Source organism: Lytechinus pictus, chromosome 2 (genome assembly GCF_037042905.1).
Source record: "Lytechinus pictus isolate F3 Inbred chromosome 2, Lp3.0, whole genome shotgun sequence".
Classification (NCBI taxonomy): Eukaryota; Metazoa; Echinodermata; class Echinoidea; order Temnopleuroida; family Toxopneustidae; genus Lytechinus; species Lytechinus pictus.
This window is the reverse complement of record NC_087246.1, coordinates 18570550-18691495: the sequence shown is the minus strand read 5'-3', so window position 1 is coordinate 18691495 and position 120946 is coordinate 18570550. Positions and strand designations below refer to the sequence as shown.

The following is a 120946-nucleotide window of genomic DNA, read 5'->3' as shown; positions in this document are numbered from 1 at the left end:
CAAAGTCAATAGCAAGAACAGGATGTTGTTCTGCGATCTAAGAGACAAAACTTTGGTAGTGATCGAAACTGCTCACGATCTCTTCAAACACGACACCTTACAGTGAGATCTGACCACAAATACTTGGAAGTGATACACCTCAAGAATCTTTGAGCTGGACTGCCAAGGCTGCAGAGAATGCTCTTAACCCTAAAAGGACTGGGGGGATGATGGCCCCCCCCCCTTCTGATCTCGGCTGCTGTTCATGCTGAAATTAGGCACAAACATTCTTTACCACATTATCTATAAGCCAGAAAAAAAAAATCTTAAAATAACTTATTTTTCATTATGAATAAATTTGTGAAAAACATTATTTGCATATATAACACCAATTTTCACTTTATTTTTTTTTTTCCAAATGTCATCTTTGTAATCTAATTTAAAGCTTTTCACAAAGAAAAATTGCAAAAGCCAATTTTTCCCTTATGTATTTCTTTGTTTTTAGAATTTCTTATATATTTCATTGTTTTTCATCTTTTGTTTTTCATTGTTTTTTTTTCAATCGAAATTATTATAGACCATTTAAAAACTAAATTAAACCCTAAATCAATTAAGCAGACAAATAAGAATGAAAAATAATCACCTTTTTATGAATTTCATCTTCCATAGACTTTGTACATAAAGTATAAAAATGAGCCATTTTCATTGACATTGTGTCGTAAAAGTCATGTGGCATTGTGATGCTATACCCGTATGTTGCGAATTTGGTCTCAAAAGTTGCACGAGACTCCAATGAAAAAAAATAATTTTGTGTTTTGAAAAAAATCCTGCGAAGCCTTGGGGGGGGGGGGACATCATGCCCCCCAGTCCTTTTAGGATTAAGGATTCATGAAAATGACCTGATAATCAAGTACAAACCAGGCAAGGATATGCTCCTTTCTGATGTCATGTTGAGACTCAATCCACTCCCTGACAAGAAGCCAGAAGCATAGATCCAGATAAACTTTGTAATGCTCTCAGACACAAAGCTGACAAGAGATTCAACAGGCAACAATAGAGGACCAAGAATTATGAGCTCTTCGTGATACAATTATACAAGGATGGCCTGATGAGAGACAAGCATGAGTCAGACACTTCACAAGTCCTGGCCATTTCAAGATGAGCTCTCGATTGAGGATGGCATACTACTCAAGGGACCGAGACTGATCATCCTAGAGAAGTTGAGAGCAGAACACCTTGTCAACTAAGGGCAAAGACGTGCAGCTTTTGGCATGGAATTAACAAAGATATCAAAGTGCTGGTCAGTGAATGCTCAAGCAGAGACCCTCATGGACCCAAAGGGAGGTCTCCAATACCTCAGGGCAACTCCTATTGGTGCCCATCTACCATTACCTGCCCAAGAAAATATTGCATATAAAAAAAAAAACATGAACACATAGGCCTGAATTAAAAAAGGTGGTTTTGAAAATCAAGAACTTCATGTCATATCTGTAACTACATATTGCATCTATTCCCTCAAAAAAACAGATAACCTTCTTGGTTTGGTGGTAAGAATCTATCCTATGTAACAAATGCTTGACAAATAACTTTCCTGCAATAGTCATGTCATAGCCTTGTTGGTTGGGCTATCTTATGAAGAAAAGGTGACAGGTTTGTATCCCATTATTCCCAGCTCTAAATTCTTTCGGGTATTCATTGTTGTTGATAGTTTGTGGTATTCTTGGAGCAAGAATATTCAGTTACATGTATTTGTAAATGTATATATTTTCCAATGTTCATTTCAGGTATGCCAGACCTTGAGAGACAGAAAAAACAGGCTTCTCTTTAACTGTAACGTCCATGCGCGCCGAGTCGCCGCCGTTGGTGAGTCGCCGATCACCGGTCTCTCACGGCTTCAATTTGTATCTTGCAAAGATATCAGGGCCGCTGTGGCTTTAATATGGTTGCCAAGATCAAGCCGAACCCAGCACGTAAACAAGAGTTACGAGCGATAGAGAGAACGTGTAAAATATGTACCTCGTCGCTGGCAGTATTGGAGCTCAGGCGACAGGTGGAACCTCTCCCCTCTTCACTGGCATGATGTTTGAAATATGCTGATAAATCTTGTAACATTTGTAAAGATGGGGGTATACGATTTAAAAAATTATTAGGGGTTGGCAACTCACTGTAGAACCCAGCTCCCAAAAGTGGTCACTCAATGGCGGACTGGCGCATGTTTGTAGGCGTGAATGCTGGTATGTTTTGGTGAATGGATGCAGTTTTGGAAATTAAATGTTGATTGTTGTGAATAAAATTGCATGATTTGTAAAATTAAAGATAAAAGAAGAATTGAATATATATAATACATTCTAAATTCAAGACGGTCCATTCTTTTTTAAATGATCATGAAGAAATTCCTATCTTCCTCATACTCTTTATATATTGAGTTTTTATGTATGGTTTCATACATAAGTTATAGTTTGGAGGGATTATAAAAATGATCATGCCAGGTCAAAAAGATGTAGCATACCAGGCATGGTCTAAAGAACAGATGGAGGCAGCATAAAACGATGTCACGAAACAACAGCTGCACATTATCACAGGGTGCCTAGGAGATCACTGGGGGACAGGGTACATGGGAAGGTTCCTTTGAATTCCTTTGAAGTGGGGGGCAGAAACAAAGCTTTCAGAAGCTATCGAAAGGGATTTGCTAACTATCATTAGGTACATGGCAGCAAAGGCAGTGCCTTTGACCATCAATCAGGTAATGTCCTATGCTTGGGTTCTGGACAAGAAATGTGGGTTGAACAAGTTTGGTCCCAGCAAACCAAGCTACAACTGGTGGCTAAGGTTTCGCGATGCCTACCCTGACCAAGTGTTGAAGACCAGGCGGGCGGATAAGTTGGACAGGTCAAGAGTAGTTTCATCCACTGCAGACAATATCAGGGAGTATTTCCAGCTCTTGCGAAGTGTGTACAATCGATACGGCCTCCACACAAAGCCCAAGAGAATATTCAATATGGATGAGACCATGATTGATCTGAACAAGTCAACCCAACGTGTTGTGATCCCAAAGAGGCAGAAACACGCTCACACTGTCACAGTGAGTGGCAATCAACACGTTTCTATGCTGTGTACAGTTGCTGCCTCTGGTTCAGTAATGCCACCCTTCATCATCTTCAAGGATGCATTTCCAGGCGGAAACTACACCCAAGGAGGTCCCGATGGCTGCCTGTACGGAAAGTCCGAAAGTGGATTTGTAGATGGCGATTTGATGTTGGGGTGGTTTGAAAAGATGTTCCTCAAGCATTGTCCTCAGAATAGGACAGAGGAAAATCCTGTGCTCCTCTTCTTGGATGGACATGCTTCGCATGAAGATCCAAGATTGCTCTTACGAGCAATTGAGGAGCAATGATCATCTTGGAACTTGTTCCTCACGCCACCCACCAATGCCAGCCTCTAGATGTGGCAGTATACAAGTCGCTTAAGGCTCATATTTGTCTATTCATAAAAAAGGGCTAAGCACTAAGATCATCCCTCTGGAAAGTGAAGAAAGAGATTCCTTGTATCATGAAGATTCCCTTTGGATCTTCAATGAGCATTCATAACATCAAGTCAGGCTTCAGGAAAACGGGAATATTTCCTCTTGATCCGAACGCCATAGATAAGGAGCAGCTTGTGCATTCCAGACTGATCCCCTCTGTCGATATTGACCTCTCCCTCCCTCCACAACATCGCTTTGCCGATGCTGCTGTACAGGCAGATATGGAAGCCCCTGCTGGCAATCAAGATCATGCGGAGACGTAGATGAAGTAGAGGGTCAGCCTTCTGTTTGGTCGTGAAATTCCAGGTTAAACAGCAGGAGCAGAAAGAGGATTTCGGCAAAACCCTCTGGTTCAGTTTGGGGTTGTTTCAGAAGAAGTTGCGGCAGCCTTCTATCCACCTGAAGAATATATCCCACCAGGCAGGAAGATGCCTGTAAGAGGGTGAAGCACTGCCAGAGTTTTGAAGAAGCGAGAGAAGATTATTTAGAGCAAGTTGCCAAGATTGATAATGATATAGTGAAGAAAGAAGACAGCAAGAAGAAACAGGAAAAGCAAAGACAGGAAAAAAAGAGATCAGGAAAACAGAAGAACTACCAGAACACTACCATAAGAACGTTTCAGAACTCCTATCAGAATTTCAAGACATATTCGTCAAGAACAATGTGACCTAGGTATAACTGACTTAGTACAGCACAACATTGATACTGGTGATCAACATCCGATCAGGCAAAGACCTAGAAAACACCCACTAGGACAACATGACGAAATCAAAGAGCAAGTAACTAAGATGTTAAATAAGGGAATCATAGAACCGACAATTAAATGCGACAACAATCAAGGATGCATATCCTTTACCATGTATTGATGAAACTCTAGATGCACTTTCAGGTGCAAAATGGTTTTCTACCTTAGACCTTGCCAGCGGATACTGGCAGGTCGGATTGAACAAAGATGTGAAAGCCAAATCTGCATTTTTGGCTAACGGTGGATTGTACGCATGGAATGTAATGCCATTTGGGCTATGTAATGCCCCTGCCACTCTCAAAAGACTAATGGACAAAGTACTATCAGGTCTCCAATGGGAGATCTTGCTCGTGTATCTAGATGATCTGATTATTTTTGGGAGAAGCATTCCCGAAGAAATCTATAGATTGCGACAAGTATTCAATCGGCTTAGACAAGCAACCTTAAAGTCAAGGCATCGAAATGCCATCTATTCAGAACAAAGGTTTCATATCTCGGACATGACATATCAAACAAAGGTGTATCAACCCAGAGCGACAAAGTAGAGGCTATCAGAACATAGCCTACACCGAAAACTGTGAGTGAAGTAAGAAGTTTCTTGGGACTTGCATCATATTACAGACATTTTGTAGAGGGTTTTGCAAAGGTTGCAAAACCACTTCATCAACTGACAGAGAAGGGTGGTGCCGGGCAGTTCATATGGAGCCCTGTCTGCCAAACAGCATTTGATGAATTGAAACAAAGACTCACAACTTAACCTATCCCAGCATATCTGAACCCGGATGTAGAATTAATTCTCGATACAGATTCGAGTAAAGATGGAATAGGAGTTCTTTCGCAAATCCAAGATAGAAAAGAACGAGTGATAGCATACGGAAGTAAAGTACTGAGTAAGGCAGACGTAATTATTGCGTAACTCGTAGAGAACTACTGGCAGTCGTAACCTATCTCAAACACTTCCGACAGTATCTATATGGTAGGCATGTTAAGATTAGAACAGATCACGGTGCGTTGAGATTGCTTACCGATTTCAAACAGCCAGGAGGACAGCTAGCCCGCTGGCTGGAAGTAATATCAGAATATGACCTAGAAATCGTCCATCATGCGGGACGTGTTCACTCAAACGCAGAGGCATTATCTAGATCGTGTAGACAATGCAGTAATGAAGAAATGGTAGAACAGGCAAAAGAAGTGTCAAAATTTTAAGAACCAATGATAAGTACTGAACAAACAGAACCAAAGCGAGCACTTAATGAAATTAGAAGTGATTACCTAGAAAATGATGGTAGAGCAAATGTCATTCAATTTTTGGATGACTGTTTCATAGACAAATTAAAGGAAAAACAAAGAAATGATCCAAGTCTTAAGGCCATAACAGAATTGTTAGGCACTGGACAAAAACCATCATGCGAAGAAGCTTCGGGATTACCTTACAAAGTCAAAGTATTGCTAGGATATTGGGATCAATTGGTGATATGAGATGGAATTCTCTATCGAAAATGGGAAACTGCTGATGGCAAACGAATAAGTTGGCATATAGTACTTCCAAATGAAATACAGCGGGACATCTCGGCATGAACAAACTCTTGGTAAAGTAAGACTCAGATTCTACTGGGTAGGAATGCGAAGTAATATTAGGTCATTCATAAGAAAATGTCCAACTTGTAGTCAAAACAAACCCGGTGGAAGACATAGGCGTGCTCGGCTTCAACAAAGACAGTGTGGAGGTCCGATGGAAAGAATTGCATTAAACATAATGGGACCACTTCCAACCACTAGCTAGTAGTCGCCGATTATTTCACAAAGTTTGTTGAGGCATACCCCATACCAAACAAGGCAGAGACAGTTAGTCAGAAACTAGTTGATGAATTAATTTGCAGGTACGGTATCCCGGAAGAAATCCATACAGATCAAGGTCAAAACTTTGAATCTATAATATGCCAGAGGCTTTGCCAACTTCTTGGAATTCGAAAGACAAGAACTACAGCATACAACCCCAAACCAGACGGAATGGTAGAAAGGTTCAATCGCACCTTAGGTAGTATCCTCGTTACGAAATTAAAACCAGAAAAGAATCAGAAAGATTAGGACAAGTATCTCCCAATGTGACTTCTGCTTACCGTAGTACAGTTCACGAAACAACAAAAGAAACGCCTAACATGATGATGTTTGAAAGAGAAGAGACTCTTCCAGTAGACAGTATAAAGAACCAACAGAGGAAACAGAGAATGATTACACTGAAGAACTAAGAGAACGATGAGAGAGAACTTACAGAATAGGTCCAAGAACTTACAGAACAAGTCCAAGAACAGGGCAGCATAGAACTAAGGAGACAGAAACGAAACTAGGACAAACGATCACACAGAAAACTTTTAGAACAAGGAAACTTTGTGTGGCTGCGAAACAACAGTAGAAAGAAAGGTCTCAACCCTAAACTGTTCCCCAAATGGACAGGTCCTTTAAAAATCATGAACTGACTCTCCGATGTCACCTACAGAATATAATTCTCCCCTAAGAGTAAACCTAGAATCGTACACTTTGATCGATTAAAACCCTTTGAAGATATTGAACCTGAAATTTGGAATACCTAAAACCACAGTACCGCAGAACCTATAACAATATCATTAACGAATGACAATAACTCTGAGAAACAGAAGATCCCCTGATTGCTTTTACTAGACATGGTATATTTATTTTATTCTTCTTGATCTATTCTTGTTTCTTAGAACCTACAGATAGTAAACAACCATGCCGCACAAATGCAGGTATTGCAGTTATGTTGTGTTGTCGCCGTCTCGATATTGCACTTTTTATTTTCAACCAGACTTAAATGAGACAAGCAATGCAGGACGCACAGTTCATATATGCATTATTAATTAAAGATGATTACTTGATGATAATGACAAATACATGAGTAAGTCTCATGGTGACTATATTCTGAAGATGAAGATAATGTAAATGCTGCAAACTGATGTAGTATACTTTTCTGTAGCTCTAAACTCCAATCTATATTCTGTAAAACAGAGCTATTCTTTATTCTCTAACCAATCTGTAATCTCGATTCTTCTGATTTGGGTTCAGATGTGAACCCCTTTTATATTGGTCTGGTCAATACTCTTTACAACCAAGCAGGTGTTGGTCAACCTTGGACGCTTGACCAAAACAACCTGTACGTAATTGGGGGAGTTGACCTTTTAGTGAGAACATGAATAGTGAATAAGAAACCCATAAAATGTGTGTGCGTCATAAGTTTAGCTGGAAGAATGAGTAATACTTTCCTAAGAAAGTTGGAATTGGTAAACATATAGCTTCCTGTTGTACTTCCTGTAGAAGTATTAAGCATTGATATATTATTGAATATGTGAGATATGTCTTATCATCACATAAGAGTTATTGCAATGCAAGCAAGAAGATCATCTGTATACACAAAGAGAAGAAGCACCGGAAGAGGCGTGATAGGAGTAGGTCACCCCAACCTAGAAATCGTCCTTCAACTTCCGGTACCTCTTGCCCTTCTACTCCCGACTACCTAGTTAGACGACCTACCCGACCTAACCTTCCTTATCACAAGAAGATTCCAAGCTTGTCGCCATCTCGTTCTATTATTTGACCACTGAATTCCTATCAACCAGAACACCCAAATGAACCCCAACCATAACTCCAGTCTCAACCAGTGGAACTCGAGCCACAACCAGTCGAACTCGAGCCACAACCAGTGGAACTCCAGCCACAACCAGTCAAACTCCAGCCACAACCAGTCGAACTCCAGCCTCAACCACTGGAACTCCATCCTCAACCAGTGGAACTCCATCCACAACCAGTCAAACTCCAGCCACAACCAGTTGAACTCCAACCACAACCAGTCGAACTCCAGCCACAACCAGTCGATCTCCAGCCACAACCAGTCGAACTCCAGCCACAACCAGTCAAACTCCAGCCACAACCAGTCAAACTCCAGCCACAACCTATTGAACTCCAGCCACAAGAAGAAATTCATCCAGAACCGGAACCTGAAACTCAACCAGAAAGAGCAGCAGCTCCGGACCTACCACCAACAGAACCAGACTCAGACAAAGAAGACGACACTATAAGTATCCATTGCGAAGGAGTTTGGGAAGAATACCTTGCCAACGCTGAGATGCAGACAGTTAATACTGAGGATCATGTCATTAGGCTATAGCATCGTTGCAGAGTAGCTCTGAGCAACAGCGGGGAAAGTCGTCCAACGGCGAACTCAGAAAAACAGTCCCATTACCAAGTACTATCAAATAAAAAAAAACGGTGACTAGGATCGTGGAGACCCTGCATCTTCCAGGCGTTGGATTTTTATACTCGTTATTCCTATAAAGTATCAAAATTTTGAAATGTTCTCTCTTCTCTCGCTATATTTCTTCTCCAAAACTTCCTCTATCCCCCTCTGTGTGCTCTCTCCTTCTATCCTCTAGTAATGTACAAATGTTTTATCGCTGAAGGTTAGATGATCCTTAGCTATTCTACATGTATGTATCTTCATCCTCATTCTTTCCTATCCTTCTTACTATCCTTGCAAGGGAGAGTAGCAGACCTGGAATCGACATCTGAAGAGGCCGAGCAGTACTCGCGACAAAACTGCCTGGTATTTAGCGGTGTGCCTGAATCCAATGAGAATACAGACGAAAAGATTGTTGAAATATGCAAGCAGAATCTCGGGATAAAGCTTAAATCATCCGACATCAACAGGTCCCATCGCCTGACGAACCATGGTGGGGTGAAGGAATGATCCGACTCCAAGCCTAAGGGAAAGGAGAATCCACGGCCACTGAATATCATCATAAAATTCTCCAACTGCAACGCCTGGGATGCAGTCTACAGGGCAAGAAGCAAGCTAAAGGGCAAAGATACCTTCATCTTCATAAATAAAAATCTGACAAGGAAGCGAGCCCAGTTGTTATGGAAAGTGAAGAAAAGCAACCACAAATATGTTGAAAGAGTTTGGATGCAAGACAGGAAAATCATGGCCAGGAATAAAGCAGGAAAAAAGGTAACAATAATAAGCGAAAAGGACATTGCAGAATTAGACAAACTGAAGGAATAGACTTCTAGAAACTACTGCAAAATAAACTAGGCCAAGAAACTTACCTCAATGTAGATCTATAAATCAACATTGACTTTGCACACGGACTAGTAGAGGAGATGTTAATTGTTTATTCCATAAAGGTCTGTTTAATAAATCTCTTAATTTTCTGTTGATTTGTTGTCTACTTGAAATAGATCTAGATCTAGAGAGTACCAGGTCCAGACCAAGTTTCTACCATTAATGAAATGTATTTGTACAGATCTGCATTTACTAAGTCTAGATCTATAAAATTGTAGGTACTGTGTGAGATCGTTATTTAGATCTAGGTAATTTAGATTTACAGGGGTGCTATACCCTATTATCATTACTGTGATATATTTTAATTGCTCCAACTTTAAATTGTTGGACATCTTGTTGGATGCAACATAGCTTTGCATCCCTCTCCCTATCTCTATTTTTCTTTCTATATTCTAGGCAGTTGTCATCGTACTATTGTCCACCCTCATGTACCGTCCTGTGTTGTGTTGTGTCGTGTTATTGTTTTTTGTCTCTGAATTTCACAATCCTGTATATAAGATTTTTTTTGCCCCTTTCGTTATCTTCATGTATTCCTTTACGTATATTTCAATATATTTTCTATCCTAATTTTTTGAGGGGTTCATATCTTACAAGCTTTGCTTTTCAGTGGACCCCTCCATTCTTCTCATGATATATGATTATATTGATTTAATTAAATTTAATTATATTGATCATATTGATTTATATTTGACATACATGTTAATTTATATTTGAATCACTTATTGAATATGTATATTATTTATTCAATGTTGAATTTTGTTCATGCTTTTATTTGAATTGAATTGATTTATCATGTAATTATTTGTATTATGTTGAAAAATGAAAATAAATTGAATTGAAATTGAATTGAATCATTGCTCAAGGATTACATAGTTATATGTTTCAATTATTACAAATTTGAAATGACATTCATCTATTATGGTGCACTCTCTTGTACATATATTTTCCATTGCACTACATTCAAAGTTATTTGTCATTACATGTATCTACGTAGAGTGACATCAATATTCCATGCAAGTCTTAACATAATATTTAATAATGGTTAAATACCCATGTTCTATTTGCAGTAAGGCGGTAAAAAAGAACCAAAATGCATTATTATATACTGGATGTTCCTAATGGGTGCATATATCTTGTGGACAAGTCCTAATAAAGACTAATGATTCAGATGTACTCTTTGAAAACTGGCTCTGTCCTATGTCCTTGATGCAACAGCTACCCTTTTGGAATAATGTTTTTGAAGTAAAAGGAAATGTTGACACCAAAATGAAAAGCAGTGAGATGTTAGCAAGTACATGTACATGTAGTAAAGATGAGTCGAATATCAATTTCAAATTAAACACAATTGTGCTGAAGTGTGAGGGCATGAGACCTGGGCCCCATTGCATAAAACTTTTGCCATAAAAAACTCTGGCAATTTTTTTGCCAGAGTTTTTCAATGGCATAATTTAGTTTGCCAGAGTTTTTGTTTATTTGCCAGAGTGTTTTTATGGCAAAAGTTTTATGCAAGGGGTCCCTGATGGTTCATGGGTTCTCCTGTTTAAAGAGAAGAAGCAAAATGCTGTAAAGTGAACCAGCCAATCCTAGAGGCTATTGGAGACGAGAATCGTCCTTCCACGTAAATTGCAAAGATGAACCGCCTTGTGAGATACCTTTTAAACTTTGGACAAAGGCCATTGTGCTTCCGATGTCACGAATACTGCGAATACAGAAGTACAATCCGGCAGTCTCAAGAGAAGGAGAATCATCAGCATGACAAGGCTTGCTTTGCGATGCCTATTTCCTCTCGCCCCCCTTCCTCCTTGTCTCTCAGGAAATCTGGCTGCAAGTCCCCATGTGAGGAGAAAGCCCACCCCAAAAAAGTATATTGGAGCAATATTCCTTGAGGCTAAACATGAATGTCTAAGAAACACCACATTTTAGAAGCTAAACTAACAAATCATGAGAAAAGGGGGGACAAGGGTTAAAAAGAGGTGTACAACACACAGAGTAGGGATTAAGAGGGCTGTAAGACAAGCAACTACAGAATGTACAATCTCCAGCCATTGAAGAAAGATGTCATTTGAACTCAACCACATGGAATATCACGCAAGAGAAAATGGAAGTACAAAAGAAGTAGCGTAATGATCATATATCTGTGAAATGATGATCAGTGCACAACGATCGCAAAATTGCAGACATCTGAGAAAGACAAAAGACATGTGTGATACAGATTCTGTCATGTATCCATTAATGCATCTGTGAGCAACTTATTGAAATAGGATCGCTTCCTTTGTGTATCCAGTAAGTACTAGTAGTGGCCAACCCCCCCCCCCCTTAAAAAAAAAAAGAAATAAAAAAAATCAGCAAAGAGTCCAGAGTAAGATCATGGGGGCTTGACTGGTTTCACTCTTCATGAAATGCAAATGGGGCGTTAGTAATACACTGCATTGCCTGCTGCCAACCGATGCCAAAAAGTAAACTAAACAATTGGGTCATTGTTTCTAATGACTCTGTCATCCATAGCTGACACTACCAACACAAAGAAAATTCAAGCGAGCTGAATGCTAAAAGTGCAGGACATAAACAATCACACAGGAAGGTGTATAAAAGTTCATTTCATGTTTAACCTTGGCTTAGCCAAGTTGGCTGGGCCTACCAATTTCAGTTAAATAAATAAAGTCTCAGCCCTAGGTTGACAGTTTACACTTAAATTAACTTTGGCCAATGCAATTCTTAAGGCATTCTTGCATTTGTTAGCAGTAAAACTTAACTGTAAACATAAGTTTAAATCTAAACTGATTTGTTTATCTACTTATCCTATAGATCTAATTTCTAGATGTTTAATAATCATTAATCTGTATAAGTGTATACATTTGACTGTGGCTGACTTGAGTGTGAGTCTTCTAGAGATTTGTTCAGAGTGACAAATTTTGATCATATGAAATTAAAAAACTGTGTATGTAGTTATATGTAAAATAGTCAAATTACATTTGCATCAGGTATGATGAATGCAGCATATCACTAGGAAATTGGGAAACAGAAGAATGAGCATAGTGATTTAGTCTAGGCAACATTGCTTTAAAAAATGACACTCATTAGAAATGATCATACATTATTATCATGATGTACATTACTACAGATAACTGAGATTCCGGAATCAAGTGAATTATTGTTTATACAATGGGACTGAGTAGCTCTCAAACTTGAAGAAAAAAGAGCACTGGAAACTGGTAGACACAAAAAAGCTTGTATTGAAAAGTAGCCCTGGAAATAGAGAAAAGTACTCCCAGAATATCCATTAATGAATCACAAGAATAGCCCCCAAAATATATTTTAAAAAAGATATATGATTATATTTTTATAGTTATAGGGCTCAGCAGTCAATCACAATCAAGATGGGCAAGTCATTATCTGCTCCTTGCCCGAAACTTGCAAAATCCAGCTAAGGAATGTTTTTTATCCAATTTGATGATACAAGATAATCAAATTAATTCTGAATATGTTGGTACTCTATATTCCAGAGGTTTCCATTGCTTTTGATCACAGAGTTGAGTGTCATCAAAATTGTAATTTATTTGATTTGATAGAATAAGACAGACTGACTTTTAAGGAGAAAGTTGATCAGGGGCCCGTTGCAGAAAGAGTTGCAATCAAATGCAACTCTAAAAATCATGCGCAACTTGATTTTCAACCAATCAACAGCGCGCATTTTTGACTTGCGATTGATTTTTTGACTTGCGTTTAAACGCAACTCTTTCTGCAACGGACCCCAGGACATCGATGGTAACTTTGCCATTATGGTAACTACCATGGAACCCTTGACTGTGCTTGGCTGGTGATGAGCCATGTTACCATATGATGGTAGTTACCATAAAAGCAAAGTTACCGTAGTTGTTACTCTTGAAGAACCATGCCCAAGGTCTGTTTAAGATCCGTTAACCAACCCACTGAATTATGTAATTCCTACACTCATTATACAAGAACAACCTGGTTCCAGTCGAAAATGGGTAAACTAACAAACTGACATGTATCTTTATGGGTCTGCAACATGGACGATCTGTTTTCCTACATTACCACCGGACATCATGGAAACAAACGCTGCTCCTGTGTTTTCCAGACCTTCAGTCACAGTCTCTTTTACCTGTCAAACAAAAATAATACGAAGTCCTTGCAATTATCATCAATAGTGACCTGCCAAAATCATGATAGGTACATAGACCTAATTTTCAAGTGTCTCTCCAAGTGTCAGGCTCACAGGCAATTCCATTCAATGCGTCACCCTCTTTGCACTACTCTCTGCTATAAGAGCATCTCCCAGGTAAAAAAACCAGTTGAAACCAGTTGAAATTTTAACTGGTTTCAACTGGAGTCAACTGGTACCAGTTGAAACCAATTGGCACAACTGGTAAACTCCCACCATGCCAGTATATTCCAGTTGAAACCCATTGTCCCAACTGGACATGCTGAAAACATACAAGTTTATTCCAGTTGAAACCAATTAACTATACTGGTATAAATTAGTACACCAGTTAATACCAGTTAAAACCAATAGGCCTTTCTGGTTTATCTACCAATAGATTCCAGTTTAAAACCCATTAGCCAAACTGGACCATTTGATGCCAGTTGGAACCCATAGAAACCCAATGGGTGTATATACCAGTTAATGCCACCTTAAACCCATAAACCATACTGGTATATCATTAAACCAATTGATACCAGTTAGAACCAACATGCATTACTGGTATACCTACCAGTTGATTCCAGTTAAAACCCATAAACCAAACTGGATCAGAGTGTTCCAGTTGGAACCCATAGACCTCCCATAACCCCACTTGAAACCCATTAACCATACTGGAATATCAAACCAATGGATACCAGTTAGAACCAATATATAGGCATTACTGGCATATCTATACCAGCTGATTCCAGTTAAAAGCCATAAACCATACTGGAGCAGATTATACCAGTTGGAACCCATAGGCCTCCCATAACCCACTTGAAACCCATTAACCATACTGGAATTTCAAACCAATTGATACCAGTTAAACCAGCATACATTACTGGTATACTACCAGTTGATTCCAGTTAAAACCCATAAACCAAACTGGAACATATTTTACCAGTTGGAACCCATAGACCTCCCATAACCCACTTGAAACCCATTAACCATACTGGAATATCAAACCAATTGATACCAGTTAAAATCAACATACATTACTGGTATACTATACCAGTTGATTCCAGTTAAAACCCATAAATCAATTAAACTGGGACATATTTTACCAGTTGGAACCCATAGACCTCCCATAACCCACTTGAAACCCATTTACCATACTGGAATATCAAACCAATTGATACCAGTTAGAACCAATAGGCATTACCAGTATATATCTACCAGCTGATTTCAGTTAAAACCCATAAACCAAACTGGAACAGATTATACCAGTTGGAACCCATAGGCCACCCATAACCCACTTGAAACCCATTAACCATACTGGAATATCAAACCAAATGATACCAGTTAGAACCAATAGGACTTACCAGTTGATTCTAGTAAGAACCCTTATATACATATATAACATATACATATATATATATGTATATTAGAGGCATAGTGGTAATGCATTGTACTTATTTCCAACAGAGTTTATATATATATATATATATATATATATATATTATATAAGAACTATGTTTTCATACCTTTGTTGTTTTATTTGTCGCTTCTCTTAAACTGACTTTTGAAATATTTTTGTAATTGTTGATATCTGCAGTAATCATTCAAATTTCTTATCCGACAAGTCACTGGCTCAATATAGCTGTAACCCACTTTACATTAATATTTATATTTTTTTGTACAGATCATATTACTTCAAAGTCCTCTTATCTTTGTTTTTAATTCCTTTTGAGATAATTCTTTATGATTATCATTCATGAATGTGTTTCCTATAACTATTATTATTGTTACCATCAACAAAGCGTTACTTTTCTTAAAAAAAAGCAAGTATTATTTCATACAATCCACTCTTTAATCTACATGTCTTGTTATTCATTCAACATTGGTTAAATATATATTTATGTGAAAATGTTCATTATGTTAAAGGTATATACATTTAGCCTACTCCCAACCTTTGCCCGTTCCTGCTTTTGACATTACTCCCCCCCCCCTCCCTGTATACTTTTCTTTTTGTATCCCCTTTCCAATATTATACATTAGTATACTTTGTTATTTTTTTGTTGCTTATTTGTTTACTGAAATTTTGCTCTGTACAAATTCATGTAATTCAGCCTTTTACCACAATAAATGCCATGCATTTATCCATCCTATACACAGCTCGATTGAGGATAAGAGGAAAAAAATATCTACATAATAACTAACTTAATTATTCTTTATGTTAATTTTAATATTTCCACCTTGAAAAGTTTCATTAAAGTATGTGGTTCGATATTACCATATAACTTAAATCGAAACATGTTATTCTCAGTGAAATTTTCTAGTTTACATTAAAAAAATTGTTATCCTAGATATTTGTTGCGAGAAAAAAATTTCTTCCTATTTAATCCCTTTTTTCTAATTTAAGTTAAAGAGGACTATTTTACACTATTTTTACAAATCACATAAAAATTAATGTATTTTTCTTTTTTTAACTCACTGATATTTAAAAAATATTTTTGAAGGTGAATAGAATAGCTATTTTTTTCTATTTATAACGCGCATATTTATTGCTAGTTTTCAACCTTGCCATGTTAAGCAAGGCTATCTTTATCTTTCAAATAAAAAGAAAATAAATAAAATAGAAATAAAGAACAAATACATTAAGCTAATTCATTCTTAAACTTTCAAAGAAAAAAAAAGCTCCAAAAGCAGAGGCAAAAATCGTGATTTCTTGACTGGTTGCCAACCAAAACCAAACAAGAAGAAATTTGTATGTTAAGAAGTTCGTATTTCTATTTTAAAACTTCTTTCTTGCTTTAGACCCCCCCCCCCCCCCCCCTTCGTTATTCCTGACTCAGCAGATCTTCCTTCAATCACCGGGCGCGGGCGGGCCTGCGCATGCGCACTGAGTGCCACTGATCGCTATCGTCCGTATAATTATGCAAATTAACCAGCGCCGCCAAACGCAAACCGCCAATCTAATAATTTGAATTTGAAAGAGCCATCTTCGCCGCGCCGTTAATTTGCACGTACCGCACTTTTATCGAGTGCTAGTGCGATAAAGAAGGGTAAAGAAGGCCGTTTTAATAATAATTCAACCACTGAAATCACACGGACCAGATTTGGACAATGACTTGAAAGCTAAGACATTCGCAGTAGGCTCTACAGGTAAGTTAACAATTTTCTATGATTTTCTTTTCGTAGTTTGTTAAATGGCGCGGCTCGCAGCTAGCTGCGGGGCTAGCTGTAACGTTAGAGTTCGTCAGGACATCCTGTTACTGCCCCTCAGCGCTGCCTGCCGGCCGCGACTAGCCGGGCGTGGATGTGTGGCTGCCATGCCGGTGCAAGTCTGCGCACATACATCATATTGACCTTACGATTTGTGTTAAGATTTAACATGAATTTCTTTTTATTTCACAAAATCTTTCAGTTGATATTGTTCCATATATTGTTATACTTATAAGTAAATGAGAGAGATATGTGATCGAATGTGAAACTGATTTTCTTGGTCTTGGAAAAAATCTGACTCTGAGACTCGGCCAGTTATGATTTTCAATTTCAGATTTAACATTATGATAGTGGCCAGCGCCTCGTGTCTGCGCACCAATCACTTTACACACGATTTGAGGATTTTGATGAGATTTTGAAATGCCGAAAATCGAAATTCATTATTTTTTCCACCATTTTAAGAGTCTGATTTTTTCATGAATAGCTGTTTATCACTTTTTGACTGTGTATTTCAGGAGAGAGGGAGACCCAAAACCACCTGGAGTCATACTGAGCCTCGAGGAGGAGATGAAGTCAGTGAACATGACCTGGGGTACCGGTAGTTTCCAGAAGAAGGCCCAGCTCAGAACCGCCAGGACTCAGGAGTGGAGATCCGAATACTTCGTTGCTGCCCTCCATATGACATGTATGAGGAGGCTGTAAGTTAGGTAATTCAGATGTCAAGTTTTCTTTTGGGGTCTTTGTGTATCTTCTATTATGAGAATTATGGAAAAGAGATGGTGATTTAATGGTTTTAAAGATGTAAAATATGAAATTCTAGCACTTTTTTTAGGCCTAATATGAGTTCGGACACCCTACTTATAATTTTTTTTGAGGAGCGCGATATTTTTGTACATGACCCAAGCCTAGTTTCACCACAGATTAATTAATAGCTACACAGCTGTTGCATTTACAATTTTAATAACAATCTACAACAATTGAGCATTTTATAAAATTGAGTGTGTGTAGGAAAGTAAATTCGGAGGCATAAGGAGAGCCATTTATTGAGCTCCATGGAGTTATAAACATGAAGGACTGATCTCTGCGACATCGATTTCAGAAGTATTCCCAAGACCAAGTGAACTTACTCATTTTTTTAATAAATATGATGATGTGCTGTTTATCATTATAGTTGAATCATTGATTCACAATCCCATGTATTTTTCTTAATGTGCAAATGGAATTTTACAACACTCTGTAGTAACCCTTGCCCGCCTTAGGTGTAGACATGTATTGCTATTCACTGTAATATAGACGTATTTTTATTCACTGTTCACTGTACTGATTATTTTTCTCTCCATTCTTTTAAAAAAAATTATTCAGATACATCGCATCTACCAGCAAAGAACGTGTGCCAGTACAGGGAAGGAATGTACCTGTCGCACGTGAACTCTTCAGAGGCAGTGAGGACAACAAGATCTGCAAGCAAGTGATCCTTTTTGTAAGAAAATTTCCAATTTGTACATTTCACAATTAATTTTTTTTAAAGCCTTTGTACACATTTAGAGTATCAAGGCTTACAAAATGTAAAAATTAAATGTTTGCCCAAAAATCATTATGGGAAAGGTGGATTTCCGAGGAAAAATCAAATCTATCTTTGTTTACACAGTTGTACGAGCAACCTTATAGGAGGCTTGTCTAGGCTCCGTGATGAAAATACAATGTAAAAATTGATTCACAATCCCATGTATTTTTCTTAAAGTGCAAATGGAATTTTACAACACTCTGTAGTAACCCTTGCCCGCCTTAGGTGTAGACATGTATTGCTATTCACTGTAATATATACGTATTTGTTATTCGCTGTTGTTCACTGTACTGATTATTTTTCTCTCCATTGTTTTTTAAAAAAATTCTTCAGATACATCGCATCTACCAGCAAAGAATGTGTGCCAGTAGAGGAAAGGAATGTACCTGTCGCACGTGAACTCTTCAGAGGCAGTGAGGACAAGATCTGCAAGCAAGTGATCCTTTTTGTAAGAAAATTTCCAATTTGTACATTTTACAATTAATTTTTTTTTAAAGCCTTTGTACACATTTAGAGTATCAAGGCTTACAAAATGTAGAAATTTAATGTTTGCCCAAAAATCATGGGAAAGGTGGATTTCCGAGGGAAATCTATCTTTGTTTACACAGTTGTACGAGCAACCTTATAGGAGGCTTGTCTAGGCTCCGTGATGAAAATACAATGTAAAAATGATAAAATTATCTTCATGGAGTCCTCTAGGCTAGTCAGTGACATGGGCCCATGCCCATCAATTTTAATTCATGCTTTTGCATAACCAAATGGCGTGAATTTGGAACTGGAAGTATAATTTCAGATTGACCTCCGAAATGAAACGTGCACAATTAGTCTGAACTAAAATAACATTTCCTGAATTTTTTCTTAAATCTGGAGGCTGAAGTATTTTTTTATCTTTGAAATTAAATTGGTTCTCGTTGTTTTTTACCTCTGACTTACCAGTATGTGTGGGGGTACCGTAGAAGTAGAATTAAAGGGATGGTCCAGGCTGGAAACATATCTCAATAAATAGAGTAAAATTCACAGAGCAAAATGCTGAAAACTTGATCAAAATTTGATAACTAATTAAGGTTTTGAATTTTAAAGATTTGCATTATTCCGGTGAAATAGTTCTAGGCATGTCTTTATGAATATTCATTAGGTTGGCTGATGATGTCATATCCCAATTGCCCTTTTGTATTTTATTATATGAGATTAGGTTTATTAAGATATTTTTAACCAAGAACTATTGACAATTGGATTGACAACTGATTAGGTGCATTAGTTATTGACGCAACTTATTTCATTACAATGGAGACGCATCATTTACACATGTATGAAAAAATCAAACATTTATGATTTCATCTAGTAACATAAAAAAAAGGAAAGTGGAGATGTGACATCAGCCCACCTAATGAATATTCATGACGAAGTGCATACAACTGTTTTCACAAAATATTGATAAACTTTAAAATTCAATAACTTCTTGTTATCCTATTTTGATGAAATTTTCATCATTTTGCTCTGTGAATTTTACTTAGATGTAAATATTTTCGGCCCGGACCATCCCTTTAATCCTCGGATAAAATTTTGTATTTCATTTTTTTGTTTTGCTTTGTCTTGCGTTTTTAAACATGTTCTGGGAACTGCTTTTTGAAAGTTGTCAGCATTAACAAGTTGTCTTTTTCCGACAGTTACCATAGTAACAGTCAGAGGCCAGTGCTTCTCAGCCAATCAAAAGCAATGATTTCACTGAAATAGTCGGCACTGACAATCATGAAATACCCATCAGATGTTAGCAGATAATGTGCAACATTGACTCCTAGATACATATATGCAAACATACATAGTCTAAGTCTTTATTATTAAAATAAATGTATAGGTATAAGGTCGAGGCAATTTCATCTCTGCGATGTCAATTTCAGAAGTATTCCCAAGACCATGTGAACTTACTATACATGTTGTAATAAAAATGATGATGTGCTGTCTATCATTTATAATTGAATTATTGAAATATGGAACTTAGAGAAGTTTCACTATCCCATGTATTTTCTTTATGTGCAGATATAATTTTACACCACTGAAATTTTGTATTACGGTATTCACTGTACTTATTATTTTTCATTCCATTGTTTTTTTTTTTCTAATCTTCAGATACATCGCATCTACCAGCAAAGATCAAGTGCCACTACAGGAAAGGAAGGTACCTGTTTCACGTTTCCTCTTCAGAGCCAGTGAGGGCCCCAAGATCTCAATAAATAATAATTAAAAAAAGACTCCTTTATCATTCCTTTAAAAATAGTACATATTATTTATTGAAGGTAAATGCTTAGATGCATTATATTCAAATTTTGTCTCCAAGCTAGCATGTAAAAATTGGATTGACTACATATTTACTGTGTAAGTTAATGATCTTTGTTGACACATAATACAAGAATTATACGCAGCATGTTACAGTTTGTAACATAATTTTCTTTCATTAAATTCCTAGTTTAAATACCATATAGATGTTTTTTGTGACTTTTGTCATTCTCTGATGTTTTTTGGTACAGATTTCAAGAGACTGAGGGATTGATTTACCAGAGCAAGTTTACAGTCCAATCCTGTTATATTGTGCATGTGGAAATTAACAAGGTTTCAATACAATGCTACAAATTTACCTTGATTCATTTCATCAGTCCTATGTGCAAGGATAATTATTTCACTTGTCCATGCACATTGTTATAACAGGAGTGGACATTCAATGTAAAGATAATTGAAGATAATTTATAATTGAAATAACCGCCTGAGAGGGGGGGGGGGTGTTGGTACCAATATTCTAATGTGTGTGTGCGCAAGGAAAACGAAGGAGTGATTATATGAGAAGAGTAAAAGATCGGGAATGTACATATCCACATGATTCATTTTTGTTTATGCTATACATTGCAGGGTGTTTCTAACTGGTACCACTTGACAATTTATGGTCCTAACTGGTGCTTCCAACTTGTTCTAACTGGCACCAGTTGACAACTGGTGTTTCCAACTGGTTTTAACTGGCACCAGTTGACAACTCATGTTTCCAACTGGTCCTAACTGGCACCAGTTGACAATTGGTGTTTCCAACTGGTTTTAACTGGCACCAGTTGACACCTCATGTTTCCAACTGGTCCTAACTGGCACCAGTTGACAATTGGTGTTTCCAACTGGTTTTAACTGGCACCAGTTGACACCTCATGTTTCCAACTGGTCCTAACTGGCACCAGTTGACAATTGGTGTTTCCAACTGGTTTTAACTGGCACCAGTTGACAACTCATGTTTCCAACTGGTCCTAACTGGTACCAGTTAGGACCAGTTGTCAACTGGTACCAGTTGCTAACTGGTACCAGTTAGGACCAGTTGCCAACTGGTATTTCCAACTGGTACCAGTTACAATTTGTCAACTGGATTCCAGTTGATTCCAGTATTGGAATCAACTGGAATCCAGTTGATTCCAGTATTCCAATTTCCATATTGAATCCAGTTCGCTAACTGGAATCAACTGGTACCAGTACCAGTTGGATGAACTGGTCCTTAACTGGTTTTTTGACCTGGGCTAGAAAGCATTTCCGATCACTATCCTACACCTTCTTTCCAAGCAAACACCCATATGTGATGGATCTTATTACACATCAGGACAATAATTGAGAGAAAATGAAGTAATTGAAAATTGACATATTTTGAACATTATCCAATTCTTTTCTTTTCCTTGGATGATTTGATAAGAACACAGCCTTCAGCTTGTCATAGTAGCTTTACGTTTGATATTCCATCACTCATATGATAACCTTACAATTTTGCGTCAAAATCACAGTGGGATAAGAGGTGCCAAAAAAATGAGCCAGATTGGGACAATATCATGTCAGAACACTGACGAATATTGCTAAGCTTTTTATAGTAACATATTTAGAATCTGATTTGAAAAAAACAAAAACAAATCAAAGAAAAAGGATGAGAATTTCATCAAAATCAGATGTACAAGAAGAATGAATTATAGAATATTTGATTTTTTTCCTGATTTGACAATAAAGATGCTCTTGATTAAATCACAAAAGGTTAAAAGAATGGCAATTCCACATGTTCAGGGAGAAACCAAACTCGTGTCACATTATGAGGATGAAATTGAAATATTTCTTTCATTTGCATACCAATCAATAGCCTGTTTCATAAAGTCTATGGTAATTTGCCATTATTGTAACTACCAAATGAAACCTTGATTGTCATTGGCTGCTGAGATTAGTCACCATGGTACTTGCCAAATGAAAGTTGCCATTATAGTAACTCTTCGTATATGTGCCCCAGGATGTGCATATAACTGTTTTGTGAAATTAAGAAGTTATAACTTACTTATTTGTTCACAACATGTACATTTATACATAACCACATACCTTTAATTTTCCTTCTTTGACCCATGTTGCTAGTTGAACCAAGGCCTCTGGGAAATCTTGTTCATATGTCAGGACTATGAACCTCTCTCTTTTGATGTTGAAATCTTTGAGTCTCTGTGCTATATCGTCTGCTAACAGAGGCGGATATTCACGATGCAAATTGTTGTACATTGAAATTTGCCCACACAGAATAATATGACTGTCTTTGTTCATCTGCAAAGAATAAATTGAACAACCATTAATATGTATACAAAGTCACATTGATATCTTTATTTTTTCAAAAAATTGTAAAAATTTCTAGTAGTCTTTTAAAATATCACATGAGGGATTTATGATGATATTTTTTGACATTGAAATTTCAATGAATAGACAATATTTGGTCCATAATATGTTTTAAGCAATTGTGGTTGCAATATTTTTCAAACAAAAAATCTGCACTGATCTCCTGACAGCTCAAACAATTGAAGTTGTAAAGTGGATCAGACTACTGTTCTTTGTTGGTTTTGTTAAAAATCATTCTTTGGGCGATTTGGGGATCAATGCGACGGTAGTTATCAGTATCTTTGATTTGTGATATCGCTACATGTAAACAGCACAAGTATCTGGCATCCCACCTCTTGGCGGTGATGTGAATAAACCACCACACTCATAACTTAAAATCTGCCTGGAGAACTGTCTTTCATTTAATTTAACTGAAATGGTGGCAGCAGTGGGATGTAACAGGTCCTTAATTTGGTTTCTGCTTGTTAAATTTATTAGAGTTACTAAGGGTATAGTATTTGTTATATAACGTAGATAATTACTTAGAATAGGAAAGGAAAAAAAAAAATTTTATAAACCAACATTCAGAAACAAAATAGTAGAAGAAAATGCAGAACCGGATAAATCTGTTAAGATTTCTCATCCATCTAGGATTCCTTAGATCATTAAAAAAAAATATTTTAAATTTCCATGCGCTTTTGTCCAGAGTTCACAATGCCTCTTGCAGACAGTAAAGGGTGCCTAAAAGAAGAAGAGCTAAGGGCTTCTGCTTCCAACATGGCTAAGTTTACATGATTTTTCAAGTGCCAAAAATGGGTGATGTTATCAAGCTATGTCCAAGATCAGACCTGGATGAACCACTTATAAGTTTATCCAAATTAGTGAAAAGCACCATGTCTTCAGAACTTTCAAACAAGGGCAGCTCGAAGATTCATCAGTTAGCACAGACTTTCACTAGGTTTTAGCAGATTTGTCTCTATCTTAGGATGAAAGCATATGCCTATGTACTTACAACGGTAAACATTGGTAAAAGACATCCTTTAAACACAAAAGGTATCAGAACAGACTGTTCATATGTCTACAAGATGAATCAGCAATAGATCCTGTAGGAATATCACACCTCGTAAACCTTGACAACACAACAATGCTAGAGTTATTCTCATTACATATTGATCGTATATGCTTGAAGCAGAACTAAAACTGCTCAATGGCATACTTCAACAAAGTATGCCGGAGATATTTAGAGGTCACAGATATGGACACAGTCAGAACAGCCCTAACAGACAGCAGTTACACTAACCAATAAGAAGCTTCTACATATCTACTTCATAGCCCCAATAATGATGAGTGCTTCTTGGAACAACGATGGTTAAAGTCACACATGAAGAGCACACTTAGGGAACAAAGGTACAATAACCTTCTCATCTTGCACATCCACAAACTCAGAGTTGATACCTTGGACCTCAAGAAATTTGTCAACAGGAAAAGCCAATGTTTGCAATACCTTAGAAAATTCCCATACACGAATATCATTGAGAGGAAACAAGAAAACAATGTTCTTGTTATGATTACATGTTCCTAACTATGAGGAACAAACTCTGTTGGAAGAATAATTCTACATATGCTACAAATTTCATGAAATTTGAACACTTATGTGTCATTTAGAATAAAGAAGATATGGAATTTTGTTACTTTTAGATAGTGACTTTTTCAAAAGAGAAATTGTCCCTTTTCTTTGCCCTCCCCTCCACCCCCGATGTATGTACATATGAAAAACAACTATTTTAAATGATTTTCTGGTGTCCATCTTGTAATAGCAGTAGAATCATGCCCCCACCACCCCAGAACAGTACCCTCACATCAATTTTACCTGCATTATAACTGTATCACTGATGTTTCCTCCGACATTATCAAAGTAGATATCTACCCCTTTAGGGCAGGCAGCCTTCAAACTCTCTTCCACACTCTGAGTCTTGTAGTTAATAGCTACATCAAAACCCAACTGCTCAGTTAGCATCTCACACTTCTTATCGGTACCACAGATCCCAATAACATGTCCACATCCCTGGATCTTTGCTATCTGTACACAACAATGGTATTAATAACAATAATAACAATCATTATAGAACTACTACTATCAATAGTAAACAAAATGATAACAGTCATCATAACAATAACAATGATGATAGAAATAATAATACAAAAGCTAGGATGGACCCATACTTGAGATGGGATGGAGCAGTAAAGATGGACAAATAAGCTATGGTTCCAGTGTCTACACCCAAGTATACCCAACCAAAGTAACCAAGTATACCCAACCAAGTAAGTAAGGCGATGTTCATGATCATACAGACCAATAATAATAATAATAACTAATAATAGCAATAAAATAACAATTACCACAACAACAACAATAATGATAACTGAGAAATATCTTGTTAAGTGTACTATGGTGTTACTGTTCGGCCGTGATGTGGTTTTATAGCAGGTGCACAGTCCACAATGGTCAGTGGCAGTTTAGTGATCATCATGAATGTCACTTGACCATATCTCTTGTGCGCGAGATACTTAATCATGAAACATAAATGGACTGTCTACTGACCTGCCCAGCTACGGATCCACATGCTCCAGCAGCCCCTGAGATGACCATAGTTTGATTGGTTCCAGGAACTAAATGACCTTTATGTTTGATTCCAAGCAGGGAAGTAAGACCAGGCATCCCAACAGTTCCAACGGCTAAGGAGTAATGGTCTCCAACCAAAGCTTTCTCTACCTGTAATAAAAAAAAGAGTTGTAGTAGAAGTAGTAGTAGTAGTTATAGTAGTAGTAGTAGTAGTATGAGTAGTACCAGTAGTAGTAGTACCAGTAGTAGTAGTAGTAGTAGTAGTAGTAGTAGTAGTAGTAGTAGTAGTAGTAGTAGTAGTAGTAGTAGTAGTAGTAGTAGTAGTAGTAGTAGTAGTAGTAGTAGTAGTAGTAGTAGTAGTATTAGTAGTAGTAGAAGTAGTAGTAGTAATAGTAGTAGTAGTGGAAGTAGCGGAAGTATAGTAGTAGTAACAGCAGCAGTAGTATTGGGAAATATGAAAATAACAGAAAATGTTTTATCATTCTGATGTCAAATATTTGACTAAATGCTTGAAATATCGCAATCCTGTGTATTGATCCAGGAAATGTATGAGTAGTCTACAGTGCTAATTCTTTGTATACTTCCATTACTGTAAAATATGGTTGCCTACCTTTGAAAAGTATGGACCGACCTTGACCTGGCTGTACAGTTGCCATGGTAGGGAGAAAGTTTGTACAATGTCACCAGGTTTATAATCATCATGCTTGCTCTCCAGAACCAGTGCTACCCCACCTCCATCTACAGTATGACCAACCTTCCACGGCAGCAGATACGCGGCTCTTGTCTTCTCATTCAGTCGACTCCTCTGCAGAGGATACAATAATCATATTTTATGAGCAGGGGCAATTTTTCTGGTGTGTATCCACTTGGTGTACAAGCAGATGGTCTCATACTCAGATTATCTATAAAACACCATCAAGTCTAAACGTCTTCTATCAATATAGTCTAATTACCAATTGGTCCATCTGTCACTTGGCTAATATTCACTTGATCTAACTGTAATTTAGTCTAATGCCCAGATGACTTAATTTCCACTGTTCACCCATTCCTTTTTGCACTTTTTCAAATGAGAACATTTTGATCATAAACGGTTTATTGTTGCCAAATTTGAGTCAAGTTATATTTCATTAAGAATGCGCACTAAGTGCATTAAATCTAAGAAATAAACTGAATGAAAGCGAGTGGAAGTAGAAGTTTATTTATTTTTCTTTCAAAACTTTGAGCGTTTTCTTCACTGAAATGTATTTATGATCAAGGATGGGTTATCTGCTGGTTAACATAAGACTGACAACAACATATCAGGCAACAAATAAACTATCTAGGTCATATAAAAAGGAAGAAATGGTAAGACAACCTAGAAACAAAATAGCAAGACCACAAAAAAGAGACACCTTTAATACAAGAAAGCAAGAATTTAAAGCTGTAAATTATATGAAAACCATATCTCCATAGGATTTTCACCTGTCATATCCATCTAAAGTTGATTAGACCTACATTCACTTCTACAACCTTTGGGACTGCCCAGTTTCTGAATAAAGTTATATTGTCAAACTACATATGAGATTTTTAATGGCTGGGGTAGTTTCAATTCGGTTGTAAAGTAAAGGTTCTCACAAGAATTTTGAAGATATTTGAGTAAGTATCAAAACGACATAATACAAGTTCCAACAATAATAATTGACCATCACAGTAAGCAGTGTTCATACCATGTATGGGTCCACTGACAAGCATAGAGTTTTCACCAAGATTTGGCCATCTGGAAGGTCAGTTGGGTATGGACATTCTTCTGTTGCAAAATTCTCTGTTACCGTCACACCACTGTCCCCTTCAAAGAAAAATGTAGAGAAAAAGGCAAAGAACTGGAAATAATTCAAAAAGTCAAAGAGATGGCCTGTAAGACCTACATGTACATGTATTAGGGCAATACAGTCCGTCTCATATATATAATATTTTGTAAACTAGCACATCAATGATGTGGAGCTCATCCGGCATCTCGCAAAGAAATATAACACAAGTTTTAATTTCAGCCCAGTTGACACTAGTTAGTGTTTATATTGTGACATAAATTCAGGAAACAGAATTGAAATCGAAGAAATGACATAGGAGCATTTTTTGCGATTTATGAATAAATTTTGTATAAAATTATAGCATAAATAATTTTCTAGTCAAAATTTCTAAATTCTGTGTAGAACCTTGGTGAACCTCATGTAGCTCTCAGATGGAACCAAAAAAAATCAAAATCAGTCAATAAGTATTTTTTGTGAGTTTTGAAAAATATATGCATAAATTAGCATATTTAATGATTTTCAAAATTCTGTATTGAAAATTTGTATCCCCAACTAGAGCTTTCATATAAAGCAAACAAAACTGACATTGATAAACAACTGAACTTTTGAAGGAGACAAAAACATTTTTGTGATATATGAATGAATTTTGCATAAATTAGCATAAATAATTTTATAGTAAAAATTTCAAAATTCTGTGTGGAAATTTGGTGACCCTCATGACGCTCAACCAGATGGAAGAAAAAAAAATCAAAATTGGTCAATAAATAAAGTAGAAGCATTTTTGTGTGATTATGAATAAATTTTGCATGAATTAGCATAATTTTCTAGTCAAAATTTCAAAATTCTGTGTGGAAATTTGATAACCCTCATGTAGCTCTACCAGATGGAAGAAAAAAAAATCAATATCGGTCAACAAATAATGAAGAGGCATTTTCTGTGACAAATGAACAAATTTTGCATAGATTAGCATAAATAATTTTCTATTCAAAACTTCAAAATTCTGTGTAGAAATTTTAAATCCCCTACCTAAATGCTATCATATAAAGCAAACAGAATTGAAATCGGACTTGAAATGACAAAGAAGAAGCATTTTGAAATTCGGTCAAGAAATAAAGAGGCATTTCTGTGATTTATGAATTTCACATTAATTATAGCATATACTTTCCTACTAAAAAAAAAATCGAAATCGGTTAAAGAAGAAGCATTATTTTATCTGAATTTTCAAAAACATGCATAATTTCACATATAAATTAGCATAAAACTTTGTCAGTGAAAATTTCAAAATTCTGTGAAGAACTTTGCCTTGGTGAACCTCATGAAGCTCTACGAGATGGAAGCAAAAAAAAATCAAAATTGGTTGACAAATAAAGAAGAAACATTTTTTGTGAATTTTGAAAAATGCGCAGAAATTAGCATATTTAATGAGTTTCAAAATTCTGTGAAGAAGTTTTTAATCCCAACCTAGTGCTGTCATATAAAGGAAACAGAATTGAAATCAGACTTGAAATGACGAATTAAGAAGCATATATTTCAAAATTGTGAACGGACGACAGACGGACGCCGCGGCATAATTCATTCTAATCTGAAGCCCCTTTCTATTCGCGTTCCACGCCTACCCCGCAAAAATCACCCCGTTTCTGTGTTTTCTTCCTCTCCTATCATGCCTATCCCCCCCACCCCCCTGCATGGGAAGCAGCTAGCTCTCTTGTATCCTTCCTCCGTTAAGGTCGGAGATCGCTGGTAACAGTTGAAAAATGTAGACACTTCCTAAGAGTTGTTAGAGCTGGTGAAGTTGCTGAGGAGTTTTTGGCGGGTTGTGTGAAGGTTGCGAATGAAATATAAAATAAGTGTGTGGAGCTGGGTTTTGGTGTCATTACTGTGGTGCACAGGGGGAAGAAAGAGAACACATTCTAGAAAACAGTGAGGGTCTGACTCAAAGAAGCCTGCAAATTGCCTGGTATTGTCATTTTACTTCATGCGGTTGATGAGGTCACGGCGCACAGATGCAGTGGCTGGACATGATGAGACAAAGTGTTCAACATCTTCTCGATTAGCAGAGCACAGTCGACAGATGTCATCAGCAGACTTTCCAATTCGGACCAGTCTGGCCTGGGTTAGGTAAACTTTGCAAGAGATCTGGGCTCTGATGGTGATAGCTGGTCTCAGGGATGGATTAGCTATATGTCCAGGATACAAGTCGATAGCCTTGGGCTTTAGTCTTCTGGTCCATAATGAGAGTGAAACTTTCTTGGATAGAGCCTCACTTTGCCTGGACTCCGATGCTCCAGTCACTGCTAATACCACCATGCGTTTCCAGAGGCTATAAGTTGGAGGTTTAGCCAACAGCTCATTCAGCGAAGGAAGATTTAGCATCCTGAGAACAGAGCGCCATTGTTGAACAGAAGGGGTGTTGGCACAGATGCTATGAAGAAATAGCCTGCGTTCTGCTCTGTCAGGGGCAACGTTCAGGATCTGTCCTAACAGCAAAAGCTTCTCCTTCATAACCAGAAGGCTTATGGGCAGTAAGTCTGTCAGGAGGTACACACCTTCATCAGCAGCAGATACTGGAAGCCCTAGTATACGTTTGAAAAGATGTACCTGAGCTTTGTCGAGGCGATTCAGCATGGTCTTGGAGAAAGACACGCAAGCGCAGCCATATAGCATGCGTGGGACACAGAAGGTTGACCAAAGCTTGGCCAACTCTAGCACTGAAGGGAGATGTCCCGACAAGAGCAAAGAACGCTTTGTATCCTTTTGAGATAGCCTCCGCTGCAAAGTCGAACTGTATGTATGTAGCAGGTACAGGTAGCAACACACTTTGTATTGGAGTAGAGTATAGGTAATCTATTCTAATTCTATCCATATTTTAGAGTGCATGCACATCAAAATACCTCAGTTTCTGTTTATCATTTTCATGGGTTAAAATTGGAGATTAAATATTACCGCCATACAGGTTTATAAGTTACCATGGTTACACTCAACGTTCAGCTTTTGAGTCAAGGGACTCTTTTCAGTTTATTGTCATATTCATTGGTTTAAGCAAAATCCTTACTCATGAATTCGGCAGTAGCTGCAAAACAAAGCAATTGCTACTTTTTTACGCATCCCCCAATGTCAATGACACCCTTGGCTTTACCTGGACGCGAACGAAGAATAACCCTCCTATTAGACTCCGACATCACTGCCAAGTTACTGCTAGAAATAACGTTACTGAAGTGAAGACCACGTCCCGCTCTTCCTAGATCCCCCTGACTTTATAGCTTTGCTTATCGTGCTGACAGTGGGCTTGACATATCATAAACGGCCCGATCGCCCACACCAACCCTGGACTGCCCGCTGCTGCATGCTGCGCTGCATGCTCTCTGTAAAATTCCTCCGGACCATCCTTCAGCTCAGCTGGAGTTTGTTTACAAAGATGTCTGCACACGTGGGTGATGCGAGTTCGTCATCTTCAGAAGATGAGGGTGAAAATCAGCGTTTAATGGATGCGGTTTGGGAACATAATAGTAGAGGTGATAAATCTTATATAATGACACCCATCACTGTGAAATTATTATTTACATTCCTCGCGAAATTGACTTTAAACGAATAACAAATTTGTAATAATTTATGTGTGATCCCACTCGTTTAAATCCGTGTCCTGCACCGGTATTCCTGTCTATCTCGCCAGCTAGCTGCACCAGCACAAATTGGTCCAGCAGTGTTGATCCAGATCTAGATGAGAAAAGAAAAATTTCAGCATCCAGTAGATATAATGCCAGTGCTTAGTTACACCTAATGTATTGTGTCCGTCCAAGTCCAATGCAGAAAGTAGAAACTAGGGTGAAGCTTGTGAAACTGAAAGTGGTGATGATACTAGCTGAACTTAGGCCTAGTTGTACGCATGAGAGTGAGACACATGCTTTTCATTGATGGGGAAATCCTCGCTTTTTCATCTTTAAAGTTTATTGTGAAGTTTTTCTGCTTTTTCTACAAATCATTTTGTCATGCACTCTGTGTTTGTTTATAATCACTCACACAGTCCTGCATGAGTTTGCAAGCATATAAATTCAAATTTTTATTTTCTCTAGATGGAGGTCAGGGCAGAATATTTGAGACAAACGAGGCAAGAAGTAAAACCAGTGCCAGAGAGATTGTAACATCCAAAGTCAAGAAACCAAGTGTCAGGTAACGTGAATTACATTAACTGTGTCCAGGAGATTATCTAGGAAGAAGATTTATTATACAAATTATTGAAGCTCACCCCAATGTGAATAGAATAAATATTTATTCAACTATTTTATATTTGTCTGCCAGTGAATAGTGATTTGGATATTCCAATTAATTTCAACAGACATCTTCATTGAATAGAGATTTTGGAACACACACACAAAAAGAGAAACATTAAGAAAATTTATCAAACAAATTTTCTGTTTGGATTATTTTTGCTATAAATTTAGGCTGTTTTATAGACAGTAGTTCATTTCATATATATGTCATGCTAATGATAATGATGAAATGTAATGATGGAAAAATTCAACTTTTTGTGTTGAATCTAACAATGTGTGTGTTTTTTTCAGTGTTATTGTCTTGATATTAATATTTTTTGTTTCCCTTTGACAGCTGTACTTGATAAGCTTTTCGTTAGATTATATACACTTTGGATTCTTTGTATTTTACAGGGAGATGATTTATCACGATGCTCCTGAACAATTTGGAGAGGATTATAAAAGTGTGAAAACTACACCAGAATTCAGGAGCTATTTGGCCAAGAAATTATCAAGTGTTTTAGATGAGTAAGTACTTTTTACACCAGAACTTTGATGAGCATTGCAGTGGATCAAGCTTGCAGTGGATGCATTGTATGATAGTGTCTCTGAAACTCTTTGATCTGACCAAGGACCAGAATGGAGTAAAGGAAAATTGATTAAACTTTTTTTTTTCAGATATTTTTTTTCTGAATCAGAACAGAGGGTTTTTTTCTCTCTATATGTTCTACATTGTACATTATATATTTTTTTTATTTGTTGAGACTTCAACATAACCATCACACATTGGCATTACCTAAAGTATCCTGATTGGTTTGTTAATCCGGAATTGCTCATTAATGCTCTTCTGTCTCTGCCAGAATCCATAAGTCTCTGTGACATCTTGCATTCGCCATTTCTCTGTTGCTATCTCTCTGATGTTAGTCTCAAATATCAGGTGCTCATAAGAATTAAAGAAATATATGATGCCCGCTCAAAAGGCCAACAATAGACCTCTCCCTTCACTAATTCCGGGGGGTCATATTAAATCTGATTGTACTGTTTAATAAGTCTCGGTATTTGATATGAGATTTCTAGACATTTGACACAATTCATATTAAAGGGGAATCCAACCCAAATAAAAACTTGTTTTTGTAAGGAAAAGAAAAATCAGACAAGTTGATAGGTGAAAGTTTGAACAATATTGGACTAACAACAAGAAAGTTATGAATTTTTAAAAGTTGTAAATATTGGTAATCGCTATACCCATGGAGACTTCAAATTGGCCGCATATGTGATGTAAGGCAAGGACTACTCTTCCATGTACTCCAATACATATTATGGCTAAAATATCAATTTTCCCAAAAGTTTTATTTCAAATTATATTTTTCTTCCATGAGGACATAAAACAATATACTACCTGGGTTATATTTAGATTACTAGATTTTAAAGCAGCTATAACTTTCTTATTGCTTTTCCGATTTCTTTCAAACTTTCACCATTCTGTTTAATTTATTTTTCTCCGTCCTAACACATCATTTTATGGCCAAGGTTGGATTCCCCTTTAATCCTTCTCTTTTATCCTGTTTTCTCACTTTCTCTTTCTCTCTTCCTCGTTCTATTCCCTCTTTCTCTTTATTTTATATTCTGCTTCAATTACAGACAACTCAAGATGACCAAGTCAAAAAAGGAGAGGATATTTGATGATGATAAATCCAGAAGAAATGAAGAGGGTGAAGAGGGTGATTGAATATTTTCAATGAAAAAGATTATATTGCAAGCTATGATTTAATTCGATTGATTAACCATGTGGAATCATCTCTCTGTTCATTTTAGTTGGAAACCTTGCCGCAGTACTGAAAATTACAGCTCTCAGGGAATAATTTTGCTCTACAAATTTTAATAGCATTTTTGGTCATAAGAGAAAAGCTCTCAACTAAGTAATGTACTGTCCTATGTAAAAATATGCTTTACAAAAGACTTCATGCATAGCAGTTTTTCTAAAATGTGGAACAATGCGATGCGATACCAGGAAAATTATTCGCTGGCTCTGCTATTAATGTAATAACTTTGATTGATCCAATACACTGTACTGACATATGCTACAAACCCTTATGAGACATAGCAGATCATTTTTTATTAAATGTAAAAATCTACTTTATGAAAAGCCATGAACTAAATTTTTATCTTCTTTCTTTTCAGTCTATTATGGTATCTAAGATGTAGCCATGAGTTTTTTCTTCTTATTCCTTTTGGAATAACTCAATGAGCATTGCTTGATTAGATTAATAATGATGATATTCATTCTTTTTCACTTAAAAATAAACCACTTCAGTTCTCCTCTAAATAAGTTGCGCTTGCCCTGCCCTTTCCAAACCGCAATCCTACCTGTCAGCGGTAATAAATTAACAAGTTTTCTTTTATTTTGCCTAGATACATTACGGTTATTTTCTTCATCGTGCTGTGCACCTGATCTCAACCCCTGTGAGCCTGAACCTCCTAAGAAGAGAAAAAGACCCAGGCTTGGACGTAACACCAAAAAAATAAACAACAATAATGATGATGACAGGTGACTTGATAACAGTTCATTGTTTCTAATCTTTTACTCCTAGAGGTTTTATCATGGTTTATGCTCTAAAAAACAGGCTTTTCAAAATCCATTTTGGTATGATTTATTTCCCCTCTTTATTGTTTATTTGATAATTCATACCCCTCATCTATCAAATTAGTGAGAAAATATACTTTTGAAAATCAAAGTAGACTGGAGAATGAATTTGGGTCAACCGACCGGACAGACCCATATTTCTACACATTATGCAGTGATTTTTTAATATTCGTGCCAATTCTTTCTTGAATGCATTCCTTTGATGAAATCAGAGTCAATTACATTTATATATTTATATTACACTAATTGGAGTGTTTAATATGTCAAAATAAAATATTTTAAAGACACTTTTACAACCTGAAAAATAAGTTTTACTGTTCTAAATTAAAATTTAATTGAATAATACACGAAAGATACTTGGAGAATAATCAATGATGTTTTGAATAAGATATGAAAAATAGTAATACACTTGACCATAATCTTACCTTAGCTCCAATTCCAATGATCATTTTGCAAATGTCGGTAGGTCTTGACAATGTAATACCCCAACACCATTAAATCCAGATCTTGATTAAATATATATAAATTAAACTCAGAGTATATGATGACATGTGCAACGATGGACTGAGAAATGTAATTGATGAGATTTACATTCCATTAGAACATATGAATTATCGTTCAAGAAGGGTATTGTTCCTGACAAAATAAAAGTTGCAAAAGTAGTCCCTGGGATTTAAAAATGGGGTTCCTTCCTATAAAGATAACTATGAGATGACGCATTGGATCTGAAGGTTTTTTGGGTGCATGTGACTGGTCATATATTTGGCTTATTGCAAAGATTTACTGGCAACCAGTCATAAGTTATAATAAGAGTTCATGGTTTGAGAATAAATCCATATCACTTCCTTCTTATAACACAAAATATTTTTCACAGGCATTAGAATAATTACCCCTTACCTGTTGCCTTCAGAACAGTCCAAACAATGTTAGAACTGTTCCAAATGTACCTTGTATTTGTAATTCTTCTGTGATGATATTTGTTAAATATGGACCCATATATATCTTGGTCCAAAATTAAAGAAAAAACAAGTTAACCTTGGCTCATGTTTGTATATTGAAATGACAATTGATTTATTGGATTTTGAGGTCAAAGGTGAAAAGTCACAGAGGTCATACTTTGCCCACATATGCACGTGAGTGAGAATAATCTGAGTGGATTTTAGGGTCACAAGTAGGGATGACACCACAATATTTTGGTGGGGTTGGGTATTTTTCCAATTGAATTATAGGTGTAATTAGAGTTGTGCAGCCAAGACCTCTCCCTTTTTACACTCTTCTTTTTTTTTTCCTTTTTCTCAATTTTTTTTTCTTTCTTTTTCACTACTTGGAAAAAATGAAGGAGTGGTTGCCCTCCTTCCCTTTTACTGTGGGGCCTTTCCTGGTCACAATGTTAAAGATCACAGAAGTCAGATGTGTAATTCATTCTTCGTCTGGTAATGGCAGAGGCATAGACATCGATCCATCTAGTTTCAATTATTTTTCATTCCAGTGAAATGGTTGCATGCAGGTCATGACTATGCAGTGCATGAGCCAATGATTTATTTTTTTTCATATCAAGAAGTCGCCATTATTTCCTGTTTTTATACGTTTTATACTTTCAGTGATGTCAATAAATTTTGTGAACGTGAGAGGACAAACTCTTACTTTCTCTGCAGTGTAAATACATGTATTACCTTTTAAAGCTTTTTGTTAGAAAGATTCATACATCCAAAATTTCTAATCACTTCAGATTTCTTATTTTGTCCCATTGTCTTCACCAGCAATAACAGTATTTTATTAACATTTTTCATTATCATCATTGTTATTCTTATCAAAATAATGACAATTTCTCTCTCTTTTCTCTTGTAGCAGTGATTCAGATGTTCAGGAACAGAGATTACTTGAAGCAGCCGTATCTGGACACGATGTCTTAAGCTTCTCAGCATTATCATCTTCTTATGATCGTAAGCATCAAGGACAGAATAGCGATAGCGACCACACCGAATCCCATATAGCTGATGATCCTATTGAAAATGGGACTGCATTCAAACAGACAGAGCACGGAGATGGTGGTTTTTCAGATACAAATGTTAAAAAGAAGAAAAAGGGAAAGAAAAAGATGGACACAAATGAAATTCATGCTGATGATACAACTGGGACTGCATCCAAACAGACAGAAAATGGAGATGATGAATGTTCTCATGCAAATTTAGAAAAGAAGAAAAAGAGAAAGAAGAAGACGGATACAATTAATAGTCATGCTGATAAAACTAGGACTGCATTCAAACAAGGAGAGCATGGAGATGGCCAATTTTCTCATGGAAATGTTGAAAAAGTGGAAAGGACAAGGACAGACAATGCTGATATAAGTGAAATTCATGAGGATAATACTGAGGATGTGAAAAGAGGGAACCGTCTAGCTGAAATTGTACGATCCTCAGAACTGTCTGAGAAGACAGATGCTCATGACTTGTCTGTGGAGATTGGTAGGAAGAAGAAAAAGAAGAAGAAAAAAATGGATACTGATATGTCTAAGACTTAGTTCAGTTAGTTGCTCACTTCATTTCACATTCATAAACTTAAATGTTAACAATCTGTTATGCCATTACTTCAATTGCTTAAATAATCTTTATTGTTTTGTGTGTTTGTCCCGTTCATGTTTTATCATGAAGAATATAATCAGGAAAGTTATACCTCGAAATGGCTGTCTAATCCAGCTATATCTGCCCCTGGAAAATTTTGCTTAAGTTAAGGCTAATACCTGCAAAACCACTTCTCAAGAATGGAATGAGGGAACATTTTTCAGGATGTATTCTTTGAATGCTACTTTCTGATAGGCAAACACTAAATTTGCAAGTGTTTCAGTTTAGTTTATTTCCATTATTCATATACAGACATTAACATGCTTGACATGAGTATAACATAATTATATTGAGTTGAAATAAATCGTTATTGAGACAGAAGTTATACGCAATAAGAATTTAAATCAGTGAAAAATGGAGGGGCCTAAGTTGAAAGCAGAGCTTGTGAGTTATAGGCCCCAATGGAAGGAGGTGATAAGACATAAGGCTATATAGCTATTAAAAATAACAAGGTAAAAGAAAAGCAAAAGTTTATGTACCAATTGGTTTAATCACATCTGTGGCACGCCCTGGAAAGAAAGTAATGTTTTAAAGGGAGGTATGAAGGTAAAATGGAGCTGCTGAAAGGTTTAGATATCTACTGCTGCCTGAACTGCATAATCATTCAAAAAAGTATGTTTAAGTTTACGTTTGAATATAAACAATGAATTGGAGTCTGAAATGTCTTTGGATAGTCCGTTCCAGTACTTCGGTCCTGAGAAAGTAATTGTTTTCTGAGCAAAGGTTGTTCGAGTCAGTGGTAAATGATAAAATGTACTTTGTCGAGTTGCGTATGAATGAATTACATTTCGTTTAACAAATAATAAGGTGACAATGGCTGGTAATTCATTTGTGGATAGCTGGAACATAAAAATTCCTAAATTATATCTATATAAGTCTGAGATTTTGAGAAGTTGATTTCCATGAAAGTAACGACTTGTATGGGAAAGAAAACCAGCATTGTTTATGTTTCTAACCGCACGTTTTTGAATGACAAACAACCTATGTAGTTGAGTTTTATTGCTATTACCCCAAGCAAGAATACCGTAATTGAGATAGGGCAAAATCAAAGTATTGTAAAGAGATAATAAAATTTTTTGGGGTAGATCATGTTTAAGTTTGTTTAAAATGCCTGTGTTTCTAGCCGTTAATGTACAAAGATAATTAATATGTGATTCCCACGATAGTTTGCTATCGATATAAATTCCAAGAAATTTTGTGGAATCGACTTTAGTTAAATTTGTGTTAGCAATCAATATATCACCGGGTAAAGATTTGATAGTATTACTGAACAACATATAATGAGTTTTGTTAACATTTAAAGATAGCTTATTTGCATTAATCCAGGCTTGGACCATTTTCAATTCCTCGTTCAGGATTTCAAGGAGGCTGGTGGGGTTACGGTGGGAGAAAAAAATATTAGAATCGTCTGCAAAAAGAATAAACGACAAATTATCAGATGAATGTTGAAAATCATTAATATACAAAATAAACAATAGGGGGCCTAATAAGGAACCTTGTGGAACACCACATGATACTAATCTCGGGTAAGAGTCCTGTCCATTAATACTAACGAATTGTTTTCTGTCGGAAAGATAATTTCCAAACCACTCCAAGGCCTTTCCTCGAATCCCATAATGGGATAATTTATGCAGTAAAATATTATGATTGATAGTATCAAAGGCCTTGGAGAAGTCAAGGAAAATTCCAACAGTGTGAGACATGTTATCTATGGCATGGGCTATCTTATCTAAGAAAACAAGTAATGCATGAGTTGTGGAGTGTTTCTGTCTGAAGCCAAATTGATTATTAGATAAGATATTATGATATATTAAAAATTTCATTGTACGTGAATATACTAGTTTTTCGAGAATTTTAGAGAGGGAGGTCAAAAGAGAAATAGGACGATAATTACCAAGATGATCAGAGGCACCTTTCTTTAGTATTGGTATGACTTTGGCGATTTTCATTTTCTGTGGAACGATACCATTTGTAATGGATAGATTCAAGATATGTGTCAGGGGTGCAATAATGTATGGTATGATCTCTTTTTGAAGGCTTTATTTTGAAAAATAAACAAAAACATTACCTCTAAGTCTAATTAATAGAAAACTTCAAACTTTCATAAGGTTCATAAAGAATTAGTCACATTAAATGTCACTGCATTTTAGTGAGATTGGAATGTCAGAATAATCAATTATCAGTGTTGTAGTCTATAATTTCCAGTGGTATTACAAAGAAAGTCATGTGAAAGGCAAGGAACTTTGGATAATGATTCAAATAAAAACAACTAGTCACTGTATGGTTTGAACTCTATTCTTATTTTCAAACCATCCTGATTAGTTGATATCAGTACATTAAAGAGTGAGGGCATATAGCCGCAAATTTGATATTTTTCTGTAATTTCATGTCTTAAAGAGTCAACTATATCTTTTTTTATTGAAGTTTTGATCATGATTAAAATCATACATCTATGAATGATTACTTTTACCTGTTATTGATTTTATTATGATAATGTGTGCATGCTAATATGTGAGGAAGAAAAGAGAGGGAATGGTTTTGTGGATGATTCAACATTTTCATTCTGACAACTTAAAGTGAGGTATGAAGGAGAGCTTGTGTGGGAGTGAGAATAGTGATCCTAACAAATTTTTTGAAATTTTATTTTTTTGGGGGATAGGTTATCAAAAATACAGGCTTCATAAAAAGTTATGTTTTCCAAATATTTTCTGTTTTTATCTAAGTCTATTCCAAGACAGTGGGGGAGGGGTAAAATCCAAATGTATAAGGTAAAGGTTGTATCTGTGAAAAACAAAAAGAGAGATGGGATTAGTGAGGGAGGGGCACATGAAGGGAGGGAGAGAAGATGGAAGGGATGTTCTTTTTATTGGCCAAATTGCTAGATTTGAAATGAAAAAAAAAACACCCAGATAAAATCATATTACTTTGTGTACCTATAGAATACAAATATTAATGTAGTATGAACAAAATTATAGTTGACAAAAGGTAAAAGAAATTTTTTCAACCTAGAAAGAAATTTGATGTTTTGCATGTGTTCTTAAAAACTGCCTGAACTTGGGTAAATATTTGACTATATCTGCAATCTAATAAAAAGTTGGTTCATTCCAATTTCAGTGACCAAGTAATTGCTTTGTAAATTAATTTCAAATCTAGAAAATAGGCCAACATCTATTTCAGCATTTTTTCTGTATGTTTTCCAATACGTGAATGTCTTTGTCCTGCAGTTTCTCTCTTCATTCCTTTCTCTTTTTCTCCATTGTTAGTCTTCCCTTCCTCGCTTTTACCTATTATTCTCTCTCCCTCTCTCTCTTGGTGGAGAAACAACCTTGAATAATATTTTGAACTGCCTTGATTGCTGAAGCAAATCTGAGACCAGGGGGGTGTTTCACAAAGATTTAATTATGAATTAGAGTTGCACTTAAATACCGAGTTGCGTACGGTATGAAAGGCTTGACAGCATTGGTCAGATAGTGTCATGAGGATGCGCACTACTGCGTGTCTATCAATAAGATCGCGCGTTCCATATCATGTACGCGTAGGCATTTAAGTGCGACTTAAGTCATACTTAAATCTTTGTGAAACATCCCCCTGGGGGCGTTTCACAAAGATTTAAGTATAGAGTCGCACTTAAATGCTGAAGTGAATATGATAAGCAATGTGCAATCTTATTGATTAATACGCAGTAGAGTGCATTCTCTCAGCAAAATCTGACCATTGCAGTCATGCTTTAAATAACACACGCAACTAGGCATTTACATGTAAGTGCAACTCTTAGTCATACTTCAATCTTTGTGAAACACCCCCCAGAAGATGTAAAATGTTAATTCCCTCTTACAGGTGAAGTTTCTCCCAGGTCAAATAAAATTTTTGGTCCCAACATATTGACTTCAAAATTACCTTTAATTTCTATCCTACTTGATCATGATATCTGAACTCTTGGAAATAAACTTCATTACTGAATCTGCCAACTCTAAAGCTAATAATTCAGCAAACAAATATTTCAAATATATCAAATCATTCTGAAATTCATAAATTTGGTACTTTCATGTGCTGGTGTATGCACCGATGTTGGACCTTTGAAACCAGCAAAAACAAAGCAAGAGCTAGAATTACAGTTTCTACAGTATAACTGCGTTCCATATCATCTAATAAGGTTTGTAGCAAATCTGGTTATGAGGGAGATCATGAACTCAAAGTAAATTTCTAATTCCATAATCCTAAGTTAACTTGATCATAAAGCTTTAAAACAACTTCTATTCTATCTACAAATGAAAAAGTCTAAATGCACACAAAATTAAGCATACAAATATAAACTTTTCACTTTCTTTATGGTAAATACATTTTTTTTATTTGGTATACATGTACATTTATATACAAGGCAGTAGATGCCTGCCCTAATCAATATACAAAAGGTATACTCCAAGAGATCTACTTTGTGCAAGTTGAGCAACTGCAAAAGGGACAACTGGTACTGGCATTACATTTTTAGATTTGTAGTTTAAACACATGTAGATTTACCTCCTCGTTACAACAATTAGATCTGCCCCCCCCCCCCCCCACCTCTGCAACAATTAGATTGTTAAAACACAGATATAAACTAGATCAGGCAGAGTTGACTGCAATTCACATTAGTTTTAAAGGGATGCTTCAGGCTAAAAACACTGAAAATTTGATCGAAATCGGACAAGGAATATCAAAGCTATGGCATAATTTGCATTATTCTGGTGAAACAGTTCTGGGCATGTCTTCATGAATATTTAATGAGCAAACTGATGTCATATCCCCACTTGTTCTTTTGTATTTTATTACAGTATATGAAATTAGCTTTGTGAAAATATTTTCTACCTACATGTAGAACTTTAATAATTAGATTGGTTTAACTCATTAGATATTCATTGCTGCTACTTGTTTCATTATAAGGGATTCATATCATTCACACATGTATGAAAAATAAAACAATTATGATTTCATGTAATAACATAAGAAAAGGGAAAGTGAGGATGTGTACTTGATGAATATTTATGACGAAGTTCATGTAACTGTTTAAAAAAAAATATTGCTTAACTTTGTTATTTGTTATTCACGTTTGATGAAATTTTCAGCATTTTACTCTGTGAATTTTACTCCATTTATTTAGACATAAATATTTTGAGCCCGGAGTACCCCTTTAAAAGTAAGATATTGGTCAAAACAAGTATTTATAGCATATGGAAGTGTAACATGCAAATTAAAATACATGACTACTACTGAAATTAGAGTATTGGTTGCCATTGCCATGTATAGACATGCTAATCTTTATGAAAAACATCTCTGCTTGAAGGCAGGAAAACAAGCATGAATCATGAAAATACAGTGGATAAGTCATTTCATAAAGTAAATGCAATCTATAGCTGAAGTGAATACAGTACAAGCTTTTTGTGCGGGGGGTTCGCCTTGTCAAAAATTTGGTTCTCTTCGACAAACATGGTCAGCCATGGAGGTAAAATAGGTTGCTGTTTGGATACTGAAGAATCTGACATGCAAAGAAAAAACATTTTCAATGGTTAACACCTGCCTTTTTTGCCTGGGGTACTAAGGGTGGTTCAGGCCAAACATGCCCCTAGCCCGTACATCCTGCACTATCAGCTGAATTGTAGATATCCACATATGAATATGTACATCAAGATTTTTATCAGGAAGGCCACTTACATTTGATTAAGAGGTAAAAAATGTTTTCAGTATTTTATGAATTCTTACTTGTCTCACAAAGTGGCTTACCTGTCACAGAATATACACTTGTACAATTACTGCTTTTTGATGAGCTCTACAGAATACATTTCTTTTCACACAAGCAGTATGTAACAAAACATAAAATATATATATTTCTTAAATCTACAAGTGAACTTTCAGTATGATGTTTCACAACAGACTTTTTGCAATCTCATTCATATGAAAATAAATTTAAGGAGATTGAAATCTATGTTATGACAAAATATACAACACTATATTTTTTTATTTTCATATAATGTTCAGGATGACTTTCACAACAAACTATTTGCATTATCATTTCAACACGACAGAAGAAGTAAGTTCCTCATAAATCAAAATAGTTTAGCTTGTAATTTTTTTTTTAAAAGAAGGTCCTTAAACCTATTAACTACAGAACTATGCATACATACATTTGATCTGTTAAGATAAGCATGAAGGAGCACACTTGTCACTTTCCAAAAGTCAGTTTAATAGCAAGTTTAGGATTTTTATACCTATATAATTTTCAGGTGATAAAAGTATTGTGGTTGTTTATCATTCATTGCTCATCTCAGATGCACCTATCTCGATACTTTTTTTTTTCATTTTGCATGGGTTATTTTTAGGGAAATTCTGATGTTCATCCACCACCTTAAATTTGGAATTATTATCCAGATAAAAATAAAAAATTGGCTTGATTGTAAAGTGTGCCATCACTTGCGCGTGAAAAAATGAGCTGTTCATATCATTATTGAGTGAGCACACATTGAAATAAATGGCAAGAAATGCTAAAACATAATCTGAATTTGGAAGTGAAAATGTCTGCTATAGGGCAGGTCCAAGCTATTGTCCCTTCTGAAGCCAAAATTATATCTTTGCCTAAATCTTACACATTGTATGTCATTTGAAAGCTTAAAATCTGAAGTTTTTTGTCCTATATTTTTTTCTTCTGAAAACACAAATTTAATGAATGCCAAGGTCATGATCCTAAGAAATCATTAATCAGCGTGACGTACGGGACATCACATTTTTTGGTCTGCAAATAATGCAAATTATATATTTGAAAATATTTCTGTGGGGACTTGTAGTGCTAAGTTAATACAAACATTTGAGAAAAAAAATGATTTTGAAAATTAATTAAGTTAATTATCTGGTGTCCAACAGGCAATGTCCCGTACGTCACAATTTAGCATATGTTTTTTAGGTTCTAATTAAGGAAAAGATGAACAGTTTTCTTCACACTTTGGAAAGTTCTAATTTATATTACTATACATCCAAAAATTAAAGTGAATTTACTGAATTAATTTCATGTTTAATTATATCAGCTAATTAAGCTTTGTGACGTACTGGACACACCATACTTTATACATAGGATTTCTATGTATTGCTAATTAGGTTTTTTTTCTCCAATTACGGTAGTAGCAAAGAGCAAGTAAATTGAGATAAATGATATTATATCAGTGGTTGAATATTGGTAAAAGGCTGATAATAAAGTTATGATTTGTATTAAATAACAAGGGTGCATATATTAGCATACTTGTTAACATATGTTATTCATTAAATCTTCCATAATTATAAGGTCATAAAGGTTTTTTTTATGTTTTGCTTAATCATATACTATAATAGAAATATAAATCAACCATAATAATGCATGTCAAACTTACTTACTTTGGTTTATATCCAGTTAATTATAAATTTTGATGAAATTTTACTTTCCCCATTCGTTTAACAAATGGAAGTATTTGCAAGACATCTTTCATAATATTCATAAGGTTGTTAAGTGTTTGCTATGTTCTGTTTCAGTGTATGCTATTAAATAAATCTATATCAATCATGATAATCCATGTAAAACTTAATTTACTTTAGTTTACATCAAGTGAATTGTAAATTTTGATGAAATTTCACTTTCCCCATTCGTTTTACACATGGACAAATGTCCCGTACGTCACAGCGCGGATGTTTATATTTTTAGCTATTACATAATAACAATGAGTTCTATTATTTCATTCATGGCTAATGAAACTTGATAAGATACACGATGAAAACATGATAATGAGAGATTTCCAGCTTATTCCAATTCACAGAGTTTTAATGACAAACTCTTTTTTTTTTTTTAATCAGCTTTTGTCTGGTCCCGTACGTCACAGCGCATATTAATTAAAATATTACATCGTTAATGGAATTGTAGATTACTAATTTTTTACTGAATTAAGTGGGCACAACTGGCCTTCCAAAATCCATAAAAGATTTTCTGTTGTGCATTTATTTTTTATGTTACACAACTTTAAAGTCTCTAAATGTCCCGTACGTCACAAGTCAAATAGCTTGGACCTGCCCTATAATAAAATCCATAGAATGGCAAATTTGCCATTAATGTCTGCTCACTCATGCATAAACTGATGGATCAATTTCATTTTTACAGATAAATAAATTTTTGGAAAATTTTTGCTCAAATCCTTTTCTTTTGATAGTTATCCATTTTGATTTAAGCTGAATTTACTTTTTGTAATATGTATATTTACATGAGAATCAATATAATTATAAAGAGTATTAAAGAGAATTAATTTTCCTGTCTTAACAAATTACACCTTTATACATGAGATGTACAGAGCATGGTAATGGAATACAAATCTTGGCACCTCTCTAAAGTTATTAGATATTAAATTATTAGTAACTTATTCCTGCAATATCTTTTAACCACCCTCTGAAAACAATTCACATGAATATGTTTCTATTATAATTCGATTGATATGATCATCATTTTGATTCTCCACATGTAAAGGATTTTGATTTACTGATCATCTTGTATGAATCTCCTGATGTTTGACTTCTCAAACCCAAGTGTAGCACAATATTGAACAAAGTTGTCAATCTACTGATGGTGAGAAGTTTCTCTTTTTGTGACACCAGTAGATGCGTAATTACAAATTACAATGATAAAAGAAAATAAGTGACATGATCACTATAAATTTGACCATTTATAATCTTGTGGGTGGATTAATCAAAATATTCTCAGATTTTTTAAAAATCCAATAGAGACAGAATGTGCAAAGACATACACATACAAAAGCATTCCAATATTTTTTTTTTCAGAAACAATAGCAACAGATATCCCAAATATTGTTACATCAAAAAAAGACAAAAAATCTACATGTCACAGAGATGCCTACCATTACGGAATATTAATCAGATAAGAAATAACAATGTGAATAACCAAACGGCTGAACCAAATGTTTTCTTACGAGACAAAACATATTAAAAGGTTTTCGCTCAGTCATTCAATCGGGAAATTTACAATGAATGTACATTAGAACACATCTCATTAAATTCTGTAAGGGTTGGCAACTCTGATGTCACCTGAATATGTAAATGGGTTCAATGGACAGAGTATTTGTGTAGCTCAAACACATGATTGTATTAGACAACTTCTTTATATACTAATAAAAATACTACCAAATAGCCTATTGATATTTATCATTCTTATTAATTGACATGAAAATTTTAAAGGAGAATTCTTTTGTTATCTCCCATTGTTCAAAACTCCCGCTTGCATGTAGGTCCTCTCTAACATCGATTCTCACTAAGGCCTAGATAATCATAGATTTTAGACATGAAAAATAATAAAGATGATAATATTCATAATAATGATAAAAAATATAATGATGATAATAACAATATCAATCAACTCTGCAAAAGTCAACCTTCTAAAAATTGAAAAGTCACCTATATTGGAGATATTTCTAACAACAGATTATGCAAGATGTGTATAATTTACCTTCTGGAAGTCAAAATTCTCCAAAGAGATTGTAATAATACTAATAATAATAAGTTGATAACAAATATATGAAAACAATACAATATTAAGTTTAGATGGTTTTTAAATTTTCTTTGATATTTCATATCGATAGGATATTCAGATCAGATAGTCTTAAATCAAGCTTCCAGCTCTTCTCTACTGTACTGCTCAGTACTCTTTTCACTTGTTTTCCCTTTTTAACTTTCCTGCCCTTTGTTCTTCCCGTCCTCCCCAACCATGGTGTCTCAGTGAATACAACACTTCGCTTCAATTTCTTCTTTCCTAGGAGATTCACAGGAGTGCCTGTCGCTCTTTTCTTTGGACTCTCAAAGATTGTCTCTAAGTTGTGCTTCTTCGTACCTGCTGCTCCTTTTTTAAGATACAAAGATTTAACCTTATTTGAGACCCGAAAATTATTGTCACTTGATCCTTCAATCCCTTCAGCAATATCTTCAGGTGGCTGTTGATGATCTTGTTCCGGATCACCCTGTTTCTCAGCGGGAGTTCTTTTCTTTGGACAACTTTGCTCTTGTGCAATGGCATCATCTATTTCTTTGTCCTTCTCTGAGATCCTGGAGACCCTCTTCCTACCCATGAGAGGTGTATCTCTTTTCACATTTGATTTCACCACCACTTTTTGGAAGTCCATGACCTCTGATGACTCTCCATAGCAATCATCTGAATCCATTGGAACATCATCCACATGTGGTTTCAGACCGGTGAACAGCTCTCCTTCTGTCAATGGCTCCTGGAAGATGTTATCACAGCTTGTAACCTTCACTTCTCGTAAAACATCAGGTGCAATTTCCTTTCTTTTGTAATTTGTAGCAGCCTTCTTGATGGGCGCCGCGTTCCAGTTTTCTTGCTTGTAATCTGTAACACATCTTGGCTCTTCCTCTGGCTTCTTGGTAAGTCGTATAGATCTTCTCCTTTTAGAGCACGATCCCTTCTTCTTCCTTTTTGATGGTTTGATTGTATCTTGTTTCTGAAGAGAAACCTCTGTGATATTTTCATTGTTACTTTCAACAGAATCCTGAAACAGCTGTGAAACACTGATCATGGGAGGAGGTGTGGATAAGAGAGTTAATGCAGGGTCTGGTACATGTGCATTCCCCATTGAAACATCAGGGACATCAGCGTAACAGGCTTGGTCTACTCCATAGACTTTCACCTCTGACTTGCTTTTAAGTTCTAAGAGTGGAATATGGACCCCACTCAAGCGAGCCGACTTTCTTCTAGAAGATTTATCCCTTGGTGTCTTGGCAAACTGGCTTTCACCAAACATCTCTCCCGGCATCCAATCATCGCCCAATCCAAAGTCAGCAAAATTTGCCAAGAAAACACTGTCACACTTTGTTTCTTCCTTGTCTCCTACAGGCTTTTTGGCAACAGCTTCAATGTCGTTATCTTCATTGTCTTTATCTTGTTTCAATAACCTTACTGATCTTCTTCTTCCACTGTTGGCTTTTTTCTTCCTCTTTTGAGTCATGGGTAAATCAATTTTCAAATGTCCCAATTCTTTAGCATCTCCAGGTTCCGTCACTGTGATAGGTTCTATCATTGGCCTGGAATCTAAAGTGTTGATCTCCATATAATTCAATGCAGAGCTGCTCTCCCCCACTTCCTGATGAATGACACCTCGTGATTCATCGTGATCTTTGTGGTCTTCCTGGAAATTACCTATTACACTTTCTCTTATAATTTTCTGATCACAGGTTGGTAATATCCCAGAAGTACCTTTGGCTAGACCAACATCAGGTGAATTCAGCAGAGACTCTCTTCTAGCAATCCTGACAGATCTCCGTCTTTCAGTGACTGTAACAACTTTCTTTCGTCTCTTTTTCCTTTTGGATGGTGCCGGTGGGCTTACAATTTTTTCAACATCCATGGGAACACTATTCATTACTTCAGAAGTAATGTCACTTGATTGAACTGTGCATGAACCAGCTGAAGTTAGAGATACTACAGGTTCAGTGAAGGGGTCATCCATATTGAGGAAGTCTGCAAGTTGATCCATCTCATCAGCATCTCGGGGAACCCCCATCGAAATGAGAGAAGAGATTGCATTCTCTGAAAGAAAAGGTGAAGATTTCAGTGGTACTTCTGGTTCCCCTTGGCATTCAACCTTGCAATCTTCTGTATCTTTTCCAGTAAGACAATTTGGGTATTCTGTATGATATTCTGTTGTCTCTTCTGAGTGGCATACTTCTGCTGTTTGGGTATCGATAAAAGCTGGGGATAAATTACAGTTAAGGAGATATGAGCCATGTAGTGAATCAACTTTAGGTGATGGCTGAGGTTCATTTTTGAAAGTTTGGTGGTTCATTGCAGGCAGTGCTATTGGAGTTATCTCTCCAACTTCATCTTCTTGTTCAGGATAATTCTGCTGGTCTAATCTTTCCAGGATACATTCCTCAACTTCATGTTGTTTAAGTTGCTGACTGTCTATTTCATTTTCATTGAGAGAACTCTGCAAACCACTGTCCCCAAGCTTGATAAACTCCTCAGCATTGTTTTTAGTTTCATACTCACAATTTTGAACTTCACCATTCAAAGCAATATCAGTATTATCCTGGACATCCCTGCTTGGAGAATAGCCTCCTTCCTCATAAGCTTCAAGTGAAGGCTCACCACGAGTCAATGCAATCTCGGTATTATTTTGTGTACCCTTGTATGCAAAATAGCCTTCTTCATTATCAGCTTGAAGTGGAGGGTTTTCAGGTAAGTTGACCATTTCATCAGGTGTTCCAGCGCGGGACTCAGGAGAAGCAACATCCGCTTTGCTTGGAGTATCCATTTCTTGATAAGACATACATAAAATGTCATCAGTACATTGATCTCTATATAGTTGTGCCCCCGGTGGTGTTTCATACATGTCAAATTCCATGAACCCACTGAAAGAATATGAACGGCCATCATCACCGGTACAAGGCATTGTCTCTGCCTGGTCATTAGGGGTCAAAATTTGCAGATGCTTCCCAGGAGTAATGGCTTCGGGTCGCATCTCCCAACTCTCTGGAGTAACACAGTTGTCAAGCCCATTGTCAGTTAGTCTGGGGGTTGAAATCAGTTCCTCGGCCATGGTCTCTATTTACATATCTGCAACATGAAGGGAAGAGTTAAAAAAGGGTAAAAATTGTATGTTGTTCAGGGGTGTGAGTGGTCACAAATAAAAAGATCTGAAAAAAGCTGAAGAGTGTTGAAAAAGTCTGAAAAAGAAAGAGCTCCCATACTTTTTGTACAGAGGAAGGCCAAAAATAAGCTGAAATTAAGCTGAAAATCAAAACAAAAAATTTGAAATCAGATAAAAATCTGAACTCTCACACCCCTGATGTTGTTGGAAATGATCATTCATGAGCAATCCCTTATAGAAGCACACCATACTGTACAATACCTGCAAACATATGAATTTGATGGACTCTCATGTAAAAAAGTAGCAATTTAACTGTTTATGTAAATCATCAAAGCTACAATGTACTGGGTGCACATTCACTGTTATGCTTAGCACAATAGACACAAAACAATGAAAAATTAAAGGAAGAAGGACATGAAAAAATCCAACCACTTTTCATGTCCAATAATATGATTTTGTTTTCATCAAAGAACATTTTGCTTCAAATATATTGAGTAATTTCAACTTAAATGCATAAAAATGACCATTTGTTTTTAAAGTAATGTTGACAGAAAAATCCTTCAAAGGTACATATGCACAACTTGTCTATTCAATGTACAGTGAAAGTGAATCACCTACTGTTTTCCTCCTTTTTAACAGTGGAGTTCAGTGACACTTGGTCATAGAAACACAAATTGGGTATCTTTGGAATGCTGATGAGACAAGTATCATGAGTTTTATGATAAATGACTGGATAATTTCCTCACAAACAATCATGAAAGTTAAGTTTCCCTTTTATTGGTACACCCCTTATTGCTTTTTAGCACAAGCATAAACTTCTGGATAGATACTCTGTGCTAAATGTGCTAGCAGATGACATGGTACTGAATTGCACTTCACTTATTGAATTGTAAGTAATGCTCACTGTCACCGAGAGCTATTCCAAAAATTGAGAAATACATTACAGAATCAACCAAAATAAAAAGCTGTGTGATAGTTTTCAACAGCAAAGGTCAGAAATATGCCATTCAAGCTGATCGATGTGTCAAAAATTATGCTACACCTGAATATAATTAAGATTCATGTGGTCATGGCTTATGAATATCAATGAGATGTACAAGCCCTATGTGCGCAAGCATTACAAAATGTTAAAAGAGGAAGGAGAATTTTAAAGCAAATCCAGACATCTCAGAAAAAATGAGGGAGAAAATAAAGCCTGAGGCTGAGAAGAATGTCAAAATAAGACTTAAGTAAGAGACCCATGTGCATGATGTGGAATGACTAGAAGGATTTTCTTTTTAAAATTGGACCCATTACTAAGGATCTCTTTAATGAAAAGGGAACCATGTCTCGGGTATCTTTGGGGAAAGGTATTTGAAAATCAGTTCCGACACTTGGTCCTAAACGAGATTAGTATTGTCATTGGATTTCCATAGTCCTGTACCGGACGCGCGCGTACCGGACTGAGCCCTGCCGAGTTGGCATTGTCCGGCTCGGAGCTTTACGGGTCCGGTTTCACTTTGAATCCCTCTAACTCGGTAAATGAACCCGGATTATAATATTTGAGGTGTCATTTGTCACTGCAATAAAAGTCATGAAACTGTTTTTAACAAGCAATCCGTCCACCTAGTGTGATGGTCGAGGGGACAGGTCAAAGGCCAAGCATCCCTACCTTATTTTCATTCTTTCCCCATCATGATTTTGATTGATGTGTATGATGGACCTCCTGAGTCATGGCCTTGTGTGTGAGAGATTGAGACAATATCCGATAGCTAGCCGGCTAACGGCGCACATGCTTACAGTGCAGCTGCCATGTGATATCATGTGACTGGTCATGTGATTGGCTGAGAGTAATGTTCACTGGGTGAGAATGTCCAATTTGTTTACAGGTAAAGGCCAGTTGGTCCATTAGGCATGGTCATAACTCAAGAAGTTTTCCTTTTGATATATGATTGTGATGACATGTATGCAGAATATTTCTTTCTTTTTTTTGGTAAAATAATCTGTCCGGTTTATTGAGATATCTTTTACATCAGATTATCATTTTTTTCTGCTAACGGTAACCATAGAAGCCCCCCCCCCCAAAAAAAAAAAACCCTGTAGTGTTGACATACATGTATTCCACAAAGTCGGTGATCCAAAAATAATAGCTCAGCTGGGTGCAAAACATTTTAATTCCTATTTAAAGGAGACATTAAAGAGGGTGGACGGAGACGGACGAGAAGAGGAGAGTGCAGTTAGAGGGAGAGAGAGAGAGAAGGGGGGGGGGGTACAAGAGCAAGCCCAAAAAAATGTGTGAGATGAAGAGATGAGATGACTAAATGGATGATATGGGGGTAGGATGATATCGGACTGATACTTTGATTGTCAAATTTTTAATATGAAATAAAAATGTATTTTATTTCATTTTTTTATTAAAGGGGAATACACTTTTTTCTAAGAGAATAATTTTTTTCAGATTATTCTTATTGATCAATAGGCAGGCCTATCACACAAAAAATAGTTTGAGTAAAATATTCTACTGCTTCAAAGCAAATATGAAGAATGAAATACGCTCAGAAATTAACTTTCTGCCACCTCCACCCCTCCAAAAAAAAATCTACCCTATGGTAGACAGAAACAATCTCTGTGAGAGCCTGTTTGTAAATTGGGTCACCAGAATGATAACATAATAAACGATGTGGTTTGTAATCTGCCTCTCGATTTCACGCATACATAAAAAAATCATTTCAAAGCACATGTTTCGTAGTAAATCACTACCGGTGCACAGACTTGCTGTTGATCGCTGCACTGATGATAAGCATGTGAGGGATTGCGAGTTGGCCTTGTATCATCTCAATCCCCTCTCTACATTACTACTGGATAATATAAACTATGAATAGAATATTTTGGGGGTTTGTATCGTCTTTTGAGAACAAGGTCAGAAGGTGATGTTGGTCACAGAATAAGAGTCAAGTAAATGTAGGTCAAAACATTGTTTTTGCATGGACAATGGACATCAATCAATTTTAGCTGGTCTGGGTTGCCGGGCCTACCGGGTCAAGCTATGATTCTGATAATATTTACGAGCCGGGTTCGGACCGAGTTGAAGGAAACGAGCTACAGCACTAATTTGCCACGATCAATACCACAATATCTCAACAGTTTTCAAAAATATGATACAGCTGTACATTATTTATGAGATAAGAAATTAAGCTTTTATTCTTTTTTGATGCCTTTTCTTCGTATAATTTTTACAATATGCATTTTTTCCCACCTTTGCCACTCAGAGTATCCGCTGCTGATTTCATAACATTACATGCGCAAGGGTCTGAGCTCGGACCCTCCCGCATGCGATGTTTTGAAATCGGCAACAAATTATTTATACGTGTGAGGAACTCCATGTTGGCTCTAAATCACCAATTTTGAGGCTAACCGGAGGAAGGATATGGAGCAAAATTAGGGTGTAAAGTAAGAAATTAAGCTTTCATTCTTTTTTATGCCTTATCTTCGTATAATTTTTACAATAAATATGCATTTTTTCCCACCTTTGCCACTCGGAGCATCCGAGCGAGTTTTGTACCTTGATGTTCGGGTGCAGCGGTAGTGAAGTGGAGTGGAGCCTGCACGAACATCACTTGAGGCACCCATGTGTTCATATCGTCTCGCGTGCGAAGAAATATCAGTCATATGCACGCAACACAAGACACATCCAAAATATACTGGGCTTTTGCCCACATAAAATATCACGCATAATCTGGTATTTCACATTCTGCTACGACACTTACCGAATCATTTAGATCCTTCCGTGACTTCTCCTTGAAGTTTCTTTTAAAAAATATGTATATTTTCTTGATCTTTAGTGAAGATTTCACGAAGATAAAAATTGGTCAGCGTGGATATCAATTTTCGCCTGAAGAGGGCGCGCGATTTATATTCATATCAAAGACACGACAAGGGAAAGACTAGGCACCTACACTATTTTACACGTAAATCGACGCAAGGCATTGCGCGAAGTCCGTGAAGTGTCCAATCTTTTCATTGTATAGACTTTGGTAGAGTGCCGTATTATTGACGTTCGTTAAAGCTTGTACTGCTGGTTTCAATCCAGGCATATGTTTTTTTTTCATTTTTTTTTTATTAGTCATCGTTTTAAATTGCAAAAAAAGTGTTATCATCGCCAATAGTAATCTTGAATTATGATTTGAAGGTATTCAAAATATTGGTGCCCATAATTATTAGTAAATTAATCATAAGAATTGCGCATTCAAAGAATTTAGACACAGTTATAAAATTACCGAGGAGCTGAATCAAGGTTGTGAAATTTATCAGCGCCACCAACGGGCTTCCTTGTATTTCCGTAGAAGAGACAAACGAAGTCACTTGCTAGGCCGAGGTAAGCGAAATTTGCTCTTTTTGTAATGAAATTACTTCATAATAATAATTAATATGTATAATTTTTTATGTATTGCTACTTACTGGAAAGAGCCCCGGACCCCCGGTGCGTAGCGAGAAGGAGTTTCGGCAAATACTACTTCAGCAATGAAGCGATGTTTGCCAACTAATTCGAAATCCAGGGTCAAACACGGTCCCTTGCACGGCCTTGACCTGTACGAGGTTAGTACGAGTGACTGTGAGTGCACTTGAGGTTAGACCAAAACAAAAGCTTCAGTCTCTGTATTTCGGTTGTTCCGCTGAACTGCGTTGGCTCACTCACCAATTACATTCCGGTAAATGGGGATTATAAATTTATAGTAAAATGTCAGAAATTGTTGAATAAATCCCCAGAAACAACGGTTATTCCTGTCTAACTTGAGGTAACCTCAGTCACAGTCACAGTCACACTACCATGACATGTCCATGCATGACTATCTTTTGTGGTGTCGTTATACTTTGTCTTTGGAACTTGGAAGTTGGATTTGGAATGGAATCGGAAGGAAAAACATTTTTCATAAACTTGACATTATCATTAGTAGGGTGTCTGAAGCCACACTGAAAAGTGTCAGCATAAAACAGGCTAATTTAGGGGAAAATATGGCACATTTTTTCGGGGAAGTTCAGGCTACTAGAAAAATGTGATCTGAATTGATGATTAACTTGTGTTTGGCATGTATGGAAAGAGAAAATTCAGGGGCTTCTTTTGACAGTAAGGACAAGTTTATATGATCATTTTAAATAAGGATTTAGAGATAAATTGCAAACCCTTATTTTTGTGTGTGTTGAGATTGCCATTTCTCCATGCGTTTTCTATGGGAAAATGAAATTTCTGTTTTGCACAATTTTTTTCACTTTGTCGCAATTTTTCATTGTGATCTGGTTTCCAAATCTTTATAAAAATCATACCATCAGAAAAAGCATAAAAAATCCTATTGGACTCTTTATGGACAAGTTTTTGGCATTAATAATAAATTTATAACAGCTCTCGGAAGCTAAAAATTTTGATTTGTGTGTGTCCATTTCTTAACTAGGGCCTACACAGTCTATGGCAGAGAAATGCTGAAAATTTACCTAATTTCATTCTTCTTTTTTGCAGCCAATGATTGGATTTTTTTCAAAAATGTTACATTTCTGTCAGTCTGAAGGTCATTTCTCTTCAAATACACAAAGAAAATGTGATATTTTCTTGAAATAAGAAAAATATTTTTTTTCTCCAGACACCCTATCAGTAGAGGCGCACGGCCAATATTGGAGACTGTCTCCAATGTGGGAGATTATCTCCAATATCAGAGACTTTTGTAAAGAATTTGGGTATCCAATTTCAGAGACAGTCTCCAGTTTTGGAGACCAATTTCCTTTGTTTACATTTGCTGCAAAAGGATTACCTTGGCGGCAAATAAAAATGTAATAAGCAGATTCCTCATGAAAAGTTACCCCTTTTCACCGTCTACTTTAAAAATTCACCGTCTACTTTTGTTTTGATAAGGATTTTTGTTGTCAATCACACACAAAACAAATGGGCTTCTGACCTCAGTGAGACAAAATTTTGGGTGGAAAAAATCATGCTTTTGTTGGTGTTGTTTCTTTTGTCCTTTTGCAAAGCAAGTCTCCAATGTGGGAGATTGTCTCTCTCCCCTATTGGAGAGAGTCTCCCATATTGGCCGTGCGCCTCTACTGCCTATCAGTACTATCATGCACTCCTAGTACCAATGAGGTCCAACATTACATGTATGGACCTCATAGGCGACATCAGTAGTATTTTTGGTTAGAAATCTCTGAGAACAGGATATTTAGGCAATTATATCACAAGTACAAGCTCTATTCCTTTCTCTTATTTAAATTATAATTTTATAGTGTAAATGCATCGTTAGCAACAACAAAAAATGAAAGAAATGAAGGGGAACTTACATTTTCACGGCTTTTTCCTCATTTTCTGGGCAGCTGCTCTTCTCTTCTGACTCGCGATCGAAGCTGATATGAAGATCACGTGATTCGCGTTCTCGTCAGCTGATCGGTTGGTTATTCTTTTCGTCAGACGTTAATAATATATATTTTATAATGCTAGCATTCATCGCTAATTTAGGTGAAAGAGATTGAAGTTAAACAGCGCCAGGTCGGAATCATAATTATTTTGGAAGAGTGTATTTATAGTTATACACTCGATCTCATACCTGACGTAGACGGCGCTATTCAACAAATGCACAATCTTCAATATAAAAAATAAAACAGAAAGAACACAGGCCAAAATGCCTAACGATTTATCCGCGGCATTAACAACTATCGTAAAGGGCGCTCCATTTATCAATAAAGATGGACGCTAAGCTGTCTATGGCGACAAAATTTGCCGCAAATATTTACGAAGAATTGTGAGAAATGGTCTGAAAATGCAACAAAAGAACCGGTGAGTACCGATTAAACATTATTAAAGTTATAAATAGATTATACATACCTTGTAGATTTAGTTTTTAAGGTGATATTAGTGCTTAGTTCTAAGCTAGGGAGGCCCAAACGCGCGTGAGTGGAGTCCCAGTTTATTAGCACGGGTAAGTATTGGGGTGTCGCCTAGAGAGTAGAGTGCTAGTAATAGTAATAGTATCATGACATGTCATTAGTCTGACTAAATCTATTTTGTATTAAAATATTATTCTATTATTGATTTACCAAACAGGGTGATCTGCCTCCTGAGGTGAGTGAACTGAAGAATGAATGAGCTGAATTCATCAACGTAACTGTCGTTACTTAGGCCTAATTCAACGATCAACTGTCAACCAAACCAACCAAAGTCACCGGCACGCACACGAGTCTCAATTGGTGGGACTGTAATGTGATGCTAGAAATTTCCAAATGACATGGCCATGGACTCGCAGCTGAGTCGGGTCGGCTAAATCTGAAAGGAAAATTCAAACAAAACATATCTTAAGTAAGAGCTCATGGATTATGAATAAAATGAGGGTTAACCATCCATATCAAATTCATAGAAAAGAACTTAAATTACGAAAAATTCAATAATTTACCTTTAATAACTTCGATCAACTTTTTTTTTTCAAATTTAGAGCGAAAGTGGTTCGGCTATTTAGTATTTATTTGATGTAATAATTTTGTTATTTTATGTTAAATACATTTTATTAAATGATAAAATATAAATACATAATTTTACATTTTTTTAATTGTTTCTAGACGATAAAATATTTTTATTTCAAAACTTTAGTATCATTTTTTCAAATATTAATTGATTTCCATTTACCAATACAAGGTCAAAAGAGGGCGTATTTGAAGAAAAGAGACGTGAAAAGAGATCATTTCACAGTGGGTCGGTCATGACCACTGAACTAGAAATACTATAGTATTCACCATGGGCGGAAATCGCGGAAATCTCAGGGGGGACAAGGGGACGTGTCCCCCCTACTCAAAATAGTAGGGGGCACAATATCAAATGTCCCCCTACTATTTTTGGACTTGTATGATGGAAAGAAATACATCATTTAAAATCGAAATAAAACATGTATTTTGGACGAGATGACCCCGAGAGATGACCTTACATTTTAGGGTGATAACTTTTTTTTTTCTTGTCAAATTTATTTTTGTCGATATGACCTTACATTTGGGGTGATAATTATTTTCCTTTTTTTTTTTGCTTGACAAATTTTCTAGCCCCTGGCCCCCTATCTTTGGGGGAGAGATTTCCGCCCTGGGTATTCACCGATCAGTGGTCATGACTGTGGAAGTCACAACCCTGATTTATTATAGATCCTCAACTCGGGCCTCAACTATCCTTCATTTCCTGGAAATATGCAGCTAGATTTTTCTCGATGGGGACTGTGAACCCAAGAATACAGTGTACTCTGAAACTTGGCTGCAGTTAGAATATAATTAGAAAGAAGGGGAAAAGAAAAATAAACTTTATTTTATTTTCTTCGTTTCTTGTCTCTGAGGGAAAAGAAAAGGAAAGGAAAACAAGAAAAGAAAAGAAAAGCCAAAAGAAAAAAAAGAAAGGAAGTTAAAAGAAAGTAAAATAAAAGAGCAAGAAGAAGAAAAGCAAAGAAAAGAAAAGAGAAGGGAAAAGGTCAAACATGAAAGAAAATAAAAAATAACCAAAGGAAAATAAAAAGAATAGAAAAGAAACATAAGAAGATGATAAAATTAAATAACATAAATACTATTGAAATGAGAAAAAAGTGGGGTAAAAAAGTTAAAAGGGAAAAAATGGAGAAAGAAAAAAAAACTATATAATACGTCATTTTAGTTTTTTTTATATCTACATGAAATATTCTATTTCTGTTTCAATATAAGATCAGAATGTGACTTTCACGAACTACTTATAATAATAACAATATTTGAAATGTACATAGCACATAACAGTCAAAAGACTCTCTATGCATGCGCTTTACAAAATATATATAATTACTAAATTATATATTAAACCTTATCTAAAATATACATATAAATATAATACAAATTATAACAATTTAAATCAATACCTGACCTGTAAATAAAAGTAACATCAATAATGAAACGAAAAATTACAATATTTAACAACATAATATTATAAGACACTAATACTTCCCGTATCTTTACTATTATTATTTTTGTTTTTGTTTGATTGTTTTTTAGTATATAGATACCAAATACTACCAATACAAGCAAAAAAAAAAAAAAAAAAACATATACAACTTGACCATGTTGTGGTTCTCAGGGATCCAGGATTTTCCAAAAGGGGGGGGGCAAATTTTTCGGAGGAAATTTTTGTCAAGCCCCCCCCCCAAAAAAAAAAAAAAAAAGGTTTTCAACCACAAATTAAGGGTATTTTGTACCCGAAAAAAATTGACAAGCAAAAAAAAAGTCTTCAATTTAAAAAAAGTGGGCACACCACTGTTTTCATGGCATTTTTACAAATTTTTAATTTTGCTTCTCAAAAGGGGGCACGTGCCCCATGTGCCCCCTGGATCCGCGCCTGGTTTTATTGGACGAGGCCAATCCAATCATTGAACCCGGCGTTCAATGATTGGATTGGCCTCGTCCAGTCCAGTTACTATAATACTAATCAAATTCATCCCGTTAATGAGCTATGTGTACGTATAGGTTAGTAATATTTCCCGTATATTTACCATTATTTTTAAAATCTATTTATAGGAGACGTTAAAAACATTAACAGAACAATATTAGGGTAAGTAATTACAATGATATAGCTTTTGTTTAGATAGGCCTATCATCTCTGATAAAAATTTTCAAAAGATATATTTTACTTTCTTCAATCTTTAACTGTTTATTATACTGTACTACATAGCATTAACATGCTATTTCCTCGATTTATTTTGATCTCAGTGTGATTGCAAATTCACTTCATAAGCCCATTTTTCATGATTTTTGCGATCCCATGGGATTACAAAAATCATGAAAAATGGGCTTATCAAGTGAATTTGCAATCCCATGGGATCACAAAAATCATGAAAAATGGGCTTATCAAGTGAATTTGCAATCACACTGAGAATTCTCATCCCACATTTAACCAAGGAGTATAGGACATGAGTTTTCATTGAACATATTGATATCGACTGCTTAATCCTCATGTATACGTTTTGATGTGATATCATTCTTTTTTTTTCTCTCTCTCTTCTGAGGTTTCGTTATTTTGTTATAAACGACCCCTTATTTTACTCTTACTTATAATCATGTGAATATTATTTGAAATGACGACTTAATTCACAATTTAATATCAAGTAATATTTTGCAGCCTTAATTTAGTCTCTTGTAAACGTATGGCCTATTTGAAATAAATATGTTTTTGCTCACCTTTCAATTTTTCAAATATACAGAAAATTTGCTCGCTGGCTTCGCTCGCCAGAGTACGATGAATTTACACATTTATATTCAACCAATCCCTGGAAACTGGCTTGGTTCCTCAAACATAGCTAAGGTTGTCCCAATCTGGCCAATATTCTTTAAAAAAGGGTGATAGACGAATTGTCGGCAACTAATTTTTTTCCTTACTTCCCTTCCAAAATTCAAGAAAGATTGGTATATTCATTTTTGTCATATTTTATGCGATTCCCAATTTGGGTTTAGAATAAAACATTCTACCGTACATGCTATACTTTCTTTTATTGATCAGGTGACAAATGCTATAGATAATTCCTTGCACACCGCTGGTGAATTCCTGGACCTTTCCAAGGCCCAAGTTGACACGATGAATCATAAAATTCTGCTTTACAGTTTATAAGTTATCCCATATGTTCATAATTATGCGAAATATGTAAAATAAAGTCAATATTGATATCAATATGAACATCATATTGATTTTCATGGTTAGGCAACTATTGCGTATAAAATTATAGACATCGTAGTTAATGTTGCAAAACCATCGAAAATATAGGCATTAACAGATCATCAAGACTCAAAGGTGATAGATTGCACTTTAGGCAGTATTATATAGCTCTTGACGTTTTATGGGTGCTCCCCAAATTTGGAATTTTCGGCCAAAATACATGACCCCCCCTTCCCGTGCGAGAATCTCGGGAGGGGGGTGCATGGCCTGTACAATCATTTCCCCCATTTAGCACTTAAATTATCAAACGACCTGTGATTTGGTGGATTCATCTATACGTTGTATAAATGCTGTAAAATGTCTAAATTAGCCAAATTTGCATCCTAAATCCGATTTTTTTTTTGGCACGGCCGTTGTTCTCCAGCGCTTGGTCCAATTCCTGTGCAAAAACTAAAATTAATACAATATATTTATTACATAAAAAAGCTACTCGAAGCTATACTGATTCGCAGTATTAGCACACACAAACCCATTATTCCATGAAATAAAGACTCTTACATTATTTGACATAAATTCACTTCAAAGTTTACTGCTGATGTTCAAGTACGTATATGCTTCCACCTACAATTTTGTACAATTAATGAACACATTTATTCCTTCATACCCTACATGGAACTTTTCAAATTTTCACTTAACCAACCCCAAATTGCTCATTGCACATCTATAAGACACCACGGTCCCGATTTATGGAACTCTCTACCAGTCTATAAAAAAATTCAACTCTTTACTCATTCAAGGCAAATGTTAAATCCATGTTATTATCAGAATATTATTTAACAGTTAGTTTTCTGTGTCATCGTCATCATCATCATCATCATCATTTCCATCTCCTTCATGGCCTTAATTTTCACCATTATCACCATCATCCTCATCAGTGGCGTACCTAGGATTTTCCACAGGGGGGGGGGGGCAAAATCGGCCGCCAAAAAAATTGACAAGCAAAAAAAAAAAAAAAGTCTTCAATACAAAAATAAAGGTTTTCGTACCAGAAAAAAATTTGACAAGCAAAAAAAAAAAAAAAAAAAAAAAAAAAAAAAAAAAAGGTCTTCAAGCTCGTCAGAGGGGCAAAAAAGGTCTTTTAAGCTCGTCAGGGGGGCAGGTATATGTCTTTTGTATGGGTTGTGGCTCGTCAGGGGGGGCAGAGTGCCCCCTCTGCCCCCCCCCCCCCGTAGGTACGCTAGTGATCCTCATTCATAATTATCATCATCTTCATTATTATAAAATATTATAAACAAAATAACATTTCCATTCTGCTTTATAATATATTAATTTAATGAGTTTTATTCCGGGGTTGTCATTTTTTTAAAGCAATCTGCTTAATGACAATCCTTCTCCTGCAAACTGTATTTAAGTTAAATTTTCTTTGTTGGTAGTAGATCATATTTGTTTAGCTGGCCTTTGGTTAGATCGATATCCATAAATCACGAAGCCTGAAATTGCACATTTTGAACGGGAGAGATCAGTGGGTAGAGCCAAAGAAACGCTCGCGCTCGGGATCGATCGGAAAAGGGGAAATTCCCCAGGTATACCACGCATGCGCATTTGTTGAAGGCCGTGCACCTCCTGCGACGTCGGTCTGTGCCGAAATATAAAGTCCGTGAATTGATCAATTTAAATTGTTTTTGCTCTAGTTAGAACTCTTTATCCCGAAAGAAACATGAGTGGCCAACCAGTAAAGATAAAGGTAGGACCGCAAAACAATACATACGGTGTCATGGTTTGTCACAAATCAATCGCTTCATTATTAAGTTTTCACTGACACTGTGACTGTCAGTCATCTGTCGATATCCGCAGCGTTAGAATGGGAGGGAAGGGCCCGGCGCGCGGCGCGACAAACTTCCCGATAAAAAGGCGATAGATCTAGTACTAGTACTACTAGTACTAGGCCTAGGGCGGCTAGGCCTAGGCTAGGGTGGTATTCTGAAAATTGTCTTAACTTTTCTTGTAACTTATCTTGTAACTCAGCAAGACAACAGCTCGCTAAATTCTAAAATTGTCTTAAATCGATATTCTGAAAATTGTCTTATCTCTGTAACTAGTGTAAGGACGTCCCCTATTTTTTGTTATCTCTGACTAACGTTTAGTCTTTAGACAGGAATAACCGTCGTTTCTGGGGATTTATTCAACAATTTTTTATAATCCCCATTCACCGACGGTAGTGTGTTAGTGCGAGCCTGCATGTGTAATCTGGGTCGACAATTCGGAGGGCAGGTTTTGTCCAGATTTTAATTTATTTTAGATTCTAAATGACATGATCTTGAACGAAGGCCCACTATTTTCGTTAGACTCTAATCTTTCTATTGATACTATGTAAAATCTATAAAATATCGAAAATATACGTTACCGATGAGTTATTCCCTGTGTTATTCCTTTTTTTAAATTTTCTGCCGGAGAGGAAAATACGGCAGCCGTCAATGAGTTGTGCTTTTATCAAGGCTTTCCGATTAAATTTTCGATATCTTGGCCAATCAATGCGAGCGACAAGTTCCGAACGCACGCACATCTACAAGCGCAAAGCAGCGGCTTCGCGATATATAGCGACTGGTAAATACGTCTGTAAGGATGATGACGTCATCCAAGATGGCAACTTACGTTGACCAACGATAGGATCGAAGATGACGATGCTTCGATCATCATTTGAAAGGAATTAGCGGTAACTGCGGTCTTAGGTACGATATTTCAGAATTTTAAACATTTTTTCGTAAATATGGATGTGATTTCTTTTTCATAATGTGACATTTTATGTACAAAAAACGATCGGAAAATCGGGTTTCCGCTGTTAGATCTAGTAACGTTACTGCTAAAATACGTTGTCTGTACGTACGGGCCTCCAAGCTCTTCAGTCTATGTATTGGTGAGTGAGCCAACGCAGTTCAGCGGAACAACCAAAATACAGAGACTGAAGCTTTTGGTCTAGTGAGCCAACGCAGTTCAGCGGAACAACCAAAATACAGAGACTGAAGCTTTTGGTCTAATCTCTGACATGCCCAATATTCTGTCATTCATGTTAATGCTTATTAGGAAGTAAGGCCAACCAATAGAAGTGTCTCTTCTGAATATTATTATGAGCGCATTGTTGACATGAGGCGTATTTCCCTTGCGCCCCCGACGCTTATGCATGTGCGCCACTGTGCTAAAAATACACATGGCTGATCTCAGAGTCAGAGTCATATTTTCTTTGAAAAGATTCATCATCTCAATCACCAATTTTTAATTGCTGAAAAGTCTACCATTCCGTCTCTGTATTAAAATGTCTTTGGAATGTCTCCTGCAGTAAAACATGATGTTCTTGCGGGATGCAGCAAGAAAATATTATTTTAGATCGAGAAAAATCGCATGCAACATTAAGTTACAATAGCCCCCTACCTCTTGTAAATTTTCTTGTATTTTTGCAAGGAAGTTAACAACGCAAAGATAAGAGAATTTTCAGGATACCGTTTTTATAATATCTCGTTATGTTATCTTGCAAACATAGATATTTAGGCGCCGTTTTTAACTTCCACATCATTATAGCTCTGACATCATACACGCTCAGTGAAAGTTACAAGAAAATTTACAAGAAAAGACACAAGAATTTTCAGAATATGGATTTTATTGTAACTCCAAAGACACAAGAATATTTCTCTTAAGACAATTTTCAGAATACGGCCCGGAGTCCCTAGTCCAGAGAGAAGCTCCGTTTATTTAGATAGCTGGCAGCCGTCTGTTTTGAGGAATTTTTTATTTTTTTTATTTCTCGTATTGGTGAGTGGAACCAACGGAGTTTAGCGGAACAACGAATATAACAGAGACCAAAGCTTTTGGTCTACGTTTATCAACAAAGCCTTGGCTTTGCCTGACTTTGCTTCTCGTGAATTAGACTGATAGTGATAAATCCGCTGTTTTGGAGGAGTTTTTCCACATTTCCTGATTTTTTTTTCCTCGATCCTCCGGCCTCTTACACAAACGGATGACGGCCAAATTGGGCTCGTAATACATATAATACGCGATACCGTAATTCAAAAGTGGGGCGAACAACCGTCGCTTAACAAAAGCCTTAATTATTTTAACTACAGCGTCTATGCTAATGGAGAAAGGGTACGCTTTGCACCCTACTCAATTACTCCTAATAATAATAATAATATTCCGCATTTATATAGCGCTTAACACATCGGAACAACGTCTCTAAGCGCTTTACAGATATATTATTACCCCGGTCATCGGATCCTTGCATGCCCGCATACAATGTATGCACCTTCTCCACTCCCTGGGGAGCATTCCAACAAGAGTTCAAAGACTCAATTGCTAGGCATACTACATAGGCTTTCGCATCCTACCGGGTACCCATTTAACACCTGGGTGGAGAGTGGCAAATTGTGGATTGACGCCTTGCCAAAGGACACTAGGCCATGGTGGGATTCCAACACACGGCCCTCTGTTTACAAGGCGAGAGTCAGAACCGCTACACCACGGCGCTTCCTAAATTTTGCTTTTTGATGGGGGAAAAAGGAAGAAATAATAAAGATAGATTAATATCAGTTACAATCAGCTTACCACCTTTCTGAAAAATAGCGAATTTTGATGACAAACAGATCGGGTTCAGCCAGGTTCTTCTATGAATCTTTTGCTCTCTGGTGAAACAGGTAGTCAAAGAATTGTGACTGGTACTGTATGACCGCCGTCAGCTACAGCTGAGCGTACCAGCCAATTCGCTGGCATGTTCGTACACTCGGCTTTACTGCGCTGACGGTGATTGAGCGATCGAAGATCCTAATTATTATTTTCATTTTTACCATTACTATTATAATTATTGTTAGATCTAGTTGTAGTAGTAGTAGTAGCATTTGCTATTATTTATTATCATTATTATTCCTTATTATTATCATTATTATTATTATTATTATTACTATCTTTATTATTATTCTTTATTTTCATTATTAATGTTATTATTCTTTATTATTATTATCATTATTTTTCTTTATTATGTTATTTTAGCAGGAAAAGCCACTAAACCAAATTAAAGGAAAGAGGACAAGAAAAAGGGAGGGAGAAAGGGAAAGAAGAGGAAACGGGAGGGGAATTAAGAAAGATAAAGGGAAAAAAAATAAGTAGATAAGGGGTGTCAATAAAGAAAAGTAAACAAAAGAAGGAAAGAAAAGATAAAATGAAAACAGAATGAGGAAAATAGAAAGAAGAGATGTTGATTCAAACTTCAAAGAAGAAAAGAAAGGGAAGGAAATTACAAAAAATGAATGGAGAAGGAAGGAAAGAGAGAAGGGGAAAAGAAGAAAGCTAAAACACAAAAATGAGGGAGAAAGCGATTCCAACAACGAATGGGGAAGGGGGGGGGGGCAAAAATGAATAAAGAATGACACGGAAAGAGTCAACCCCAAAACATGAATAAGATATCAAAGAAACAATACAAATATGTGACGGAAATGATAAGTAAAGTACACTGTAATGATAATAATGATAATGATGGGGATAATAATGATGATAAAGAATAATAACAATAATGTTGATAATAATAATAAAGAATACTAATAAAGATTAATAATAATGATAACAATATTTAATATTAATAATAATAACAATAAAGGTTAATAATTATAATGATGATGATGATAATATTAAGAAATTTTGTTTTTGAATTAGTCTGCTGTGGTTGTATTGGATGGGGGCACAATTATCCTGTACCCCACCCCCTTAATCTCCCCATTGTTGACCAGTACCTATGACAACTAAAGATAATGTAATAAGGATGATGATGATGATAAAGAATAATAATGATAATAAAGATAATAACATTAATACTAAAATGATGATAATAATAAAGGTTAATAATAATAATGATAATAATAGAGAATAAAGGTTAGTAATAATAAACAATAAGCCAATTTGAGCTTTTTATGTTCCCCCACTGATATATAGCCTATGTATTGAATATTGTATTATATTGATTTGTTTTGTTGTTTTTAAGTGGAAATAAATAAATTGAAATTGAAAAAGTAACAATGATAATAATGATAAAGAATGATAATAGTAATGATAATAATAATAATCATAATGATGATAATGACAATGATGTTGATAATTATACCAAACGTTGTGAATGAGTCTACAGTGATTTAGTTTAAAGGGGCACACTTTTCCTGGTGATCCCTGCCCCTGAAGTTTGTGGAAGTCTATTTCTTCCTCGATCATTCCTTGTCACATTGCATTGGGAGTCTCCCCATCCCATTGGCGAACGAGCACGATTTCATGGGACGGTATCATGAGTATTACTGTTTGCAAAAATGAACTGTGTATCCCATAGCGTGCGGACTGTATCATGAGTATAGCTATACTGTTGGAACTGTCCCCACTGCGTGCAAAACGAACTGTGTATCCTGTATCGTGAGGACTGTACCACGAGTATAGCAATACTGTCCCCAATGCCGTGAAAATCAAACTTGATTTTCCGTAGAGTGGGGAGGGTATCATGAGTATATTATAGGGAGAGAACCCTGTGTATACAGTGTGTGTTTCATTTGTGTGTGTTATCAGTTCACAAGTTATAGAGCTGCGCGAGATTTGGGGACTGTGTTCTGGAGAAAGAAAGTGATTTTCATTTGTTCTGGTAGGTGTGATTCTAATAATCTCCATTTTTGGATTTGGAGACTACATGTATATCATGATTTTGCCCCAAATATTGGTTTTGGAACCACTTGTCGATTTGTACGGACACACTTGTGTACAAAGTGAATGGAGGTGGAAATAGGGAACCATGCGTGTGACTAAATAAAGCACTCAGCACTGCTGTAGCCTGTACGAAGTGAACGGTGGTTCCCAATTTCACGGTAATGCCGCTGAAAGTGTGTGGGGGATAGCTGACCAAGGTCCCCCAGGTCTGCTCAATCCCTATCCTCAGGCTAAGGGCCACTTAAATGTATTGTAGACACACGTGACCACAGGCACAGGTGTTACCATGGACCTACTAGAAATCCATGGTTTTACAAACCCACCCTAATTCCTAAACAAGTTTTATCCATTGGTCAAATCTTAGACTGAAAAATCTGCTGTTTTGTGGGAGTTTTTAAACATTTTCAGATTTTTTTTATAGTCCGCCTGCTACACAGACGGAAGTCTCCCATAGGACTAGTGCCGGTGCTTTGCACAAAGCTTAAGTTAAAGGACAAGTCCACCCCAACAGGAAGTTGATTTGAATAAAAAGAAAAAAAATCAAAGAAGCACAACACTGAAAATTTCATCAAAATTGGATGTAAAATAAAAAAGTTACATTTTCGCTTGATTTCACAAAATAGTTCTATGCACATTCTTGTCGATATGCAAATAAGGAGACTGATTACCGCACCCACTCACTATTTGTTTTGTATTTCATTGTATGAAATATTCTTATTTTATCCTCATTTTCAAGTGAAACAATGATTAATTCCTCCTGAAAATGTAGAATTTGCATTGTTTCAACATATTATGCTTCAGTCAAGTTGGTCCTTATCGTCAAATCTGTAAAAAAGTGAAATATTGTATAATTCAAACAGCAAGAAAAAGTGAGTGAGGGACATCTTTGACTGTCATAAACTACATGTCGGTGAGTTGTTGTTTTGCGAAAAGTAAAGCAAAACTTTAAAATGTCATAACTTATTTTACATCTGATTTTGATGAAATAACATCAAAATATCAATGCTCTCCATCTTGTACAGACTGTCTCTATCCTAGAGGAGTACACAATAGATTGGACTCAAAAACTTGGTACAGGGATCAACGGACCAGTCAGGCCATGCCAACATAAGATAAGCGAGGAAAGGTTCGCTCTCAAGCTTCTCACCGATAAACCAAGTGCAAGGGCAGAGGTCAACCTTCATTCTCGTTGCAGTGGTCATCCTAACATTGTGAAGATTGTCGAGGTCTATTCTAACGAGGTCCAGTTCCCGGGAGAACCTGCCCCAAGAAGTCGCCTTCTGGTCGTGATGGAGCTGATGGATGGTGGGGAGTTGTTTGATCGGATCAGCAAGCAGAAAAGATTTACTGAAAGGCAGGCAGTCATTCTGACCAAACAGGTATGACGTTTAATGGAATTTACATCACATGATTTATGTCTGGATGATTTTTCCACTGTGTCTTGAACTGCCTTCACCTTTTATATCAAATACATGTTATGCTACAGTCACAAATACCATTACGATCGCCGTATGAACAATATTTATACATAGCAAGAAATGGTATGAAATCGTTCGTATGGTGAATGTAGCATGAATTACCGGTACAAATTTGATGATACCAAATTTTGTGTTCAGAAGCAAAAGAAACCTCAGTCTGTAACATGCATTATCTACATATCCGGGACTTATGTTGTTATCTTGTACTGGTATCAAGTTGGATCACAAGCATTCGTTTGCTGGATTTTTCAAATTTTGGAGGAGGGGCGCATAATGACTTAACCAGGGACCGTTTCATAAGAAATTACTACTATGGTAACTTTGTCATTATGGGAACTAACATTGAAGCCTTGATTGTGATTAGCTGCTGGGTCATGTTTCCTTGGTAGTTGACAATGTTACCACAGTTGTAACTCTTTATGAAACAGGCCTCATATGACACAAGGAGGAGAATATATAACATGGATTGGTCATAGAACTTGATACCGGCAAATTCTTGATGAAAATTGACACCTTTTCACCTTTAAGTAAAAATTAATACCTGATATTGTCACAAATTTTATCCAGGCTCTTTTCAATAAAGTTAGAGGAAAAGCAGTTTAAATAATGTTTTATTTGTTTTTATTTTCTGTTTAGATTGCATCGGCTGTATTAAGATGTCACAATTTAAACATTGCTCATAGAGACTTGAAACCAGAGAACCTTCTTCTTAAAGACAACTCTGAGGTACAGTACTTCGAATTAAAGATAAAGTTTTTAGAAAAGCAATCCCTTTTTGTGGTTCATAGAAAATGCACTAAATGATTGGAGATTATCACTACCCTCTTTCATGATAACATATCTATCATAGTGATCTATCTTAGGGATCTATGACGTATAGATTCTTGATTTGAAATAGCAACATGTTGGAAAGTCAAATCACTGTTTTCAATATTATTTTGTATGGTTCATTAGTTTTTCTTATTAGATTTTTCCCATTAGAACAAAGTAATTGTTACATTGATTAAAATAATTGTTAATTTTAATGGATAGGATATTGCTTAAGATCCTAATGTAACTAAATTTGATTTCTTACATCAGTGGTATGTTTGGTAAAATAGTAAGTAATTGAGTTGGAGATTATCAGGCATATAAATGTTAGAGTTATATTGTATTAATGGCTACCATTATGTACTTATCAACATACTGTCAATATAAATTGTATTTATTCCAACATTTACATAAAATTGTGCTTATTATGGACGCTGTCATCAAATCACTTGTGCATCATGCGCTATTGTTTTCATCTTATAAATGTAGGATTCACCGGTCAAGCTTTCAGACTTTGGATTTGCAAAGGTTGATGACGGAACATTGATGACACCTCACTTTACTCCATATTATGTGGCACCTCAGGTATTCCAGACTTTTCGCTTTCACTACGCTGAAACTCTCAACAACACACCCAATTCCTTTGAAAATTCAAATCAAATCACAATGAAGAGCATTGGATTCTCTTGACTATTGACATCGACCTATTTGCAATTGATCTTTCGCGGCACATCCTCAGATCTGCTGTCCCAGTCCACCAACTTTCGATAAAAGCCTCTCAGCTCTCCATTGTGATTTCAATTGCATTTTTAAAGGAATCGATGCGTTGTTGAGAGTCTCCCCGTAGTAAAAGCAAAAACTCCCTATTAACTTCCTCTGTAGAGCATTGGAAATCCCATGACATTAAAGATAAGTTACCTTGTCAAAAGCCTGTGCCACATAATGTATCAGGAATGCAACTGTAAAGGACCTAGGCATCTCTTCATGTAGCGGCTTTACTGTATTCCCTATTGGATTTTTCTGTGATGGCATGTGAGCATTGGTAATGAAAAGGCTCTTGAGGGATTACTGTGTGAACGATGTGTCTTTGATTTTTGACAAGGTAGCTGAACGATCCTATTTTGGTAGGAATCACACTTATTTTGCTTATTTTCTGAAAATGTGAATGAAAATTATCTTTTTATCTGATGTTCAAATTAACTTTAGGAAAACTAATATAGCAATTTTGGATGATTGCAAGCCTTTATTTTGGAGTAAAGGACAAACCGGTTAAAATTGTTGTGAATCGTATGATTACTATGAAACCATTATGATTCTATTCAGTTTGCTTTTATTCTAATAAAGATGGTAGCATAGTCACAGATTTGAATATTTTCCTGCCAAGGTTCTACTGAAAAAAAAGTAAGAAACCAGTGCAATGAATATTTGTGAATATGATGCTTACAATAACTTACTGTTTATAATTAAGGAATTATGTTAATCCAATGACATTGAATGCCATGGACATGGCTGTCCTTTTGAATGGCCTTCATGCCCTTCCCATTGGCTTTGGAGAATTATTGGACCCTTTTAATTTTCTCATTAATATTATACAAGTGATGAATGAGTGCAATGGACAGAATACTTCATGAGGTGAAATATGAAATGAATGATCCATTCAACGAGGTGTAAATGAAGTATTCTGTCCATTGCACGAATGAAAAGAGCATTCATTATTTGGTTTATATGACACCTAAAATATATATTCTTTTTCATATGAAATTTATTAATTTTGATGCAAAATGTGCTCATGCAGTGCGAGCTTGGTCTGTTGATTATCGCGTACATACATGTACAACATGCGCGCTGCAAACACGAGTGGTGTATGTAGTCTGGGTGCGCGCATGCAATGGACAAAATCGTATGGATCCAAAATTGCACGATGAATGGATCCAAAATTGCAAGGATGGTGACGTCATTGTAAAATGGCCTGAATGATCGATATCAAACAACCAATAAAATGACAAGGATCTATCTAGGTGTCATATTAACTGTAGTAATGTAGAAATGTACCCTAAGGAAGAATGGCCTTCCCCTATAAATATTAAAATTTAATGGCTGATGTTTTACAGATCATCTGACTGTATAGTGATTTAATTATAGAAATATCTGTTTTTGTTGAGCAGGTCCTTGAAGCACAAAAAAGACAGAGACGAGAACAGAAAAACCTAATCCAAACCTCGCCAAGACCATATACATATGATAAGGTAATCTGTCAAATATCATGCTTTCTTTATTTACTAATTTGTCTGCATTCTGGGGTACAGCAGTGTATAGTAGTTTGATTGTTAAAGCCTGTGTAAAGTTTTGGTAAAGAGTTAATTATGTAAATTATGTGGACTATAATAATATTCAAATCTTACCGTAGTGCAGCGACCATTGTTTTCATTGATTGATTCTTTTTAATTTGTTAAGATTTAGTGCCTTCTCATTGTTATGTTGTTGTTACAAACTCTTGACCTCTCTGGTAAAATATTTGTTTAAAACCTTTTACAAAGATTTTATCTTGATTTAGTTCCAGTCATGCTGCAGAAGTGGTTGTATACCAACAAAGACAAAAAAAAAATCACTTGGGCAGCTTAACTTTTTTTTACTCTTTTTGTTGGAATCTTGTAGATTCTGACACCACCTAGTCTGTATGGTTCGATGAACTGTTCATGAACCAAATTTTCTTTTGACAAAGTAACAAATGAATGTTGAAAAAGTAAATTAGACTAACTAGGTATTAGACTAAATGAGAATTAGACTAAATACCATTAGACCAAGTGTAATGTAAATATGTAGACCAAACAACAATAAGACTAGATTGATAGTAGACATTGGTTTAACCCATGTGGTATTAGACCTTCTGATAAATAGACCCTGTTGCATAAAGGTTTTTATTATAGTAACTCTGCCATCCAATTGTAACTACCATGGTAATCAGCCAATCAAAATCAAGGATTCCATTAAAGATACCATTGGATGGCAGAGTTACTATAATAATGCTTTTATGCGACGGGCCCAGTTGCCCGTTGCATAAAGAGTTACAACTGTTCTAACTTTGCCATTAAGGCAACTACCATGGCAACAGGGCTCAGCAGCCAAACAAAATCAAGGTTACCATGGTAGTTGCCATAATGGCAAAGTTACAACAGTTGCAACTCTTTATTAAACGGGCCCCTGGTGCTGGTAGACCAAGTGAATATATTCCTCCCTTTCCTCCATTGCCTCCTCTTCCTCCCTTTCCTATTTCTTCCCAACTGCTTGTCATCATTACTTTGTTTTTATTATTGACTTTCTAGGGATGTGATATGTGGTCTCTTGGAGTGATAATCTACATCATGCTGTGTGGCTATCCACCTTTCTATCCAGACACACCCAGCAGACAACTCTCAAAGGACATGAGACACAAGATCATGGCTGGCCAATATGAATTCCCTACAGAAGAATGGTCACTTATATCAGATGAGGCTAAAGATGTTGTCAAAAGGTAGATTGTAGAAGAAATACAGTTATGCTCAAAAGTTTGTGAACCCCCATCATAAAATTCACTCCTTCATGCTGAGTGTTGAATTTAGAAAACAACCCTACAATCTTTATTGAATGTAATATATTATCACTCGACTTCACAATGGCAGAACTTGAACACTTTAAATATGTTCATTTTGTGGTGGGGTTAAACTTTTGTTGTAGATATCTATCTTTACATGCACTAGCAAAAATATATATACATGTATATTTGTACAGGTTTATTTATTTATTTGACACTTCAAACACATTCAATTTACAAAAACAAATAGTATTATATAAAATTACATAGAATATCATAAAAATGCAATATTTGGTAGCAGTTAGCCCAGTGCATCAATCAGTTGGCGGCCAGGGAAGAGGAGAGTAAAGTTAATCACTGTAACCGAATGGTCCCTCCGCCAAACCACTCAATGCACTGGGAATGCTGGTAACAAATATAGCACGAAGACAAATAAAATGACAATTATAGATAGCGAAAATGATAAAGATAAAGCATAAAACCAAAGCCTTTATTATGAAACTAAATACTCAAGATAGAATATCATAAATTAGAAAATCAATGATATCATGAAAAATATGAAATTAATTCATTTTAATTAACAGGAAGTATAAATGATCTGATCTACTGTTTACAAGGGATCGGATAGCGTGGTTTCAGGTTTCTTTTGTGAGCATTTTACTCATACATCTTATTCAAATGAAAATGAATAGCTTTACAAAATGAATTTCTGTTATTCATATTGTGTTTTGTTCCTACTTACTTTGTCAATTTGTTTGAAATGAAGAAAAAATAAATTCAATCAATCAATCAATCAATGAATTGAAAGTAATTCATGAAATGATATTTTACTCATTTACTTGCCAGGTTACTGAAGGTTGATCCATCAGAGAGACTTAACATTGAAGAACTCTGCTCACATCCCTGGCTGAAAGAGAATTCAGCACCAAACACGGAGTTGCATTCTCCTGCAATAATGCTAGATAGGGTAAAATCATTATCACTTTAAGAAATTCACCTGCTATGGTGTTAGATAGGATGAAATCACTACCACTTTTTAATTAGAATTTCACCTGCTCTCATGATAGTTGGGTAAAATTACTATCAATTGAGTAAGAAATTCACCTTCTATCCATATAGATAGGTAAAATTGTGACCAATTTACCTTTACCAATGTAGGAAGAAATTCACCTGCTCTCATGATTATAGGGTAAAGTTACTATTTACGAAAATTCCAATCCCTTGTATATATTTTGGTTGATTTTTGATTTTTTTTTTTGTAACTTTTATAGTGGAATTTGATGTAAATGATTTGTATGTTGAAGATTTATCAATAAAAACATAAATAAAAAAAAAATAAAATAAAAATATTTACGAAAATTTTTACCTGCTATCATGATAAATAGGGTAGAATTACTATCAATCTAGTAAGAAATTCACCTGCTTTGAACTCATGAAATCATTTCCAATTTAGTAGTAGTAATTTTGTGCAAAATTAGCAGATATTGAAAATGTTATAAATTTACTACTTTTTCTAACTATGATGAAATCATGCTTTAATGATTATAATTCAACTCTGTGTAGGGATGATCTTGATTTTTAAGAACTTTGGGCATTAATGTGTTGGAATATTCTAACAAGCAAAAGCCCCTGGCACTGCCATATTGAAACTTTATTAAATGTATCTGTGAACTATCTTCATTTCTCTTTTTCAGAATATGCTTGACAATGCTAAACAGGCCCACAGTGAACAGCTAACTGCCATGAGAATACCTGAAAAGAAAGTCACGTTGAAACCTGTTGCTAAGGCTAACAATCCTATCGTCAGGAAAAGAATTCACAGCAGGTACTCAAAGCCTTTATCATTGATATTGAAATGTATATATTTGACCTAGTTTTATCCACATTGTGCTGTATTCGACCCTGATTAGGTGAATTGGCGTAATTAATGTCTTGAATGCACCAATGGCTGGAAACAGGCCTTGGAGCTAATGCTGTGGTGATATGTAGTGTGCCTTTGAATAAGCACCAGGGCTTTATAACGTTTTAGAAATATTTGTATTATAGATACTAAAATTTGGAGACTATTATATACAAAAGGCCTTTCTACAATGCTAATTGCTCTCTTTTTTCATGGCTGAGATTTATTCAATATTCAATAGTTTAACATATTACCCTATGATCACAATACAAGCACAACATTGACAAAAACATAGCTTTCATTTTGGTAATAGACTATGCTGGACTAAACATTCCACAAGTCCTTACGTGAAACGCTACCAAATTTGCATACTGAAGAAAGGAAAATTGTTTTTACAGGTTACGGTCATCATAAAAAGATGTTCTTTTTGATTTGTCAAAGTTAATTTTCCACATGCTCTTTTACTTCCTATGTCAGAGGTCATTCCATAGACAACAAAACAGGAGAAGAACAGCCTTCTAAGAAACAGAACCGAGAGATTTCAGAGGGTCTCAGATGTCTTAGAAATGTTATTGCACATTGTGTAGTACCACCTAAAGGTAATGTATTATTCAATGTACCTTAGTATGCAAAGCAAGTGTTGATTACTAATCATCTTCTATATCCAATTTTGCCAAAGTCAAACAGACATATGTGGTGCCAAGAGAATCCATTTGGGGTAGGGGGCGTAAGTAACACAAGAACACAAATTACCCTTTAAAAACCCCAATTGAAGCTGAAACTGAAATGTGGAAGTCCTATACGCTACAAAGCACACCAATATTAACGGCTTGTCAGCTGAACATGTTGCTTCAGAAAAACTCTAGTTAGTTTGAAAAATAGGCTTTATTGTAGCTTATTGGTATAGGATTTGTCAATTTCAATTTTGGGTCCAGACAGGTCTTTAGACTTTGTGTTCATAGGCTTGCATTAGAGATGTGCATGATACAGGTAAGTCTGCATGTTGAACTTCCAAAAGTCAAATTATTGCTTAAGCTAAAGCAATTTGTGAGAGTCTGCATGTTGAACTTCCAAAAGTCAAATTATTGCTTAAGCTAAAGCAATTTGTGAGACCTAAAAATGCATAGCTTGCATCAATTGTAATTCAATCTGCTCTAAGTCAAACAGATTTCAGTGTTCCAAAGAGATTCACCTTATGCAGATTCACCCGTTTGTGTAATCTTACTGCCATGTTCTTATTCAGTAATATGAATGGATTCTCATGCACACATACAGACTCTAGAAACACACACATGCAATCACATATTTCAGGCCTAATGCACTGACAATTTTTGTCTCGCCTGCATAGCAGAGCGAGACTATAGGCGCCGCTTTTCCGACGGCGGCGGCGGCGTCAACATCAAATCTTAACCTAAGGTTAAGTTTTTGAAATGACATCATAACTTAGAAAGTATATGGACCTAGTTCATGAAACTTGGACATAAGGTTAATCAAGTATTACTGAACATCCTGCCTGAGTTTCAGGTCACATGACCAAGGTCAAAGGTCATTTAGGGTCAATGAACTTTGGTCAAGTTGGGGGTATTTGTTGAATTACTATCATAACTTTGAAAATTTATGGATCTAGTCCATGAAACTTGGACATAAGGTTAATCAAGTATTAGTGAACATCCTGCCTGAGTTTCAGGTCACATGACCAAGGTCAAAGGTCATTTAGGGTCAATGAACTTTGGCCAAGTTGGGGGTATTTGTTGAATTACCATCATAACTTTGAAAATTTATGGATTTAGTTCATGAAACTTAGACATTAGGTTAATCAATTACCACTGAATATCCTGTGCGAGTTTCAGGTCACATGACCATGGTCAATGGTCATTTAAGGTCAATGAACTTTGGCCGTGTTGGGGGTATATGTTAAATTACCATCCTAACTCTGAAAGTTTATGGATCTAGTTCATAAAACTTGGACATAAGAGTAATCAAGTATCACTGAACGTCCTGTACGAGTTTCAGGTCACATGACCATGGTCAAAGGTCATTAAAGGTCAATGAACTTTGGCCGTGTTGGGGGTATTTGTTGAATTACCATCCTAACTCTGAAAGTTTATGGATCTAGTTCATAAAACTTGGGGTATAAGAGTAATCAAGCATCACTGAACATCCCCTGTGAGTTTCAGGTCACAAAACCAAGTCAAAGGTCAGTTAAGGTCAATAAACTTAGGCCATGTTGGGGTTATTGTTGAAGTGCCATCATAACTTTAAAAGTTTATGGATAGAGTGAATGAAATGTGGACATGGGTGTAGTTGACAGTCTTAAGTCTCCGTTCAAATGTCATTTATGGTCAATGAACGTGGTATTATGTCATTATATGAATGATGTTTTTGTGAATGATTATTTTATAGTAGTTTTCAAAGTTAGCACTGCTGCTATATTAAATTGCGTAATGCAGGCGAGACTGCCAGAGGCGTTCCACTTGTTATATTATGGTATCACGCTCGGTGTCCGTCCGTCCGTTAACTTTTCCTTGTAAACGCGATAACTTAAGTTGAACTTAACCTAGGCTCATATAATTTGGTGTGTATGATACTAGCATGGATTCCAGGATGCCTATTGATTTTGAGGTCAAAAGGTCAAAGTTCAAGGTCACAGTGACCTATTTTCATCTTACCCTTCTGCAGTCCTTGTAAACGCAATAACTTCAGTTTAACTTAACCTAGGCTCTTATAATTTGGTGTGTATGATACTAGCGTGGATCCCAGGAAGCCTATTGATTTGAGGTCAAAAGGTCAAGGTCACAGTGACATGTTTTCACCTTACCCTGCTGCAGTCCTTGTAAACGTGATAACTTCAGTTTAACTTAACCTTTAGGCTCATATAATTTGGTTTGTATGATACTAGCATAGATCTCAGGAATTCTATTGATATTGAGGTCAGACAGTCAAAGGTGAAGTCGCCACCTTCCACTTTTCTTGCTTGAACGATATCTCAATTTTCCGCTTTACAGGCGGGCGTATTATGTGCTCACCTTAGCGACACTCTTGTTAGCTAAAGGTATAGCACTGCATACTAACAATGCAAACTCAGCGCTCTAACAGAAAAATGCCCTGACTTGCAAGTGAAATCTTCACTGTGAATTTAGTTTACAAATTCACTGAAACATATCTGTAGTATTATAATTTAAGCTTCTATCATAATCACGGTTTGAAAATCATTACTTGAAAATAATAATTTAGACACAGTGAACCATGTATTATTTCATGCTATGGCATCTACAGTCAATGCCAATTATTATTATCTTGATAATTTAGAAATTTATGAGCATAATCATAAATCATGCTTCTATTTCAGCCAGTCAAATCATTATGTCGAAAATGATTCTGCAAATCTGTGAGCCATATTATACTTCACGCTGAGGAATTGACAGTCTTGCTTACTTCAAGTTCAATCTTGTCTTGTGTGATTATGCAAAAGATGATAATACATAGGGAGCGTAGTTATAAACCATAATTGTAATTTATTTAATAGATTCATGACTTTGAAAATGATTATGCACATTCTGAGAATACAGTTTATCTTTGGGTTTTTTTTTCAAGGAACCATATCAGCAGTTATTCTCTATTTCAGTTTTGCTTTGATTTGTTGATTTTCAATTAATATTATTTTTCCTTTCTATTTTGATCAGATACCAATGGGGAGGATGCACTATGTGAGCTAATGAAGAGAGCTTGTGAATATAACACAGATTGTCCCTCCCTTGATAAAGCACTACACAGCCTATCATGGAATGGTATGATCCGATATACTTTTGTTGCTATCTTTCACTTTTCCATCCTCAAACTGAGTTGTGAAAAGGAAAGTCCCATTGATAATCCAATAGTGGGGGAAATTGGAATTCTTTGAGTAAATAAGCTTTTCATAATTCTTTTCTTGAATTATATTTAAGCTGATTGACTATATATTTGAATTGAATAATGTGGTTATTTCAGCTTGAGAGAATGCTAAGTGCAGTCAATCTAATTTTGGAGATATAATTTCAGTATTGTTATAAGATTATTACACCATTTGTATCATGGTTTGAATCTTATTTTTTTATAACTCTTTAGTGACTATTTCTTGAAGTCTTTTGTCAGTGATAGTGATGTTCACTGAAAACTTTTATAAGCTACTAAAATCCCTGCATTTGAACGGCTTAGAGCTGGTCATTGATCATTTCTGACTAGGTGCTACCCTAGACACTCCTTGATACCAACCTATATTTTTCAATCAAAGCTTTAGTTATAGGGCGTGTGTTTCACAAAAGTGTTGAGTGTGACTCAAATGCTGCATGCAAATACCAATGCACATGTGAATTGCAACATATAAATTTATTGTTGACTAAAATACCATGCATCCTTTGCACTTGAACTGGTCATTGCAGTAATGTGTTACAACCTCTAGGATGTTTTAGGGGGTGTTGCAGAAAATATTTGCAATCAATTGCAAACTTCTGTTGCAATTTTACAATTGATTGATCACTTTTAACTGTAGGAAATCATATTACACTCCGTGTTTCATGGAACAAATCAGCAATCAATCGCAAATTTGCAATTGATTGCACAGCATATGCTTGATTTCGAGAACGAAAATAGACCTGCAATTGATTGCAAGTTTCTTGCAATGCCCCATAAGTGTGATATTATCATCTCTATTTAAACATCCTCCTAATTCTATACTACATTTTATTTTGTTCTGTTCCATTCAATTCCATATCATTATATATTTTCTTTCTCTTTTTTTACAGGAGAACAATTTTGCCATGAAGTTGACCACTCCGAACTAGCACTTCTTCTTAAGGACATTGTAGACCAAAAGGAAAGGCATGGGAAACACTGAATCCTTCTTCTTTAAATTCCTTTTGATCTTTGATGTAGACAGACCAACAAAAAAAAAGACAGTAAACAATCTACATGGCTTTTCATCAAGACAAGATCTTCAAGTTATTTCAACAGGAAAGTTCACCCTAATATCAAGTTGGTTTTAAGAAAATGAGAATATATAAGATACAAATTAGTGAGAGTAATGAAGTATCTTTTTAGAATTTTGAAATTAATTTGCTATATTTCAAAATTATAATGGAAAGGAACATGAAAGAAAACTCATATGGCATATCTTGCAATAGGGAATCGCTGAAAGAGTTTAGATAGAGAGATCATGTAATTTTATGCAATTTCCCCTTTTTCATTTAACCTGTTGCATACTGGAACCAGGTGATCTCAGTACAAAGCTTGTAGGTATTACAGAAATAAGTAGTTGATAGGTTAAAAGAATAAATCAAGGTCAACTTTTGGTCATCTTGTCCACCTTCAGCTAAGTACTCTTGCACTGTTCCTGTCTTGGAAGTGTTATACTCTTTCTTTTACTCTGAAATTGAATGTATTTTATTTGTATGCTTCCACGTACCATAGGTGGTCCCAAAGGTATTATGTTTTCAGTTCATCCGTCCGTCCGTTCTAGCGATAACTGAAAGAATATCTTATGGATCAACTTCAAACTTTAATAGTCCAGGTATACATACAGGAGTGACAATGATCTGATTATTTTGGGGGGTTATTAATGCAAGAAAATATTGAACATTAAACTTGGCTAATGTATGCGACTGGGAGCGGTAATGATCGGAATAGATTTTGGGAATAGTGAGGTTGCAGAGGTCATTATATACATGTACATTGTAATGCCTTGTTTTTGCGATACCTGAAGGACAAAGATCCATTCGATTTTGGGTCATGAAGTCAAAGGTCAATTGTGAAAATATCTCTTTCTCACAATAATTGAAGAATCTTCTTTGAGGGATATCTTCAGTCTTGCTTTACGTATGCATGTATGAATCATGATAATCTGCGTTGATTTGGGGATTGCAAGGTCACAGGAAAAAGGTCGAAGAATTTGTTAATTTAAAATTCTAGCAGCTCGGTGTATAGTATAGGGGTCAGGCCGATGATGGACAAGTGTAAAGATCACTCATAACTTGATTAGATTTATTGTGCATCTATGAATCAGAAAAAGATCATTTTTATATATTTAATGGACCAATTTGTTAGTGAGAATATTTTAAATATATAGTACATTTTTGAGATGCTAAGCTGTTTCTTTACTTAATATATTACTTGTTTCCTTACTTATTATCAGGGTAGGCTACCCCAGGGTGGTATTTCATAAAGCTGTTCATAAGTTATGCAAAGCTGGAACATGTTCTTAGGAGCTAAGTTAGCTGCATATGGATATATCATTTAGCACAAGAAAGGGTCACCAGTCATGTGTAAGGTCAGGCATAACTTAGGAACAGCTTTGTGAAACAGTCCCCTAATTGATTATATTCCATGTATTACAAGAAGTTTTATGTGTAATCTCTCACCAGAGTAGTTCATGTATTTATCCACATATAACTAATCTATATTACGGCCATTATGTACAGTATTGCCGTAGCTTATACACTAATACACTAAGAGGGACAAAAGATGATTATATGCTGTAAGATCCAGTCTGGATAACGTGTTTACTTCTTACTTTTTGCACAGAAATGGTGCATTTCACCCTTTGAGCTTGAATATGATAGTTGTATCTTATATGGTGTTCATACCCTTGGTAGTCAAAGAAACCACCCTGGCTCTAGCTATTTATACATGATAGCATTTCATTGCATACCTACCAGGTACACATCCCCCACTTGGGTTGTGTATGGCAAACATAGATTAATGTCTTGCCTAGTCATAATGATGTTTCAGTGGCAGGATCCACAACTTTGCAAATCATGATTGGGGGCTGTATCTTAAAGCTGACTGTAAAGTTGAAAGCAGCCATACAAAGTAAATGGAATCTGAGAATCCAAGGTGGTTTATCCTTTTCAGTCCATTCACATTAGCTAAAGTTGAAGGACACTGATGTTAATTCACAACTTTACTACTAACATAGGTGGTCAGTAGGCCTACAGTGTGCATGCAGTTTCAATGAGATTGTTAAATGAATTGCAAAACTTTGTTGAATTATAAACAATTTGGCTCTTATTTTGGCATTTTACATGTATATTCAAGTTGTCATAAAGCCATGTGTAACTAAAGAACAGCTTTGTGAAACACCCCCCCCCTCCTGAAACTTATTATTGATGCATTTTTCAGAAAGCTGGTCCTAAGTCTACTTGTGAAATGTTTAGGGGTGCCAGCCAAAACTCTCAATCATTTTCATTCACATCAACTCGAGTTGAAATCTAATGTTTGCCAATAAAGGAATTCTTATTATTTACAGGCATTCGCATATGAAGTTTATTAGTAGTCAAAACTTGATTGGAGTTGTATAGGAAATTAAGTCCTACTTTTACTTTGTTAACAGAAAGGAAATTTGTTTATCTCATTTAGTAAAAGTACATGGTCCAGTTATTCATAAAGTAACTTGAACGGCCATGTGAAACAACCCTTTGAACTTAAATACAAAATCAATATAAATTTGAATGGATAGTACTAGACGACTGCCACTTATTTGTGTGTAATTATGGTTAAAATTGTTGTATTTTCGTCCATAATGATCTCAGGTTGTGTTTAAAGTACAATGTAGACATTAGACAAGAGACATTCCACCTAACTAGAAAACAAGTCTTAGCTGGTTCCAGCTGGTTCCAATTGGTATTGTAATAAAAATAAGCTATCTTACTGATTTAATTCTGGACCTTATAGAGATGGACCATGGGTAACACTTCCTTGTGATACCATAGAACTGTGTTGCCATGCCAATGATATATAAAGGTTAATCAATAATCCGTGGTAGATAATGTTGGCTTATTTTTGAAGGTGCAAGGGGAACTTGATGTACTTCTTTTGACTGGACATGCTAAAGCGACATTCAGAGTACTGCCCTGCTGACTCGACTTCAGAAAGATCAGAAGTGTGTAACTGATATTTCAAATGGACATTCTGTATATAGCAGTACAGAAGGAGTTGATGACCATGTGATGAAAAGGAGCATCGTGATAATGCAAAAATAACAATTCTAGGTCGTCCATGTAATAATCAACTCAATATTACATTAACATGCCTTGATTCCATGTATACTCTGCCAATATTTATGGGTATTTCATCAATAGGTGTGAGGAAATAAGTGACGGAAAGCAGAGTAAGAATTTCAGGGGCCTGTTTCATAAAGGACTTGCAACTGTTGCCATTATGGCAACCACCATGGTAACGGGGCTCAGCGTCAATCAGAATCAAGGTTGCCATGGTAGTTGCCATAATGGCAAAGTTTCAACAGTTGTAACTCTTTATGAAATGGGGCCCAGATTTTTGTGAAGACTTGATCTTGTTTTTTTTTCATATTTTGGTCATTAATTCATTTCATTTGATCTACCATCAATTTGGGCTTATTGCCATTTAGTCTGCATTTCGCTTGGTCCAATACCCACTAGTCTAATTTGCACATGCCCAGTTGGTTGAATTTCCACTTTGTTTCTTATTATTTTATACTTTCTCAAATGAAAATTTGGTAAATGAGCAGTTTGTCTAACCATATAGACTAACCAAGTGATATATGGGTAAAGCTAAAACGGGGGGTGGGGGGGGGGGGGCGTTTCATAAAGCTGTTTGTAAGTTAAGAGCAACTTTAAGAACGACCAGTGATCCTTTCTTATGCACTTAACCATCGCCAATGAATATACCATTTACCACAAGAAAGGATCACCAGTCATTCTTAAAGTCGTTCTTAACTTACGAACAGCTTTATGAAACACCCACTTGGGATAAGACAAAATGGTAAACAGAATATAGAGTGGCAAATATACTGAAAGGTTATTTGGTGAATTTGTTGTAGATGAAGGAGGATGAGAGTAAGACCATCTGAGATAAGATCACATGGGCAATAAACAAAATGGTTGTTCACCAATTGGCAGTTTACCCATCATATTACATTACCTGTGTGGCCATAGATTTTACCACTTCTTGTATTCTTTTAGAAATTCATTACATCTTTGGCCAGATTTTGTTTGGAGGGGGTGGGGTTCTAATTACACCTTTGATTTTCGTTTTTTATACGGCTTTCAATTGTAGTTGGATTCCCTTTTAATTCATACACACTTTATTGAAAGAAAAAAGTCAATCGTATAATTTTTCTTTGAGTGGATGCACATTCAAGCTAAGCCTAAGGTTGTTGTTCTTATTTAGCCTGTTCATTTAGAATGGTATGTTAAAAGTGAATTGATAAGTTATTTCCAGTGTTTAAAAATATTCCAGCATTTATTTTTATACAGTATGTGTATGTATGTTTGTAGCTGTGAAAATAATTGTATTAGATGTGCCTGACTTTTTTTTGTTACAAGAGCATGCAATATTTGATTTTTAGAATTTAGATTGAGCTTCCAAGGATAAAATTTATTAAGGTTGAAAAACGCAATGAGTGGTATCGGATTGCATTGTACTGAAGAAATATGTGAAGACTAGATCGATATTATGTAAATATTACAAAAATGTAGACAGAATTACCTCAAACTACTCAAACAATTGTGTGATTTAGGTTTCTACTTATTTGGCCAAGTTTGATATGTACCGGTATGTCTTCATGAGAAATTATCTTTTCAAATGATCAATAATGATAATAATAGTAACAATATAAACAACTCTCAATGTTGGATGTGTGTGATTAAAAGATTATTGCAACATAGTACTTCTTGTTTGTTACACAATTTCAATTTCACTGCCAAAATAAGTTAATTTTTTATAGGCCTTGTTGACTTTTTAAAAATAAGCTGTAATTACCCCCAAAAGTTGACCCTTCTTTTTCTTTTTTCCAAGACTTTGCGCAAGGCTCCACCCTAACTTTTTTTTATGGCCCGATCAGTCCACCAAAATCATTGGTTCTAATTATCAATAATAGTTTATTATGGCAGTCTTGTTTGTGATTTCATAAAACAGACCTCAGACTAATTCTGCAAGAATATGTTTTGTGATTGAACAATAATACAATGTGTTTTGTTCATCTTAATCTATCATTTGTTATCCATGCAATATAAATTCAGGTGACAAATTAGTACTTTATGTGCAACAAATATTTTCTGAATAGTGTACTACATACTGCAGAATTTTAGTTTAGTTTATGGTTGATTTGCTGAATTATCTTTGCAATAGAGGTTCAACTATCCTGATATATTTTATATTATTAGTGATTAATTCAATAACATTTATAAAATTTGAGTTTATATGGTTTTATATGGTTTATCTCATTTTGTATTTCTCATTAGAGATGTAAGTGTACAAAAACTAAAAGTATTATTTGTATTAATTTAGTATGGAAATGTATTTTCACCCATACTTGGAGTTCAGTTGATCTGAAACCTATGTATTTCTGTATGAATATTTCCTTGTAAATTCATATTATTTATAGTATACAAACCAGAATTTGAAAAGAATATAAGGAAATCCTGTGTTTTCAAGCTTCGATACTTTTTATCTATGACTCCTCCAAATGCGGCTTAGTAATTTTAATTTCATGTTAATCACACGTTTTTATGAATTAATTGTGAAATGTTTTAGAAAACTTTTTAGAGAAATATTTCATGAAGTAATTTTGGTTCCATTTCCTATATATTTTAAGAAATCATTTTTTTTGCCATCTTTGATTATTTGAAAACCCAATCAAGAGTATGGTTTGTGTATACCATTATGGTCTTTTAATATTTGACAGGTCAAATGATATTTTTCAAAATTTTATATTATGTAGAAATGACTACATGAATTTACATTTTATTGCAATTGTGTAATGTTTTTTTCTTTCTTTTAGAGTTGCTGCCTTCATGATGTCATTACTTGGCAAATGTTATTTACTTATATTCTTGTCTAAGAAATAGAGAATAATGGTTTGTGGAAATTAGCATGTATTGCTTTATAAAGACATTTATGGAAACCTAATTTTGTTTTGAGTGACGTCTCCCCTTTGACTTTTCTATAAAAAAAAATTAACTGTAGGAAAAAAAGGAAATTGAGGGAATGTTTGGTGTTGTTGCATTGGAAAAGATTGTTTATATTAACTTGGAGATGAATGGCGTATAAGAGTAATTGTGTTTGATTGGTGATGCTGAATGGAAGTATAAGACATGGTATCTGAACAGGGTTTTTTTGCTCTGTAGTATACATCAAATTGTGCTTTGAGTTAAATGCTATTGCCCATTTCCCATTTATTTCTGAAAAAAAATATTTAAAAATTTTTGTTTATCCTTATTTCTTTAGCAGCATATCATTTAAACATCCCCATGAGTTTAATGGGCTTATCATTATTGTATACACTGTAAAAAAAGTGGGATTGAAACAACAGACACTTGTTCTTGTCCCCAGAGGACCATACCCTGAGGTATTAAAGTCCTACACCAGGGCCCCGTCTTACAAAGAGTTATGATTGATCCAATCAATCTCAAGTATATGGAAATCCATCAATGTCATAATTTTTTTCTTTGGGAAATTTCATCAATGTCCTTTGAAAACTAAAAGAAGCACACTGAATTGTCAAGAAAACAGTGTATGAATATAAGTCATTTCTAGAAAATATTTTGAACAAAAATGTATTTTACATGTTGACGTTGCTGGCTTTCCATAGTTGTGATTGATCGGATCAATCGCAAGTCTTTGTAAGACGGGACCCTGATTGTTTGAACATTGCCCTCAGACTGGAGTAATATTACTTGTATGGTTCTCATTATACACTGGTAAGCACCACATGTACAGTTTTGCTGTGTATTGATCCCACCGCTGCCACCAATGTGAAGTGATATCATATTTCATAATACTTTTGCATATGATAAGCAAATATCCTGCAGTAATTTAGGTTTGGTGAAATGAATAAAAATTAAAGGAGAAAGCAAAGATGGAGACAATGATAAAAAGTGATGTCTTGATAATTGTTGAAAATGCCACTATTTGGGAATTGGTCCTTTAGGTAGATGATTTTTTCTGAAAGTTTTTAAAAGTAATTAAATCCAAGAAATTAAATGATTAATTGGCACATTATAATACGTGAATATATCAAGTGGATGGAATGGGCTTAGCCTTACTGGAAATAGACAAAATTTAAAATCGTGATAGGCTATATGGCATTTGGACTAAATGCGTAGAGTAGACAAACTTTTGAGCGAATATGATATGTGGGATGAGACCAAACTGGTTTGGAATGAAGTAGGATTAGACAAGGGATGATCAATTGGACGAAGTGGGTGGAGACTATAATGACATGTTGATGTGGAGGATATCTGGGACCTATTTATTAATCAGATAAGGTCTGGACTTGCTTAAATAATCATTTTTTTTTAATTATCAGACCTTGTAGCATTTTAATTTTGATACCCTTAAGAGTAGAAGTGACAGTTTAAAAACTGGGATATAAAAATCATGAACAAAAAACGTATTATTTGGGGAAATTAATACACAACATTCATTTGCAACGAAGCAATCTGTATGATCAAAAGGAATCAATACCTCTGCCTATAAAATGATAATTAAATGAGCAGGGGCGAGGTTGCCTACCCCCGCCCCACCCCAAAATATATGACAAAAAATAATATCCAACCAGAGTAGTAAATAAACAACGCACACACGCCATCTACGACGTCAACTGACGACTGTTTTGCTGATCAAGGAAAGTAGGTGTGTACCTTTTCGTTTTTGTTCTTTATTTCAATTTGTATAAAGTTCATGATGAATTGTTTATATTTTATCACAATTTTGCATATGATTTTATCCCTTTTCCACTTTAGTTTCCTTAGACTGGCTTGTAGAAATGACCGAACCCGATGCCGCAGCTGTCGCTGCAGATGTGCAGCCCACTTCAAGTTCTACGTCGCCCATCGGACGACCATCTCCCGGTCCCGGGAATCTGTCGGCGGAGATCACCTCCAGGCCGTTGGGGCTTGTTGTGCTGACTGGATTGGACGTGACGTATAACGCCATTCACAGAGCAATTTGGGATTCGTTTAGCGCCAACCGTAGACCAGATAGAGTACCACTGAATTTCAAATCACTACCAGCTGACCATGAATATCCAAAGTGTCGGTCAAAGGTAGGCCCACTCGCTTTTTGGTAACCCAGTCCCAGAATCCGACCTGAATCCGACCACTCAAACAAGTTAAACTCAAACTCGGAGTCAAAGTTAAACAGAGGCAAATGCAACCACAAATCATGGCCCTAGGCCGAACATCATCAATCGATATGTCCCGGATCCCCCCCAAAAAAATGAAAGAGGAAAGTAAGCAACTACCTCAATTCGATGGATCTTCGTTTTTCTGTTCGCTCCCCTCAAATCGTGATCCAAATTTTTTTTTTCCCTGAATAAAGTGAGAAAGAAATCTGTACAAAAGTACATGAAAAATGACAAAACATGTATGGATTCGCATGCACAGGAATTGTCTTTGCTTGTAGTATGACAGTGAGTCCAAACTTCGCGCGTGTCCATACTTCGCGGACGGTCATTATCTAAAAAACTAGCCAATATTCTTAAAATCTGACATCATCAACGTGAAAAGCGACCTAAAATTACCCTTTGGTGTAAGTTTCTTTAGGATGAGTTCAGTATTCATGAAAATATTGGCAAAAGATCGGCAAATTTGTCACTGTTGGCGCCCGTTTTGAAGAAATCTGATATTTTCAACAAGCATCACGATATCACCATTTTGCAAGCAGAAATTATCAAAAATGTGAGTTAAATGTGGTACTAACCGATTCTATAGCAATTTGCCGTCAATCTGATATAAATATTTCATTTTTTGAGCTTGAGTTTTTGTTTAAATGTCCACAAAAACTTTGGTCCGCGAAGTTAGGTCACACTTTTTCTGAACGGTTTTCCAGCACAGCGCTCATTCGCCGATCGGAATAGAATTTTGAGATCGCGATACTGGCGAATCCCCTTGACCTACTTTACATTTTCGTCCATGATTTTACAGTTTACGATCTTGCCGTAAATGTGGTAACTATTTCTTGAATTGGTTTTGTATAAATTATGAATATTTTGTGAACAAATTTAAGCCTGATAAATATTTTTGAAAAGTGCGCGAAGTTTGGACACCCCATCATACAGGTATGTGTTTCCTTTATGCAGAGCTCAAAAGCAGGAAATTCACTTGTCTCAATGCCATGCATATGAGTACGAAAATAGATCTTAATAAATGAATTGAACATTGCCAACTGCCTGAGATTAATATACTTCAATCACATCAATAATTGTATAGGCCTTTAATTACTTAAAATTGTACACTTTGTATCATTTGTAAATTGATTAACTGATATATATCTCTATCAGGAATATGTGTAAGGCATGATATTGTGATTGTACTTTTCAGATTATTTGGCAAATCATTCAATAATACTAAAAATGATGGCGTGTTTCACAATGACAATAATCAAATAGCTACATGCATTTTAGAGCAGTTGAAAAAAAAAAAAGAATAGAAGGATGATGTACTCTTTACGAATCAACATTGTATCATAGTGTTCTAATTTTCATCTTCAATATTAAGTAACTCTTTTTCTTTTTTACCTTAGTGATAGTGATGATTTAGACTACTCTACAGAAAGTAATGTCTTTAAAAGCTATTAAAAGGATTCTATTAGCATACAAATTTCAGCAGAGTATAGTAGAACTGAGTACTAAAGAGAGAGAAAGTTGTTGTTTATACTTTATTAAAATCTCTTTTGGAAAGATCTGTCTGATGAGTTCTTTTAAATTCTTGGTGTAAACTGTATGATTGTCATGGAAGAGGTGTTGATGTTGAATTGATCCAACTTTAAAATTGAATTTCTTTATTGCTTAGTAAATAGTTTGCTCACCTGCTTTTTAAATTTCAAATTTTAATACTGAAAGTATAACCAACGTATAATTTTTCTGTATTCCTAATTTCCTATTATACAGTATATTCTTTGAAACTATCATTTTATCATTTGTCTCAGGTCAGTATTTATGTTCTACACATCTAACACTAACCCAGGGAGCTCAGGCTGGCTTCGCGGGCCGGAGCTCGCTGGGTTAATCTAACACATGTATGAAAAAAATGCTGTGAACTTAGTATTCCTTAAACAGGAACTACTCCGGGGGGGGGGGGGGGGCACTTCCATTGACAAGTGGATACCATGCGCGACCATGGGGTCTCGAAAAGCACCCTAAACACGTATTTTCCATATTCTGAAAATGCACCCACTAACAAGTATTGGCGTGTGAAATCCTACCCTTAATAAGTATTGGAAACAAAACGATACTATTGGCAAGTATTCCGTGAATTGAACCCCTAAACAAGTACAGTTTATTTCAATTGTATGTCGCGGACGTCTGTCGTCGGTTTTACCTTTACCTATACATCATTGGGTTTAGTACATGTAGTACAGCCCCACCTCCCACACCTCGCATAAATCGTACTCTAAACAGGTAGTGTTGACGCTTGGGGCAAAAAGTACATCTTTTATAAAACATTTAATTCTTAATTTTTTATACCCTCGCAAATTTGACCCTAAACACGTAGCTTTCCCTTTAAAATAGATAACCTTTTTTCATTATTTTAGTGTTTTTGATACCCTTATTACGTTACGTACGTAACGTGCCCTATCTTGAAAAAGACATCCTTTTTACGTGTTTTTTTGGTCGTGCATGGTATCCACTCGTCAATGTTAGTGGCCCCCCGGGGAACTACTCAGCAGAACGTTTTGCTTTCATTAGATTAACTTGTGTGTGTTTTCATTGGTACATACAGCAAAGGACATCATATGAATGGTACATCCCGAAAGGAATCTTAAAGACGAGCTGGATGAAAAAACATCAAGAAGATATTCCAGGTTTAGTTGTTGTCTTCTACGATCTAGACTGGGATGAACAACAGTGGAAGGAGAAACAAATGGAGTGCGCTACAAGGGTAGAAGTTGTCAGGTATGAATTAATTTTTTTTTAGCATTTAGTGATACACGTTTATGTGCCCAGGCACTGTTTCATAAGGCTGATTCTAATTTATGCACATTTTAATGCATCACTGATGACCCTTTCTTGCATACATGAAAATCAACCTTTTAAGATATGAAGTTTAGTTGTTCACTTGCTTCTGAATGCAAGGTTTGTTATTCTAAAGATTTAATTAGAATTTTAGGTGGTTCACTCACATTACGTTAAAACTTGAAATTTAGGATATCTCATTTTATAGCATAAGAATGGATCAATGACGTGTTTAAGGTAATGAGAGAATCGTAAACAGCTTTATTTTGTCGGTTTATGATATGTCACTTGTAAATGGGAAAGGTCTCTTGTTCTTATCTGTTCAGTCTACATATCTCTTTGTACTGGGTCATTTGTTTGTGTTGAGCTTGAAGGATGCTTACCTAAAAATACAGTTAGTCCTGATTAGTTAATCAATGGTCAGTTTTAGCAGTGAATGTTCACTGGAGGCAAGAATTTCAAACTCATTTATCTGTATTCAAAGAATCCTGACTCATACTATTGCCGATATTAACATTAAATTTGTGTATTACTCTGGTCTATAATTATAACGGTGATATGTGTACGTTTAATTTGATATAAATATATAATGTTTTATATTGGAGTTGGAAGGCTACTCCTGTATCAAAGTATCATTCAATTCTTCCAAGGAACATTGTATAACGGCACATACATACAAGTTTGACATAATTTGCCAATCAAAGTTCTTTTTTTTTTTTCTTCAGGACAAGTCTCCATGGAAGAGGATCTAAAGTAGCTGTTGTTTTGATTCAGAAGAATGCTCCACTTCCCCCAGGTGAATTGATAGGTTGAAGATGAGGGGGGGGGGGGGGGGAAGGAACGAGCCCAACCTACGACAAAATATTTAAAAAATATGGTATTATTTTAGGTAGATCAAAGTTTGCAAAGATATATGTGCAGTAGATATTTATTTATTTGCAAATTTAATTCCATCGATAAGAGATGGGCTGCAATGCAATTTATTGAAGTACCTATTGGCAACCATTATTGGAGTCAGTACCCACACAAGATGTAGCAACATTCTCCACTCTCTTTGGGAGTTGAGAATCTGGCCTTTGTTTTGTGAGACTTTGCTGGAGCTACAAGTGTCACTGTGGACATATATCCATGATTGCATCTATGATTTTATATATTACAACAGGTTATTTATACAATACCCTTTCAGCATTCAATTTCATTTGGTTCCAAATAGAAGACTCAATTGTTAAATATACTTTCTTGGTGTATTTTCTTTATGATAGGAGAAGATGTGGTAGCAGCCGAGAGAGCAGCTGCTCTGTGCGCAGCCTGTGAACTATCAGCCAAGTCTTTGTTTGTATTACCCTGCGTGGATCATCTACTTGGCTATACTATCCGATTAGAGAATGCTTTCTATGAGCTTACGCAGGCTTATTATCATGGTGAAGCCAGAAGAGTCAAAGCGCACAAAGAATTTCTCAATAAGACAACTCATCAGGTATTATAAACTAAGACCTATCTAAACTCTTTTTATAATAATGTAATTTTGAATTGCAGAGAACAAGATGTATTGTTATTGTTTGAATCATATATAAGATAATGGTTGTTTTCCCTTGTTGTATTTGCCAGTCCATATTAATTGTTATTATTATATGAACAAAAATGAGATATCAAAAGCATTGCAATTCTTGACCTGTTGCACACTGACAGATAAAGGTCCTCAGAGCAGAAATATTAAGGTCTCTGAATTTTGTTAAGTGTAAGTCTACGGGCAATCTATATAAACCTGGATGAAATGAATGAATACCCCGACACTTGAACCTTAAGTGATAATAATAAATAAGCCTTAATTGAAGTCTCTTTCCATGCAAGCCAAATTGAAAACTGGCTTTATGGCAATAGAATGTAAAAATTTCAATTGTTCGTTCAAAGAAACATTTCTTTTATATTATTTTTTTTTAATATAATTTTTTAACATATATTTGTACAAAATCAATTTGTGATTAAAGAATGTATATACCAGGGGCCCATTTCATAAAGAGTTTTGAGTACCGTTATGGCATTGTGATTCCCTTAAAGCAGTATCTTGTAGCGAGGTACACCGTTAAAATATATACAAAGAAATTAAGAAGGGCTAGAAAAGGGATTGGGGAAGAAAGAGAAGTAGGTAAAAATAAAAGATCAATGATAATATCTTGCATCCTCTTTCAATTACCTTTTACAGTTGTTGTTTGTAAGACATGCTTTCAAGATTGGATTCTTTAATGAACTTAAGCAGGACACCCACAATGCTCTAAAGTAAGTACTCAAATTTATTAAACAAGATAACTTTATTGTCCTCAGTTCTTAGTGACAAGCATAACTCTCTTCAGAGCTGACTATATCTCTTTAGAGAGATTGTGTGTAATACTCAGTTTATATGTGATGCAAATTAAAATTAAATCTCAAAGCACTTTGGAAATCGAACAAATGAGTATAGCAAACAAAATTATTATATCAATAGAACTGATAGTCTAATGCAAACTGGAAACTGCCCTATGATATATCATATGTTTAATATCTTTGATTTGCCTAAATATGACTTATAAAAAAGAAATTGACTGAAAACTGAATTACAGAAAGGGGACTTATCATGCCTGGGACTTATGCCTTGAACATAGAAAAGTTTCACCCTTTATCTACTTATGCAATATTGAACACACAAATGATTGGTCAGTGTTATGTAGAGATATTGTGGCCCAAAGGAAAAGTCTCTGGATTTTGAATTACTAGTTACTGGGTTCAAATACTTATTTGGTGAGACATTAAACTACATTGGCCATCCTTGACCCAGATGAGGTAGATGGGTACCTGTCAGAAATTATGTCTTTGAAATGAAAGTGCTGCAAAAGGATATAGAGACATTAAATGACCAGTATGCAATATTCTTATTATTCTTGTCATAATCATCATCACCATCATCATCATCATCACCACCACCACCACCATCATCATCATCATCATCATCATCATCATCATCATCATTCTCTTCGTCGTTGTGGTCATCGTCATCGTAGTCATCAACACCATCATCATCATCATTAATTAATTATTATTTGTGTTATTATTTTAATGTTGACAAAAATTAATGTAACTTGTAAGTCTTATATTACTTGATTTGACTACTTGATTTTCTTTATGTTTACAGGCAGTACAAAGCAGCTTATGTTCACCTGACTGAAATCAGAGCACATGACACCAACATGCTGGAGATAAAGACCATTGCAGGGTTCCTCAACTATAAAGTATGTCTTTGTTTATCAAATCCTGTGTAATTTAATTCCATGTAGATCCAATCATTATGCTCTAGATTACCTACCACGTTTCATCACTCTATTGGATATGACTGCCTATATCTGGGTTTAGTAATACTCACCAGTATTGTTATTTCAGACCATTTATCGTTTAAGGGTAGAAATATGATATAAGTAACATTTTAAGGCCGAGGTTGGTGATAGGGTGCAGAATATAACATCACCATGAAAGATAAAGAAATACCAATTAACAATACTGACAAAATTATGAAGTTAATTCACTACAAGAAACACAAAATGGACCAAAATATAACAATGTATTCCAATTCAAGCAATTCTGCAAAGTTGTGAATGTCACATATATTTTTTTGCAGAGAGAGAGAGATACATGTAGATTTGTTTTATATAATTTCATTTTAATGCACTCTTATTCAGTTTACTGGGTTTCGTATTTTTTTAAACAAATCATTCAAACTTCTTAATAACACATAGAAATTAACGATTGTGTTCCAAACCATTAGAATTTACACATTTTCAACAGAAAAGTTATAAATGCATTCCACATTCAGGTACGATAGCATAGTAATTAAGGAAGGGGGGGGGGGTGTACTAAAAAATAAAGCAAGTTCCAAAGTATCAAAAATAATTTTTTATCCCGGCTGTTCCTGAATATTGTACTTAATCTAATCTGATTGTGTTTAAAATGGGTATTATCTTTGTTTCTCTCCAGATTTGCAGACTTTGTTTCTTTCACAACTCACCACTGGATGCTATTAGTCAGTTCCGTAAACATGTTGATCTGTTCAAGAACAAGATCGGCTGTGCAGAACTAGCTTTCGAACATTCAGCTTGGATGTCAAAACAGTAAGTCAGTTATTATTTTCAGACACATTTCCAATTTATTCAATAAAAAGACAATATGTCTTGATTGTTTTATGGTGATAATTTGTGTTAGATGTAAAGATTTCGACAGTGTACATAATCTGTTGTTGATATATCCCCTGACAGGGCATTTATCCCTGTATTATTTCAATTGACAAAGTGCAAAATAATTAGTAGACGAAGGGAGAATTAGACCATCTGGGCATTAGACCAAATAGAATTAGACAAAGTGGGTTTAAGACAAAGTGTAGTGTAGACCAAACAACAATTACACCAAATTGATAGCAGACTAGAGGGCCCGAATTCACAAAGGTGGTTTTTAAACCATCGGTTGAACCCATGGTTTGTGCAGATTTCATGTATAAATTACGCTTATTTACCGCGTATAATAAAAAATGTCCAATGCTGATGCACGTTTTTGTCACAGTACGCCAAATTGACGCCTGTTGCCATGGTTAAGTATGCTATTTTATTAATGACTCCACTGTTTGAAGAATTCAAAACAATGGACTCATGAATAAAATAGCGTAGCACCTTTGTGAATTCAGGCCGAGGAGTTTAGACCATGCTATATTAAGCTACTTCAGAAGTAGACCACTTGTAGACCGAGTGAAAATAAACCCATGTTATCTCTTTTGCATTGGTAGATTCAGTATTTTTGGTGATCTGTTTGATGATGCTATAAAGCTAGGATTGACAGCAATCATGACCCAGCATCCAGGTTTCTACTATCAGCAAGCCGCTAACCATGCCATCGCTAGGAAACAACTCTGCAGAGGACTTTGTCATGTAAGATACCATACATGCAGATATTTCCATGAATTATAAAGTTGTTCAGTAATAGGAAATTTAATTGATGGGTAACTGTACTTTCCACTATTCTGGTGTCAGCAAATTCTGATTCACTATCTATGAAAGCTTTAACCTTTAAACAGTGTTATAAAAGGAGGATTAGAATTTGTTACAGCTAAACTAAAATAGTCATAACAAGGGAGGCGCGATAGCTCTGTCGGTAGGGAGGCGCATTAGCTCAGTCGGTAGAGCGGGGGTTTCTGATCCCAGTGACCCAGGTTCGATTCCCACTTGGTGCGCTAGTGCCCTTTGGTAAGGCATTAATCCTCATTACCAGGCCCCTCAGATAGGACCTTAAGCCTTCGGTCCTCTGGTTGCTTGCTTACAAGCATTCATGCTTTCTTAGCAATCAGGTAAAAAATCACCACCATTTAGCATTCTAGAAAGTCTTTCAAAATTTAGTTAAATTCTTTGTTCATTGTTGCCATATATTTTGTTTAAACCTAGATCTAGTTAGGTTATGTATGCCTAACTGCAATATTGAAATCAAAATTGAAAATTGACCACACTCAAAATCACCAATAGAGATAAGGCCATATATGGGAATGTGCATCAAAACAGCTTGGATAAAGATGCATCATCAGGCAGGAATGCCATGCTTATTTTCCCAAGTTTTCTGCATTTTCACATTTTATACCTGACCTATTTGGCACATAATATTTATTTACACATACAAATATTTGGGTGGTAATTCTATTGGATTCTCTTTGAGATCTGCACCACAGGTGTAATTTTCATAAAGTAGAATTACATTAGGAAATGGCTGCTATTTTTTATTTATTTTTGTTTTGTTTTATCCAGGCTGCATCAAGTATGCCCTCCGGTGATCCCCTAGAAGGTATGCATTATCTAGAGTTCTGGGGTCAACGACCTTGGAGACAGGGTCATCAGAGCATTGACCCTCCTGATCCTCAGAAAGAGAAGGAAGGAATCCTGGCTCTTCAGTATCTAGAATCAACAGTTGATCACTCGGTGAGTGGGTGATTTCAAGTTCGGTGTCGGTGCTGGCATTGGTGTTGGAAGCGGAGTTTAGATTAGATTGCCTTTCTTCACTTCTACACCTAAATCAAATGGAAAGCTCAACACAAAGTGTCTTAGTCTAAGTTTTATCCATAGTGCTGTGCTGATGAAAATATTGTATTATGCATCTTTTGGCATCATGTTGTAAAAAAATGTTCAAAACATTGTTGGGTCATGGCAAATTCTCTACTTTTATGTTAGCTGTAAAATTGCATTTAGATGAAGTTATGTTCTATGAACAAGTTAAATTTCCTAAAATCTTGTACATATATGAAACAATAATAAAATGCTTATTTCATGTGTTTGCCCGTTGATCCATATTTCTGGATCACAATTAGTTGAAGTTGAATCCTGAGCAGCTTTTAAAAAAGGATTTTTCTGCCAAATTTACCAGCCAAATACAAAAGTTTGACAATTATTACATGTTAATTCTTCACCAAGGTTTAATATTTCACTAATTGTAAATTTTGTCCAGATTTTGTGACTGCCTTCTCTTTCTTTTCTTTTACCATGTAGTGGATTATTATTCCTCTTCTAAGCAGTGCTGTAGCTCAGTTCAAGAAATACAAGTCAGCAAGGATGAAGAGATACTTGAGTATGTAATCTAACAATTCATAGTATTTTTCCTGATAACATCAACCATTATACACAATACTTGAATTGGGTCATTGTATTGTAGGATCTTGCTTAAAATATAGTGACTATGTCTAATGTGAACCGTGTGTAGTTTAAGCTTGTCTAAGGCTTTGGTAAAGCTCAATAATGTAAATAAAATTCAAGTAATCTCAAAGATTCCAATCTTACAAAAGTGTAGTGACTGTTGATTTTCATCTCAACCATTGACCCATTGTGAAACGTGGAAAAGCGAAATTCGGATATCTAGCACCCGATCAAGATAAATGTGTATGACATAGTACTACGGTTACATGAATCTAAAATGATTTGTTCTCTTCACAGTGGTTCAGATGGGTGAAGAATACTATCATGCCAAAGATTACAGCAAGGCTCTTACGTAAGTATCTTGAAGTATTTCAATAGTGTGGACATGTCCAAATAAGATCATGACTCTAATGAGGTTTATACATGAAAGTCAGGTTCATATTATTACTATTGATCCATTCTAGACATATTTAAAACTTCATGAAATATAAGCAGACGTAATCTGTTATGATTTCTCCTACCTTCATCTTTATTATGGTTTTCATCAGCTTGAATATCTTAAAACTGCATAAGCTAGCTATATTCATAAATCGTGATTCATAGAACATTGCATACTGTGAAATACAACGTGTTTGTGCATTGAACCCAACTGTGGTCAATAGCCTTCACTCATAATTTCCTAGTACACAAATACAAAAAGCTTGTAATGGCCTGATTTTCTGATTGCTCTGCTTTATCTTTCTATGTTGATTCCTTAGACTTCTTGGACGAGTGACATGGGACTATAGACTGGAGAGATGGTGGCAGCTACTCACGTCTATATTAGTTACATCTCTCAGGTAATGTATCTCCCTTTATTCTCTCCTATTTTAACATCTATTAAGTATTATTCATTTATCAACCAAGATATTTAGATTTCTATAAAAGAGATATATCACTTCAGGGATTTTGATACTTTTTCAGGTTATCAAGTTAAGAGGTCACATATTCATTAAATTAAAAAATTGATTCATAGCACATCTCATCTCTAATTTGGATTTGTTTTATTCCATATGTGTTACATTGCCACTTATAGCTTATTGTTAATTATGCACATATAATAATGACATGTGTTTTAGGCCCAAACTTGTGACAAACAAAAGAATATTGCATTTTTGCCATGAGCCAAGAAGTGTACTACATTTACCCTGCATTTACACTCCCACTCCCTGTTTGGGAATTTCCTCTTATTGAACAATATTATTGGAACAATATGTTTGAAGCTTTTAGAAGTAATTGTAATACTCACAATATTATTTTATGTTTTTAAACATTATTCCAAATCCCAGGATGATTTAGATGGTCCTCTTCGCATCTATGGACAAACAGCACAACATAATACATGTATTTTCTAACTATGTAATATATTTTTATTGTTATCATTAGGTGTGCATACCTTGTAGCAAGCATGGAGGAGTATGTTACAATCAGTCTGGAACTACTTGGAAGATGTATCCTTTGTTGTGAAATCACCCATCTACCAGGGCAGTTTTTCATGAAGTTATGCTTGACCTATCAATTAGGATAAGAAGTGCCCAAATTGTATCCCAAATATTGAAATATTGAACAAATCTGTTCTTTTGATTTCATTCAAATATTTGCAAAATATCAGATGTACAATGAGTATGTTTTTTAACATTAAGAATGGTAATCAAAGCCTAGATAAGCAAAACAACAGTAAGCATGCCCCCACCATCTGTCCAACAATTGGTAATCCGTTAATTTCAACTTAAGCTGGTGCAAGTGAAGCTGAGTTAGAAATAAATTTGTCTTGCCATATTCAGGTTATGTGTAATATTTTGAATGACCTTTATGAAACAACCTTTTATGGGGGTATTTCATTATTCATAGAGCTCTTCATTATAATGTGTAAAGTAGATCAGGTTCTCTCTTTCTGTGGAGAAATTTCATGTATTTTAATGAATTATGATTTATTTATTAATTAATTTATTTGGTCTTCTTTATACAGGGTAGCCCTTCCAATATCGAGTATTGTTCTGCCAAGGGGCCCTGTCTATACAGATAAAAACATTAAAAATATAAGTAAAACCTTGCATAATAATCACATTCACGCATAAACATCCACACACGCACACACACACGCCTACGCAAAGATGAATATATTACATTAAAAAACAACAGAAAACAATGAAAAAATAAAACATAAATAAATATTCGTTCTTGACCAGATTGACAATCACTCAGATTCCCAGAGCCCACCAGATGAGAAGACAAGAGTTCAGATGAACCTTGTTAGGGTTCTCTCAGTAAGTCATTAAATATTTAAGTAACATACAAACAGACAGACAGATGTATAGATATATAGACAGAGATGGATAAATAGATAGATGGGCAGACACACTGACTGACACTTACACAGACAGACATACAAACAGAGACACAGACAGATGGACAACAGACAAACAGAGGTGAATTGTATGTGATAGCAAGGGTTCTTTTGTTTTTTATGAAAAATACCAGCACAACAGATACCAAGGGGATTAAAAAGGGGATCAGGATTAACTCATCCATTTACTAATCCTGTAAATGTATATCAATATTTGATGATGAATTTATAAGAAAATTTTACTTTTTGTCAGAACAATCCTCCTGAACCTGAACATGGGTGTGCCCCTGACGCTGTTGAAAAAGCAAAGGTTCTCTGGAAGAACAAGACCGCTAACCCCTCTGAAGATGAAAGCTCTCGGGTCTTCCCTATCGAGATGAGAAATCTGGTACCATTCGTAGAATGCAAAGCAAAGTTCACCAGTACCAGGTTCACTGCAGACTCACTTGTCAAGATTGAGGTGTATTTACGGTGAGTTGAGAAATATCTTTTTATTACATTTTTTAATGGATTCATTTTTCACATCAATGTAATATCTAACGTAATTTAAAATTGTATGTCAGAAAGCCAGTGCAAATGATTATGTGGTTAAAATTGGGCTATTCAATATATCAAGGATAGCAAGTATGATCATGATTGGATCTATATAGCAACTTTTGCAGCTCCAGGATACAATGTGCTATTTATGGCCTGAAGTAAGTTACATGTAAGATTTATTAAATAGTAGTCGAAAATTTATACAATACAGAGACAAAACGTACTGGGGGAAAAAATAGAATTTATCACACAGGTGAGGAGACTTATAAAAATCATTGATTTTTGAGTGTGTACAGTTTTGTGCAATTTTAGGAGGCTCTTACAATGCATGTAAACGTAATTAGTATTGGTTGTCCCACCGATTCTGTTGCTTTGCCTTATTTCATTATGTCTAACCAAGGCTGAGAAATTCATTGTAAATTGGTTGTCTTTCAGTTCATCTTGCCAGTTTCCTGTTCGCTTCTCACGCTTGTCTGTTAATCTGAGTAACCAAGAGTACAACAGCCACTGTGTGATTGTAGATGGACAACCTTTACAGCTGTCAGGTGATACAGGTCATGTGACCCCACATGATCCTAGCCAGTCAGGTGATCTCTTCCTCAAGCCATGGGAGGTGGCCCGCTACACTTTTCAATTCGTTCCTTTGGCAGATGACATAGGCAAGAAACTAGAGGTAAGTACTATAATGTTTGCCATTGTAAATAGCACTCGAGGTAGTAAATAAAGATGTTCATATTCCAGTCAGTATTTAGAATATGGTTCTTTGGAAGGTCCTTCGTATGTGCAAAATATTCCTCAATTTACATAATAATGACAGTTAGTGTAAATGGACCCCTACAATATCTAAATGTCTTCTTTGATGATTTGTCGGCACAAAATGTTATGTGGAAAGGCACCATATCAGTCACATTGTCATTCATTTGTATTATACATGTGTGCAAGTTGTGCTATTGTTGTGGTGTCATTCCTTCGGGCTAACTTGAGAATTTGTCGAAAAGAGTGTACTCAGCACCATGCATTAATCACAGTATTTCTCTTTCAGTGCGACTTAACCTCTTATAAATAATGCAGTATACCTGGGATCTCTCTATGCTTCCCTGTAAATTGTTGAATGAGTTGAATATATTCACACTCAGTACATGTTATCTAAATTGATCTTACATAAGAGTTTTAGACCCACAAGTGAGATTGGGCCTCTCATGATAATGAAAGTTGATGGTGCAGGTGTTGTGAAATCCACAAATTGTTGTTCTTGTTACTATTGTTATGATTGTTGTTATTATTTCAATTGTTTTTATAGGGGTACATCGTCATGTTTTAGGTGTAAACCGGGGCATAATTGATGACATCTCAGCATTGGTCATGTAGTCATGTATGAAAAACAAAAGTGATGCATGCATACTGCCCACAAAATACGGCTGGTTCTGGTAAAAAAAGAATTAGTTTTACATGGCTAGTCTAACTCAATACTCTGTGAAAATTGTTCTTTTCTGACCCCTTACTATAGATTGCATCAGTGACTCTCGCATTTGGGGATGAGAGTTCTAGGTGTGCTTTGCTTGTATGGGCCGCTGGTGGATATGATGCTGCCTCATTGACCAATCCACTTGAGAGTATTCCAAAGAAAAGAGGACCAGCTAAGCAAGGGGATGTTGACTGGAATGCTGTAAGGGTAGAACCTCATACAAGGTTAGTGTCACATACACTCATGAGATGAATTCCTTAACAAGGATTTGCCTACATTAGCAGGAGGATGTTTCACAAAGATTTAAGTCAGTATTGAAATCACACTTATATCTCCAGTTGCTTTACCTATAGCGCATCACAGCATTGCTCAGATATCGTTTGCGCTTGAGCATGAATTTTATTCAGATTGGCCCATTGTAAAATATGCCACAAGTCCTCTTCTGACCTATTTTGGACTAATTATTTCACATTGTGCAGTGAAAGAGATGGCATGAAGATTTATTCCTTAAAATTGCAATGTTGACAACAGTGCTCCTAAAGCCAAGACAATTAGCATCTTTGTCACTCTGCAGAGTAGATATGCATGCAATGAATTGATTTTATTTTTATTGTTTATGTTGGCTTTCACATAATTCTTGCATATAAGTGTCAGTCTGGAATGACATAAAAATTCATGACTTTGTTTCATTATATCATTTATCAGAATGTATCCAGAGAATCAACTGTTTATTGATACTTATGCATGGAATTATCATGACGCAAATAGAAATTATTCTTATTTATTATAACATTATGCCTGATTATATGAAGAAAAAAAATGGTATTTGAAAATTACAATATTTTCTTCCATTATACTTCATTATTTTTTTAGTATCATGTGCCGTCCCTCAAGAGTGACAATTAAACTTGATCAACAACCCCCTAGTTTGGAGAATGAGATCTACCATGTGCACATTGAAATCAGTAATGAAGAGGACGTGTCCATTTCAGAAACAAGGTGAGATGACACAGATGAAAGTTTGACACTAAGAATAAAGAGAGGAAGGAAAAGACGGTTGGACTGCAGTGTGGAGGGTGGAATTGAAGTGGATTGTAAATTTCAGACTCCATTTCCTACCCTAGGCATCTGAAGGAATTCACGAGCTAATGAAGATTATAAACATTTAGGGTTGTCTATTCAATATGACTTTATTTATTCTGTATGTGTGCTTCACAAATAATTCCCCCTTCTCCTGTCAGTGATGTAGTCGAAATATTTTTTTTGTGCACATGAGGCCTTGTATTGATAGGTACAACAGATCTTAGCAAATTAATTTATTAGGTGTTCTACGGACCATTTCATGAAAGATGTCAGCACTGACAAGTTGTCATAATCCAACATATTAACAGTCAGACACCTGTGCTTCTCATCTGCCCAAACCAAGGAAAGTTGTTAGATCTGACAACTTGTTTACACAAAAATTGTTGTTGGAATACCCACTAAATGTGGTAAGACAAATTGGCATTCTTGGACTTCTGTGCTTATAGGGGAATGAAATCTTAGGAAAAAGTGGGCTTGTGTAGAAACAGAAAAGTCAAAGAAGAAGAACAAAGAAATTTGAGAAAAATTGGACAAATAATGAGAAAGTTATGAGCATTTGAATATTGCAATCACTAATGCTATGGAGATCCTCCCATTGGCAATGCGACAAAGATGTGTGATGTCACATGTGAACAACTTTCCCTTTGATGGACTATGAAATGCCCCCGAAATGTCTCTTTTTGCTCTTTCTTATGGTGATACAAACTCTTTATCCATAATATTTTCTTTGAAAATCTGTAGTACATGCCCTCCTATAGACAGAATAAGTGATCTACCGATAGATGTGATAAAAGAGGCAGTTTAAGTGAAATATAAACTAAAGTAATGGGAGAGTTGTTCACAAGTGACATCACACATCTTTGTCGCATTGCCAATGTGAGGATCTTCATAGCATTGGTGATCGCAATATTCAAATGCTCATAACTTTCTCATTATTGGTCTAATTTTTCTCAAACTTTCGTTGATCTGTCTCTTTGATTTTTCTGTTTTCACACAAGCTTTCTTGTTCCAAAGGTTTTATTTTCCTTTAAAAATTAAGAAACAATTGACCACAGTTGCACAGAATAATGAAAGAATGATTTCATAACATGTTATGTGCCATATTATGTATAACATTTTTATTTTGCAGTTCTGGACAAAAAGTTTTGTTCCAACTTTCCAAAGAATTTTTGGTTAGCCCCCAGTCATGTGGTATTTTAATCTTGATGACAAAAAAGTTTCCTGCCTCAGCAAAGTTTTGCCACCTCATATCCTTTTATATGTTATCCACATGTTTTGCTTAACTTTTGTTTTTTTCTATTTGTATATTATGCCAGGATATTAGCATAGACTCATACATGATAATTTTCTTTATTTAAAAAAAAAATCTAATTTAGTTTGACTATGGGGCTATCTGAGGGACAGGAAGTTGGCATTGAGGAGAGCAGTAAGTATTAAATGATGGTGATGATGATGACGATGATGATGATGGTGATGATGATGATTATGATGATGATGATGACGACGACATGATGATGATGATGATGATGATGATGATGATGGTGATGATGATGATGATGATGATGATGGTGATGCTGATGATGATGGTGATGCTGATGGTGGTGGTAATGACGATGATAATGCTCCTGCTGCTGATGATGGGGATGGAAATTGTGGTGACGATGGTGGGGATGATGATGATCAAGGATGCCAGAGTTCCGGCTAGAGCGGGAATCTTTCATTTTTTTTACCGCAATTTCTGGCTGGTCCAGTTTCCTCAAGTCAGAGAGAACAGTCACCAGCCAGATACATCCGTTCAGAGAGCAATGCATGGGATATGCAACCCGGAAGCATTATGCTCGGACCTCAAATGAAGGCCTGCTGCTAGCATGGCGTCAACTTGATTTCTGTTCAAATTCAGTGTGGTAGACTTTCCTTTTTTTTTCTTGTATGATTGGTCATTTTGAAGATACAATCCTAAATTTGCAAGAACGTTAGGTCTAAATTTTGCAAGCTCAGAAAAAACCCACAGATTTCTTCATTTTTTAGCGATCCCGCTTCTTAAATTTGAGCTAAGCTGCCGTGTGCTCTGGAAATATGGCGCAGATACTGCATTTTTAAGATAAAAATTTGACTTTTCAAAGGAGATTTTGGACTGGAAATCGGGACTTTCATGGGATGAGTGATAGTACCTGTGTATGTTTGGTGTGTGTTGTGCACTGTGGTGATTGACTGTGCTGCACTTATGGAATGAGTTTGTTGTGTCATATGGAGGCACATGTCGAATTCCTGGCGTGTTAATCTATCTACCTTAAGACTTTGTTCCGTAGTTGAGGAACTTACTGCATGTTGAAATACTCTGCCTGTATGATATTGTAGATATGGTAAGTTTTAATCTTATTAAATCTATAATCAATTTTATTTCTTTTATTTTCTTTGTAGCTGAAGTGAGCCAGAAAGCAGAGCTTCTTCTTGATGGCAAACAACCATCTCGTCTGAAAGGAATCAATCTTGGTGTCATGGAAGCCAAGTCTAAAGTAAGTTGCTTATCATTGTTCCTGCTAATGAAAGGGGGTGGAAAATAGACAGGCAAAGGTGTTTGTAAAGAATGGGCCAAATTTTATCTGCCCTTTAATGGTAAAGAAATCAATTGATACATCAATGAAATGTGAGTTAATGATTTCAGTGTTTTTTGAAGTATGGAAGTAAATGCTCCATTAAAGGCAGTTAGTAGCTTTGTCCAGGATTAAAAATCAAAATCCCAGATTCAGCTGCTGATTCTTTAAATTCAGCATAATTACAATCCTTTAGGTCAGACAGGAATGGGTTGAGCTTTATAGACCAAGCGGTCAGATAGTCATTAAAACCTCTATGATTTGATGGTAGGATGCCACCATACCATTGAGATTCTTTAAGCAGGTATGATGTCTTTGCCTCGCATGCTGCTGCTCTGGGCCACTCACATGGTCTGCCCTCTGCATGCCAGTAAGCATGACATGTGGGGAACCTCTAATGTTTGTTGCCTTTTTAGGTGATTGATAACTTCCATAGCCACCAACCTATTCCTATTTGGAAGATTGTTATTCTTGACTTCCTGAATGTATGATTTTCTAAAGAATACGACTTCAGTAAAGATTCCTACTTTTTACTTCATTCACTCTGATCTCTGGTCTCAAAAGTTTGGCAACTATGAACTTTTATTCCCTCTAAAAAAAAAAGATTTCTTGATGATACTGTATGGTATGGTATGGTATGGTATACCTCTTATTCTGTCAGGAGCGATGTTTTTTCTGTATTAAATATGGATATAGTAAAAAGAATCTGGTTCTTGAATCAATACAGATTGAACAAGACTTGTTCATCCGTTGTACCAAGCTGGATGCTCGAAGTATCAGTGTTAGAGTGTCTTACAAGGTGGAGGTCAACTTTGGGTCATCAGAGAGGTCAAAGGTCACATGTACATGTTACCAAGACCAAGCATTTAGACTAGAGACTGTGACTCCTTTTGATGTGAAAATCAGGATGGCTTCTCTTAAGGTATGAAAATGTTTTTTTTTCTTCATTTCATGCTAGGGATTTTAATACTCTACACTTACTTTTCACTATTGATTTATTTATCATTAATATTCTTTGAGGGTACTGATTGAAGACATTCTAAAAAAATGTTGACTTGCATTATGTTTAGAGCAAATAAGTCTGTTCTTTTCACGTGCAGCTTTGACAATTTACATAAATAGAAAGTTTGGCAGTGTAAGGCATATGTACTTGTAGAAAATATAACCACCCAAAAGTTCAGCTATTACAAAGTATTTTGGAAGGGTATATAAAAACCAACTGATAGTTTATAGTTTCAATGAAGTATAGGTTAATTGTTGTGATTGTAGTTACGAAAGTTATAAGTTGTTTGATCTGAGATCAAATGTGGACAATTTATGAATCAAAACTCAATTTTTATTTTTGCAAGCGGGTAAAACAAACAAACTTAAGAGAGGGAGGAGAATCCCTCACTCAACAAAAAATATTGACTTCAATTGAGCCTTATCTCACGCCGGGTGTCTTTTCAAACATCAAGTGAAAGGAGATCACTTTACAACTGATTTTAGCCTTCCAAGTATTCATCAACACAGACCTTGCCTCTGTGGTCTTTCAAAACCAGATATATTTGCTGCCTGGGTCTATCCTATAGAAGCATTGCAGCAAAAAAATTATTGTAAAATTTGATTTTGGATTCATAAATTGCGTTTTTTGTTTCAGTTTGAATCTGTAGATCAAGTCCACCCAGATCATCCATTCCTCCTTATGACTGATATCAAGTGTTTATCACCATGGCCGATCACTATCAAAGACAGTACTCTCATATTGGTGAGTTTAATCAAGAGGTGTCTTACAAGTACCCATGTTAGAGGAATTACATCAAAAGGCTGTGTATTATTGTTTTTATGGTATCACGTGGCACAGGTGTTCTATATGATTGTATATCATTCATCCTGACATCTTCTGGGAACTCATACTTGGTCTAAATAATTATTTGATCAAATTACACATGGTCTAAATTCAATGGAGAGTTACTTGTAGTACTGCTTTAATAACAGTATCCATCCCAACAATTGCCATATACAAATGAAGAGCGGGTGATCACACACACACTCACATTTTATTTTGTTTGAAATATCAAGTTTGTCAAATGTTCTTGATTTATTCATAAAGAGTCTCCCGTTTATTACAATAACAGTGAATTGCAATAAAGCTATGATGACATAGAGGCCCTTTTGCTTCTTAATTCTCAGAAAAATCTATATTTCAATGATATGTAGTGATCAGTATTAAACACAGGCATCTGACTTTAATGATTTGATACATCAAACCCCTCACTGAGTTGCCAAATCCCTATTAAGGTTATGCAACATCAGCACAAAAGTTGTTTATGTGAAATGCTAATTGTCATCTTCCAAAGCATAACTAAACATGCTTTGGCACACACGTGTATAGAAGGTCCACCTATCTTTAAAATGCCACAAGTTTAGTTCCCCTTTAATAATTTTCCCATTAAAACATCTTTGACAGGAACTTGTCCATAAAGACCATCTGCTTAGAAACCTCTTTTCTTGTCTCCCTTTGGTGGTTAATATAGATGGGTTTAACTCTGTGATTATATTAGAATGTATGCTATATGCAGCATGTTTACATTTAATTCTGTTTCCTGTCTGTGATAGAATGATCATGTACGAGCAACAGATGAAAACCAAGCATCTCAAGTAGCCAGAGGTAAGTATCCAGATGTCCATTGAATCATTCTATCTTGATTAAAATCTTTAAAATGGTCCATCTGATAGTTTTGCATATTAGAGATAAAATTTCATCTTTACACCAATCTCTCTAACAGAGACAATAGAATTCTGTAATTGTACAGAATCTTTTTGTTTTTCTGTCATAATTACTGTTGTATTGTATATTGCCTTTCATATATCATTATCAGCATATCATTATTACCTTTATATCACCATTGTTATCTTTCTATCACCATTGTTTAGTTACATTGAAGACATCAGAGAATGCTACTGAGTGTATTTGTATGGAATCGCAACCGGATACTGCTCATGGTCTTATCTCTCTTGGTAGCTATGCCATTGAATGGAAAAGGTAATCATCATGTTACATCATATACGTAAAGATACGGCCTTTAAGTGGTGCATCGAAATTGCATATTTTTTGTCTGCTTGATTTGCTTGTGCAATATCGAAGCATGGTACAAGATATTCCACTTGTAAGGGGCAATATTGGCTAGCTCTTGGAATATTTCTGAGCCATCCAATATAGTAAAATTATTAAATTGTAGATTTGGGGGGTTTTGAGTTACAATGTAAATCATAAGTCTCATTTAAACATGATGCTACAAAGCTCTGCAACGTTTTATATAAAGATCATGTCTTTGTGTGTAAAATAACATGAAAGCTCTTTGTTTGATCCCAAGTTTGTTATGAAAAGGACAATTTTTTTTTTAAGGTAAGGCAAATATTTGTTTAAACTAACAATGTCCTGTATCAAGACACAGTGATTCTCTCCACTTCCCTTCCCCATCCTTTTCTCTCATTCTCATTTTCTTATTGCGCTAAATTCTTGAAGTTTTGGTAAACATTTATTTCCATAATTTAACTTTTAACTTATTATGAATGGTTAGATCAGAAGAAGATAAATGGAGATAATTAAGCATGAATAAACCAAAAATTACCATGTTAGTCAATATTGGTTTAGTTTAGTTTAGTTGACTCAATCAACCTCCTGGTAAGAAAAGCAATACGATACAAATTGGCAAGAATGACAATGTACATGTAATACTAACACATGCAATGGATACTATGTACCACTAGGGGACTTTCTGAAGACATTGTATCACTTTAAACCTCCCCTCCCCCCCCCATCATTCATGATTGCTGAAAAGCACTATATATTAGGCAAACTTTTAGAATTTGATGAAATGTTTTACTATTTGACTAAGTTAAAATCCATAAAGAACGACTAATCAACCACGTGATTATTTCTTTTCTATTCAGAGCCAATCTGAAGCTACCGGCTGTAAAGACTATTCTACCTCTCCCTGAGGTAACGTTACAACAGCTACCCATCTACATCAGCTCGGATCTCCCTCCGTTTGGTCTCGTCAGGGCCCCTCTTCTGGCTCAGTACCAGATCTCCAATAAGACTTCTATTGTTCAATCAGTAGAAGCATGTATGGAACCGAGTGATGCATTCATGTACTCTGGCCACAAACAGGTGAGTCCCACAAGGTTATCTCATGATACCTGCATTGTTCAGTCACAACAGAACACTTTGTAATATAGATATGAAATTATTACCTCTTGCTGCTTACCAATCCTGTAACCCTTATTAGGCTTTTCACACATCAATTTTTGTGGTACAAAGCCACTCTAGTAGCACCTTTTTAAAGCTTCAGTACAGGAGTAACTCTCAGATTCACACTTTAAATTTCCGAGGAGGGTTAGCACTGCATTTAGTCCAGGCTTATCTGACTCGAGACAAAATCGGGGTTATCCTCCCAATTGTTGGTGCTAACACCTTAATTGCATTGCTAAGCATTGAGGGCTAGACTGCCTATGCCAGGTGAGCAGAGGCAACTGCATGTCTACCAATGAAACAGCAGGAAATGATGTATTCATAATCAACCTGGCATTAGCTGGCTGACCAATGCCAGATGTAAAAAACAACAAGAATGTGTACTTCTTCCCACACTGTGCATATGCTTACTTTAGTCCAGGGTTATAAATTTTTGGTGTGAACACTATAATTTCTTGCCATGGGCTAGGCTGCTAATACAAGACCAAAGTTTGAAGTGTCAAACACAATTCAGAGGTTCCGGGGATAAGTTTAGTCCGGTACTCTGTTCAGTTTAGACCAGAGCTTAGCTTGATACAGGACTAAAAATTTTAGGTTTGAAAAGTTGAGTTAGGGATGCTGCTGAAAACATTGTCATACCAAAGTCCCTCCCCCATCTCTCATGGTTGTATGCAAACACCTAATATTTGGTAAATTTACATTCCTGTCCAAACCATTACTAGTATATCTTCATTCAAACCTTAGACTCTTGGGGTATTTTTGTATGGTAACAAAGATAAGACCCCAATTATTCAGATAGAGCTACATGTATATTTCCATAATATGAATCATGATTTTGCATCAAGAGTGATATGTTACAACTTAGAGGAATGTAAATATTATCATGTCGTGCTCAGGAATGTCATTCTCTCTCTCCTTACGTCACCTTTAGATATTCTTCCGGATCTTGCCATCTGGCCAGCAGACACTGAGCTACAACCTTTATCCCCTGGTACCTGGCTATGTCAAACTACCAAAGTTGAAGCTGAAAGTTCCCTATTCACCATCATTCAGAGAGGACTTTGTGTCAAAGATACTACCAACACACATCTTCATCAAGGTCAGTTTAAGCAGAGATTGTAAAAACGTATATATGATATAATTTGATGCATAGCTAAATCATTGCACCTGGGTTTTATTTGGTAAAGATCTATCAACATAATACCCCTGTGTTAGCTTTGACAAATGCATGGCTTGGTTATTGAACTTAGTACTTTGAAGTCAGAACTCAATCACCGCATATAAGTATAGGATGGCAAATTTAGATTGATGTCTTTCCAATTAAGTTCCTCGGCTTATAGTTTTATCCTCATAAAACTACCAATAGGATCCAAATATTTTCTTGCACTTATTGTTCTTCTTGTTTCTTCTCTATTTCTTTTTTTTGCAATTCTTAGCCTCAAGGCAAAGATCTGGCTGTTGCGAGTTAGTCTTTGCCATTGCACAACACAAGAGATGGAATACAAAGCTGCTCTGGAGGTGAACATCAAAGCCTGTCAAGTGTCAGCTTATTTCACGGGGAATTTGATACCAGGATGTTTGCCATGTAAGAGGTGTTGCCTATCAGATCAAGCATTTAGACAAATAGGTGGTATGTGATGTTATATATATTTCATCCCTGGCCTCGTACTTTCTCTGGCCTGACAATGTCTGAATAAGGCAGGGGAATTTATGTGGTGTGACAGCATATATTTGCTGAGTCCTAAAAATGCAGCTGTACGACAGCTTTTTCAAGTGCTTTTCAAAGAGTCAGAGGTCAACAAAATAAGATCCTCTCTACAAGAAAGCTCAAAACAGTGTACCTCTCAGCGTTGACTGACAAAGTATCAGAAAACTGTGGTAAGAACTTGTGCTCCATGTGTTAATGAGTCCAATAATACATTCAATGCCAGGTTTGGGAAGTACATATAGAGTGGATGTCTAGTGAACTTGTATTATCTTGTATATGATATGAGTGCTTATTGAATATGTATTAAAATGATTAATTATTCAACAAAAAAATTATCTGACAATGATATAGTGAGATAACCCATGATTGTTTGAAGATTAGGTATTTTGTGCAATAAGCTTAACACTTAAGTATTTTTTCACCCAACTATCCTTCAGTGAAATACAAACAGGTAGGATATTGGTTGTGGATTGTTTCTATTTCTGCATTCAACAAATTTATTTCAGGATTTAAATATCATCATTGGTGGACCATGACCCGGAGGAGACAATTGATTGGAGGGGCACTGTATTGTTTGTGAACAATGCTGTGCCCCTTCAATGCTTTGTCTCCTCCGGGTCACGGTCCGCCACTGAATATCAGTATCTTTGTTATTTTCTCATTCATAAAATTGATGATTGTTGATACAAATTAATATAAGCTAAATTTATTGTTAGATTTTGTGATTGAAACTACTCTGGCTAAAGAGTACTGAAGTGTGATGCTACCAAAAAAAAAATTTAACATTTAGAGTCAGGTAAATGTTTTCCATCATGTTCATCCAATATATGAAAAGTGAAATAAATGTATTAAAACTCTAGCATCGATTGCAGAAATTATGTCATTATTCTATACAAGATGAAAAAAAGGCCAAGCATGGGGAAATTTAACATGTAATAAATTCTCGTTAATTCAATGAATCATTTGTTTTAATGCAAAGTGTTTTATGCTTTATAACTGTAATGAAATGCCTGTGATTTGTTTTAGAATTACTGAACTATTAGTATATTTCTTTAACAAAAAATTCAAATTGCAGAATGTGAACTGAATTAAACTTTGTCTCTTTATAAAGTGTGAGTAATATAATGTAGTATTTGTCATGTCTATTGATGTCATTGGATATAGAAGTATACATTACTGCTATTAACCATTGCATTGTGGAATAGATTTATATGGGTGTGATATTGTTTCAAATCTAATTTGAATTCACCTACTCCAATAGTTCCCTGTGAATACATTATATTTTGGGAACCCAAATGTGATTTATTACAGTTTCTATTTTTTTGCAATTTATTAGTGAAGCAAAGGCAGCTGCAGAACCAAGATGCTTTAGGTTTTTTTTTTCCTCATTGACACTAAAACTAACATTCAGTTGCAAAAATGAATTTTGGGATTCTATTACGTGTGAATAAGCAGATTCTAAGCTGGAAAAAGATATATAACTTGTCAAATTGATCAACAATAAACCACAAAAGAAAGAGAATATCAGTGAGAGCTACAAAGAATAAGGAGAAAACAAGGTTTGTAGTTGAGAGCTCGCTCAAGCATTAGATATGCATACTGTGCAATTTCAGGGTAAACTTCCAAGCAGTTTAGAAAAATATTTTATTTTACCACTTAAATTTTTATATTTTGAAGAAGAAAAATTACTATTTCAGGTAAGCTAATTTTCAAAAAATTACATTTTGAAGACCAAATTACCATTTTGACTATCTATAGAGAATCTTGCTCGGTGACTTGTCATTGGTTTTGAGATGTAAGTCACATATAATCAAACTAGTTGAAACCCATTTTGCAAATATGGGTTTTTTCCAGGAGGCAATTCCATAGATAATCAACTATTTTCTATTCTTTTTTTTCTTCACTTCATGACATGCTCAAGTCAAGATAATTCCAGAACAGTTTTTTTAATAGAAAATAAGGACAACCATTTCAACAGGGTCTCATGTAAAGGGAGTCTGACAAACTTACTTAACCCAATTTCCTAGTAATAAATGACGACTACAACTGTTTATTTGGTTAGGATTAAAAATTCCATAATACATCAACATAATGATACTATTATAATTTTCTTCTAAAGTAATCATATCATGCTTTTAACTATGTCTGTGTACTTTCAAAGAATTTTGATATTATTACGGTATTATTATAGCATTCCTATGTAGACCCATATCAAAGAGGATGTGATCAGTAAAGATAGATATTTTGTCTCTTATGAGAATGAGTATTAATGTACTTTATACAAAAGTATATATATATATTGTACAGATACAGTTAGCATCTTATTGGAAACAAAAATAAATCATCCATATAAATTTAATGAGAAATATATGATTGGCTTTCTTTATTATATCGTCATCAACTTAATACTATGTTATAAATTGTGTATTATTGAGTATCAAAGTATGACGTCATCCTATTTCTCTATTTTTGGTGTATTTGAGTGTTTTGAAAACCATATTTCTGAACTGCATGATAAAAAACCTCAACGCACCAAACTTGGTTAGGATCGGTCCATGGGGGCACAGGGTATTGCCAAATGAATACCTAATTATAGGCCTCACTGAAATCAGTTGATCATTATTCTGGTTCCTTATATTTAGAATCGGACCACTGATAGATTTATTCCAATGGGGCAATGCAACTATTCATAAAGACATACCTTCAGCCCCATATATGGAATGATTCCCTCCAAATTTGGTGTGTTGAGGTTTTCATCATGCTCAACTAAGATAAGTCTCAAACAGTGCTGAAAATTAATGAAAAAAAAAATGTGACTTCATATGGGGAATCCAACCTTGCAACCTTGGTATAAAATTGTTTTGTGTGAAAGCAAAAAACCTGTTATGAAAATTTGAAAGAAATCGGAATATAAGGAAGTTATAAGTGTTTGGAAAAAAAGGGATCATTAAGACTATGTAAATTTCAAATTGGTATCTTTTTTAATAACTTCTTACTAGTGATAAGGAGAACTTTTTCAATTCATAATGTGCCCGGATCATGTGCAGTTGATTATCATGATTTTGTGGTTATCTCCTTAGCACTTTTCTCCCAAGGCAGGAATTAATGTAACAAGGAAAGTATATTTTAATAAGTCTTCATAAAATAATGAAAAATTGTATCTTTGTCTAAGTAATTTTGAAAAAGCGACATTTCAGCCATACTGTGTACTGGAGCAAGTTGTGTAGTTGTCTCTACCTACATCACAATAACAACACAAATGTGGCCAATTTGAAGTTTCTATAGGTATAGAGAGTTAACTTCCTACAATTTAGTAATAATTATCATAGGTTTTGTATAAAACCTATTAAAATGCATGAACTTGGATGAAAATTTCTGGACGTATTTGTCTGTAGCTTCTTGATATCCAATCCCTAAATTTGTAAGATAAATGCTCAGAGGATACCAAAATATCTGACAGAGGGCGCTAGATATGTTTGATTTCAATATCAAACTTTCACAGAGAATCGCCAGTTGGAAAAAAAAGGGATTGAAAGACAAATACATGTTTTCATAAGATTTTAATGTCAGGTAAAGTTCACCTTAATGACCCTTTACCAAAGTGAAGGACAGGCTTTAAGAGTTAAAGAAATAGCTAGTGAGTGCGAACGCTTGTTCAGAAGAGAGGAGGTGAAACGGAAAGAGTGTAAGATGAAGAAAAGCAGGGAAAAAACTAACAAATATTTAATGGAGAGAGAGAAACCGAAAGTAAGAGACGGACAAGCAAACATAAAGAACATAGGAGGAAAATAGAAAAAGATGAACATGATCAAAGGAGTGACAATTGAAGAGATTAGGTATAACAAGATCAACGAACACCGTATGGATTACACATACGTTTCCTGCATAACCCCGAGTACAAGTAAAATGTGCTACCCCCAAACCTCCTCCGCCAACACAAACAAAAAATAAAAGCTAAAATAAAATCCATGAAAACCAAGAGCGGGAGAAGGAAAAACAAATCAAATTCTAAAATTTATGAGGTATCGGGGAGACAGAAGGAGGAAAGTGTTTCCAAATTGTAATAATTGAAGTCATACATTTTAATGTTTTTTGTGTTTCTCACTTCCAAATACCAATAATTAGACCAGCGGCCCCGACACATTCCTACTTATGACCCGATAAAAAAACATGGTTGTATCCTCTACATCTTACTCTCAGAGAGTATGGTTACAAGTAATGATTTTTAATTGAGTATAACATCATTTTTATAATCAAATGAGTAGTTCAAATGCAAAACGTTTTGTTAGAATTTCAAATATTCTATCTGCTCTAAATGTTTTGTAAGGTTACTCAAATTATTCAATTTTCACATTTGTTATTTCTTTATCTGCATTAGTTTCCGTTTTAGTCATATTTGGATTAAAAAAAATGCCCCTTCCAAAGAAAAGAGTGGAATCCTCTATTCAATAATAAGGTTGTCTTTACTTACACCGATGAGATCGACTCCAGAGTCTCGTAGTGCTTGCATAAAAATCTATGGCAAGTGTTTTGTCAGTTTTTCAATGTGTTAAGTGTCAATGGCATAATTTTGTTTGCCATAGTTTTATTGTTTGCCATCTTATGGCAAAAGTTTTATACAACAGGCCCCAGGCCGTCCAAAGATATTTTTCCAGTGACATATACCATCGGTCGGTTTGAAATCAGTTTCGCTTGTGTGACTATAATTGTGGGCACTGTACATCAGACATCATTTAACAATAAATGGGAACAACGCTTAATTAGGCAGGCTGAATGAGGCTAGTACAAGAGAAGAGAAGACATGATTGTATGTATCTGGAATTTCCAGCTTACATTCTTCAAGTTCATATTATATTTTTTTTATCTGATCGCAATCTTACTATTTATCATTCTTCAATTACTCTCTTTCTACTCTACAATTTCTCTCAGAACTTAAACTTTATTCCAATAATACTCTTGCATTAAGGGCGTGAAGAGGCGATAGCGAGTTTTCGCAAAGCCACGCAGAAAGAATTTATTTACACGGTAAATGTATCTAAAATGCAATGCAAAATCATAATGAACAGCTGAGAGGTCTTTGTCGAAAATTGGTTAATCGGAACAGCAGTTCGTTTTAAGTTTTGGAACTGACGAAAAACTGCAAATATGTCTTTCGTCCAGAGTCCAGGGCGAAATTTGTGTTTTGATTCGCCCACTTTCGACAAAGACTGCTTGGTTGCTAATTGTCATGATGGGCACTTGACAATACATTTTCTATGTACTCGAAAGGGTTCTGTGCCGAGGTGTGAAAACCTTCTTTTGACTGGAAATAAACCCAGGTCCCCGAATTACGAGACCACTGCTTTCTACCGAATGAGCTTAGGCTCCTCCTTTCTACGCGGCCAACAAACTAAAATACGTGAGCATCTTCATATTTTGTCAAAATATAAATATTTTATTTTAAACCTTTATCCATATGCCAATATATTAAGAAACTGTATTATCTCGTTTTCTGAAATATTTGTTTTAATGTGTCAATTTTTTTAAATATTTCCCATCTTGCGATTTGCGAGGCTGAAATAATCGAATTTCTCAGTATAGGGAGTTTATTTCTAAAAAGCGCCAAATTTATTTTTTCATGGAATGTATAATTATATAATGATAATAGATATAAAGGAGTTTTGTATTCATCCATCATACCTTTCTTTTGAAAAAAAAAGAGCAATTACGAAAATTGATCCCCGTAATGCCCAAATATCATAGTCACTTATATAACGTATTGTAGACAAAAACAAGGTTTTTCAGAGAAAAAAACAATATGTTATTTGGAACTATTTTGAAATTCTGAATTCGAGAGATGATAAGTGTTCATGCAGACTAAAGAAAACTATGCATAATATGCATTTCATGCGACACAATATGAACAAATTAATGTTTTATTTTAAGAAGTATATAATACTGTATAGGATACTAAACTCGTGAAAACAAGCGCGTGTAAAACAGTGATAACGGGGTAAGCAAGGTAAAAAACGGCTAAAACTGATTATAATAATATATATTTTAATGTCTACAATTAAAGGAATATTTCAACGTAACAACACCAAGTGATATATAATTTTACATGGAATAGGCCCACATTTACATGCATAATATTACCCCCCCCCCCCAAAAAAAAAAAGAACACGAAACTTCAAACATGATCTCGTGTTTTTGTGCAAAACAATAAACCAAAAAGTATGAAGTCCTTGTTTTGAGGTAATTACTTACCATAATGTATAAATGTCAAAATGACTGAAAACAGGAAAGAAGAAAGGGAGTTATACAGATGAATGGAAGAGAGCGTTGTGGAGAAAGAAAAAAGGATGAATGGATAAAAAGAAAGGGGTGGAGAAAAGCTATGCGAATTGAAATATTATTCATGTTGCAGTCGTGTGGAATTTATCTCCGCGCGATTGATTTTTCTGAAGTCAAACTTTCACGCTTTCTCGGGCTGCATCTTATAAGTATCCCGCAGTGAGGTTAAACCTCACAACTGCGGCCGTGACCTTGAAATGGTCCGGATTCTATAAGGTGACTCACATTCGTGTGTAGTGCTATTAATGAGACAGAGGGAAGCCATGGTCACATCAGTATAATTAATCAAGTCGAGAATTCTGGAGTTCATTTGACTGTAGGTTTTGCTCAAGATCAGTGAAGTGAATTCCGATTTAATGGCTTTGACCGACCTTACCAGACCACGATGACACATATTTTCCATGTTTTCAGAGCAGAAGTGTTCATCCTAGAGACAAATGCACGCATAATGTATGGAATTATAACACTCTCATGAAAAAAGTATCCTTTGTTAATAGATGAATTTGTTCTTTTATGGGTTCATTCAAAGTTATATAATGTAAACACATGTTAAATTTTTTTTTTTAACTTTGAAGGCAGAAATAAAACCATGCAATTAGTAGCCTAAATATTAATACCTAGACCAAATGAAGATTATAGAATAACGTCATAAAATAGGTACAATGCAATAGACTTCCCCTATAGGTCTAGACATCTAAACGTAAAATAAGTTCTAGTCGTATAGTAAAGTTAACATAAAAAAGGATAATAATGATGATATTATTATTATTATCATTATTATTATTACTATTAATAATAATATTATTATTATCACTATGATTATTACTATTGTTATTACTATTCATATTATTATTTTTTATTATTATTATTATCATCATCTTTATTTATTATCAATTATTATTATTATTATTTCTTGAATAAAACATAAAATCTAATTTTTTGTTTAGTGAATCATATAGGTTAACATAATTATGATACCTTTTTTTTAATGTCAGTGAAATACGTACCTTAATATACAGGTAAATATAAATGAACAATGACTGTGGACCCTTTATTCAAATAAAGTAGAATATTGTTTATAATACCCCATTGCGAAAAGCATAAACATGAGATTCATTATAACACTCTCTATTTTTTTTAAATTTCGGTATCTACTCTGGTCCAATTTTATAGTGCATTTTAATTCATTGATATAACGATCTCTTGAGCAAATATATAGAAACTTCTGCAATTAATAATTTATCATTTCAAATATTCTGCTGGTAATGTCGCTATTTTTTTGCATTCATACCGACCCAAAAGTCTTATTGATTATATAATTCTTCATGCTTTGTATATTCTTGTAATGATATTTTTATATCATTTCTCATTAAGTATTGCTGTATTTATGTTTTCTTGTGATTTTATCTGTTTGTAACAGATTGTAAAATTCAGCCTATTCTACAAACCAATCTTGAAATAAAACATTATTATTATCATTATTATTATTATTATCATTATTATTATTATTATTATTACTATCGTTATTATTGTTCTTATTATTACTATTATTATTAACATTATTATTATTATTATTTTGTTTATTATCATTATATAATTCTAATGATCTACTGTGGTATATATTTTGGTGGGATGGAGAGTTGCATATAGCAACCAAAAAGCGACGTTATTTTTTTTCAAATGAATAACAGGGGTGACATCGAATTTCACGACCCGATCCTCTATTCAATACACTTAATCCTATTTTTATTCTTTCTACTCCGTCTTTCTTTTTCTCTTGGAGCAGGGCACTCGCCAAGAGGTGTCACCCCTGTATTCAAAGTCTCACCTACATCGAGCTTCTCTATATGTATACCTCTAAGTTGAATTTTTTTGCTAAATTTAAATATCTATATAGGCCGATACACAAAATATTGGTAATGACCCGATAGAGACCAAATTCTTATATAAAAAATCTAACGTGTATACCAGTAGCAATGACTGCTAGTAACGGCAAGAATTGTAACAAAATATTTACTAGAATACCTTGCGTGCAAGGTGGAGGGGTTGAGGGCATCCACTCATAAAAATATTCCATTATCGAGGGGGGGGGGTAATGGGAGTAAGAGGGACAATCCGTCACAAAATTAGTTTTACACTTAATTTTCGACAATAATAAATGAAGAGTATATGGACCTGATGAAACATTTTGGGGTGTGGTTAAATTCTTCTTTTGTATGGCTTAAAAGCAGGACAAAGTTAAGATTATACCATCCATTTACATGATTTTACATTCAACTGATGCAAGGAAAATGAATTGCGTTTGACTTCGACTTAATCAGGGTTGACCATCCGTTTATTACTTAAGTTTCATATCATTCTAACTTCGATTGGCGGGAAATATGTAGGTCTAATTTTCCCAGAATCCTTAATATAAGATCAAATTTAACTCTTTTCTTTATTTAATTGACAACCTAATTGTTGATGACCGTTTCGGAAATGTAGGCCACTGACTTATTCAAGAAAAAAAGAAGAGATGCAAAACTGCAAATATGGGGAGGTGTGTGGAGTTTATATAAACTAAAACGTGATCTCTGAATGATAAAGTAAATAAGACCCAATTATGATAATGAATATGTTTTTTTTAACCGTGTTGATGTTTACTTTAAAGGTTTCGTTTCTATCTATTCTTTGCAAGGAGTACCTACCCCTTTCATTGTTTCGATGCACTGGCAGACAAGACATGGCTATATATACCATGGCAAATTATCACGGATATATAACCATGGACCTACAACAAAGCAATATTAAGATCCCCATACCCTTAAATATAACGTAAAATAATCGAAAATGTTTTGATAACTACTAATTGTTACATGTCAAATTGTTATATCCAAACAGTCACACTTTAAGCATGTTAAGGGAAACGCCATGATGCCCCAACCGCGAATTCAACTCAAAATGAGCCATATTCCTCGGTTCAAGAAGTAAGAATGTCTAATTGAATAGAGTTAACCGCAACATTGACACAACCAAAAGTCTCAATTACAATGCATAATTCTCGCGTAAACATCGAAGACAAGGAATAAATGGTGGAAGAGGTTTCAATATACAGACATATATATTTAAAGGAACCTTTCTCTTCAATTCCCAATCTTGGAGAGTTTGACACGGCAACGGCGCCCGTGTTCTGGCCGTCACAACCCGGCTCGACCAAGCTTGAATTGGCTCTGATAAGAGACGCGTTCTCCGGGATGCAATGGCGCGAATGATATGGCCGTGTTTTGAGGCTTCCAGCTTTCATTCTT

The 120946-nt window shown here is 35.4% G+C and overlaps 5 protein-coding genes across 8 annotated transcripts; 3 read left to right on the top strand and 2 right to left on the bottom strand.

The window, feature by feature from the left end:
• Positions 1-9986: 9986 nt before the first annotated feature.
• Positions 9987-30744, bottom strand: LOC129254638 (prostaglandin reductase 2-like). Its single transcript, XM_064112022.1, has 7 exons — positions 30496-30744; positions 27279-27397; positions 26183-26377; positions 25552-25722; positions 24820-25029; positions 22689-22901; positions 9987-13504 (listed from the first exon to the last, which is right to left on the bottom strand). Exons 1-7 carry the CDS (start codon positions 30536-30538, stop codon positions 13397-13399), a joined length of 1059 nt encoding a protein of 352 aa, XP_063968092.1. The 5' UTR covers positions 30539-30744; the 3' UTR covers positions 9987-13396.
• LOC129274384 (protein CUSTOS-like) lies at positions 30551-39333 on the top strand. Of its 4 annotated transcripts, none has more exons than XM_064111997.1 (6): positions 30551-30871; positions 31430-31526; positions 32021-32134; positions 33248-33327; positions 34019-34154; positions 36099-39333. In XM_064111997.1, exons 1-6 carry the CDS (start codon positions 30703-30705, stop codon positions 36769-36771), a joined length of 1269 nt encoding a protein of 422 aa, XP_063968067.1. In that variant the 5' UTR covers positions 30551-30702; the 3' UTR covers positions 36772-39333. The 4 variants fall into 4 exon arrangements, with proteins under 4 accessions (XP_063968067.1, XP_063968079.1, XP_063968084.1 ...); XM_064112009.1 differs by having other exon boundaries at positions 33248-33318; positions 36099-39330; XM_064112014.1 differs by having other exon boundaries at positions 33248-33318; positions 36102-39321.
• Positions 39334-44923: 5590 nt separating this feature from the next.
• On the bottom strand, positions 44924-57016 carry LOC129254639 (uncharacterized). The gene is made up of 3 exons (XM_064111990.1): positions 56937-57016; positions 56584-56809; positions 44924-49493 (listed from the first exon to the last, which is right to left on the bottom strand). Exon 3 carries the CDS (start codon positions 49474-49476, stop codon positions 46495-46497), a length of 2982 nt encoding a protein of 993 aa, XP_063968060.1. The 5' UTR covers positions 49477-49493; positions 56584-56809; positions 56937-57016; the 3' UTR covers positions 44924-46494.
• A 4667-nt stretch (positions 57017-61683) lies between these two features.
• On the top strand, positions 61684-85583 carry LOC129283866 (MAP kinase-activated protein kinase 5-like). Its single transcript, XM_064111981.1, has 11 exons — positions 61684-61928; positions 67927-68283; positions 69019-69108; positions 69682-69777; positions 71358-71438; positions 72516-72703; positions 73610-73730; positions 74458-74588; positions 75141-75262; positions 78347-78451; positions 79445-85583. The coding sequence occupies exons 1-11, from the start codon at positions 61902-61904 to the stop codon at positions 79534-79536; spliced, it is 1410 nt and encodes a 469-aa protein (XP_063968051.1). The 5' UTR covers positions 61684-61901; the 3' UTR covers positions 79537-85583.
• A 1649-nt stretch (positions 85584-87232) lies between these two features.
• Positions 87233-113685, top strand: LOC129254641 (trafficking protein particle complex subunit 11-like). The gene is made up of 28 exons (XM_054893141.2): positions 87233-87308; positions 87419-87720; positions 90398-90570; positions 91356-91426; positions 91893-92107; positions 92834-92907; positions 93797-93893; positions 94633-94766; positions 95432-95573; positions 96438-96608; positions 97173-97251; positions 97614-97668; positions 98075-98155; positions 98742-98806; positions 99561-99622; positions 99956-100173; positions 100675-100912; positions 101747-101928; positions 102578-102703; positions 104164-104213; positions 105209-105303; positions 106109-106303; positions 107021-107128; positions 107980-108031; positions 108298-108406; positions 109318-109537; positions 110550-110717; positions 111055-113685. The coding sequence occupies exons 2-28, from the start codon at positions 87442-87444 to the stop codon at positions 111085-111087; spliced, it is 3492 nt and encodes a 1163-aa protein (XP_054749116.2). The 5' UTR covers positions 87233-87308; positions 87419-87441; the 3' UTR covers positions 111088-113685.
• Positions 113686-120946: the final 7261 nt, after the last annotated feature.

Coding starts and splice junctions, on each gene's coding strand:
- LOC129254638 (XM_064112022.1), bottom strand. CDS start 30,538: ATGTCGGAGTCTAATAGGAGGGTTATTCTTCGTTCGCGTCCAG. Junction 25,723..26,182: donor TCGGTCCATACTTTTCAAAG/GTAGGCAACCAT, acceptor TTTTTATTACAG/GTAGAGAAAGCTTTGGTTGG. Junction 22,902..24,819: donor GTGATACAGTTATAATGCAG/GTAAAATTGATG, acceptor TATTCTTTGCAG/ATGAACAAAGACAGTCATAT.
- LOC129254641 (XM_054893141.2), top strand. CDS start 87,442: ATGACCGAACCCGATGCCGCAGCTGTCGCTGCAGATGTGCAGCCCACT. Junction 100,174..100,674: donor AAGATTGAGGTGTATTTACG/GTGAGTTGAGAA, acceptor GTTGTCTTTCAG/TTCATCTTGCCAGTTTCCTG. Junction 108,407..109,317: donor TATGCCATTGAATGGAAAAG/GTAATCATCATG, acceptor TTTTCTATTCAG/AGCCAATCTGAAGCTACCGG.
- LOC129283866 (XM_064111981.1), top strand. CDS start 61,902: ATGAGTGGCCAACCAGTAAAGATAAAG. Junction 69,109..69,681: donor TTCTTAAAGACAACTCTGAG/GTACAGTACTTC, acceptor TTATAAATGTAG/GATTCACCGGTCAAGCTTTC. Junction 78,452..79,444: donor ACACAGCCTATCATGGAATG/GTATGATCCGAT, acceptor CTTTTTTTACAG/GAGAACAATTTTGCCATGAA.
- LOC129254639 (XM_064111990.1), bottom strand. CDS start 49,476: ATGGCCGAGGAACTGATTTCAACCCCCAGACTAACTGACAATGGGCTT.
- LOC129274384 (XM_064111997.1), top strand. CDS start 30,703: ATGCTGCGCTGCATGCTCTCTGTAAAATTCCTCCGGACCATCCTTCAG. Junction 32,135..33,247: donor TTATCAAGTGTTTTAGATGA/GTAAGTACTTTT, acceptor CTTCAATTACAG/ACAACTCAAGATGACCAAGT. Junction 34,155..36,098: donor AACAATAATGATGATGACAG/GTGACTTGATAA, acceptor TTTCTCTTGTAG/CAGTGATTCAGATGTTCAGG.